Genomic DNA, 134,252 nt, shown 5'->3' on the forward strand with positions numbered 1-134,252 from the left:
AGCTAAAGTTCGACAGAAATCTAGATAAGGAGACAGGGATACGGGAGCATTGATTGTATCGGATAATATAATGGGTTTGGAGATATTACTAGAAGTGCTACTGGCCATTCTTCTCCCCCCCCCCCCCCCTATTGAGGTTTTCCTTGGGTATGTCGCTGTGGAGTAAGTAATTAACAGAAGAAAATCACAATTTCAGTTTCATTTTCTTCTTTTTAATAGTAGTTGTTTTTTATCTATATCTTAGCAATTTTTTTTGAATAACACAGGCCCTTTCTTTGGTGCATACAGGTTCCAGTAGTTGGAGTAAAATGTGAATTTTTTTTGGGGAGAAAGAACACCACCCGGTCGTGTGCTATGGCGTGTACCTACGCCCAGACACAGCTAGGTGTGAAATGACCGGCACACCCCTGCTTTTTCATGGGGGTGGGACAGTCATTTCATGCCCGGCTGCATCTGGCGCAGGTACGTGCCACAGCACACAACCGGGTGGCATTCCTTTTCCCTTTTTTTGTTATAGGTAGAGTTGGATGCAATTTAAGTTGTCTTGGGAAGGGTAAAACCATTACCAAACCTTACCCGATCTATATAGTGAGGCCTATCAAGATGATCCCCAGTCTTCTTCCATCTCCAACTCAATCGACATAGCCATGGCCTCTGGTGTCTTATTTTTTTAAAATCACTAAATTTTGCAGTGGAGCCTCATTCTCGATAATTAAGGGTCCTTTGCATTATGTGTTAGTTACTCACATTGCTAACAAAGCACAGTAGAATAGGGTATTTCTTGTACATGATAACATTGTAAATCTTTCATTTATTTAATCAATTTCTTTTTCTCATAAATAAATAAATAAATAAATATATATATATATATATATATATATATATATAGTAAAGTTGCACGTGCAAATGCACATGTTTGCTTTTTCATGTATGAATCATGAAAATGAACACCCAACATTTTAGATGTTTTACTTAAATAATAAAATTATTTATATAAACAAACATTACAGTAATCCATTTTTTCTTTTATTTCTTTAAAACTTCTAAGTTGCACGTGCAAATGCACGTGCTTGCTTTTTTTCATGTATGAATCACCGAAATGAACACTCAAAATTTTAGATGTTTTACTTAAATAATAAAAATGTTTATATAAACGAATATTACAGTAATCCATTTTTTCTTTTATTTTTTTAAAACTTCTTTTCATTTTATAATATATACATTTTTAATTGTGTCTTAGTAAAGACATTGAGCAGTATTTAAATTACAATTCTAGCTTAAAATCAATTGTATCATCCAGATCTAGCAATAACACTTTAGAAATATTGTTCATAACATCTTTAGCATTTTTTTCTATCAATTCATAAGCACTGTCAATATCATGGATAATATTGTAATTTTTTTTTTTAAGATAAGATGTTATAAATGGCGAAAGAATTGAATTTAGCTTTAAAATTGTGAGAAAACTAAGTAGTGTAACGAATGGTACCTTAATTTTTATAAAAGAATAATTAATGCAACATTGAGGGGGGATTTATCATGGATAATATTGTAATATTTTTTTGTTCTTCTTTTAAGATAAGATGTTATTAATGGAGGAAGAATTGAATTTAGCTGAAAATTATAACAATTAATTGAGGGGGGTTTATCGATTGTTCAAGGAATAATAGATAATATTGTAATTTTTTTTTTTTTTGGTAAGATAAGATGGGATTATTTTATACATTGGAAAGTGGGGTTTTATAGATTGTTCAACGAAAAATGGGATTATTTTACTTTCTCTTTCTAATTAATAATTAATAATAATTATCTTTTATTGAATTTATCTAAAAAAAATATGAGAAAACTGAGTAGGGAAACGATTGGTACCTTAATTTTTAAAAAAGAATAATTAATGTAACATTGAGGGGGGAATATTAATGGAGGAAGAATTTAATTTAGCTGAAAATTATAACAATGAATAATTAATAATTAATGAAGGATATTTTTAAAATTATAACAATTAATTGAGGGGGGTTTATCGATTGTTCAACGAATAATGGAAAATAATGTAAATTTTATTTTTTTGGTAAGATAAGATGGGATTATTTTATACATTGGAAAGTGAGGTTTTATACATTGTTCAACAGAAAATGGAACTATTTTACTCTCTCTTTGTAATTTTTAATTTCTAATTAATAATTAATAATAATTATCTCTTATTGAATTTATCTAAAAAAAGATGAGAAAACTGAGTAGGGAAACGATTGGTCCATTAATTTTTATAAAAGAATAATTAATATAACATTGGGGGGGTTTATTAATGGAGGAAGAACTTAATTTAGCTGAAAATTATAACAATTAATAATTAATAATTAATGAAGGATATATATATATATATATATATTTTTTTTTTATTTTTTTTATTTTTTTTTTATTTTTTTTATTTTATTTATTTATTTATTTATTTACTTATTTATTTATTGTGGCCTATCTATCATAAAAAAAATTTATTGAAATGGTCATAAAAAAAGTGCAAATTCTATGGGTTTACACCTAACCACCTTTATTGAAGAGAAAGTTTTTATACTTTGCTTTGTCAAATAAAATTAGTGCACACGTTCTCTGTCTGGAAGTGCATCTGTTTGCAAACTTTGACCAGACACATGGAGCGGGACAGGAGTAGGGTTTGAGTCATTAAGGGTAGCGGGCTGGTCACTTCGCTCACCCCCATGTGCAGAGAACTTTATCCCATAAAATTAATACCTGCCACATTGGGGTTCTCTATTAATGTTTGATTGTTTGGATAGGAAGATTCCACTTCGGATTAATTAGCTACGTAAAAGTCAAATTTCAAGCTCCATATCTATTGTATGACCCACGATGGTAGGGTTTCTACCGATACATCTTCCAAAGTCTCAAAATTGAGTTGCCAACCAATTGTAATGACATTACTTCTTCACGTGGGAAAAGTAGATTGGGTTTTAACCTCGCAGAAGCATAGATGAACATGTGGAGAATTAAAACAAATGGGAATATACGGGAAGTGTAAGATTCAATTTGGCTTTGAAATTTGACATAGGACTGATTCAAAGTGCACTCCATAATGCAACAATTAAGTTTATCACATCATAGTGCAATGTGGCAAAAACTAGTCCGGCTGTATAAGACCCTTTTACCCAATAAAGCAAATTGATTCATACCAATTTGATATTTCCCTTTTTTTTATTTGGGTAAATTACACATCACCCCCTGATTTTCAATCGAAACTCAGATCACCCCCTGGTTTTTGAAAAAAACTCAAATGTCCCCTCTACAATAACGGTGTTAACTAAAATCTAATTAAAAATTGAAATGACGTATTTACCCTTCTTCTTTCTTTTTCTTCTTCACTCTACCCTCTCTCCCTAACCCACCATGCCACCCTGCAACTCCATAACCATCGCCACTCTCATTTTCTTCCTTTTCCTTTTCTTCTCAATCAATCGATCTTGCCATCGCCGCTGCTTCAGGGGCTACCCAACCCTTACTTACCCGACCTCCTTCCACCCTCCAACCCTTGCTTTGCTCCACTCTTGGATTGTCCATGTTCACCGCACTCGCCGGACCACAGAAATAGAATTACTAACAGATATCCATCTTGTTCCCTTCCCAAAGGATACAACATTCCTCTCTCTGCAGCATATTTTGGAATATACAAAAAAATGGACACAGTTATTTTACCTTATCCAAAGTACGAATCAAGCCATCCAAAAGATCTTTACAATATGAAATAGAAATTATACTAACAATCGGGGGTCATATAAAGCAATATAAAATCGACCTTAATTTAGGAGAATGAACGAAGTCAAAAATGTCAAGAGAAGGGTGCAACTGCAAACATGAAAATGCACCTTTGGGTGACTGATGGCAGGGACACTCTTGATAGTGTCGGGGACCGTAGCACCCATCTATGTTGGACCAAGCTGTGAGGAGGACTGCAAGTGGGAAGTCCACATCACATGAACTACATGGGCCTGCAAGTCTGCAGGAGGGAACCCAAACGGACAAACCTGAACCTGGTTGGGAAACGGCATTAAAGAACAAGGAGAAAATTCACCGACAACACGATTCGTAATGGTTTTTTTTATTTTTTTTGGGTAAAAACGCGATTCGCAATGGTGACCAATTGATTGGGGGATTGGGGTCGAAAGGATTTGGGGTTGAAGCCGCGACCAGAGGAAGCAACTGGATATAAGATGCCCTAGGACTAGGAAGGATGAGTCAATGATGGCTCTTGGATGAGTTTAGGCGCCATTTGAAGGGGAGGAGAGAGTTTGAGGATTTTTGTGATGCTGTATCCGGCGGTGATGGCGTTGCCTCTGCCCCCAACGTCCATCACAACATCCGTAACGAATACGAGAACAGTATGGCAATCGGTTACGACCCTACTATTAGTGGCCAATTCAAGGACTGTGAGATCGTCGACTGCTATTCCATGGTGATTTGATTCTCTTCTTCTTTACTTTCTTTCTTCTCTCTGGTGAAGTTCAACTTGAGATTGAGTTGCAGGTGTGAGGAACAAAGTGGTGAAAGGAAGAAGATAGATAGAATTTGGGGTTTTTAGTTAAAATGGTAAAATAGTAAAGCAACACTGTTCAAGGGTAGTTTAGGGATTTAAATTTATTTAACTAGTTGACATCATCACTTAACAGCATAAAACTAATGGTAGGGACTAACTTGTCACTTTGGGGTCTAATACAGAAGGTGATTTGAGTATTTTAAAAAACCAGGGGGTGATTTGAATTTCGTTTGAAAACTAGGGGGTGATGTGTAATTTACCCTTTTTATTTTAAAAAAATGTTGAAATTCTTTTGAGAAAGTGAGATTAACTAACATTGCTCTAAAGATTGAAGAAAAAAGTCCCTTGCATCACTAGCCATACCCCTATCAAATATCTCCTTTAGTCCCCATCCCCCACCCTCGTCCCCACCCCCACCCCCACCCCCATCCCCAGGCTTTTCAATTTTCTTTTTTTCTTCACTTCTACTAACAGCTAACCAACTATTTAGGGGACTGGAAACCCTAAACCCCACCCCCCCCCCCCCCCCCAAACCCCACCCCTTTTATTTGGTGGTACTATATATTTTTCCTCTATATATAAATTCAAACCCCCATGCAACAAACCCATTCCCTCAAAGGCATAGTCCCAATTCATTCCATTCTCTATTTCAATTCCACCATGAGGCATACCATTTTGTTGCTTGGCCTTATAATAGTAGCATACTTCAGCGTAAGAGAAATGATGTTTTTTTTTTTTTTTTTTTTTTTTTTATCCATTATCCATTTTTTAATGTGGTTATTGTTTTCCTGTTTTATCTTTCCTATTTGATTGTTATTTTTACCCCATGAAATTGTAGGGTTTTCAAGCTACAAGTGACTTCTCACAATACTGGGAAGAGAATATTGGTCTTCCACACCCTCCACATTGGTTAGTTGAAAAAGTTCTCCATTAAACCTTCGTCAAGTATCAGTGTTTATGAAGCTTATGGAGAAAAATGAATTGGCTTCCAACCTTCATTCATTCTGTAAACACGCCAATATTGCTTGTTCTACAAATTCATTGGTGAAGAAGACAATGGATTACACATCCCTACCACCAATAGCCAAATGGAATCATGTCAAAGAGAAATATGATGAAGTTCCAAATGAAACACCCCTATCAGTTTCTAGCCAAGGGGGATTGCCGTATTTCCGGGAATCAATGGTGAAAAAGGGAAGTTTCATGCCTATCCCTGATCTAAGGGACCCAATGTCATATAAATCATTCTTGCCACGAACTCTGGCATCAAAAATCCCATTTTCCTTTGCCAAGATCAAGGAATTTAAGAAGCTTTTTGGTGTGGTGGATGAATCAAACATTGATGAGTATATTCGGGAAACTCTCAAGACATGTGAGGAGAGCCCTGTTCAAGGTGAGCACAGAACCTGTGTGACTTCTGCCGAGGATCTCGTCGATTTTGTTGTTGAGAAATTAGGGCATCATATACATGTATGGAGTACTGAGAGCATCGAAGGATCTTATGAGAATGTAACAATTGGAACTGTGAAACTCATCCATGGAAATGTCTCCGAACCGCCAGTCTTATGTCATAGCATGCCATTTCTATTTCAAGTCTATTATTGTCATGTTTTGCAGAATTTAAAAGTATATGCAGTTGACATACATGCTCAGAAGAAAGTGAATCATGTGATCATGGCATGCCACTATGACACATCGACCTGGAATCCAAATAATATTGCTTTTAAGCTATTGGGTTTTGGCCCAGGACTAATTGAAGTATGTCATTGGATAAACGAGAATGGACTGGTCTGGACAAAGACTCTCGGTTGAATAGCATTTGAAGATTTTATTTTCTTCCAATTCTCTTATTTGTGTTACATGTTACTGCTTATGCTATTTGAAAGATAAATAATGACCTATATATTTTCGCTTGCTTGTTATGTTTCTCAAGTTTCAATATTGTTGATTTGTTCTTCAGAAAGAAAACTCAGCTAACTCAGGCCTTATTGCACCCCCTACTACACATGACCAATCTAAAGTACAGGAGTTGAAAGTTATGGATCATAATTATAAACAAAGAACAAAAGAAAAATTACTCATTACCAAAAATAAATTGTGTAACTGATTCAACAACATGCTAAATATAGAAAGTAAAATTTACTTCATCTTAACCCCAAGGGGCAGCACAGTTGGTAAGGGACGAGGCCTAAGGAAACTGAAGGCCGGTCCTGAGTTCGACTCTGCCTCCTCCCCCTCTTGGGACCACCCACCTGAGAGGAAACTCCCTAATGAACATGGGGGCCCCAGTATCTCCTAGTTTGTATTTATTGCGGGATCGTGCACGAGCCCTGGGGGAATTAGTCGGCCAAATGCCGGACTCCTCCAATTCCAAAAAAAAAAAAAAAATTTACTTCTTCTTCATTCAAAATGACTGAAAATTTTGTAGTGACATGGTGAAATTAGTTTTCATATTTATTATGTTGTTGTGTTTGCCACACAATTGTTCTTGATTCAAATCTAATCAAACGGAGCCCTTTATTAAAACTATCTTTTCAGTTTTTATTAACAAAAAACACTTTTAGTCATTAAAGGATGACATTCAAAGGCTTATGGTTGGCACGAAAAAGAAATTGAGAGGGCATCTATAGGCATTCACAATTTTGGTTACAATAGAAATAGAGTGATGGGCAGTATGATAATTTAAACACGGGTACTCTAAGGTAGTGTTTGGTATGGATTCTTGGAATGCATTCTAGGTCGATTTCGTATTCTCGAGCAATAAAAACAACTATTTTTATCATCCCAGAATGAGAAATCAACTTGGAATGCAACACTGCCTAAGTGTTACAATCACTTATCCAAAAAACTTGAGTTGTTAAGGATGGTACAAGGCTTAAGGGCACAAAAGCTCAAGTTGCTAAGGACAACAGCAATCTAGATCAACATTAAGAGTAGGCAAAATGTGGCTTGTTGCATTAGGGGTATGGGTAATATTTGGGGTATTTGAGTTGATTGTGATGCTATCTTCATTATGGGCTAACTAACAATGCAAAGGGATAGTCGAAAATCCGTGTTCGATCCATGTTTGAATCCGTTTAGTGGTTTCCGAATCCGGAATTTTGGTTTCTGAATAATATCCGAATCTGTCCAAAAGATAATCAGATTCGGATTCGGATAGTTTCATTTTGGATCGGATAATATCCGGATAATTTACTATCTGATTGTAAAATGCGACTATCTGATTGTAAAATGCGATTAGTTTAATATTTTTGTTAAAACATATGATATATTACTGTATTACCCTTATTATAAACACTTTTATAACGATATTTTGATAATCGGAGTCGGTAATCGATAATCGGTAATCAGAGTCAAAAATCGATAACCGGATTCGAAAATCCGTAATCGATATAGGTCAAATTCGTATACTAATCGGATAGTTTATCGGATCGGATAATATCCGGATTTTCGATAAACTCCCGAATTCGGATATGATATTAGTTTTAAATTTTTTTCAGATATCGGATCGGATACGAATATGTCATTCGGTAAACGGATTCGAATTCAAATAGTAGTAAATCTTAGCCGAATCCGATCAGTTTACATCTCTAGGGCTAACAGGTTTGAATCCAAAGCAAGGCAATATAGAAGATGAATATGAGTAATTCTAGTCATAACTGTAATTACAAATGTGGTCTAGAAAACGAATCCTTGGACACCCACCTAGTTCTGCCATGTTAAAAGGAGATGTAGTAATGTGGCAATGTGGCGGTGTAGCAAAGGCAACTCCCATGGTTGGATATCTATAGAATGGCTTGGGTTGGCCACTTGTCAAATTTTGGCTTAAATTCAGTTACATACAGTTAGTTATACTCTCCTATCGTATACTTCAATTTATAGCCATTCCTGTATTAGCATGTCTCATATTGCAAAGAAAAAACTCCAGATTGATTTTGGGGTTCCACTTACGTTGCTTGATTTCTGATGGGTTTCCCAACTCCCATAACTCTAGATTTTATAAGAGTCAAATAGAATCGTTGTTGGAGTGCAACGGCTCATTTTCACAACACGGAATCGCCCCCACTAAAAACTCCATTCGGTTAAGATAGGTCATTGACCTATTCTTCAGGGAATATAGATGAGGCAACGTGGCCACATCTTTAACATCTCCCGCTTGGCCATGTTGGCCGAATGTACATTCTTAGCTCCCATTTCCAAGAACATCCATCATGACATTTTCATTTTCGTTCCCATTTCCAGGAACATTCATTATAAAATAAGATTTCCATTGTCATGACGAGGACCAATCAGTTCCTATTCCAGAATTAGACTTCTCTAGGTCCGATAAATATTTCAAACATTTAGTTCTAATTCTAGACTTAGGTTGCTCTAAGTCCCATTTAAATTTATACGTTTAGTGTAGGCTTTCGCACGAACTCCCTTTATGAGGGGGTCAACTACCATATCGCTCGTAGGTAGATAGGTTACTTTAATTTCACCTTTTTCTACTATATCTCGTATATAATACTATTGTATTTCTACATGTTTTTCCTTCAAGCTATTTGCCCCACTGTGTATCAAGTTTATTGCCACTTGATTATCACATAATTTTTCCACTGGTCCATTTACAAGATCCAAGCCAAATTCCATTAAAAATCATCTTATCCAAACTGTATGAGTAGTTGCCATACTACAAACAATGTACTTAGCTTATTGTGTGTCTTGCAACACTCCCTTGTTTCTTGCTACCCCAAGAAATAGTTGCACCTCCAAAAATAAATACATGACCAGGGGTGGACTTACAATCATCTCTATCACCTCCGAAGTCAACATCAAAGTATCTAATGACCTCAAGTCTTTCCTCTTGAAAACACAATTTCAAGTGTTTAGTTCCTTTGATATACTTCATAATCTTTTTCACTATTTCTCATTGGGCAGAGCCAGGATTACTTTGGTATCTACTTACCAAACCGACTGAATAGCCAAATCCGATCGTGTACACAACATAGCATGCATCAAGCTACCAACTGCATGAGCATAAGGTACATTCAACTTTTCCTGTCCTTCTTGGGGACATTGATATTTTGACAAAGTCTTTCCCAATACAATTGCAGTTGATGAAGGATTGTTATTCTGCATCCCGAATCTTTTCAACACAGAATTCAAGTATTTTTCTTGACTCAAACTGTTACATCCGTAACCTAAACCCTATTATTGTTGGACTTGTATGTAGGTGCGGAGCTCGATTATGTCCTTGGCCTATGGGCTATCACCATGAAACCAACATACAAGATCTTTGATCGTACCTTTAGTACACCTGTCGAAGAAAGGTTCCTTGATCGGGATCGAGGGAGGTTCGTGGCCAAATAGAAAGTATTTGATCATCCCCCATGTGCATGTGATGGGTGCGAGAGGCTACGAGCAAATCGTATGAGACCTCCCTTCCCGGATGATTGATGGTGAGTACTAATTCTAAACCCATTCATTTATTGTTTGGGCAATCAACCAACCATTGTTGTATTCCATGTGTGATAATTATGTGCTTTAAATATCTATTACTCTCCCCCCTGACTTGTATAGGACCCTTCGAAGAAGCCCCCTTTTGTACCTGGCGCCTGATACAGCAGGCACATGATGCCATGAGCAACCAGTACATCATCCGCCCAGTACCAATTACTCTCCCCCTAACTTGTATAGACCCCCTCGAGGAAGCCCCCATCCATTTTGACCTTCATAAGCCCCCTTTTGTACCTGGCGTCTGATACAGCAGGCGCATGATGCCATGAGCCGCCAGTACATCATCTGCCCAGCACAAAAAATGTTTCTCTGTGAAGCTAAGTTTGCCTTGGTTCAATCTTACCTTAGCCTAGGATTTAGACCTTGCCTATTTTGGTCCAAATGTGACCTATGTAGTCAAATTAAAACCCAAGACCGATAACCTAGGACCTATTTGGACCCTACCATGTTCAAACCCATTTTTGAAACTTAAACCACCCCCCAACCAAACAAGGCTTAGGATCCTTAGCTAAACAAGGAAAGAACCCAACCTTTCCCTCATTTCCCTCATTTCTAAACCCTAGAGAAGAGAGAGAAACATGGAGAACAAGCAAGGAAAGGAGAAGAAGAAAGAAGGAAGGAGAAAGAGGAGGGAGGAGAGAGAAGGGAGGATTCCACCTCCATTGAAGACCTACTTGAGCTCACCTCACTCTGCTAGCTAGCTGCCTCCATCCGTGGACCTTGGAGCTCATGGGAGTAGTCGATTGGAGCTCCACCTTAGCCATAGAAGCCCCTCCCTTGGCTGTTCTAGCCAATTACTTGGTAAACTCTCCAACCTATGTGAATTCATATTCAATGCCTACCTTGAATTGATTGGAGTCTAACCAATCTCTTACCAAACCTTAGGGCTTTTCATTCGAATAGTATTACCTATCTAATTGGATGCCTAGAGCATCAATTGAAACCCTATAATGGACTATTCTCAGCTCTTTGGCTTGAATGACATGAAACCCCCTTGCAGCCATTCAATTTTATGGATTTAGAATGTAGGGAATCAATCCTTGACTTGTGGATCCTAATTGGATCAAACTTATCGATTTGATAGCTTTTTTGAAGGCCTTGATACCTCCACATTGACCCCTGATGGCCCCTTGGTCATTGACCAAAAGTATGCTCAAGCTTATGCCTAATTGCTGCAGTTCTGGCTTAGGCGGATGATGGCATCATCCACCTAGGCTACAGAGCATCGTCTGCCTAGGCCATTCTATGCTGTTTTGGAGTCTCAACTCTGGGACTTCAACCAAACCCTTTTTTACCTATTGTACCCCCGTGTAATGGCATGTTAGGCTGGCATACATGTACAAAAAGGGCGTGCACTACACGGGGGCTAAGGACATCTATACTTTGACTTTGTGAATGAATTGAATGTTTGAACTATCTTATGGCATGTTTTTGCATTAGGCAACAAACTAGTTGTGCATATTGATGTGTATGAATACTATACATGTTAAGATACTAAACATTCCCTATACAAATGGACTACTTGGATGAGATGAGGCGCACCTTATAGCAGCAGCAAAGGGAGTTCGCGGATTATATGATGACCCGTTATGAAGCCGATGAGAGGGCGACAGCCAACACCACACCCCCTCCACCCCCAACACCTGTGGTGGTGGCTCAGCTGGCTCATGTGCAAGTGGATGTTACAAGAATCATGTAGAGGTTCCAAAAGATGAGGCTCATGGAGTTCTCCAGGTCAGCTAAGGATCCATTACACTAGGTTGTATGGATCCGAGAAATGGAGAAAACCTTCTCGGTGATTGAGTGTACGGAGGACTGCAAGATTCGATGTACCATCTACATGTTGAAAGGCGAAGTCGATGATTGGTGGAGGTCAACACAACCCAACCTTGTTGTTACCCATCCTAACCTTACTTGGGAGCAATTCAAGAAGGCTTTCTTTGAGAATTATTTTTTGGAAAGCTACCGGGAGAGGAAGGCGACGGAGTTTATGAATCTCACCCAAGGATCCACATCGATCCTTGAGTATCAGCAGAAGTTTGAGGAGCTATTCCACTTTGCTCTCACCCATTTGAAGGAAGATGTCGAGAAGGGAAAGAGATTCGAGAAGGATTTGAGGCCGGGAATAAGCTCGATCTTGGTATCGCATGGGCCCCAAATCTATTCTAAGATGGTCCAAATAGCTAAATCCATTGAGGATAGGCAAAAGAATCCTATCTTACTCAATCGGGACAAGGCAAAAGGCCAACCACATCATCATTTGGCCGAGAACCGAGCAAATTCCCTTGAGCATCTTACTCTAGCTATGCACTTAGGTATTATAAGCGCATAGATCCGGTTCAACCCAATCCTCAGCCTCAACTTTATCCACCGGTGGTTCCATACGGTGTTACAACTGCAACAAATATAGGCTTGCATTCAGACCTAGCCTTGCGTATCACGAACTATAGCTCAACCTTCAGCTTCGCAAGCCTCTCATGTTATATCTATTGGTCGACCTCCATTGCCTGCCCAAGGTAACAAGATTCTAGCCCAAGCTTACATTATGTCCGATGTCGAGGCTGAGGCACCACCTGGAGTGCTGACAGGTGAATGTTTGCATTCAATAGAAGTTGTTTATGCTCTTGTATCATGTCATCACATTCTTGCATGGTTGTTTTTGCATTGTTGCTTGTTCTCCAGGTACTATTTTCATTGCATCTATTCCAGCTTATGTTTTGTTTGATTCGGGTGTTTCACACTCCTTTGTATCTCCTTCTTTTGCCAAGAAGATGGGGATTGCCCCTAAGGGTCTGACTCAAGGTTTGGCTGTCAGCACACCGACAGGGAGTGTGGTCAGCTTAGACATAGTTTATGAGCTGTGCCCTATATATATATGCGGATGGGACATGAATGCACATCTCGTGGAGTTAGATATGAAGAACTTTAACTCGATACTTGGTATCGATAGGTTGGTAGCCTATAGGGATAATCTTGCCTGTACGGAGCAGGAGATTGTTTTCAAGCCTCGTGATGGAGGAGAGTTCACCTTTTAGGGGGATAGAAAGAAACGGTCCAAGAAGCTTATCATCTTGGCTCTCCAAGCCAAGAAGCTCATGGATCACGGGTATGAGTGCTACTTGGCCTCTATGACCAATACAAAAGCGCAAGTAAAATCCTTGGAGGAGATAAGGATTGTGAAGGAGTTTTCCGATGTCTTCCCTGATGATTTGATGGAGCTACCCCCTAACCGGGAGACGGAATTTGTTATTGATCTACTGCCCGGGGCTGCACCAGTATCGAAAGCACCATATCGGATGGCTCCAACTGTGTTGAAGGAATTACAAGTCTAGCTTCAAGACTTACTGAAGAAGGGATTTATTCGACCAAGTGTGTCTCCTTGGGGACCACCTGTTATCTTCGTCAAGAAGAAAGACAGGAGCATGCGGATGTGTATCGACTATAGAGAACTGAACAAGTTGGCAGTCAAGAACAAGTATCAACTGTTGAGGATTGATGACTTGTTCGATCAGCTTCAGGGTGCTAAAGTATTCTCCAAAATAGATTTGAGGTCTGGGTATCATCAACTGAAGATCAAGGAGAGTGATATTAGCAAGATAGCATTCCGATCAAGCTACGGTCACTACGAGTTTTTGGTGATATCTTTTGCATTGACCAAAATGCCCCAGCTACGTTCATGGAATTGATGAATCGAGTTTTCCAGGACGTCCTAGACAAGTGTGTGACTGTATTCATTGATGACATCCTAATTTACTCCAAATCAAAAGCGGAGCATGCGGTGCATCTCAAGATGGTATTACAAAGATTAAAGGAGAAAAAGTTATATGCAAAGTTTAGCAAGTATGAGTTTTGGCTTTCACGAGTGATTTTCTTGGGCATGTGGTTTCAGCTGAAGGGATTAAAATTGACCCAGGAAAAGTAAAGGTTGTGATGGAGTGGGAAGCACCAAAGAATGCGGGTGAGATCTGTAGTTTTCTGGGATTGGCCGGTTACTATCGGCGCTTTATCAAATTTCTCATGAATATCTGCTCCTATGACCAAATTGACCCGAAAGGGAGTAAAATTTGTTTGGTTTGATGAGTGTGAAAAAAGCTTCGAGGAATTGAAACAGAAGTTGAGTACGGCCTCGGTCTTGACATTACCTGATGGCACAGGAGGGATGACTGTCTATAGTGCTGCTTCAAAATTGGGATTGGGATGCATGTTGATGCAAAACGGGAAGGTTGTGGCCTATGCTTCGAGGCAATTGAAAGACTATGAGAAGAACTACCACACTCACGACCTTGAGCTGGCGACAATGAGATTTTTAGTGATCACAAGAACCTTAAGTACTTCACGCAGAAAGAACTGAACATGAGACAGAGGAGGTGGTTGGAATTGACGAAAGACTATGCCAGTACGATCCACTACCACCCGGAGACGACGAATGTGGTGGCAGATGCCCTTAGCAAAAAATCACATACTGTATCCTTAACGGCTCTGACTTCATGCGAACGGTTAATTGAGGAAGCTCGACGGTTAGATCTTGAAGTGTTGATTGATGATACTGTGGTGTCCTTGGCAACTCTCACTGTGCAACCATCCTTGATTGAGAAAATTAAAGAGGCACAACGTACAAACCCGGAGTTACAGGAATTGTTGGATAAAGCTCAAACCAAGGATGGTTGCACAGTGAACTCCAATGGTCTAAGCTCATTGAGTTATGTTGAACTCAGACTGTTGGATAACCTGCCAAGTGTTGACATCTCCACCTAACACTACTGCACTGCACAACTTTAGAAATTGGAGATGATTAATCAACAAATGTTGATTGTGGTTTTTGGATAGAGCACACCATGTGTTCGATGGGATACCTCAACTATTGTTGCTGTTTATGTTTTTGAATTAGGTTGTACGAGTCGGACCAAATAAAATAATCATTTCTAGCTCCGAGCATTACCTCAACTATGATACTTACTTGGTATTCCCCACACCCCACCCCACCGGCCCACCCCCGGACCTTTATCCCCTGAGGTTCGCTGATCAGTACTGTTGTACGGTTCCTCTCATAGGGAGAGCTGAAATGACCATTCCACCCCCTGACCGAACACACTGCCAGGATAAGATCCACCCCCTTTTGTTAGAGGCACTAGGCATCCATACCGGGGCAGGGGAACCACAGGTGATAAAAATTCGCCCACGCCCACCATAAAAAATAAAAATAAAAAAATCATCATAGAGCAACAGCCTAACCAGCCAATATGACCCCGCACCGATATAAACAGGCCAACCAAGTCTCAGCTGTGAACCACTGCGCTTACCTCAGTGAGATTAATAAACATCAATATTTTGTCCATTGAATCTCAGTGCAGAACCAGCTCCCAAGAGGAATCCATTAGTTACTTTTTACACATTCACAATTCCCAGTATAGCAAAGAGTGACAAGAATCACAATCTTAAAAAGACAAGAAAAAAAAAAAACAGGGGTATGAAATGGCCTTGTATAGCCAATCTGAGAGCTGAAGAACACGGTACTTCCTTTAATACAAACTGAAACGCCAGAATCAGCGGCATTAACAAACCACTGTACAACCCCCGCATCAACTTAGAGACATCTAATGAGGGTATAAAACATAATTAAAACAAAAAAAAATGTCAATGACAGCAAGCTATACCCTGTATACAACCCTAGTGCAAAATCTTCTTATGTACTTCTAGATTACACTGAAAATGATGATAAAAGATCACCGACCTCGCACACAAGGGGGCTTCAGAAAAAAAAGAAAAAGAAAATCGAACTCGAGGGGGTTGTCGCCGCCGATGCCAGAAGAAACACACCGCATTAGGGAAGTCTCTCCCCCACCCACACTGGAAATAAAGAGTAGATAACCAATAAAACTGATTACTGAACCCTGCAGACACCACCTCAATGCATAGCTTCCAATAATTGTTAGCCTTTTGGAATCTTGTTGACCTTTCTTGTTTCTTTCCCCGTTTTCACACCGACACATGCATTGGAGGCTATAGGGTTCAGCCAATGCTTTGGCGGAGGTTTGCCAACTTTTACCTAGTTGTAGATTTTTACCGGCTTCTCAAATGTATGTCGATTCTGCAAAATTTGGGAGACAATGTCACTACGGTGGTAATGGAATGGTATCTACCAACTCTTGCACCCTCTTAGCAATCACATACTAAAAAAGAACAAAATATTTCATGCCATCTGCTCAAGTTGTCGCTAATCAATAAACCAAGATCTTGCCCTTTACCTGATTGGCCGCATAAGCCCTTTTAGGAGCACTGTCAGAGTGCTCCAGTCCGAGATATTGCTCCCAAGCTCCATAAACATCTCTTCTCTGAAGTTGGAATCATAAAAATGTAAACTCACCAGAAATAAAATGGAGGATGAAAACAATGCATATTAGAAACAAAGATTACAAATGGTCCTACCTGAAAACGACTGGATACAATGTCAGAATCTTGAAGATATTCAGGACGACCCAATGACAGAAATGCAAACTTCCACTGAACAATAAGAAAATAAGAATTTATACATTAGATGTGCTCAGAATAACCAATTTTCTAATATTATGGACATCTGATTTGTTGATGCGCAGCGATTTATGATAAACTACACTTTCAACCCCACCCCAACCAAAACCTACCAAAAAAGAACAGGGGAAAAGAGACGATGGCTCCACAATAGTAAGACCCCCACAAAAATGAAGTTTATGATCATTATGATGCTTAGTTTCTTGTGAGGAAGATACCAATATGGATGCCACCTCAACATCCAGTCGTAACAGTTGTCTAACACCCAAATCAGGCAAAACACTCAGATGAACCTCTTCTCCTCAAACTTTTCAGTTTAAAGCTTTTCTCTCTCATGGCCCCTGTTAGACCACCACCTGATGGGGTCCAGGATGTGTGGAGAGGTAACACTAAGCCGGTGCAGTCAAAAGTCATCCACTAGACATATCTCTAACAAATAAAAAGTAAAAATAATAAAGAACGAGAAGGAAAAGATACCTTTGCAAACTCCTCATCTGGGACCTGCAATTTCTTCTGTATACGCAATTTAACTTCAGCTAAAGTTTCACCTTCATGAATGATCAAGAAAAAGGGTTCTCCAAAGTTCTGAACCTGCTGTTGAAACCAAAAATTTTAAATATAAGAACATTTGGCCAGTTCATTTTATTCATGAATGAGCTTCATCAGTCGGCAAAAATTTCTACACTTCAAACAATAGTGTGATGGTTTGAAGATAAAATCTAAAATTGTTTACCATCTGGTTTTGGGAAGTATCTTTTGTGAAGTGGTAAACATGAATCAAGCGATCATGAGGACCAAGGTTTTTCTCTTCTTCGGGAATCTGCAGTAACAATAAATGCTTAGTACCTTCCAACTGTACCTTCAATTTGCAGTGAAAACATCAGTTTAATATCTTAAAGCACATGCTCCAACTTGTTTAAAAACATGTAAGCAAATCTGGCTGAAATTATGAAATTGAGGTTTAGAAACTCCCACTTTCTTATTGGGGGAGGGGTGTCAGGTGCACTTTAAATACCAAATTACAAATTTTCTTCAAGCAAAACTATCCTTTTCCACCTCAGAAGTTTCCAAAGCAGAGTTTACCACTCTCGCTCATTTATCCTTTTCCCAATGGTCCCCTCCCCACACCCACCCACCCCCCCCCCCCAAAAAAAAAAAAACCAATCAACAAAGAAAAGTTTCAGACTTCATTACTCGAAAAAATAATCTTCCCATAGATTCTTGAAACATTCAGGCAATGATTTTCTACTCAGACAGCAGGATAAAAGTCTAGGTTTCAGTAGTCTCCTGTACACATGGGAGTGGGACTACATATAATTAAATTATCCAAACAAAAAATATCAGTTTAAGAGGTTCCTGTACCAGGTCTTGAGTAATAAAGGGTTCACGTACCAGGACTTGGGTAATAAGGGATCTAGTCCAGCATTGAACATTCCAAAAACTATCCAAGTCCAGATCTCACTAGACGGAAGATTCAGCATGTTTTTTATTTGATTTGAATGCTTTAACACAAATAAACAGGCATAGCTGTGCACCCACCGCAAGCACCAAAAAAAAAAAGCAAAGCAAAATAAGCTATGTGACAATATGCTATACTGAAAAAATATAGCTACCTCCTCAGCTCGCAGTGTCCAGTATTGATCATTTATGTTCTCTATCTTTTCACTTGGAGGAAAGATCTGCAAGGATGTTATTCAAGAATTATTCACCAAACAAGAATGAACATCAATAGACAAAGTTCTCTAATTAATTTATAGATGCTGGCCCATACAGATCCACAGCAACTCCTTTATTTCAGATTTGCCTCATTTATTAGTTCTGATCAGGGACATCCGCACTCAAAACATAACAGGGTTTAGTGACCTCAGCTACTAATGTAGACTAATTCCGAACCAGAAAAATTGAGCTAGAGACTAGTACAAACAAGATCACAGAACAGAAAATATAGGATATAGAAGGAATCCACCAAACCGTGAAGAGAATCCACCTTAGCCTTTATTTGAAACCCACCAAGCACACTGCTGAATCTTCAGCAGCAAAGATTCTGAAAAACTGAAGTGATATTATTTCAAATCATTGGGGGGCAGCCTGTGGACTTTAAAAAAAAAGGCGTACCCAATGCACAAGGCTCCCGCCACTGCGGGGTCTGGGGAGGCTCATACTGTACACAGCCTTACCCCTGTGCTTTCGCAGAGGCTGTTTCCAGACTCAAACCCTCGACCTCTTGATCACAATGGAGTAACCTTACCGTTGCACCAAGGCCTGTGGCCCTTATATCCTTTCATAATGTGAGCAAACCCATGTATGATAGCATTAGAACTGATTATAGATAACCTTATCCAAAAGAAAATAATAAAAAATAGCAACCTATTTCTAAGATAAGAGGTAAACTGGGTTGTAAACATTAAGCTTATTCCAGCTAAAAATAAGATAAAAGAATAAATACAAATTTAAATAGATAACAATTATTAAGACCCCAACTAATCCCGTATTCTTACCTCCACCCTACAATAGGCCCATTAATAATTTAATATAGCCAAATACAAGGAAAGCCCCTTAGACCAAAGACCCAACACAAGGCTTATTTCCACTAACATGAGCCTAATTCAGTAATTTTATCTGCATCAGCTACTTAACTTGGGAATCTCGGTTCAACAATCCGAGTTAAAGAAATTTAATCTTTGGTCATAATACAGCTGCCCAAAAGTATCAATGTTAATCCACTACAAGCAATTATAAATGGAATAATGAAACACATACCTTATAGATTTTGTGATAGAAAACTTCAAGCAATCTGAGTTCTGCATTGGGATGAGACAGCTCAACCTGCTCCATGATGTCACAAAAATAGGTTTACTTTCAACTTACTTTTATAGGATGGTTATAACATGAAGAGGAAACAAGCTGACTGAAGAAGAGTTTTCTAAATCAATAAATCAAAAGGCAACATTGAACTCAATAAGAAAGGACCCTAGCAGTCCAGAAAGAGGTTATCATGTATACCCTTCTAAAAGAGAAAAATGAAACAAATAAAATGTCAGAGATGAAGCAAGCACTCACCTTAGTTTTTAGGTCATTAATTACATCCGCTACTGTGCTCTGTTTTGGAAGCCTTATACTATGAATGACCACCTGAAAATGAGATGCAGTGTGATACACAAAATCTTGAAATAACCAAGCAGATGACCATTGAGACTGTACACTCACCTCATCCTTTACGGCCGAGTGGAAAGCAACTTTTAGAGTTTTCAAACCTTGCAATTCTGGTAGAGGGATATCCAATACTTCATAATACAAGATATCGGAAGTCTGTCGAAAATATATCCAATCGAAAATTAGAGCCATTCTAAAGACATGAAACCTCTAAAAAATAATCAGGTTCCAAGTTGATCACCAACCTGATTGTAGTGGACCAGCATGTCTGATAAATGCTCCACCCCCCTGTACTTAATTGGTTGGGGTTTAGGCTGCTGAGAGTAACAATTGTGGGATGTGAGCCTAATTTTGGATGCATCATCCAAACCAAGTTGACGAGCAACTCTTTCAACAACATCATCATATGTGAAAAGCTTTGACCTAGCAATTTCACAAGGAGAAAGCGAAAAAATGACCGAAACAATTTCTCTAATGGTTAAAAATAACAGTAAAAACAAAAGAAATATACACTAATACATACAGCTCCAGACAAAAATCATCCTCCTTTGGTTTCTCTAGAGATCGGAAATGAACCACCTGTTAATCATCAAATTATGTAAAGTCATGTTTTTAGATATTCAGAATGAAGTAATAAAAAGATAACAAGTTATACTTAGCTAGAAAACAAAAAAACAACGCCGTTAAAAAGTGAACTTTGACTATTCTAACACTTGTAAGCAACAATCTTCATGAATCATGACAGGTGTTTATAAATTGTTCCTGAAAACAATCTGACAAAACAGTGCAGAAGACCAGAATAATGCATCAAGCAGAACTGATGAAACAATTTCAAATTGGGCAGGATTGCCACCCATAATAGTCCTAGGGAATTCAAAGTCCTTTACCTTCAATAAAATTGTTCACAAGACCAGCATACTTTTAGGCAAATTTTTTTCAATGAATGACAGACTTTACTAAAGCAAAAGGTAAGCTGCACAACCATAAAGTACAACAAGATGAAAAAGGACAAAAGCCAGCCATCCTCAAGTAGAGACTACAATAATGGGAACTCTCCCAAATTCCATACAGTACTCCTGTGTTTTTTACTCATCCGCCAAGAGACAAAACATTTCCACCCATATTAATGAGACTTAACCTTCTAATGAGATGCATGCATCTCCGAGGACCACCTCGGATGCAGTTCAGCCATTTCCGAGTAGGGTGAACTGCCATCAAGCATCAAGAATAGCATCCACCAAGAAGTCTCTGAACCATCATTGCCACCTTCAGCTCTGCAGTGATAGTAAATCCCATTTTGATTCTTAAAGACCAATCCCATTCCTGCTGGCACAGTTATGCCAAAAACTGGTCATCAAACTAAATTTTTGATAGCATTGGGAAGGGGAGAAACCCAACATTAGAGAGCAAGAGCAGCCATAGTGGATGCAATAGATACCCAATAGCATAAGAAGGAATTAATGCCTATGAAAGTCCACCAGGAGACAAAATCCGGCTGTTCTCATGACCATGGTTCGAGAACTCAGTTTCGGTACTGGTTTCGCCCAACCAGAAAACCGAGCTGGACCGAGATCTCAGCGAGTTGGTGCTTTTTTTTTTAACTCAGTGGCTGGTTTTGGTGAATTTTTGACCAAGTTTGGTCATGAAACTTGGTATACGGCCTATTTTGGGTCATTTAAACACAATGGCACTATCGGATTGTCTAAAATCAAAGTCCAAATAGGAGTTTGACTTTGGACCCTAGTTTGGTAGGCTATGATGTTCCTAATAGGCCCTATTCTACACATAATTTAGTAATAGAAAGCAATCCAAGCATAAAATTAATATATAACAACTTAAATAAGAATTAAAAATGTAAAAGTGTAAAAATACATCAATCTTAACATATACATCTATCATCCCAAGCCATATTCGAATCAAGTATTCCTCTGGATGTGCCACATAGGATTTCCATGTCATAGTGTTGTTGAAGAATCGCATATAGTCTTCCATACAATTCATATAAGTGTTGTCATCAACTAACTGAAGGTGCCCTACCCTAGGGTATGGAAGAGGCGGTTGCGATGAGATCGATCCACTGCTACTGCCACCAGGCTGTTGAACTACCATCGACATGTATGGCACTATAGCTGGGTTGGGACTATGAATGTCGTCCACAAATCCTGACCCAATACTTCGACTATCAAACTCATGTGCAGTGTACTGACTACGGCTGCCCAAACTGACCATAACCACTATATTCGGAACCAGTGCTCTCATGGCCATACTCATAGTCATACTGGGGCTGAGATGCATGCCACGACTGATGCTAACTAGTAGTGTCTGTACTCATGCTTCCGAAACTTTCAAGCGAGAAACGAGATCTCGATTGGTCTCGATCAAAATCTGCACCTTTTATATGGGCCGGATGATTAAGTGAACAAAGATCTCGGCCGAGATATTGTAAACCATGCATTTCGCCAGTCATCTCGTCTTGCCTTTCCAAAAAACTGAGTTATTAGCGAGATCTTGCCGAGTTCTTGTTCAATGCTCATGACAATAATAAGCTACATCCCAACAAGATTTATTTGTTCACATGACAATAATAAGTTACATCCCAAGAGGATCTATTCCATCCTCTAAACATCCTTTTGTTCCTGCCTTCCAAATATTCCAAATGCCAAGTAGAGACTTAAAAGTGTCAAAGCAGCTTTCCTCTCTTTTCAGGGGAAATCAATAGCCAAAATCCCATATTTTACCACAAAGAATACACCTGGACTCTTCAGTTGATCTTGTACTCATACAGACATCACACAAAAGAGTAAGAGCAGCAGCAAACATGTCAGATACTAAAATTCCGCCAGTTACTTTTCAACTTGGTCTTGTTAACTTGGCTAGATTATGATGCTTTTGAAGAACCACCCAATTGTTTAAACTTGGCAACTATAGGACATAGTAGATGACATCATAATCATCGCAAATCGACACTAAAACATAAAAACATGCTTGCCCAAAACACTGAAACAATTATTACTGTTTAACCTAATGAACTGTAGAATATTGATTTATGATATAACATACCACTAAATTCACTATTACTTAACCTAGCACACTGTAGAATGCCATTTACAATATAATATAACACTCAAGAGTTCTGCATTGCCCTCTTCCTTCTACAACAATAACTGCCAATGCTACTATTAACACAACTAATATTATCATTAGTACATAATTTGCTGCCAAATGTTGTTTTGAGCAAATATGAAAAGTGAATGCTTGTAAAATAGTCAATAGAGACTTGCACTTATTCAGAAATGGCATACCTGGCGATTGTGTACATATTCCAAAAATGATGGCACATCAGGATAACGGTATTGTTCATCACTGTCAACTGGAGTACACTTTTGAAAACAAATTATGTCCCCATCTTCAAGCTGCAAACATAGGGAACATATTATAGAAATCGGCACAGAAAATGAAAGCAACAATCACATAATAAAATCATCCCTACATAATAAATACCTGGCTAGATCGAAAAGTGAGTTTCTTGTCGATATGTTCACACATGACAGTAGGCTCAAACTTAATTTCCTGGTCAGCACAAAAGCATAGGCATAAAACTTGGATAAAACCAATTCCCAATGTATGGTATAACAACAACAACTAAGCCTTATCCAAACTAAATGGGGTTGGCTACATGGATCCGTTCAAAGCCACAAAAAAAAGGTAAATAAAACAAGGACAAAGCAAGGCTTAGTTGTTGTTAAAGGACCAAAGATTAACCTCATAGAGCTCAATTTCTTCATTGGGGGCAAAGCCAGCCATTTCATTTAGTTTTGTAAGGATATCCACTGGCTTACCAATACCCTTAACAAAAAGCCTTCCAACATACCTGACAAAATTAAACAAAAAGTAAAATAAAATTAATCATGTCATTTGTTTACCCCAAAAAAATGTCTTGAGAAGACACAGTAAGAGGGTAGGAAACACTAAGCACCGGAGCTCTTCTTTCTCAGCATCATATAGCTTGAAGAAAAGCAGAATATCCTCTTTTGTCTTGTCCGGTGGAGGAATAGAATGCAAATCCTGTATGACATTACAAAAAAGCATTGAGAGTGCACAGAACAAGACTCAAGTAAGCTTGACAATGTATTATATTAAATTAAAATAAGAACAGTTACCGGCCCAAGCTCCACTTCCAAGAATAACTTAAGTTCTGCATTATGAGCTTTATTTGAAACCTCCCTCAACTGTCCAACCTACAAAAAAGGTTGCATAAATCATAAAATGCATGTTTTCCATGTACTAGGGAGTAATAACATTAAAGAACCAGCCAACCTGTTGATAAAATCGCCTAAACCAGAATCAGGAGCTTAAATTATAAAGAAAACTAATAGGGTTTCAAAGATACTTTGTCGGGGGGGAAATTGGGTTTTGACAATAATCTCAACCCTCAATAAAATTCCTTCATCTAACATAACCACTGGCAGAGCAGCAAACAGTTTGAATTCAGCTTAGATCAGAAAAAGAATTAGTTCAAAGCCCAAAATTTAGCATCCTTAAGTTCCACTACTGCTAGATTAAATTCTGAAGAGACAAGTCTACTTTGACATACCTTCCACCAGTTTTGAATACTCTGGCATTAACCTCTACATAAAGGCCTTACAATGTCAAATGACATACATAAACCCACCTGATGAATTTAAGCTTGATGGTTGTTTTGCAAGGACATCACTGATTCCTCCTTTTTTTTCTTTTTTTTTTGGAGGGTGGGGGGAGAGGAAAGATTTAGTATACATTAAGATGGTAAGACCACTTATTCCCACCCAACCCAACCCCCCCCCCCTCCCCCAAAAAAAAACTGAGTGAAGGTGGGATTCGGCCACACAACTGAGTCCCTCATAGAACAAATGATACAATTGCCCGGTGTAGGTGAGACATGACTGATTCTTGCTCATGTATTTAATAATAAAGTCCCCCAACATTGAGAAAAAAGGAATAAAGGAATAAACATCCAAGAAGGATTTGCAAGGTGTAAAAAAGATGCGTGCAAAACAGAAGTGCAGCAACAAGATATAGTGAGTAGACAGCCAGTAAGCAAGAGATTTTCTCCTTAATGAAATCCCAAAGGGTACATTGATTGCAAATTTTCTTATTGCATACTTCAGAAGGTGAAACCCTTTGACAAAGTAGAGATAGTCTGCTGGAAGGAATGGCACCCTTCACCAAACGAAACAGGGGTTCAGAATAATTACAACCTCGCTCTCTTCTTTCTTTTTTTTTTTTTTGGGTGGGGGGGGGGGGGGACAAGTGAAGAAAAGCAATAGCTTTCATCAATGCTTTGTAATCTTCACTCAGAACCCTTCTTCCGGAATTTGCATTCTCCTCATCAAGACAAGGAACCCTAACCAGAGAAATAAATTTAACTCATTCAACACCTAGAGAATGTATATCCCCAGCAGATGGAGGACATAACAAACACAAAGGACCCCATCAACAAAAATCAAGATGACTGTGGTAGGGTAATATCGCTTGAATGCCTAACGAAGGTGTAGGTGACTTGCCTTTCCCCCCCCCCCCCCTCTTTAATACAGAGCACCAAGAAGTAAGGCAATGCATATATTGCAAGATTCATGATAACTAATGAAATATAGGCGACTGGATAACTAGAATTTTTTTTTTACGGGTGAAAAAAGCTGCAAGAAATAAAGCAGTAAACATAGTGCTAGATTCATGATTACTTTAGAGTTATAAAACAATTAAGATATGACTGGAAGTATTTACAGATTGTTGCTCTTCCTGGTGAGTCAATGGCCGGTTTGGACGATATGTATGGTTTTGACGCTTGGCCCACAGCCAAAAGCGCTGATATTGCACTGGAATACCAAAGTCTTTCGCAACCTCCTCCTGTGGACCACTTCAATGGTTAGATAATACCAGAACAACTTGATTATTGCAACTTCTTTGCATGTATGAATAGACCATACATCACTAAGATAAAACAATCATTCATTAGTGAACCAAGTGCTTATACCCAAAAAAATGAAAGAGGGTCATCATAACAAAGTAAATAAATATATGAAACCAATAATTCCCCAGGAGCACCAAATTTATGATCATAATGAAGAGTAGGTCCCTTTGCTAAAATGTACAAGTAATACCAATTGCAAAGATCTGAAGAAAAATTGCACCCCATAAAAACTGGTTCTCTACCCTCATGACCTAAGAACTCTGAAAGATACCCTTGGGGAAAGAATTCCACACACAGGAATTTTTTCTCTTGGTCACTTCCCAAGGGTAAACCACCTTGAAGAATTTAAGGAATACGTCAATCCTTCAAACTAAAAGTACAGAGACATCTTGAATACCAACAAAAATTGCATTGGCGTTTCGAGAAGCAATTACAGAAGCATTCAACAATATTAGCTCAGCTAGATATACAATTATATATCATCATATGTCTGAGGGGGTAATGTCGTCCTAGCTAGATGTTAGATCTACTAGGAACCAGGTCAACAAAATTCTGTTAAGCTACTGGTTTAGAGGGCAGATTTTGATGAACTTGGTCAAGGCAAGGGTTAGACTTAGGGTATTGGGTTTGAATTTTATAGGGTAAAGCAGGGCAGGTTTAGAGGAGTCTAAAGAACCTGGTTTTGTGAGTATTGAATGAGAATTTCAAAATCAGAAAAATTAGGGTTTCGTGTTTGGTTTTGGGGAAGGAGGAGGTGGTGATTTTGGGTCTATAATGGAGGTTTGGTCCAAGATTTGGATCGAATTTCCCAAATAGGGAGAGGAAGGTTCGATCCTAATATGGAGGGGTTTTGAGGGTAGGTTAGGTCCGGACAGGTTCTAGGTTATTTAGGGTTTAATGGATATGAGGAGGGATGTGGGATTTGAGATAATAAAAGGGACAGAACTTAGGATCGAGTGAGGGGACTGGTCTAGGGATGCTGTGACTGAAAGTTGGATGGATTCTAATGGAGGAATAAGATGGAAAGTAATTGCAGCAATTAGAAACACTTACTGGATTTGTAGAACAGCAACTAGAAGCTAGAGAAGAGAACCTCCCGATCTGAACAGATGTAGGGAGTCAACTGGAGTCTTACCAATCCCTCCCTCGAATCCACAAGGCAAGCTCACAAGGGAGCTGGGCAGCAGCAACTATGGCAGCAAACTTTGAAACAAATTTTAGCAAAATAGGTAGTGGGGAGCCTCCCACGATTTACTTAGCTATATAAGGCTGAAAGCCCAAAACCTAATACAAGATCCTCTAGGGACCAATAGGAATACAAGGTCCTCTAAGGACCAATAGAAATAGGTTAACTCCTAGCCAATAGGAGTGAATCACTTAAATTGAACCAAAGGTTGAACCTGGTTCAATTTAAGTTTACAAAATAAACCTGGTTCAAATTAAGTTTTACAAAAGAAGCTAAGCATAGAATAAAAACTAAGGCTCCTCAATCGGCCCTAAGCTTAGGGCTGTCTTTTCTTCTTGCGGCTGCTTGGACCTGCATCAGCTCTCCCCGGCTTAAAAACATTCATCTCCGATGAATGAATAAAGGCCATGTAGTGGTCATACAACTCAGGGTCAAGCTTCTTGAAATCATCTGCATGAATCCAAGTACTGTCCTGGCGTGGGCGACCTTTCCATTTGATGAGGAAGGAATGGTAACCGGTGCCATGTCGAGTGGTCTTGTGCATGTCATCCAGAACCTCCTCAATCATTTACTGAAAATAAATTGCCCCCTTAACAAAGCTGTAGTTAAGAACTTTTCCCCCTGATGCAGGTCCAAGCAGGATGATCATCAGAGATGTCAAATGGCGCCTTAGACAGCACGAGAGAAAGGTTAAGGTTAGTGCCATCACTCCTGACAAATTCCAGGAAGTATATTGCCATGAGTTAAACTAACTCATTCTTTTCAGGCCCAGAAAATTGACATCTGGCCAATAAAGGTCACCATATAAAATTGTTTTATAAGCAATTTAGTCAGTAAAAATTAAAAGAGAAAATCTCTATATTAGCCCTGTTTTGGAAGGCTGCCTAAATGGTCCACCATTTTTTAGAACTTGGAAAAATAATGCGGCAATTCAAGCCGTTGGATAGAACGGACAAAGCATGATAAGCCACATGCCAAATTACAGAACCTAATTTAATCAAACCCCCTATTATTGTCGGGTTTGTCCATGCATGTCTACATTACTCCGACCACTACTACACTCTCCTCATAGTACTAGATTTTTCAAAGTTCTACTTTGACACTTAGCAACTCTGATTTTTTGATGAAACATGACATGTGAGCTGGGACTTAGTGGTCTACCTCCCCCACAGTATTTGAGCCCCATCTGATCTGCCATGTGGCAGATTTTTAGGGTCGTTTTGGTGAGGCTTCCTAAGTAAACCGTCAAAGAAACCTTAACCGCAAAAAAAAAAAAAAAAAAAAAAAAAAGAAGCCACAACATCACCGAAGCTGGAGTTTTTTTTTTAAATACATACTACATTTTATGGGAACTCCATTATCCACTGTGAAGAATGTCTTTGCAACAGGATCTTTTAAGAACTCAAGGGAAGCACAAAAACACAACATGGTAATTCTTTATCACATTCTATTTATTTGCAAAACCAAAGCACTAAGCATGATGATAAATAGGGTAGAAGAAAAATGGGGAATACTTTAAAGGCTTCTCAGTTTCTAAACATGGACCAATATTTATTAATTGCATTTTGCAGATGACTTATTTTTTATAGACAATCACACCACCGAGGAACAAATATCAAACACTTCATGATTCCGGTTGGAGATGCTGTAACGAATCAAGAAAATGCCGCTAACCTTAACCATAAGGGGTGCAACCACCCCAATAAAAATTTGGGACAGGAAACTCAAGCGCAAAGCCATGTGAGATCAGATAGTGGAAAAGGCAGAGCAATGATTAAATTGGAAAGTGCAAAGGAAGTCGGCAAAACCTCGATTAAGAATGCCTCACCAAAACGTCCATAAAAATAATCAAGGTTCAATATGACGAGTATAGCACATTAACATGCACATAACACCATGGGCCCATGGGCGATATAGGAACAGAAGGAATCCTTTGAGAGAGGAAAAGAGATGTAAATAATAATGACACTAAGGGAGAGATAGAAAAAGAGATCATTATAAAAAGTACAGAAAGGAAACTCTACTTAAGGGTCTTTTTGGTATCATTTTTCTTTTTTTTTTTTTTTGGCTTATTTAAAAAAAAAAAATCATTACTGAAAACCATTTTGATCAAAAAACAAAAACTGTATGGTAACTACTAAACACAATAGATTATAGAATGAAAAAAAGTTTGGTTACTACCTATCTGTAAATAATTATATAACATTTTTGAACAAATGGACCCAAGTCATGGAAATTCAGTATTGAAATTAGGCTTTTTTTAAGAGAGATTGGCCCAAAGCCCATATATATTTTAGTGGTAGGTGAAGAAATTCTCCCATCACCCATCTTCTTTCCCAAATCAACTCTAACCATAAGGGATGGGGATTCTTCTCCTGAAATACAACATCAATCTGTGCTCTAGGAATCAACTGGGAGGTAGCTGCAATTTGAGTTTGGGCACTAGCTTCCCGTGTCTCATGATGAAGAATCGACCGCCATTGTCAATAGTAGTGAGAGTATAGTCAGAGAGATAATCTGCAACAGAGAAAAAGATAAAAGGAGCGTTCCACTGCAGGATTGCAGGGTAGAGAAGCTAGCTTTAGAAGGGAAAATGAGAAGCCCCATGAAGCAAGCATCTCTGATTAGTGAAGGATGGAGCAAAGTTGGAGCTTTCGGAAGAACAAACTGGGGCAATCGGCAGTGGCAACCTCTCTGAACATGGGAAGAGTTTCGACGATACCCAATTAAAGCCCACTGGGTGAGAGTAAATTGGCACCTGCTGCGACATTTTGCTGAGAATTGGCACCAAAGGGAATAATGGTGGGTCAATAGGCATGGTTCATGGTTATATTCAATGTGGAAACCGATCCAGAATTCCGATACGCAGATGCACCATTTCCATATATTGCAGGTTCATGGAGATCCGACTGGGAGACCTTACAATGCCCATGCTTAATGATTTTATTGAACATCTCCCCTTCTGATGGTACACCCTGACCCTAGATCTTCTTAATCTTCCTCTGTCTCAACTTTCAATTTCAATACCGTGCCAATATATCAGTAATCTTAATATAAAGAAAAACAGAAACTTATGAAAGATCACTCATAATTGCAGAACCACCACCGAGGAACAACAACTGAAATAACGAAAAATACCAAGTCTTCTCTCACCTTCTTCGTTGCAGGAAGAAGACGAAGAAGGGGGCTTGCCTTTCCCAAACCTAAAACAAATGTCTACCCCTCATATTTGGGTCTTATGAGCACGTACTCATTAAACTTGAGCGAAAAAATGAAGGAAAAACATTTTTGGCCACAATTCATAATAGACTCTTGAGTCTATTATGATTTTGGGGGTGTTTTCAGTTACTTTAAATAAAAACAAGTTTCAAAAATGATAACAAACAGATGAAAAAATGAAAAATGATACCAAAAAGACCCTAAACAATTTTTTTCTTTTTTTGAGAGGGGGCAGAGGAAGAGGAAAACTATGGTGAAGTTATCTAATTACCTTCTGGAGTTGTCTACTTGTTATTAGGTGTTTTTCTTCTACATATTTTTATTCCCTTTACTTCTAGTGCCAAAGGTGTCAGGCTGCGTACATTATGTCCCTCCCCAGACCCCGCAGTGGTGGGAGCCTCGTGCACTGGGTACTTTTTTTTTTTTTTTTAACTTCTAGTGCCAAAGGTAATCCACCACAAAAATTGAAAAGGGTTTCAGTTTCAACAATAAAAGCAGGAATGTGGGACCACTTTATAGTATAGATTCCAGCAGTAAGCAAATACAATTGCGAAAAGAAATACAGCAAGATATCTTGTGAAATGGGGGACGATGTTTTAAAAATACAATTTGATAGATTGCCGATTGGGGTTGCTATTTTTTCAGGGCAGAGAAAGGTTTGAGCTTTTTGACATCATACATGGTGCGGGGAACCACTCATAAATCATAATATCCTGAGTTATTCTCACCCAGGTTAGTTGGGAGAGGGACTAATTGAGTTGAGTTGTAATACCCTGGGTTATTCGAATTTTCGCAATGCAAGGAGATATGGACAAGGGACTATTGGAGGAAGAAGGTAGAGTGTAGGTTCCACCAAATGCAACTCCCATGACATAGCAATCATCCAAGTCGGAGGGATTGGTTTTTAGGTTACTGAGCAGTTTCAGTTGCCTCCTATTGGCTATGGTAAATGGATACACCCCCCCCCTTTCGCACACAATAAAATGTAACTCATCAATGCCACCATATTTACTTTCTTCACCTGAAAAGATATAGATGGTGGATCACTTGATTGGTTGGGGATGAGATCTACAGAATAAACGCCTGATGGGTGGTAATTTGGAGTAATCTATCCGCCATCCATTCACCTAGTGCACTTTTGCCCCATGGCAGTCGGGGAAGATAGTGCAGCACTTTAATGAATCTATACGGCTTACAGACACTGATGTGCAGAAATCTGAAACAGTAAATATTTAAGGAACTCTCCATGAAGTTTAATGAACTTTTTTGGAATGTATGGTGGATTGAGTGTTTGCAGAGAAGGTTCAAATTGTGGAGCTGATTCTAAGGAAATTCAACTGAGCTATATTGATGTCAATATTTCCAGAATGTACAGGCTTCCACAGTCTCAGAATGTGGTGGAGTTGTGCCTCTTTCTGCAGAGAAATTGGGTAACCATCGTCTACATACCTTTGATACAACAATATGAGAGAAAAACAAATAAAGAAACAGGAAAAAGCAATACCATTAGGGGGAGGACAATGGGCACAAGAAAGAAGCAAGGTCTATCAAGCAAGAATCTAGCCCATAGGACAAGTTTTGAGAAGATGGAGATGAGAAATGCTCATCAATATAATTATATGAAAAATGCTTAGGTTAATCCTGAACCAGAAATATCCTGCAAGAGACTAGTAAAGACAGGATCGGAGAAACAGAGAATATAGACCAGGAATATGAGAAAATTATAACTCTAGAAAGAGATATCAGAACAAGCTAGAAACCTGGTCGAGTATTAATCAGAACTAGTAAAATAACTCCGCAATTTATCTCCAAAAACAGGTAAGTGCAGAGATGATGCAGAATTGGTACATCGGTTGGGTTTCAAACTTGGTCCATACCTAGCCCATATTATGGTATTATTTAATTCCATTTTCCAAGCCTATATTCGGCCCAAGTATAGTCATCGGCCAGCTTTATTTGCGGGGAGAATATAGCTATCGATCTTGCTGATTTGAAGGGGGGTTAACTCCAGGTAGATCAGATTTATTTGGAGGTAATTTAAAAGATTCTGTGGGACCCATGCCAGGCTGCATTACAGAAAGATGCTGCCAAAAATCAATCTTGTGTGAGAGATTTTCTGGTGGGGCCCAGCTGTGCTTAGCGATATGTTCGTTTCCTATAATTTTATGATTTTGATTGTATTGCTTATCTAGTCCTTGCATGGGGGACTTCATAGCTTTAAGATTGTTTCCTTTTTAGTTAGATTTGTTTATGTAATTAGTAGTTTTTATTCCTAGGAGACTTTCTATTTCAGTTATCTAGATAGATTGGATTTGATTTGTAATTAGTTTCCAATTAGGATAATGTCTAGCTTGTAAGGGGATTCCTTTCCATGCAAGGAAGGATTCAATTGCAGTAATCCATTAAAGGTTATAAATAACGGAAAGGTTCTGGATTTCAGTGGCCAACGAATTGAAGAAAAAAAAAAAGGAAGATCTGGTTTTTAGACCATGCTATGCTGTGAGATACAGTGGGGAAGGATGAGATACCTGTACCTGTGAGTGGGTGAGAGACCCGGGAGAGAGTGGGTGGTGCAGATCCGGGTTGAAATAACCCTTACTGGGTTGCTTGTGGACCCACTGATGTAGCCTAGGTGGACTAAGTCTCACTTAGGACCAGGTTGTGTATTAGGGTTGGTCGAATGGGGCAGATTAGGTTAATTAGGGCAAAATTAGGTTTAGGAATTGGAGTTTGAGTTAGGGTTTTATTGGATAATGGTATGCAGGTCTTTAGGAGTCTATTGGTATAGGGTTTAGTTAGGTTTGAATAGGAAATAAGATTTCAGAATTATAGGGTTAGGGTTTTGGGTTTTGGGAATGAAGGGAATAAAGGGATCTAGGGTTTCTAAGGGGAGACAGGCCAAGGGATTCTGGCCGAGAGTCACAGTGGTGGGGGAAAGGGTTCGGTTGAAGTTGGGAGAGGTTTGGATGGTTGGTTAGGGCAGGGCAGAGTTTAAGAGTTTTAGGGCTTAAGGAAGAACTAGGGTTTGCAGGGAAAATAGTAGCAGTTTAGGGTTCAGCAATGGAAATAATAAATCAGATGTAACTTACTGGTTGCAGGTCTGAATGTGCAGAAGCAGCAGCCGCTTGAATACTTGAAGAAGCCTCCTGACCTTCACAGTGCAAGGAGTCGCTGGAGAACCCACCCTTAACCACCTTGAGTCCACAAGGATATAAACTCGTAGAAGGAGCAGATGCAGCAGTTCGAGTGCAGCAGTTTCAGATCTGAAATCAGAGAATTTTTTAAGTAGAAGTTGTGGGGGAGCCTCCCACGATTTATCTATTTATAATAAAAAGAGATGGCCAAAAGCCTTACACAAATATGACTTGGAATCCTAGTTCCAAGTCCTAAAACCAGTCCTAATCAGACTAGGACTAGTGACACTAATCTGAAATCTAATTACAACTAAATCACTTGTATTCTAACTAGGAATACAAGTTTCAACAAATAAAATAAATAATAAAAAGAACAACCTATCCCTCTAAAATCGTGGAGGGGATACTAAGCACACTAAAAGACTGTTTTACCCCTACTTAAAGAAAAACAAATTACAGAAAATAAAAGGCTCCAACGAAAATAGTAAAACAGCCACTTCATGGTTTCGGCTTCTTCTTCCTAGTGCTTGGATCTGCATCAGCTCTCCCCGGCTTAGAAACATTCATCTCCGATGAATGGGTGAATGCCATGTAGCGGTCATATAACTCCGGATCGAGCCTCTTGAAATCATCAGCATGTATCCAAGTGCTGTCCTAACGGGGGCGACCTTTCCACTTGACAAGGAAAGAATGGTAACCGGCTCCTTGACGAGTTGTCTTGTGCATATCATCTAGAACGTCTTCAATCACATCTTCCGGAGGTGGCTTCAGTTGGGGCAGCCGCAACATGTGCTCTGAATCGCCATCATCTGAATGATGCCCCCGTGTACAAGTATAAGTCAACCATGTTGAAAACATTGCTTATGCCCATATCATCAGGCAACTCTAGAACATAAGCATTAGGTCCAATACGTTTCAGCACCTTGTATGGACCCATCTTTGGATGGAGCTTACGGTTGACACCCGGTTGGTGTCTCTCTGGATTCACTCGTACCATGACCATGTCTCCGGGCTTGAACTCAACGAACCGGCGATGCTTGTCGGCAACGGACTTGTAGTGATCATAACTGAGTGCAATTTTGCTGCGAACATCTGCATGCACTTCAGTGATATGGCGGATGAATTCATCGGCTTCAACACTTACCCGAGCTTGAGGGGGTAAGGGAATGAGATCAACCGGCCGACGGGGTTGTATCCCAAGGAGAATCTTGAAAAGAGTACGACCGGTGGTCCTGTTCACGGAGCTGTTGTATGCAAACTCAGCAATGTCAAGCATAGAGGGCCACGTCTTCTCATAATCTCGGACCAAACACCGCAGCAAATTACCAAGGCTCCTGTTGACTACCTCTGTCTGTCCGTCAGTCTGGGGATGGAATGCAGTAGAGAACAAAAGCTTGGTGTTTGTCTTCAGCCATAGAGTCTTCCAAAAATAACTCATAAACTTCACATCACGGTCGGATACGATGGTATTGGGTAACCCATGAATGCGCACAATCTCCTTGAAGAATAGCTTGGCAATGTGGGAAGCATCAAGTGTTCTTCGACAAGGAATGAAGTGAGCCATCTTGGTGAATCTGTCAACCACCACCATGATGGAGTCAAATCTTTCTTTAGTAGGGGGAAGACCAAGTACGAAATCCATACTGAGATCAATCCATGGTTGGTGAGGGATCGGCAATGGCGAATAAAGGCCCGTGTTTTGTTTGGTACCTTTAGCTAGTTGGCAAACTCGGCACTGCTTGATTACATGCTCTACATCCTTGGCCAAGTGAGGCCAATAGTACCGATCAGTCACCTGTAAGATGGTTTTATCTTTCCCGAAGTGTCCTCCTAAACCTCCTCCATGTAACTCCCGGATAATGTGGTGTCGTAAGGACGAATCGGGAATGCACAGCCGGGTTCCTAAGAACAAGTAACCATCATGTAATGAGTACTTAGGATGCTGTCCACCCTGCTTCAAATCAGCATATAGGACATGAAAGTCCTTGTCACTAGCATACTCGTCTCTGATCTGCTCGATGCTAAGTTCATAGGCTGAGAAAGTGTTCAAGGTCAGGACTTTTCTACTCAGTGCATCAGCCACTGTATTTTCCTTTCCTGACTTGTATTTGAGGGCAAAGTTGAAATCCTATAAATATGCAACCCATTTAGCATGCCTAGTGCTAATGGACTTCTGTGAGTGGAGGTGCTTGAGTGCCTCATGATCAGTGTACAGGACGAACTCTTTGCCAATAAGGTAGTGTCTCCAATGCCGCAAGACCTGAACAACAGCGTAAAGCTCTATATCATAAGTAGAGTACCGAGTCTTGGCATCATTAAGTTTCTTACTGTAGAATGCAATAGGATGCCCATTCTGCATAAGAACTCCGCCTAGACCAACATGGGAAGCATCAGTAGCAACTTCGAAAATATGGTAAAAGTTGGGCAGGCGTAGCACCGGAGCTTCAGTCATCTTTTTCTTAATCACTTGGAAGGCCTTTTGAGCGGCTGCTGTCCATGCGAACGGACCCTTGTTCTGTTTGGTGCATTCGGTTATGGGTGCCATGATGGCACTGAAATTGCGAATGAATCGCCTGTAAAAAGAAGCCAAACTGTGGAAGCTTCGCACTTCAGTAAATGTCTTCGAAGTAGGCCATTCAACAACGCTTCGGACCTTTTCCGAATCAGCTTCAACACCCTTTGAAGAAATTATAAAACCAAAGAAAACAACCTTGGGCAGCATGAAGGAACATTTCTTTAAATTGATAAACAACTTCTCTTGCCGGAGTACTCTGAGAACTTGTTTCAGGTGGTCTATGTGCTCATCTAGGTCTTTACTGTACACCAAAATATCATCAAAATAAACAAGAAATTTACCGATGAAGGGACGAAGTACCTGGGTCATGACTCTTATGAAGGTGCTAGGTGCATTCGTCAGGCCAAAGGGCATGACCTTCCACTCGAATAGTCCATCTTGGTCTTGAAGGCTGTCTTCCACTCGTCTCCAGGCCGGATGCGAATTTGATGATATCCACTATGAAGGTCAATCTTGGAGAAGATTTTAGAACCGGGCAGCATGTCTAACATATCATCAAGCCTAGGAATTGGGAACCTATACTTGATGGTGATCTTGTTGATAGCTCGGCTGTCCACACACATGTGCCACGAACCATCCTTCTTTGGTGTCAACAAGGCTGGAACACCACAAGGGCTTAGGCTTTCTTCAATAAACCCCTTCTTGAGAAGCTCTCCAACTTGTTTATTTAGCTCTTCATGCTCGGAGGGACTCATCCTATAGGCGGGCAGATTTGGTAACATAGCACCAGGTACCAAGTCGATGGCATGTTGAATGTCTCTGAGTAGAGGTAGCTCATTGGGCAGTTCTTCGGGTATTACATCTGAAAAATCCTGCAGTAATTTCTTGATGGGCTGTGTAAACTTCTGTTCAGATGGGGCAGCAACCTCTTGAGTCACCAAGGCAAGAACCAGACCTGTATCATGGCTGGTTTGTTAAAATCCCCTTTGCGGAACAGCTAGCAATTTATTTTCAGATTCTGTCCCCTTTTTATTAGTGCGCATGACACGACGTTTCCGTATTTCTGCAGGCAAATTAAGTGGATACCACCCGATTTCTTCTCCTTTATGTTGAAATACATAGATTTTTTCTTCCGAGGAGAGCAACGTCATTTTCATAAAGCCACGGTCTCCCTAGTAGAACATCAGTCATTCCCATCGGAATGATATCACACCAAATTTCCTCTGAATATTTTTGGGCTTATAAGGGAACATAGCATCGTTTGTTCACATCAAGCTTATTCCCATTCAATAAGGAGACTTTGTAGGGCATCGGGTGCTTCTCAAATTTCAGATTCGCCTTCTTCACAAGATCTTCAGACACAACATTAACGCAGCTACCACTATCAACAATTATCTGGGCAATGCGGTCACCTGCTCGTAAGCGGGTATAGAAGATGCAACTACGTCGCCAATCTTCACCTTTAGATTCAGCACTCAATATACGTGCTACTACGTGTACACCTCGGGTATCTTCAAGTTCATCACCCAAGTCGTCAAAATAAGCAGCCCCATCATTATCATCATCAGGGGGTAATGCATAAATACCTTGTTCATCAAATTCGTCAGGGCTGTCTTCTTCCTTGTCAGCTACATTGATTGGTCTTTGTCTTTGTAGGCAGTCCTTAGCATAATGTCCCTTTTCATTGCAGCGATAACAAGTATTTGACTCACTAGTGGTCATTGGGGCTTTGCCCTTGTCCATAGGTGAAGAGCTGCCAGAGTAGGGGGCTGTTCGTGTAGAACCAGCAGTGGTGCTATAACCTCTATTGTAACCATTAGTTGGTTTGGATGCTGGAAAAGATTTTCTAGTGTCGACAGCAGTGGAGCCAAACCTTCTAGTGGTGCTCAATAGGTCTTCAGCCTTCAATGCCTTCTCAAAGCAGTCCTTGATGTCCATAACATCCACAACGCCAATAGCTCTAATGATATCAGATCTCAATCCCAACCAAAATCGAGATAACATCTGAGTAGCACTTTCTATGGTGTCAGTACGAGATGAGAGAGAATCGAACTTTTGCATGTACTCGGATACAGTCATATTCCCTTGACGAAGGAAGTTGAATTGATCTTGCATCTAAGCTGTATAGTGTCTTGGTAAGTACTTCTCTTTCAGATCATACTTCATATCCTCCCAGTTGGTAGGTGCTTTGCCTTCACGTTCCATGTCCCTCTCTGTCATACGCCACCATTCTCGAGCAGAGCCAATTAATTTAGTACGTGTCAGTCTCATCTTTCGGTCTTCAGGCAAGTCATACCAGTCAAAATAGTCATCTAGGGCATCAAGCCAGTCATAGAATTTCTGTGGATCACTATGCCCATCATACTCTTTCAGTTCGAGCTTGACCTTTTGTGTATCAAATCTCCTGTTATGACCTTCATCTCCAATGAAGTAGGATCTCAAGTTTTCCTCAAAGTTAGGTCTTCGAGGTGCTTCAGTAGTTCTGTCCCTGTCTTCTCTATAGTCATCTCTGTCATACCTATGCCGATCCCTGTAACCTTGTTCATGTCTAGACTGATCTCTGTGGTCCCTGTGACGTCTAGGATGATCTCTGTGATGTTCATCCCTTCCCAGAGTTCCATGAACTTCAGAATGTACTTGTAATCGATCCTCCTCTACATATAGAGGGTTGTTTACAATAGGCACAGCTGGCCTTTGCTCAACAATCTGTAACCGATCACTGATCTTATGGAGCATGTCGAGAATTGCAGCCATTGGATCAGGTGGGGGTGGTCGTGGTGGATCAACAATAGGGTTGCCTTGTCCTTCCATAGCTTTGATACCTGTAGCCTAGGTGGAATAAGTCTCACTTAGGACCAAGTTGTGTATTAGGGTTGGCCGAATGGGGCAGATTAGGTTAATTGGGGCAAAATTAGGGTTAGGAATTGGAGTTTGAGTTAGGGTTTTATTGGGTAATGGTATGCAGGTTTTTAGGAGTCTATTGGTATAGGTTTTAGTTAGGTTTGAATAGGAAATAAGATTTCAGAATTATAGGGTTAGGGTTTTGGGTTTTGGGAATGAAGGGAATAAAGGGATCTAGGATTTCTAAAGGGAGACAGGCCAAGGGATTCTGGCCGAGTGTCACAGTGGTGGGGGAACGGGTTCGGTTGAAGTTTGGAGAGGTTTGGATGGTTGGTTAGGGCTGGGCAGAGTTTAGGAGTTTTAGGGCTTAAGGAAGAACTAGGGTTTGCAGGGAAAATAGTAGCAGTTTAGGGTTCAGCAATGGAAATAATAAATCAGATGTAACTTACTGGTTGCAGGTCTGAATGTGCAGAAGCAGCAGCAGCTTGAATACTTGAAGAAGCCTCTTGACCTTCACAGTGCAAGGAGTCGCAGGAGAACCCACCCTTAACCACCTTGAGTCCACAAGCATATAAACTCGCAGAAGGAGCAGATTGTCACGGCCTTAGACCTTACTAAGCAACCACGCCGGCACTTAGCACTCACTCTAGCACTAAGTCAGCCTTTCACCAACTCTAGCAAGGGACTTGGGAAGAGAACTTAGAGAACACTAGAGAGACTTTGAAAGAATGCACTTGAATTACTTGAAAGCTTTTAGTACAAGACTTGATAGCTTGCTTGCTTGATTGGGTGGTTGGTTGGTTGGTTGGTTGATTGGTTGTGCCTTAGCCAAATGAGGCCACCTCTATTTATAGGCACCCCAACTTACAATGTATGGTTAGGATTTGTACAAGTGTTCTCCATCCAATGGTGGAGAACTTTCTAGCCTAAGGAACTAGAATTTTCCCACCTCCTTTGTGGAGGATTCTAGCTCTTTGGAGAACTCTAGAATTGTCCTCCTTCCTTAGATATTTACAAAGCTTTTCTAGAAGCTTCTCTAGAAATTTCCTTGACCATCTTTGTTTCTACAGTTCTAGAACATATCTAGATTCTCTTCTAGTGTAGAGAGTTCTAGGCCATGGACTAGGTCTTAGCCCAATGTCTAAGTCCATGGGCTTGCAAGTTAGGCCCGTGGGCCTTTGTTGGGCGGGCCGTGACACTCTCCCCGCCCAAGTTGGCGACGCCTCGTCGCAACCTTCTTGGAGAACTTCGTATATGGCCCGCATGAACGCCTATATAGCCTCCTCCCGTGTGAAGTAACAACGTCCATTGTGCCACAACTTGAGTCTTCCATGTCTCTCCTCGTATGGGCAGTGTGTTGGCGAGCCTTCTCCTTAGACACCTCCTTTAGGGACTTGTCGAGCACTAACTCCCCGTCTTTGAAGCTTGTCGGTCGCCTTCTTTTGCTAGCCCTCCTCTTTCTCTTCTTCTTGGTCTTATCTTTGCAAGACCGGGCCACATCCACCTTCCCCTTAGGTGGTGATTGTTTGTGGATCCTCGATGGCCTCGATGTCCTTACATCCATCAAGAGTCTTCTTAGTAGGCCTTGTCGCATTTAAAAGGCCGCCTTCCTTAGCTCCAACCGATACGTCGAGAGTGGAGTCTTGGAGCTTCTTTCCCTCTTTCTCGAGTCGAATCGCGGTCAAGAGCTTGGCACCCTCCTTAGTCCCCGACACCGTGGGGACCATGCATGGAGCACCTTCCTCCATGATGCACACCGTGTTGATGAATGGCATGGGTATAGCCTTAACCCTTCTAAGAAAATCCATGCAAGCACCACTAGATAGTCGTCCATGGGCACCACCGACAGATCAAGGTGCCGCTCACGTCCCCATCAAGCATTTCGACCCCTCGAGCTATGCCTTGTATGGGATGAGCTTGGGAGTTAACCGCCTTAAGCCATCCTCCTCCTCGAGACCTTTAGTCCAAGCCTCTTTGCCTCCTCCGTTGAGACAAAGTTGTGGGTAGCACTGTGTCGACCATGACACGTGTAGGCTTCCCATTCATCGCGCCTCCACGTACATCAACCCTTTCGTGGAGAGTGACCTTGACCTCCGTCTTGGCCTTGATAGCACCAAGCTGCATTAGGGAACCCATACGAATCGGCTCTTCTTCCGACTCTTCTCCTCGAGTAGAGCACTTAAGGCCTTCCTCTTTGGGCAGTCCCTAGCCCAATGTGGCCCATCACACAAGAAGCACTTGTCCCTGGAGTGAACTTATCCTTCTTGTCAAACTTGGCCTTACCCTCCTTGCTTGTGGTAGCCTTACTACTTCCTTCCTCGGGAGGGTATTTCTTGGGACCTTTCTCTCCCTCACCATTTCCTCCATTGCTCTTCTTGGCCTTAGCGAAGATCTTCTCTCCGAACTCCACCAATGACTCACACTTGCTATGGCCGAAGCAAGATCTTGCACGCCTCGGCGTTGTAGTTCTTGCGCTGCCCAACCTTGGAGACCATCCATGAAGTCAAGAGAAGTTCTTCATCGGTCATACTAGGGACCTCAAGCATAAGTGTTGAGAATTCCTCGACATAATCCCTAATAGACCCAAGTGTGTTTTAGCCTTTTAAGGCTCTTTCTAGCCAAGTAAGCGGCATTTTCCGGTAGAACTCGCTTCTTTAATTCCTTGAACTCATCCCAGGAGTCTATTGTGCACGTACCTCTTTCTATGTCGGCATGTATCCTTCGCCACCATAGAGTTCTTGTGTCGGTGAGGTAAAGTGTTGCGGTCCGCACCTTAGTCGGCTCGTCCTCGAGCGCCATCGCCTCGAAGTACCTCTCCATGGCCACAAAGTTGTCGACTTCCCGCGCATCTCTCTTCCCATCGAATGGCTTGGGCTTTGGTACCTCCACCCTAGGTACCTCACGCGAGGTGATGGCTCCCCGACGCCCTCCTACACATTCCCAATCCGCTTGCCTCATCGATGCGGCGTCCATCTTGGCCAATGCTTCCCATACTTGAGCCTTGAAGCGGCAAACTCTTCTGTTGGGCGTGCATTATGGTGTTGAGAGTGGTTTGTAGGGACTCCTTGAGCTCCCCCATTTGGCCCACTAGCTCCTCCTTGAGCTCCATCATGTGGCCTTGAGCTCCTCCCACTTTGCTCCACAACATCGAGGCGCTCCTTCACCTCGGCCGTTGCTAGCTCCACCCGAGCTAGGCGTGGCTCCATAGCTCCACTAACGTCCACGAGACTTGTCCTTGCCTCTTCGCCTCTCCTTGGTGGGAATGGCCTCCCTCCCGGGCTTGCCTCACTCACCATCATGTCTAGCACTTCCGATTCGTTAGCCATGATGTCGAATCCACAAGTATCTTCCCTCGCAATCGAAGCTCGATACCACACTTGTCACGGCCTTAGACCTTACTAAGCAACGCACGACTTAGCACTCACTCTAGCACTAAGTCACCTTTCACCAACTCTAGCAAGGGACTTGGGAAGAGAACTTAGAGAACACTAGAGAGACTTTGAAAGAATGCACTTGAATTACTTGAAAGCTTTTAGTACAAGACTTGATAGCTTGCTTGCTTGATTGGGTGGTTGGTTGGTTGGTTGGTTGATTGGTTGTGCCTTAGCCAAATGAGGCCACCTCTATTTATAGGCACCCCAACTTACAATGTATGGTTAGGATTTGTACAAGTGTTCTCCATCCAATGGTGGAGAACTTTCTAGCCTAAGGAACTAGAATTTTCCCACCTCCTTTGTGGAGGATTCTAGCTCTTTGGAGAACTCTAGAATTGTCCTCCTTCCTTAGATATTTACAAAGCTTTTCTAGAAGCTTCTCTAGAAATTTCCTTGACCATCTTTGTTTCTACAGGTTCTAGAACATATCTAGATTCTCTTCTAGTGTAGAGAGTTCTAGGCCATGGACTAGGTCTTAGCCCAATGTCTAAGTCCATGGGCTTGCAAGTTAGGCCCGTGGGCCTTTGTTGGGCGGGCCGTGACAAGATGCAGCAGTTCGAGTGCAGCAGTTTCAGATCTGAAATCAGAGAATTTTTGAAGTAGAAGTTGTGGGGGAGCCTCCCATGATTTATCTATTTATGATAAAAAGAGATGGCCAAAAGCCTTACACAAATATGACTTGGAATCCTAGTTCCATGTCCTAAAACCAGTCCTAATCAGACTAGGACTAGTGACACTAATCTGAAATCTAATTACAATTAAATCACTTGTATTCTAACTAAGAATACAAGTTTCAACAAATAAAATAAATAATAAAAAGAACAACCTATCCCTCTACAATCGTGGAGGGGATACTAAGCACACTAAAAGACTGTTTTACCCCTACTTAAAGAAAAACAAATTACAGAAAATAAAATGCTCCAACGAAAATAATAAAACAGCCACTTCATGGTTTCAGCTTCTTCTTCCTAGTGCTTGGATCTACATCACCCACCCAAGCAAAGGAGCACTTAAATTCAAAGTTGATGGCAAAATAGTAAATAATTTGAAGCTTTGTAAGAGCAATGGCAGAATTGTAATTAATCTGAAGTTGTAAAGGAGTGGCAGAACCGTAATTAAATGGAATTAACCATAAAAAATAGAAACAAGTGAATGGGCTATAACGTATTACTGTGAGGGGTATACTTGGACTGAGACAAAAAAAAAAAAAAGTGGGGATAAACAGAATAGCATCAGAGAATATGGGGGTAATGTGTAAATAATATGAGTTGTCCTTACTGGCAATTTTAAACGATTATTATGTCTTCTTCAACCTTGCAATAACACGATAGAAAGAGAGGTGGTGAACTGGAGTCGTTCCAGCAGAAGAAAACTCCCTCATATGAAGACGATTCTCTTTGCAATTTCTGGAACAGAATCATATTGCCAAGGTCTGCCGATCCCACCAAGAAAATAGCCTCAAAATTCTGCTTGCAATTGATTGGTGAGATCTGAAATCAGATCTGGCGGTAAAACAGAACAAAGTCTTAACCAGACTTCGAAGCTTTCAAAGGGAGAAATATCTGGGGTAGTTGATATGCAAATTAGTAGTCAAATCTCAGACGACAATCGCCAGTTGATTGGCTTCCTTCGACCCAAATCTGAGACTCGATGAAAAATCCCTTTAAGAGAGCTCTATCAAATCCCTTGCTGTTGACTTGGTTAGACTAATAGAGTACCGCCAGTAAGGAAGGGAACCAAGAACAGAATATGGCAAGGAAAGGAGAAGTTTAGAAGAAGAGAAGAAGAAGAGAAGAAATCAAAGAAGGTAAGATGAGAGAAGAGATCTGGGAAGGAAATCTGCGCACCACAGCTCTGGCATCAGCGTTAAACAAACTTCAATTAATTTTCCAAAATCAAATCCATCCCCATCGTTGGGTTACATGCCCTTTTATGGATTAAAGCAACATAAATCCTAATCCTATTGTAAAACTGAAATCATACCTAGACTCTAACTCTATTTGATCCAAAACATAAGACAATTTAAATAAAATTGGACTCTTACCTTCCTACTAACAACTCTACAAGATGAGAGTAAAGAAGAAGAAAATTACATTTTTATATCTAATTAAACCAACGTCTAACTGCATCAGTGGGTTATTCGATCAAATCCTATCCTTCTTCTCTATTTTCTTCTTTGTTTCTATTTCAATCGATTTTATTGTGTGACCTTGCTACAAGTTCATCAATCGTTGCCCTTTTTTTGGTGGAAGACCAAATCAGCATTAAACTTTGTTCAAGAAGATCCTGATTGGGGCTAGGTCCTTCGTGATCCAGCTCTACATTAAGCGATCTAATCTACACAGACAATTCCTAATTAACAAGGTTCTAATTTAAATGTAAAAAAAAAAACAGTACCAAAGAGGATTGCAAACAGATAAGAAATTTTCCAGATTTAAGAGAAAACTCAAAGAACAAAATCAAGAAACCAGATCATCAAGAAATTCTGGTCGATTAGTCCTTTATAGGAATATAACAGTTGCTTGAAAAACTCAACTAGATCCAACGGGTAGATATGAAGTTACGAAGAACTGCTAGTAGAAGATATACAATCGGATCACAGATTTATGAGACTCAAACGAAGCTTAATCTAGGATAACAATTTCGGATTTCAGATGAATCAGTTATTAAATAGCCATCAAAGTAACAAGAAGCAAATTCCACTTGGAGTAGGATTGCAGTATCCAAGCAGCACATTCAAAACTTGACCACAGAATGTGTAGAATACTGACCAATTTAAGATTACAGAAATCAAAATCAAAATCAGGTCTGTAGAAACCTTCTAATATAGAAAGGAAAGCCTTTATCACATGCACAAAACTGAGATTTGAATACAGTACAGACTAGAACAGATTTGAGAACTTGAGAAGAATCAAAGAATGGAAATCAGAGTACCTGAGCTTCCCACCGCAAGGTACAGATTGGATTAACCACCAACCCACCTGTGGAATCACCACAACAAGGAGTACCTGAGCTTCTCCCCAGCTTGAAGAAACTCAAGAATGAACTCTATGTGATGAACATCCGCCTTCAAACCATAACAACACTCTGGCAGCTCGTGGATGTTAGGAATGTAGTCTTCGAGGCGTGGAGCTTTCTCTTCAAAGAACCTTGGTGGCATAACGAACTCTATATGCTCATGCAGTTGTGGAACTAGAATTTTATTTTCTGGAATGAGAATTAGACACCAGCATTCCAGGGAGATTATACGAGAAACTGATGTACTAAATTTGAGACAATACAGTCATGCAGATCACTAACTAGAGAGATGCATGAAGAATACTGCAATCTTAAATTTAGAAGAAACAGCGGTAATGCAGATCAGGAAAGGTACTTATAGGAAATAGCAAGAATAGTGGAAGAGAAAAGGGAGGAAAGATCACACCTGGGAAGAAAGATGAACAAAATTAGAAGGGGTTATACATACATATCCTTTTGAATTTCCTAAACTGACTCATAAAATGACTCTTAATCACTCTTAAAGCTATTAAGATCCTAATCTAACTCAAAAACATAACTACAAATCCCATGTATTAAATTCTTATATGGGCTTATAAATTAGGCCCGTTACAACAAAACCCAAGAAAATAAAAGGGCACGCCTATAACATAACCACTCAAAGCTTGTTTTCAGCACATTGGACTGCCACCAGCACCTTGTGGGCCTCCCAAGCTTATGCCAAGGCTTCCATACAAGATCGTATTGATCCAACCAGTCCAATGCAACTGCATCTATTCAACCCCCGCCCCGGCACTAAAGAACTCCAATCCTTTGAGCATAGTTGTCATGGTGCCGCCATGCCGTCATATCGCTGGAGTTGGGCACATATCTTTCGTCGATATGGTAATGTAAGAATATCAACCGATGTGGCCTCCATGGCACCGACTAGGACGCCATACCATGATATATGGCCGTATCGGGTGACATTCTTGTTTCAGTGTATAAAACTTAAGTTTTTAATAATTACATTTTTTTTTAACCATTTAAAGATAATGCCCTTTCTTTAATGTGTATTGTTGTTACACATTAACATAAAAAAATTAAAAAACTTTAAACAATACACGATTGAGACCCTAACTCTCTTGGGAGAAATAGAAATCAAAAAAGAGAGACAGAGAGAATGGTGAAATAGAGAAACGCAGTTCTTCTTCACTTCTTCGAACGGCTGTCGGCCTCCTTCCTCGGCTCCGGCGAGTGCTCCCAGCTCCGGCAACCTCTTCAAGCAGGTAAGGTTTTTTTTTTAATTTGGTGGTTCTTCTTCTTCTTCTCCTCCCAGTCCTCCCGCAACCTTCAGTTCTTCTTCTTCTTCTTCTTCAGTTCTTCTTCTCACTCATTCACGAACACACACACACACAGCGACTCCAGCGAGAGACAGAGAAGGGGTTTCTCACTCCTTCAGTTCTTCTTCTCCACCCATTGCTTTTACAGTTCTTCTCACTTCTTCGTCTTCTTCACTTCTGGTGACTCCTCTTCTCCTTTTTTTTAATAGGTAATATTCAGTTATTCACAGGCCTTGCAGGTTTACCCACAGTCACATGGGTTTTTTTTTTCTTTTTTCTTCTTCTTGCCTTGCAGGCTTGCACACAGTCACAGAGAGGGTTATTTTTCTTTCTTTCTTCTTCCCTTGTACACAGCCACACACACACACACACACACACACACACACAGAGACACAGGGAGAGAGTCGAGAGACAGAAAAGGGGGGTATTGGTAATTTTTTCATATGACAGCCAAATACACACGGCTGTTGTCGTTTTTTTGTTTGGTAAAGCAACACCAACAGCAGTGTTTTATATCATGTTTAGTGTTAATATCAAAGTATTTTATATTTGATAGGCTAATCCATGATTTCATATTTTCATATACACTACTGGATATTACACTTCCATGAATTAAACCATTGTAGTACATTTTCATGTCGATTTTTTATGTTATAGGGTATATATTATAGCATACTAAATGACATTAAAAATAGGGAAAATAAAAAATAAAACATGGTCGCCATGGCAATGCCATGGCGGGCGACATGTCAATATATCGATTAGACACCCCTCCACCGACATGGATCGCCATGACGACATGACAACTATGCCTTTGAGTTAGGATTTAATCACAGGATACCCTTGTAGCTATCTCGACACTAAGGTGCCACATATCTTCGATGAAGAGGATGGTCAGCGTTCTACTTCCTCTTTAAGAGTAGGGAGAACAGGCCTGCTAATTAATGGAGGAGAAAACGGTCACCTTCATTGCAAATCTATCAAAGTATGAGGCAACATCAAATATGTCTGCCCTCCTTGCTTTACCTTGATGGCATTTCATGCACCATCCTAGAGAATACCAACCTTATATTGCCATGGTCACCCTAAAAGCATAGTTCAAAATCTCGCGAAATCTCAATCGAGATTTCGAGAATTTCGACCCCCTCGAAACGAAATGACCCCTCGAATCAAAAAAATACTAAATTTCGATCGAAATTCTCGAGATATTTCGAGACATTTTCAATAAAAAATCTCAGAGATTTCGAAAATCTCGAGAAAATGCTTTATATAAAATACCATGTTTCGATAGTCTCGATCGAAATTTCGACCGAGACTGAGAAACAAAGTATTTTTCCTCTTTTGCTTGGTTTTTGAAGGTTTTTGCTTATTTCTTCTTCAATCTTCCACTTCCCACTTGAATCCTTGCCACATCTACGCCGGAATCACTTGGAGAACAAACTTCTTAGCACATCTGTGAAGCCTTTCCACTATTTCAGGTAAAACCATATTCTCAAAATTTATTTTTTTTAGGGAAATGCTTGATCAACATGTTTGTTTGTGATGAAATAAATATATGTTAGACACCGGAAGCCGATCTACGACTTCACGGTGTCGAAATTTTTTTTTGGTATATATATTATTTATTTATTTTTCTACTTCAAAAATTGGATTTATTTACAACAAAAATCAAAAAATAATAGGGGTTATGTATATTGTTTGGTGATGAATTAAATATATGTTAGACACCATTGGCCGATCTATGACCTCATGGTGTCAAAAATATTTTTCTGCCAATAATTAATTATTTTAATTTTTGAAAATTATAAAAAATATTTTAAAAATTCAAAAAATTAGCAAAAAATAAGAAATAATATGAGGTTTTTGTTTTAAAATTACTGAAAAATATAAAAGTAAATTGCACATACTTCTTATTTGCTGCCCATTTACATATCTTTTCGATTTTGTTGTGCTAGGCCAATATTTATTTGAAAAATATTTTTAAAAATTGTTTTTAAATATGAGAAAAATATGAGGGTTAGGGACTTGGGGGGAAAATACTAAATAGTTATATACTTATATACTTGTGTTAGTGCTCTTAAATCTTAATTCTTAAACATTTAAAATTTTAAACTAAAAGAATTGATGTGCTTCCGTTATTAATGAATTGTCTTTTATTCATGCAACAGTAAACTAGTCTGATTATGACAAACCGTGGTAAACGACAAAGCCAGAGGCAAGAGGGGCAGAGGCAGCCGGCCCAGACCCAGGAGGAGGGGAGCACACCCAGGCGCACTAGGGGTGACATTGCATGGTTGCATGGCACTCCAATTGATGGGGATAAAAGAAAATCCCAATGCAACTATTGTCACATGCAGTTTTTGGGAGGTGGTGCCACTAGACTCAAACAACATCTAGCTGGGAATTCTCCTGAAGTGGTGGCATGTCATATGGTCCCTGTGGAGGTATCTAGGGCTGTCATTGATTACATGAAGGGAGGGAGTAAGAGGAAGGCTCAGAGGGAGAAGGCAAAAGTAGATCTTGAGGAAGCAGTGAGGTGTACAGCGGGAGGCCAATCAAGCCATCGTGATGATGATGATGATGACAGTGATGATGTCTATGTTCCTGATGATATAGAGACTGAGCAAGAGGCTAGGGATTGGAGACGAGCACAGATGATGAGCAGAGCCAGTTATCCTGAGGATCAGGAGAGAGTCGAGAGACAGAGAGTAGGTGGTAGTGGAGGAGCTAGTACCTCTAGAGCTGGTGCTAGTGGTAGTGGAGGAGCAGGTACAAGTGGAGGAGGTGGGTTGCCTAATCCCTTTAGGAGATCACAGAGTACGAGGGCAGCTCCCCCTTCGCCTCCACCACCACAAGATGACCCAGCACTTCACCAAGCACCTGGTGTTTATAGAAAGAAAGGCAACAAACAACCAAAAATCAAGGGAGCATGGAAAAATCTGAAGGGGATGGTGAAGGAATCTATAGTTAAGTGGATGTTATACCATACCATCCCAGCAAACACAACACAAGGCCCCTTTTATCAGACTATGATAGATTCCATTGCTGAGGTTGGCCCTGGGTATAAGGGGCCCACCCCATATGAGATTATGAATGTGTATTTGCCCCAACAGAAGAGAGAGCTTGAAGACTACATCAATGAAATGAGGGGCCTGTGGGAAAACTATGGAGTGACCATAATGTGTGATGGTTGGACTGGTCCTACAAGAAAGTCCATCATCAACTTTATGGTGTATTGTGATGGGAGGACAGTCTTTCTGAAGTCTGTTGATGCATCCAAGGAGAAAAAGGATGCAAAGTATATCTACAAATTGCTGAAGGAAGTGGTAGAAGATGTAGGAGTGGGGAACGTTGTCCAAATTGTAACGGACAACGGAAGCAACTACAAGAGTGCCGGTGAGAGGTTGATGCAAAACAATAAGTACCGGTTGTTTTGGACTCCATGTGCTGCCCATTGTATAGACCTCATGTTGAAGGACATGGGAAAGATCGAATTAGTACAACATGTCGTGGAAAAGGCAAGGCAAATGACCAACTTTGTCTACAACCATGGATTTGCACTAAACCTCTTGAGGGAGAAGTGTGGGGGTGACTTAGTGAGGCCAGGCATAACTAGATTTGCCACCAACTACATTGCACTCAAGAGTATAGAAACCAAGAAGTCTGGACTGAGATCAATGTTTGCTTCTGAAAACTGGTTCAACTGGAATAGGTCCAATACCCATGGTAGTAGGGAAGCACAAGCTACAATTTCATCAGATGACTTTTGGTCTAAGTTGCATAAAGTGGTACAACTTCTGGACCCAGTGGTCAAGGTTTTGCATATAGTTGATTCTACTATCAAGGGACCAACCATGCCACATCTATATGCTGCCATAGACTTGATGAATGAAGGTGTTTACAATGCAAATCCACGAGGTAGCAAACACTTTCTCAAAATTATCAAGGAGCGCTGGGAAAATCAACTTATGCATCCACTGCATAAGGCTGGTGAGTGTACACTCTTTGTTTTTTATGCAATTACATCTTTTAAAGTTAATTTGAAGGATATATTACTAAATAGTGAATATGTAATGTCAATTTCAGCATATTATTTGAACCCCAAGTACCAATACAGTCATAGGCTTGGGTTGAATAATAGTCTTATTGACGCAGTCAAAGAAGTAGTTGCCAAGTTGGAGCCGAATAGTAAATTACAGGCGATATGCAACAATGAGGTGAGTCTTAGAAGTTATAATTCATTTGGAATTACTCAATTCAATACTAAATAAGTAACGAGTCATTACTAATTTTAAATATTTTCCAAATGATTATAGTTGAAGACTTTTAGGGATGCATTGGGAAGTTTTGGAACCGGCGCATGCGCAAGAGGTCGGACACGCGGTGATGCCGGTACTCATTAGTCATTACTTCATTAGTCATTACTCAATTCAATATCTTATTCTTTTGAAATGAAGGTGACATGTTTCTTTTGTTGTAATGCAAATGAATGGTGGGTGTTGTATGGGGTTCGCAAACAATTTAAGAAAAATAGCAATCAAGGTTCTCTCCCGACATGTTCAAGATCCGGTGAACGGAATTGGAGTACATTTTCTCTCATCCACTCCAAGAGGAGAAATAGATTGGGTTTCGAACGTCTCTCCGACTTAGTGTATGTGCATTATAATTTGAGGTTGAAGATGCAACACATACGCATGGGACAAGAGGGTATCGGGAAAATATCGATCTCGCCGACATTTTCCGGTGGAGTCGATGATGAAGATCCTATTGTTGATTGGGTGAGGGATAGAGGTGAGCCAGTGTTAGATCACCTGGAGGTAGACTCGACCCCATGATAGCCGAACACATACAAGTCGATGTGGATGACTTCACGGGCTGCAGAGGGTGAGGTACATGCACGGATGCGTCACCCATACCGTTCCGCCATCTGGTGGTGTTGATGAGGAGGATGAAGATTGGTCTATGTCATCTGGTGGAGATGGTGGTGGTGGTGGTCCTGGTGGAGATGGTGATGATGAAGGTAATGATGGACGTGAGTCACGTGATGATGATGGTGATGGTGGTCAAGCATATGAGGGAACTCGAGTCCCGTTTGTGGTACAAGAGCAGCAAGAGGCAATCCGTGCCCCCACCGGCCCCACACCAGGCACACGGCCCACATCGTCCACCTCGACCTACTCGAGAAAGCAACGTGGCCAGTCCCGTCCTGGTGGTCGTGGTAGTGGTACTAGTAGGCAGGCTGAGCTTATGGGCATTGATGCCTTATCTGGCTCTTTTGGTGGACTGAGTATTGGCGATAGAGACAGTAGATCGAGTGGGCATTTTCGTGTCCCATCTTTTCATGTAGACAGCAGTCCATCTCCAGCACAATCAGAGCATGGTTCATCTCATTCACATCCATGTGGCGAAGGGCATTAAGGCGTACCTTAGAAGCGGCCTATATCTTCTCCATCCATTCCCAGTTTTGAGTATGACTCCCACTCACAAGGATATAGTGGATCGTCTTTTGTGCATGACTTCTTTTCCTATATAGGCTACCCAACCCACCAGCCGCAGCCGTACAACCCGTACATGCTCCCAGAGCCGTCATATGACTCATATCATAGTGGATCAGTGGGTAGTACTTCTTCACGATTTGGTGACCTATATCCTAGGATAGGTTACCTCAAGATGTTGATGATGCGGTTTACATGGCGCTGTGGATGACTACACTCGCTTCTTCTCCCGAGACTATAACGTGGCATGCATTTGTCCCTACGATGGAGAGCGATACACGTCGGCTCCCGGACCATGAGTGGGGTTGATCCTGGACGGCGGAGTAGTTATTATTAGCAAATTTGTAAACATTTGAGATGAATGATGACTAGTTGACTACTTGACTTGTAGCCTTATAGGGGACAATTGGGGATATTGACATATTGTGATTTGGAATGTTTGATATCATCTTCTTAAATCTTAACTCTTAAGTTGTTATTTGTTAACTTGTTATTGCCTTGATGTCTTATGTACTTAATATTATGATTTATGACTTAACTTATGAGTCATTATGTTTCAAAACTTAGTTCCAAGTCAATTTACTTGTTTAATGTACAATGCGTATGTGTAAATGTGTAATTAACTAAGTTATACACTTATACATTAGGGTTCGACCGTACATTGCCAATCAATGGTGCACATCCAAAACACCATTTTGGGTGACTATTTTTGCAATTTGAACATTTAAATGTGTTTATATAGCCTAAAATAGGGTTTCCATGAAGTTTCAGGCCTTAACTTGGCCTAAAACCCACCGAAATGACCTATCGAAACATACCAGAAAAAATACAATATTTCGACCGAAATTTCGAATATTTCGGATATTTCCGTCAGCTCGAAATACCGAAACGAAACGAGTTCTCGAACTATGCCTAAAAGAATGTCACAATTTGCTAGAGACTGACTAGGCAAAGTGGCCCAAACTGTAGATAAACTCAAACAATAGCATCAGCCTCTTCTCTAGTAGTAGGTCCAAAACCTCTCATATGAATTGTCATGAAGAACTTCTTCCACGAAAGGTTAAGTTCAGGTACTAGGTCAGCTGAGATCAGGTTGACTTCTGCTCTAATATCAACAACTTACCGTGAACTAAAATTATTTCCTGTCTAAAAAAGGGAGCTTTCTACACTAGTCCATTAGAAAAAGTAATAATACTAGTTGAATAGGCTTCAACCTCATCATCAAAATGATCAGGCCAATCAGGATTAGGAAGATAACCATCATAACATTCGGCTTCATCCTTGTTACGCTATCTTCTGACTACATCTCAACTATGTTAGAAGAATGAGTCTTGTGGGGAAACTTATAGCTTAAGTGACCTTCTCACCACAATTGCGCCAAACTACACCTTCAGCCACTCATTTCTTTGGAGCTTTCTGGCTTCTTTTCTTCCATCTTCTGGTGCTCAAATTTTATTTTCTTCATTTTGTGGTGTTGGTTGATATAGCATTCCCTTCAGATAGTTGTACTTTTCCTCTGTTGTCTTTGCATAAGCAGTTGCCACATCTACTGATCTGAAGTCTCCATTGGCAAACTCTAATTGGATTTCTCTGCTCAAACCACTGCTATATCTCAATACTTTGCCGATCCATCTCCCGAGTCTGCATCTGGAGAAAAACTTGTGGAATTCTAAAGTGTAGGTATCCTAAGCCTCGTTACCTTGGTGAAAATTCACCAACTTATGAAGAGCACCTTCTCATAATTAGGAGGAATGAATTTATCATTGAGTATCTACTTCATGATCTCCCAATTGGTGATGGGGCCAAGTCATCTGATGAATCTTGACTGAAGAAAATCGTCGTACTTCAAACAAGCATATCAAGTAAATTTGGTGAGGATGAGCACGCACTTTTTGTCATCCGGAAAGGACTTGTAAGCCAAATCTTCTCGACTTTGGTTAACCAAATAAAAAAAGCCCCAGGTCACTTCTCTCTATCGAATTTTGGAACTTCGACCTTGATGCTATAATCCCTATCTGAAAGCTAATGTGTGATCTTGAGGAATGGCGGGCTCTGGTTGTCTTCTCAAAGTTGTATTCGTGATCAAGAAATTAAAGTCCCAGAGCATGAGGCCCGCGCTACAGCAAATTCTAGGAGATACAAATGTACACAGCCTTACCCCCAGCAAAGCAGTAGAGACTATTACCAAGTTTTGGACCCGCAACCAGCAGGTTGCAATACTGCAACTTAACCGTTGCGCCAAGGCTCGCCCGCTAGACAATGAAGAACAAAAAAGTTTACACTGTACCAAAATGGGGAACTAGTGCAAACGGTCATGCTTGGTTTCTATTGTTGATATTTAGGCTCTCCAAAATTAGATCCACCTTGTAACAGAGAACTGCTATGGCAGAATGTGCCATGTACTGGTCAAGCTCTGCTACAATCTGCTGTTAACTCTCATATAGTTCCTTGAATAGTTTGTGAAGCTCAGGATTGTGATATGAGAGGGTCCAATCATGGTTGATAAGTCTATGATATGAAAGGCTAATCCCCAACCAGAAAAATCCAGCAAAATACTAGAACAGACAGGATCACAAAAACAGAGAACATAGACCAAAAATAGGATAAAATTATAACTCTGGCCTGAGATATCAGAACAAGCTAGAAACCTTGTAGAGTATTAATCAAATTAACTCTAAAAACAGAGAAGTGGTCTGACCTTCATAGACAATTCCTAGTGGCACTAGCAAAACAGGTCTGCAGCATTGGAACTAGAATTCTAGTCACTGGAATCAAAATTTGACACAAGAATTCCAGAGGGAAGTATACCCCCCCCCCCAAAAAAAAAGGGGAGAATAAGAGATCACACCTGACTACCTGAGAAGACAGATGAACAAAATTATGAGCAGAGAGATCAGATCTGGAATACCAATCCCTTATGCACAACTTGACATCTCCAAAACTTGGAAAAATCTCAAAATTCTTTACTCAAAACATGTCCAATTGATGGGGTTTATACATATACATACCATTTTATATTTCCTAAACAGACCCACAAAAAGACTCCTAATCACTCTTCTACTAACATAAAGTAAATCGACACAAAACAACCCATTTCAACTCATTCTGACTCAAAATTGAATATTTTATATGAAGGAATGTAACATTTTGATTATCTCAATCAAAATTTCGACATTTTGTTTCGCTCACTTCGACAAAATCTTTTAATTTTTATATTTCGGATGTGATTTTGTTTCAACTTTCAAGGTCCAGAACAGAGAAATTTAGCCCAATTCGACCATTCCAATCATAATTTTGAACATTACAGACCTCAAAAACAAGTGAAACGAAAGAAAGATAATGGCTTAATACCTAGAATGCCCAGAACAAAATGAGAAATATTATCGGCATATTGATAATTTCTGTATTCCAACATCAGAAAAAAGTTGTTCACACTTTCATTTGAAAAGAAATTCATGGCAGGAAACTCGGAATACAGCCACAATTAGGCTAAAGCTCATTTCCTGGAGGGTGTAATCATTGTACTATTTTAGCCTTCAACCTGCATATTTTTGTTTTTGCTGAAAATGCCAAGTAGCACATTGTTACTATAACAAATCTATCATGATTCACTGAAAACATTTTTTTCTCATAGAACAATTTGAATTCTAGATCTTTTTGCCTTTTTGAACCTCATAAGCACACAGTATGCCAAGTACCTAGAAAAGCTAATTTCTGGGGGTCAGACAGATCAGACACCTGGATACAAACTCAAACCCAACACTCCAATCCAAACCATAGAACATTAGCATAAAACCATAAAATCTCATAACGAATATTTATATGGATTAAGCATGCATGAGAGAAGGATTTTCTAAAAAGAACAAATTCCACAATGATTTTCTAAAAAAGAAGAAAAAAATTCCCCACCACAGCAATTCCATCATAAGAAAAATTCTGAATAGACCAAGATTACCACTTCAAGATTGAAAAAAAAAAAAAAACACCAAAATTTTCAAAAACCCGTCAATCTAGACAAGATAAAGAAAACAGGTCATCAAGGCGGCAAGGCGACCCAAGGCGGTGGAGTGGTGTCTAAGCGCTTAGGCGACAAGGCGCCCAACTGTTATTTTTTATTTCCGCTCTTTTCTAACATTATTTAGTATACTACAATATGTACCTTGTATCATCAAAAATCAACATTAAGCCACATCAAGTCATCAAAAATCAACATTAATTCACTATCAAGCCATCAAAAATCAATATTAAGCCACAACAAGTCATCAAAAAATTGACATAGAAAATAGAAGACAACAAAACTAAAGAAGCAAGCTATTGGAAGTTTGAAACAATCAAAACATACATTTGGTTTATATGTTCTTGAAATTGGCCATTTTCAGGTATACCTAGTCTCACATTTGGTTTATATTGTTTTTAGAAAATATGATCTTATCAATAAGTAATTAACTTGCTCTCGATTTAGAGAAATGTTCTTGTTCTCAAATAAATTTGATTGATCAAATGATTTTATTTTTACATGAGACTATTTGTATTAGGTAGAGCACAAGACCAGCTTTCCAATAAATCCAAGATTGCTTAAATCTGATTTATATTGAAGGAGTTATATTCCAATCAAGCCTTATTTGGTGTGCAGAATGCTGTCAAAATTGGTTTGAATGAAAATACTTTTCAAATGAATATTTTACCGCACTTTTGGTTTTTAGCAATGTTTTACCATATTAAGATTTATGGAATTTTTAGATTTCACAAAAACACCAGCATTAGAAAGTTGAAAATTTCACCTACTGCCAAAAATCCAGTTTTTGTTCTTGAACTGAGGGGTTGACTTTTTATCCTTTTAGAATTTTATTTTTTTAACTATTTTTATTGGATTCAAATAAGGGGTATTTGCTTATTTATGAATAATATCTTAAGTAACTTAAATGATATTTGGCATAAATAAGTACTAGAACCTGGTTCGATACCAATTAAACCAGTGCAAGGCGCCCGCCCTACAATAAGGCGGCAGCTGCCTAGGCACCTCGAAATTTGCCTAGACGCCTAGGCGACGTCTCGACAACTATGGTCTCAATGAATTTTGCAATGCAAAATAGCATTTTCTTGTCCACACCCCCTTCCCCCTGAGGAAAGAAAAACTACAGATATTCCATTGGTATTCTGCCTCTATTTCCATTAACCCTCTCAAATAATGTCACCAGAGTACGTCATGAATCACTATGTGGCAAGAGATAATTATCCTTGAAAATTATGTCAACAAGAACCAGTATATCAACTAGACTCAACTCAACAAAACCTCGTCCCAAGAAGCCAAACCTCCTGAAATGCAATGCAAAACACTAACTGAACACATACCTTAAAAAGGATAAAAGGCATTTGTTTTTGAATACGGAAGCTCCGGACTTTATCATGATCCACAAGATCAAAATAAATATCCTTCCCAATCTGTTCAATGAGATCCTCATTCCGTGCAACCTAATGGTATAAAACAACTTTAGTAAGAAAAGCAAATGGTTCACCAATTCTACCTCTAGGTAGACAATCGATGATTCAAAATATCCATGTTGCATTTCTTTACCTTTATGATTGTATAAAGGTGTGCCTCTGCTTTTTCCTTTTTCTTGTGCTCCTTTTCTTCCTGTTCTTTCTTCAACCTTATCTGAAATACAAGGCTAGATGTGCTCAGTAAAACTTTCCCCCATCCCAAAGTAAAAGAAAGAAAAAAATAGTCAACTGAAGAATTCAAATCAATCATTCATACAACAAATATCCTACCCTTAGGTGTTCAGCTATGTCCTTCTCATCCACATCACAAATTATTTTCTCTTTGTCACTTTCACGTATATACACAAGCATGTATGCATTGGAGTACTTCGTAAATTTAAATGGAGTGTTGTTGAAGCCAGGATTTGTCTGCGGCAACTGTTTTGAGAAACAGCGAAAAGAATGAGCACATGTTAAAATGGAATGCCAGCTGGAGGATTGTACAGTTCGAAGCATAAAGGCTACAAGAATATCACCTCTTCCTCACCACCATACTGCTCTTCCAAGGCTCTCTTTACATCTTCCTTGGTTACCCGTTCATCATCAAACTTGAACCTGAATATATATAATAACAATTTAGAAGTTACTATGGAAAATTAATGGTTGATATAGTCATAACGCTGTTGGACCATACAACATTAGCTCAACAGAACTCTTGAACAGTTCATATGTTGTAAATTATAAATCAGTATCATGAGCCAGTCGAGCATTAAGGAGTCACAAAAACATGAATCAGAGTGCACAAACAAATGCTTCAATCCACACAGAAACCACATCTGAGCAGTGCAAAGGTGAAAAGCCAACATCAAGAAAACCACTAATAAGACAGTGTAACCAAAAAAATAAATGGTTCAAGAATTAGTGAAGCAGCTTATGACCATAAAAAAGCCAAATGAATGATGAAAAGCTTTTGACACCTTGTACACTATACATATCATAGCCATGGTTTTGAGGATCGTTACCGGCTTGTCCAGTCTGAATTGGTATCTGGACAGGCTTATCTGATCTATTATATACCATGGATCACCTAAACCATTGTGCATATCAGACCTTTGCTCCTCGGATTAGTTGATACTTTTGATTAGATTGTTTGATCCAAACCGATCTGGAACAGTAGCACCCATGACCATAGCATAGTTTTTTCACAGAAGTGCCCAAGACTTGGCAAAACACAGATAGGTTCAGTACCACCCATGATCGAGCACAGTTCTTTCATAGAAGTCTCCTACTCTTCGCAAAACACTTACAGTTTAACAGACAGCAGAAAATTATGAAAGCCTTTATTTGAGTTCCAAAAATATTCTTAAAATTTTGAAACAGTTCAATACAAAGACCACCATTTCAAGGCTTTGATACACACCATTGATCAGATAGGGTCGGCCTGATAAAAGCATAATAATGTCCACCATGCACGCCACCACTGTGAACCAAAACACTGCAAACAAACATGGATGAGTAAGAGGCGGGATGAAGGGCAAAAATCATGTAATTCCTTTACATTAAAACCACATAAATTCTGTTGTTTAACTCAAGTATAAGAACTAAATCCTACTTTTGAGTACAATACGGTGAAAAGAATATTCCTGTTAAGATGGGGGGAAACCAAAACTACTCACCAAATAACAATCATGCAAGAAATTTACTGAGGAATTTCACCAACCAAATAACAAAAGAAGCATAATTATATAACATCACTCAAGTGATGACCAATATTTTAATAGTCGAACCCAAAAAGTGGCATTCCTGATATAACTGATACCTGTGAAGTGTATAAAGGTTGCGAACTCTCCGATCTGCATCCGGCGACAAATATTTTCCATTATCTCGATCAAGGTCCAATTGCAAAGGGAACTCATAACGATCATTTATCTGCAATAATGAAAATAACCAAAGAAATTAAACCATTTTCAGAAGAGAGCATCAAAAAGTGAAGGGCAAAATTATTCTCCCAAGCAAAAGATTAAAGAAATTCAGTTTCTTTTGTAATTCAGAAAAAAGATATTCAGTTCATAGCACAAAAACCAAAATATAATGGTTCAATCAAACACATAATGACCAAAAGGAGCGAACCCAACTGCTTACTAAAAATGCAGTATATGAAGCAACAATTTGAATTTTGACTTAAAATATAGTTTTATAGTTGACCCACTAGGACTCGACAATAAGGCACTTAAAGTTGCCAATCAAGGAGGAAGACCAAGGTGGCAGTGCTAGAAACCGAAATTTCAGACGAAACCTATACATTTTTTTCTGCAAGTTTCGATTATGGGAAAAGTGATATACCTCCAACTTTGAATCTTGCACAACATCTTCCGACGACGCAGCAAATCGTCACTTCCACTTTGTTCCCCTACTGCACAAGTACTTGTTCCAATCTTGTACAGCAGTGATTTGGCCAAGAAAGCACAAAAAATGGTTTTTCCAAGCTTCATTGGTGAAACCTATCGAAATGAGTGAAATGGGTCAAACTTTCGACCCATTTCGTTCGAAACTAAATATTTATATTACAGCCAAAGTAACAATTCAACCGAAATTTCGGTGAAACAAAACTTCGGACTGAAATATGACCGAAACCTCAAAATTTCGGTTGAAATATGTACATCTTTAAGTATTGCATGTGGTTTCGTTTCAAGCCTTTGCGAACCGAAATATTTTGCAAAGTTTCGGCAAAACTTGGAACCATGGCAGTGCCATGAGAGGATCTGTGCCAAATAGCCAGGAAGCAACACCCCTCCCCCCTTAAAAAAAAGCATAAATTACTGGGATACCTCTGAGCATGTTGTTTCTTGATTGCATAGCATGTTTCATGAAGCATCACACAAACACACACATTATTATATTATAAAGTTCAATTAAATTTAGTACTGGGACAGATAATGAATAACACATTCCATGATTTATAAAGTTCAATTAAAATTTTTATTGGGACATAAAATGAATAACATGTTTTATGAAGCATCACTAATCATGAATTCCATGAAGCAATCTCCTTCTTTTTGGGAAGAAGAGTAAATTAAAATTTCATTAGCGACAGTGAAAAGGCAAGCAATCTGTACAATCAGTTGCTGAATGAAGCACCTTCAGTTTGACACACACAGTCAAAGATTTTAATACAGATTATTATTAATATATATATATATATATATATATATATATATATATATATATATATTACCATAAAGATATTGTAAAGTTGAATTAAAATTTTTATTGGGACATAATGAATAATGAAGTTTCACAGTATGCAACACAGTCAAAGATTTTCATGGGATTTAATTAATTCATTTAACATTTATAGGTATCCGAAAATTCTAACTAGCAACCTACGAGTTAATTTTTCTCAATACAACCGTCAGGATCACAGTACTCTTAAGTCCTCATCCCAATAATAGAGGAAACAAAATTCAACCTCCTGTCGAATTATTTTGAACATATTAAATTTTTTTTTTTTTGTTGGGGGGGGGGGGGGGATCTATGGCTTACTATAAGCTGTCCTCAGTCTCATGGGATGACTTCACAAAGTGGAAGCTCTTATTTCTCTTCACAAATGGACAGAGTTCATAACTTAAATCATAATGATACTCAAGCAATTTCTTTCTCCTTTTCCTCATTTCACTTCACTAATGACTGAACAAAATAAACAGACATCAAGCAAAGATATAAACAGGGAAAATATACAGCAATTATACAAAACAAATCATGATATAGAATGAGATGCTGCATAAATACTAACCTTCACCATAGTGTCCCGCATAAAATCATACTCAAATCGTTTTAGCTGAAGCTGAAGGACAGGAGGGAAGTCAATGAACAGGACACCCTTCCTAGCATCCTGGAAAATCAAAATAACAACATTTCTTCTAAGAATCATCTTCAAGCAAGTCATCAGACATGATCATGTTTACGTCATTGTGTCATGCAATTAAATATAAAACTTATTATTGACTAAATCCAAAGCAAGTTGAATCAGCGCTCAGTAATCAACAAGAAGACATTAGAAAAGATAAAATTTCAAAGATATCTTTTCTACTCATCATTAGTGTCAGCAACTTCTGAAGGATACAACAGGAGTTTGACAGACCTAACGAGTAAGGATTGACTTGAGTCATTTTTTGACTCCCAAAACCAATCTAGTGTCTGATGCAGGATAGGATTTCTTATCGAAATAGCTCATCATAAACTCCTCAAACATATCATTGTGTGATGCAGGATAGGAATGGAAGACTCTGTAAACAGCGAGTTTAAAGCTTGATATGCTCACACATTACTATGTTGCTCACCATTAACAATGAACAGATAGCATCTTACCTGTAGTCCATGTTGCTCAGCATGATATTTGTTATCACCCTCAAGGCGTTCAACTTCCACGTACTTGTCAAAAGAAGCATAGACATCTCGACAGCCTTTGACATCAAGCTGAAGGTCTGTTGCACACATATATAGAGTTGACTATTGTAAGGATAAGGATTTAAGACCATACAGTTCTAACCTGGACAACTCAATACCGAAACTAAGACGCATACCATAAAATGACTCTTTCCTTGTAGACTTGTAGTCCACATTAATGCATTCAATGTAATTCATATGGTGCCCTTCAAACAACTGTTGTATTGTACCCTCCACAACAGTTCCCTGAGCCAATAGATTAAAAGCTAAGTACAAATTGTCTCCATAAATCTTGTAAAATTGGAAAAAAAAAAACAACCACAAGAAAGCACCTTCATTTTATCTTCCAGCTTTTCACAAAGAACTCTATTAAGTTCCTGTACATCATGTTGCATGAATGAATCATATGTGTCCCATCCAAAAGATTTGGTCAGCTCTTTCGTCGCAACACTGTTGTCACTGTACTGAACCTTATAGAATAAGCTCTGTAGAGCCAGGGGGATGCTCCCTGATGGCATATCATTCTCAGTTGTTGGCATATGGTATACAGCCTGAAACACCATATCAAATACAGCACTTTATTATTAGAAAAGTTAAATTGCAGGGAAAGGGCGGGGGGAAGCAGTAAGGGAAGACAGTATCAAGTGGATAGCATGAAAACCAAGTCACGGCTTGACCTTTCTAAAGTATGGGATATGGTACAAAGTCTGGAGGAGAGAATTCATGTAACAGGTTGCTCCTTGGTTCTTAAGTCCAACATAACCTGTTTCCTTTTTCGAGTCATATGTCCAATAATCCACAACCCTCCGGACAGCAACCTCAGCTTCAACTATTACTGTGTCATTCACAAGATATCCTCTACCAGGGTCATATAGTTCACTGAGAGGCATGAACGACGTAAAACCCCAGTCACTCTCTCGAGCATTGAATTGGTGCTGTGTATCTGCACAAAGTAAAAGACTGGAGTTATCACCAAATATACAGGTGTAACCAATACTCATTGCCCTAGCTCTTCTGCCAATAAGAAAGACCAATCATGCCAAGTCCAGATCAAAAGTCTTGGGGAAACTTTTCAGCAAGGTTTTTGTCAGGGAGGCAATAGGAGGTATATGGGAGAGTACAATAAGTAACAAATACATATGAGGGGAACTCTACAGGCGATAACATTAGAAAATTAAGACTGGTTTCCCAATCATGCATGAACATCTGTAACACAAATTTGGTCCAGAAGAACACCTTCCTCTACATAAGCAAAAATGTGGACAAATAAATTTATCCAACCAGAAAATATGCAGAGAATATGATGAAAGATGATACCTTTTCTAACTGTGTATTTGCTATGAATTTGATTAACCACAGCCAAGCTGAATTGAGCATATCTACTCCATCCGTAAGGCAAATTTGCCGAATCTGCAACATCTAGATACATGGACAAATGGTCCACGTTGTTTCCTTTTGGAAAAATGAGCACCCGCCTGCCCAAAGCAATGCAAGGGTCTGAGATTGATCGGATGGAACAAATTCAAGTACCCATCATGTTGCAAAAGAAATCAAACAACGTAATAGAGATCTACATACCATTTAAAACCCCCAACAAAGAAAACATCAGAGTAGTGTTTCTTGGTGTTCAACCTAGTAAAGTTGTCTATTGTCCACGTGAATCTCGACGATGGAGGATCCTCCACTGGCTGGTTTTCAACCGTACTTGCAGTCTCCGCTTGCGCAACTACTAATAAGTAACAGAGTAATCAGAAAAAAGAGAAAAACATTGAAACCCTAAGAACAGTTCCCACTACGGAACCCACTGTAACTCCCAAATCATTAAAAAATAATTTGAACCATGTTCAACGGATCAAGTTAAACAAATCTAAGAGACTTACAAACGCTACATCACAAAATTCACAGTACATGCTCATAACAACTAAAAGTATCACCTTCCATTGGCTGGGGACCTTCGGTGAAATCCGAATGAGGGACCAACATCTCGTCGTCTTCCTGCTGCAAAATGAAGTACGAATCAGAACTTGGATCAAGTAAAAACCAACCTCTGTCAATTGAATGAAAACCCTAAATATCGAATGAAGCTACAATGGAATTAGCGAAATTGAGAACTGAGTTCGATTCAGAACCTCCGAATCAGAAACAAAACCCTAGGACGCAAAATCGATGAAACTAAACTACAATACAGAGAGAACTAACGAGAGACTGATTGAAACACAAACGCAAATACGAAATGAAAATACCGATATCTAGGTTGAGACTCGAGAGAGAGGTAAAAAGAGAAAGGAAAGTCAAGAGAGATGATACATACATCTAGCGGCGGCGGGGTCATCATAGTCATGGATTGTGATTGATGTTTCGTCCGATCGAAGAATCCGTGAACGGCGGAGGACGATGAACTGCAGAGACAAACAGAGAAAGAGAGAAAAAGAGACAGAAAGGAGAGGAGACTCTGCAACGAGAGACTACCGAAAACTGGTTCCGGAAAATGGCCTTGGGAATTATTTCGAGGAGGGGTATATTTGGAATTTCAAAACGTAACAAAGAGGTTTTTTGAAGCTACTACACGTCTACAGTGTATATACTTGGAACGTTACGCCTAGGATCCATATCTCTACTACACCCGATTTATCTTCATCACCCTTTCCTTTTCCTTGTTAAGTTCTTTTACACGTTTTATTTATGGTGTTATGTATTAAATGGGGCCCATGGGGCCCATTACTTTATTGTATTTTTAGTAAAATACAATAAAGGTAGTCTACGGTGATCCATTGAACAAAATATACTCTTTGAATCTTTCTTGTATCTCACCTAGGGATGTAAACGGATCGGATTCGGCTCGGATAGTGCTATATCGGCATCCGCATCCGATTAACTTTCGGACGGATTCGGATAGTGCTAAACGGATAGAAACACGGATATGGATCGGATATTTTATCTGTTTACATGTAAATATAGCTTTTCGAATAGCTATAGCCTATCCGTATCCGTATCCGTTTAGCTTTCGGATGGATTCAGATAGTGCTAAACAGATACGAACCCGGATACGGAAACGGATTTCGACTATTTATTTACATCCCTAATCTCATCGTAGTATAGATTATCTCTTCTTCTTTTTTCCCTTCTTAAGATAAGAGGTAATGGTATTTACCAAAAACGAAAAAAATAAGATAAGAGGTAATGGTATCAAATTGGAACTAGAACCGAAAGTTAAAACCAGATCTAAACCAAATAATTGGAACCGAATCACAACAAATCAAATAGAATTTGGTTAAAATCCAGTCCAAAGCAGGACTTGGTTAGTTTTCTGATCCAACATAGGAACAAGCGGTACCGAATCGAATTTGGATATTAATATATTATAATACATTAATATAATATAATACTATTCTTGGTTTCAAAATAGGATATGTGGTATAAAAATAGATAATCTATTCCCCCTCTCCCCCCAAAAAAGATCTTGGAGATTGTAATGCTTACTCTCAAACTCTTCGTTTACACAGTAGTGATATGTTTTGTTTCGCTCTTCATCTTCAAATTCCTATCTAATGATCTAGAACGTAATCCTGGATGCGAGGAATAAAAAAATAAAAAAGGGGATTTCTTGATTTCCTTGCTTGATTTATGACCTCCTTATATTCCCCCCAAAACGGATTGGGAGCCGAGTCTTTACGAGAAGCCAGGGACAGAGTTGCCAATGAATCTGGTGAGGGCTAAACTGAACACCTAACAAATGTGTTTTTCCTTGGAGATGGAAAATTTGTCCACCAGGTTTTATTAATTTGCAAATTCTTCCTCAAATGATTAAAAGAATGAAATTGATTGATATTATGACAATACTAGGTAGTATAGATATTATTATGGGAGAAGTTGATCGTTAAAATGATAATTGATACGATAAAAACACAAGCTATCAATTTTTTTTCCAGACCGGAATCCTTAAAAGAGGACTATGAGCTCGTATGGCTGCTTGTCCCTATTTTTTCTCCTGTATCAGGAATCACTATAGGGGTACTGGTTATTGTGTGGTTAGAAAGAGAAATATCTACATAGATACAACAACATATTGGACCTGAATACGCTAGCTCTTTGGAAATTCTTCAAGCTCTAGCAGATGGAACCAAATAATTTTAATAGAATATTAATTTATTTTAATAATATTTCATTAGCTTATTGATTCGACGAGTCTAATGTTCTCTTTCGTCCGTATTCAACAAACTAGCTTGACAATTGACATGGTGGTTCGGCATCATTCAACTCGATGCGAAAGGTGGGCTTGCTTAGAAAGCAATAGCATTGAAAGGAATATCGATTCATTAGTAAAAAGTCTTCTCCCACTTTTGAATTGTCGAAACAAGAACTTTATGTAAGAGTAGAAGAAGCCCCAAAAGGAGACCTAAGAATTTTTTCGATAGGAGATTAGAGTGTTTTTCCTTGGAGATGAAAAATTAGTTCACAGGGTTTTATTAATTTGCAAATTCTTCCTCAATTAGTTAAAAGAATGAAATTGGCTAATATTATGACAATACTAGGTAGTATAGATATTATTATGGATGTTCTTCGAAATGAAACGAGTAGGTCCCCCTTACATTGATTGTAATATATGACAAAGGTGGTGTGTTGGAGTATTTCTATCGATTATAGTATATTAATACACTATAATATTAATATATATAATAGATATTTTACTAACATTAGATTTTATAATACTACTATATTATAGTATAATATATAATACTACTATATAATATATTATACTATATATAAAGTATGGGGAAAAGCTAGGTATGCTAGCGCACACACACACTCTCTCTCTCCTTTTGAGGGGTAAGGGAGTCATTTAAAAGGGGAGAAGAGAGAGATAGACACATAGGGTGCTAGCTTACAATATACCGCTAGCATACCCATCCCTCTCCCATAAAGTATAAACCAAGTAGAGAAACCGGATCCAAACCATGTAGGAACCGAATATGAATTGGAACTGTACAGGTTCAGTACGAGTATCGAATTTCAAACCAAGGGGGGACTAGGTCCGGATTTGAATCACACTTATACTCCCTGGAACTTTTTTTTTTATTTTTTTTTATGAGAAAATAAAATATATTACAACTAGGCAAAAGATACAGAGATGTAGTTCCTTGTTTGAGCATTTTTAGCTAGGTTATAAGCCACCGCAAAACAGAAAGGGTCCCCCTTAGTACTAAATGTAATGTCTTGTCCTATGGTATTTATATACACAAATTCCTTGAGAAGTGGCCAAGGCCAAGGAGTATGTGTTGGAGTTGGAAGAGACTCGACAATCCGTTGATTGGAGCACCACACTTCTTTCACCTTCAACCCTATATTGGACGCATGCTCGAGACCTATCCGGATACTAACTAATTCTGGTTCCATATGACGAGACGGATTAAAACTCCCTACAACAAGCAAAGCAAACTTGCCATCTAACAAAAATATATAAGACCATCCTGCTGAATTCACTCCAGGTATCTGATGTCTTGCACAGATTAAAACAAGGTAATTGAATTTCGGCAAATGGGAAAAAGTAGCTAAGATTAACTCCTCCTCATTATGAGAAAGAACATCATGGGACGAAAATGAGGGGGGGGGGGATAACTCTAAATCAACTATCCGTTTTTTAATACTATTCATTACCCAAATTGGATCCGCCTTCTCTAGACCAAGCACGACCTTGTTTCTAGCAAACCAAATAAAATAACAAGCGATAACAAAAACCCCAAAAAAATCTTTGAGGGAGGAATAAGACAAGAATTCAAATCTCATGCCCAGCGGACTAGCAACCCAAATATGTTTGACCCAATCACATGAAAGGAATAAATGCCAGTATGATTCGACACAGTTTCAACATAAAGCACAAGAGGGGTCAATCTTAAGCCATCTTGATAAAGTTGCCTTGATAGGGAGTCCTGCATTTAACACCCGCCAGAAAAAATGTTTGAATTTAGGATGTATTTTTAGCTTCCAAAAGAACTTCCACCAGGTGGAAATATAAGGATTATGACTAGAAAGTGGTAAAACTAAAGATCTAGCAGCTAGTTTTGTACTAAATCTGCCATTCTTGGCCAAAGTGCACCACCAGCTATCATCAGAATTAGATAAATTAATTTTTTGAATAGAAGTAGAAGTATCTAGAGGAATAGAAACATCGAGTAAGGCTGAATTCCAACTAGAATTAGAGACAAACTTACCAACCTTTTCCGCATGGTTAACCAAACCAACCAAGGAAAGCAACTGACTCCCTGGAACTAAACCGAACCGAACTGAATACCCAGTTCCATACCGATTTACACCCTTAATAAGATATGGTGGATACCAGCTTGCTTTGGTGGTTTGAGCCCATGCTTGTTGTAGTAAGATATTAGGATGGTCTCGTATTTGAGTCCCCTACCGCATTAGTCTGGTAGGCAACCGAAAACCCATCAATCCCCCTCTCAAGTTCCATTAGCACTCAATCCCCTCGTGGGGGTCCACCTTAACACACAAAAAAATGATAAGAAGAGCATTTATTTTTTATGGGAAAGGTACACTGAGATTTTCCCATCGACTACATCAAATAAAGGGGGAAGATTGTTTGTCATTTAGGATGCGCATTTATGCTAATATGATTGTATTCAATACCAATTGTGCATGAAAACTTGTGCATTGTTTTTTTAATTGAAATGATAAGAGATGGGGTTTTTTTTTAGCATCATCAAATAAGATATGAATTGATCATAGTATTTTTAAAGGACAATTGGGATCTCTATTGAAGTGAAAATTTAAATTTTGGGACTAGAATCTCTAGCTTAGTACATAGATCTTATGATTCTAGCTAGTGTGAATATAAACTGATGAGAAAATCTCATGTTTAGGTATAAGACCATTCTAAGGTCTAGAACACTTATGACTTGCCTCATGTCCTATGTCAAGAAGATTGGGACTCATAATTAGGTGGGCCTCATGAAAAGATTACATGACAATATTCAATATAAGTAAATGGATCGAGTTTTCCTTCAACCACGGTCAAAGGAGACCGAGGCCGTTGAATAATGTTGAGAGGGCATCGTACAACAGTGAGGTAATTTCAACCATTCGTAAATAGGGGCAGACATTTACAATCAATTATGGTTGTACAGTTCCTTCACTGTACGGTGAAGGAAAATTTTCCCCTAAGGCTCTGTTTGTTTCGGTGTGAAATTTTACCTAGAAAATTTTCCAAAAAAAAAAACATTGGAACACTTTTCAACAAGTACAATTTTACATGTCAAATTTTTTGAAGTGAAAATTTTCTAGGTAAAATTTTATGCCAAAACAAATGGAGCCTAAGTAAAATATTAAACATGAGCACTTTATTATTCATTTGGATGATTAACAAAACTCAAATTCGGTTTTAATATGTTAAGAAGAGTAGATCAGGAGGAATCACAAGCTCAAATTTTTTTTCAATAAGAAGATAATTCATTCATGAACAGGATGTGTACAACCTAAGGCCTCTTGAGAACTAGTTCATGGAGCCAATGATTGGATTGTGACCACTCTGTCTCACACAAAATCTACAGGGCCTTCCTGGCCATAATATCAACAATTCCATTGCTAGTCTTGGATATACAAGAGAAAGTAACCGAATGAAATGTGTATTCAAAAAAATTGAACCCTAACCTGCCCTCAAGACTAGGTCAGACTGACCCTGATTGACCCTAACCATGAGAAGGGGGAAGGGAGATATAGGGACAATTGTTGCAGGAAAGTTCATTAAGAATTCGAAGTGGCAACATTAGCTATTGTGAAGTGTTTTGAGTAAGGATTGGCTAAGTTAATTTTTGCAGTGATTTGTATTTCAATAACGAGTATTTGTATTAGTTCTTCCCTTAGGGTGATAGAACTCAAATTTAGCATTTATTAAGTGTTCAAGGTCTCAGAGGGCCAAACTTGCACCGACTTTGATGAGATCTTAAGAACAATAAAGAATTTAGTTCTAACTTCCAACCCCCCATTTATTCTAACCGCTCTACTCTCTCAAAAGAAAGGCTATCGTTTATTGCATTGAGATCCAAACCTCAGCTAAGCTCTATAGATCCATCTCCATCAATCCAAAGGGCTACACCAGCTTTAATCAAGATATCCTCTATAAATGGGTGCCTCCCCATTGCACCATTTGTGTCTCTTTTGGCTATGCTACCTCTCAATATTGTAAGGGTAAAACACAAAGAAAGACAATGCTTTCAAAATTAAACACAAGATATTTTGAAATCTATTTTATAAAAGAATAGTTCTATCAGCCATTAACGACATACTACCAGGACGCTAAACCCCTAAACCAACATGAATAGAAAGGAATTAGGAACATTTCAATCACTCAAAGAGAAGGATTTCTTGGGAGCAATTCAATTTACATCTCTTCTCTTTTCGAGTCCTTCAAGACCCTAATGACTTAAGCTAACACGAGACCAAGACCCACAACAGAATCTGTTGGAAAAAGAATCCGATTTGGAATCGGCTTTTTATTCCTATTAAGAAAGCTTAGGGGTAGTTATGTAATTACCCCCAATATTTTGCACTATACTCAGTCTAATTTTTGTGCAATAAAATTGCAGTCGCTTTCCATCTTCTCTGTTGAAGCCCTCTCCTTCTCTATCAATTTTTGGTCAAGATTTTATTTAATGGAATGCAAAGATGTACGTGTGAAAGGACTCATTGCGAAAGGGTTAAGATCGCGTGGAGGCTTCACGCTTGTGAAGTTTCAAGTAATGATCCAAACCCTAATTTTCGTTATGAGATTGAATGGTTTCTCTCATTCGTTGCAATGATTCGTATTCATTTCTGTTGAATCATACCACGTAATTTTAGTAGTGATATTAAAGTCTCACTTCCTTATGGACAAGCCTTCAATGTTTTCTATTTGTATTGTGCATAATCTTTATTTTTGTTTTTAATTCTAATAAAAAAATTTCATGGGATGAGAAGAAAGTCAGCAAAGCATAGTCCGCATGGCCTTTGGCTATGTGATAGAGAGACATGCACGACCATTGTTTGTGGGCCTGCTTGGCTCACGCGGCCATTGGTCACACGTCCTTTTGGTTTACCCGACTTTTGGTTATGATGCTAAAGGGTCCACATTGCCGCTAGCCATGGGCCTACATAACGTGTGTGGCCTATGGCCACGAGCCTATATGGTGTGCAAGGCCTTTGGTCGCAACTCTTTTGGCGCACATAGGCCTGGTCGTGCTCTTGTGGCATGCACAAGCCTACGTTGTCTACCTTCCTGCCTCCTCTCTTTCTTGTGATGCACGTATGGCTTGTTGATCGTGGTCTTCCTTCGTCCTTGCTACCTTTTTCAACTATAGTATTAAAATATAAAAAAGGGTTTGAGTTTGGAGGAGGAATATGACCTATGGAGAAGATGGGTGAAGGGATCCCTCTCTTTACCCACATTCTCTTTTATTGATATTGACCTAGTATTTGAATTGTTTATGCACAAGAGCTCATATGGTACTTTAAATTGGACTTGGTACTTGGCTCTAATTTTTTATGTGCATTAGATATACATGACCTTTTTGACATGAGATGTCATAGTGTGCTAAGAGTTAGTATGAGATTATGTGTTTTTTCTTTTTTTTTTTGCATACATTGGAATCAGAATTGAGAGGATCATGTACAATATGATGACTATAGTTATGGGATTTAAAAATAATAATCATGAGATGCATTATATGAATGGCATGGCATATATATGGTGATAGATGTAATTTTCTCCTTTCTTTCTCTCTTTATTTAAATATTGTAATTCCCCTTAGGTAGTCCAATTGATGGGTTAGTTTCTTAAGTTTTCTTTATTTAAAGTGAATGTAATAAAAATAATTAGATTTTAATTTTATTTTGATCATGATGTGATTGTGATCGTTGATCGATGCCTGTTTGATTGTGTAGATCGTTTTTTGCTTATTTTTCTATAATAGTTATGGATGATGTAATTTTCATTGCATTTGCATTATCACATTATTTATATCGTGTGGGGGAGACAATTGATGCTATGTCACTCCCACTCATTTTATAGTCAAAGTGAATTTGCATTGGATGCAAACTCAAGTTGATTATAGATGTAATCTCATAACTAGTAGTTCATTTTACTATTATGTGATAGATGGATGGATGACCATATTATGGTGATAGTGTTGGGAATTGTCTCTCTCTAAATAAGTATTTTGATGATAACAAACATATGAATATTATTAACATTCTATTTAAGTGATTATATCCATCTTAGTCATACCCAAGCTTGAAAGAAGCCCAAAGACTCGAAATCCCATGAAGCTCAAGGAGGAACACACAAGATTTGATGATTGAAGCATTTCAAAGAAAAATAAGTTTTGGAGATTGAAGTACTTCAAAGAAAAACAAGTTTTGAATATTAAAGAACATCACATACTTCAAAGAAAAACAAATTTTGAAGATTGAAGAACATCACTTGAAGAAATCAAGTTGAAGCCTCCTCAAACAAGAAGATTGATCGTGTGCTCATTTAAATAAAACTCGGGCACAAATTGCATTTGTGTAATGTTTTTGCATACATTATCATAGCATGAATGTACATAGCCTGGATAGACTTTAGGAGGTACCCAAGATGCTACCAAGGTGACCCAAGAAGAAGAGGAAGTCAAGCAATCCAAGTGGGAATCAAACAAGGCTAAAATAGCCAAAACGGCATGCCTTTTCTATGAAACGGTGAGGCCATTTTATTTAGACTTTTCAAGATTTTGGTTTCAGTGGCTAAATGGAGGGTGTCATTTGGTAAATGGCTAGGTTATTTGGGAAACGACGAGGCCGTTTGTCCTATTTTCTATGCATGTCATTTTATGAAAATATGACCATTTTATATCCGTTGGAGCTCAAAATGACTCCAACTTTTGACTATACATAGAGCACTAAAATAGCTCTAAATGTAACCCTTGAACACAAAATATACACATTCAATTAAGATCATTTGGAGAGTATTCTAAATCATTATTAAGAACATTTTTAGTATGAACTCAAAGTTCCAATTTCAAGTTCTTCAAGAACTCAAGCTCTCTATTCTCCACACTTCCTCCAAGTTATATCATTAAGAGAAGTGCAATTAAGAGATCACAGATGCATTATCATCATCATCATTATTCATATCATTGAAGCACCGACATCACTCAAAGGGTAAAGTGTCACTATCCTTTGATAGGTATCTATACCACAACTTCTTATTATTTTTAATTTATTTTATGCTTTTGATTTGAGAAAGCATTGTTGTATTAATCTAGACTATACTTAGATTAGTATAAGGATCATCTCATCCATAAGAGATTGAAAGGATACTCTTGTCCTTTAACTAAGATTGTAAGGATCCTCTTATCCTTGAAAAAGAGTTGTAAATGTGTCATTTTTCCATCCATTGTATTGAAAGGGAAATACTAGTGGAATTCTCTCAAGTATTGAGAGGAGTGGATGCAGACTCTTGGAGTTGAACCACTATAAATCTTGTGCCTCATTTGTTTATGCTTTCTATATTACAAATCAATTAATTCATATTTTATCTAAGTGTACAACTAATCGAAAAAGAGGCAAAAATTCACTAGTGATAATCTATTCATCCCCCTCTAGGTTATCCAACAGATAGTTGTATGCATTCCTGTTTTCCCTCTAATTAAAGCAAGTGTCATATGAGAAACTCTAACTGGTGGGATTCTCATGGCCTCCCTTAGTCAGTGGTTATGGAGATCTTGTTGACCTACTCTTATAGATGTCGATAGGATACTGTTTCAATAGTTTAATGGGATGATTTGCAATCATCTCTTATACGATAGATAGAGGATATGGTCAGTGGGAGATGTACTGTGATAGTGGATATTAAACCCACAATGTCATGATTCACTTTGAGGCAAAGGGTATACACATGACTTGAATGTGTGTCAGTCGATACAAATGGACATGACACTTAGGTGGCCTAAAATAATTGGATGTCTATGTGACGGATAGAATAGTTCACTCAACCAACATGTGTATGATGAATTCTAATAGGATATGTCATGTGCATAAAGGATGATTTGTTCAAATGCATACCTCAAAGCTTAGAGGGAAGCTTAAGGTATAAGTGACCATTGATATCATATCTCTCCCTTCCTTTCAATGGTTTTAGATCATGCTAATTTATTGTTTTGTACATTATACAAATTTACTACAATGTCGAATCTAATCAACTATGCTGACCTTATCAAAGACCACATCTTAACTAACACAAATTATATTGGCTGGAGGAGGACCATTAAGTTGTTCCTGACCACAAAAGGTTTGATGTCTGTCCTAGAGTAAGATGAGCCAAAATTCCCAAAACCGAGGCCAAGAACTGAAAACGGACTATGAGTTGTTTTGGTAGAAATAACTCTAAGGCCAAGCTTGTTATACCCACACCCAGTATCCTAATATTTTCTTTCTTTAATCCTTGTGACATGTAGAGGGTGCTGTCATGTATGCCGGTGAGTTGTTCACGATGGTGGTCAAACCAAGCTACAAGATTGTTGACTTCGACACGGGTTTGTCAGCTGAGGAAAGATTCCTTAATTGGGAGTGGGAGAAATTCGTCGACGGCGACTTCGTCAAGTACCCTCCAAGTACCAATCCCAAGAGTGAGGAGTATCGGACGACACACCCCGTATTGCCCTACTTAGACACTTCACTTGGTGACCAACTTAGCATCGCGGTGGGAAAGCACTTCGGGATCACGGAGGTTACACCTTGATGTGTCAGGGGTAAGTAGTTGACCAAATTTTGTTGTGTGCTTACTGCCCTCTCAAAGCCCTCGAAGTGTGCTCCAAAGGCCCTGACCTCTTATGGTGGGAACCACCTTCCTACTAGCATTAGATGCAAGGTTACTGGCTGCCTCCGACCCTGCATCCAATGCTGCTGACAAGGACTCTTGTGGGTGAGACCCTGTGGCTAAGGTGCTATTGGTGTCCTACCATGTTTGACCCTACCCTTACCCCTTTTTATTAACTTGACCTTGTGTGGGCCTTGGGGCCCAAGTTAGGATTTTTTAAAGCTTGTGTAGGGATGGATGGTTGTTTGACCCTATCCAAACAGACCCTAGGTTACACTTATGAGGCCTTATCCAAATAGGCCAATAAAGGTGATTTTCTATATGAGAGAGGTGGGTAGGACTATTCCTTAGTCTTTCTCTTTTTCTTTCCTAACCTAATCGTGAAAGGAGAGGGGAGCTTTGAAGAGAGGAGGCAACAAGGAGGAGAAGAAGGAGAAGAAGGTGGGATCGGCTGCTTGAGCTTGGATCAACAAGGAGGACCTCTTGTGTACCTCAAATTAGGTAGACCAAGAACACTCTTGCCTCTCTCCCTTTTCTTTTCTCTTTTCGGTTGAGCTTGGAAGGCCCTCTATGTCCTTCTTTTTTAGCTTAGATGGCTCACCTAATTTCAGTCTTGAGTTTGGGTTTCCTCTTGGAACCAAATGATTTAACCTAAGCTATGTTTTTGGGACTCCACTAATGTATTACAATCCTATAAAAACCTCTATTTGACCTCTTGCTGAATCTATTTGATTCTAAAGCTTCAACCACCAAAGAAAACCCCAAATCTGGATTTTTGAGCTTTTGATCCTTTAAACCCCCTTAAATCTTTGGATGTTGGGTGTTTCTAAGACCCAAATAGACTCTAAGACACCCCCTCCCTAGTCCCTTGAGGCTTAGAGAACCAAATGGGACAACCCTGGGCTTTTAAAGACCTTGAAATCACATCTGGGTTGCATCGGAGGCAGAGTCTGCGTGAGTCCGATGTTGCCTCCGATGTGTCCTGAGCCTGCAGGGAAGGTCGGACTCAAGGTCAGAGGCAAGACTGCGTGAGTTCGATGTTGCCTCCGATGTGGCCTTAGCCTGCAGGGAAGGTCGGACTCAAGGTCGGCGGCAAGCCTGCTGAGTCCGATGTTGCCTCCGATGTGGCCTGAACCTGCAAAGAAGGTCGGACTCAAGGTCGAAGGCAAGCCTGCTGAGTCCGACGTTGCCTCCGATGTGGCCAGAGCCTGCAGTGAAGGTCGGACTCAAGGTCGAAGGCAGATCTCTGCTGAGTCCTCTGACGCAGTTTTTAAGGCTTATAACTTATGTAAACTGTGGGGTTTCTCTATGAGGCCTCCCCTACACTCTCTCACCCTCTTATTCACTTCCATAGGCGCCAACATCTGTGCAATGGAGTGATTTTGAGCGGGAATCATTACGCTTATACAAATTCTATTTGAAGTAATTGGTGAGTGGGTTTGGGTGACTGTTTGAGCTTGTTTACTATTGCTTATTCATGCATTTATGAATTATATTGTGACATTATCATTCAAGTATGATTGCATATTTGCATTTATTCTTATTCGATGATGATGATGATTGATTAGGATGCTATGGATTTGTGTTGGGTTACGGTGCAAGGAAGTACTGGCACCGGAACCCCCAGATTACATGGAATTATATATTACATCTCATTCTTGCCTGTATACGTCGTGTTGTTCTAGTACCCGGGTGTTAGATGGAATGGGACGTTGACACACCCGGATGTACCTCTCAACACGATAGGATTCATGTAGTATATCTGTGGTTAGGCTTAGTTCCCTATGCTACGACCCTTACCAGTAGGGGTTTAGGTGTTGGGTAGCCAGAGCACCTGCTACCTGTGGAGAGTTAGAGAGGCCAGGCCAGGGGTAGTAATGGTTATCGGGGTTTGCCTCTGGGTGGTGATGACTATGACCGGCGCGGGCTCCATAGTAATAATTGAGGTTGCATTGTGGTGAGAATGGAAGGATCCACAGTGTCTTCCCGAGTTATTACAGTAGCATATACCCATTGACTTAGCATTGTGTGTTAGGTGGTAAATGAATTAATAATGGCATGCACCATGGACTATTTGTGATTGTGTGATTGTGCATCCCCTTTTCTCTCTCACTAGCTCGGTGGAGCTAACCCCTGTGTACACATTCTTTTTAGATTTGGATGCAGATGATTACTGTGGAGCCAGAGACCGTGACTAAGGATCATGGCGATGGTTGCCTATGATGATTGTGCCTACGGGCTGTACCGTTACTTGGGATCGTTCCCATTTTATTATTTTTTTTAGAGCAATGTGTTTTGTCTAACTTTTTATGTGTTACCTTTTTGGTAGCTACTTGATGGTCATAGGAATTTTGTAACTATGTTACTTATTATCATTAGCCAATGAGAATCTTATAATTATTTCATTTACGCTTCCGCAAACTCTGACCTATCTTGGAATGTAATATTCCTTTGTCTTTCACACTCTGATATTATTATATTTTAATATTGGTTTATGACTGTGAGTTGGCCACTGCATCGAGATCCTGGCGGTGAGGTGGGATGACGCGTGTCACCCCAATCATACCCTGATATTGTACTTTATCCCTTGTCGGGATAGGGGTGTGACAAAGCTCCTCTTTTGAGTATTAATGATAAGACCATCGTTGATTCTATAATGAATCTTGCTTTGATAAAGGATATAATGGAGGAGCTGAAAGAATTGTACTATAGGCAAAATCAGCATGCCTACCATCAGCTAGTCATGCTTCTCTACCGTACAAAGATGACTCTAAGGACTCTAGTAATTGACCATGTATGAAGATGAAGAATTTATTCTAGGAACTAGTGACCCTAAGCACAACCTTCAAGCTGAATTACAAGACCGATGTGATACTCTACTCTCTCCCTCAAGATATCTTTCGATCTTTTGCTGTCAATTATAATATGAACAAAATCTTCTTAGAACTTCCTAAGCTTGGTGTAAGTACCGCGGTCCTTCGGGACGAAGGTTTCCTCAGCACTTTGTGGTATATGGCGACATAGGGTTTTGGGAGATACATGTGTGTGTGTATGGATGTGGATAACATTGTCAATGTATAATATTGATAAATAGGGGATTGGGATCATGCATTAAAATATGCTAATATAATGAGAAGTCACTACCTAGGGTTAGGGCCTAGGACCCATTAAGTGTAGCCCTACTCGTGGTGAGCGGAATCGGGCTACGTGACTCCATATGGTCCGACCAAATGCTCGGGTAAGGGGTCAGGTTACGAGTGTGGAAAGGTGTTAGGCACCCACCTCGCCCGGCCGAAGCCGGTCTCTCTGTGTTAGATGCTACATAAGGACGAATGTTCTCTCTATTTTATTACGGGGATGGGGGATATTATGAACTACATTCAGATGCTATGAATTGAACTAAAGCATAATAAACTACATTATATATATGAAAAATGCGGATTAAAATAATAAAATATGAAAGGACTACATTGGATCAACGAAAATGCAATAATTATACCTGTATGGTTGTATTCCCCTGGCTCAGGGGAGATAGACGAATGGACCGACGCTGCTTCTTTCTTGGCAGAGTAACGGCTCTTTCAAGTGATTTGGAAAGGAGTAAACAGATAGAATAACGTCTGTAACAAAGGAATTTCGATGGTTATCCGTGCACAGACGGGATACCAACGCCCAGGAGCCAAAGCGCTCTATACTCAGAGGGACAATCGAAGGATCTGTCCGCCATAAGAAAACTTCAAGCACTCACACACTCATGAGAGAAGGAGGAGAAATGAGGGTGAAAAGGGAGAAAAAGAGGCTTGGAATCACTTGGGGAGGGTCTCTCTACCCAAAATTCCTTGGGAAATGTGGGAGGGGACCCTCCTATTTATAGGGAGGGACCCTTTCTCTCTCCTGACCGGATAAATCCTCCACGACGTCGTGGGTGACGTCAGCAGGTTGATGTCACACCCCCTCATGGCACCGTGGAAATCCGGTACACATCCCCACGGTGCCGTGGGAAGGTGCCCACGGTGCTGTGGGAAGGCGTCCACGACGCCGTGAGAAGAGTCCACGGCGCCGTGGGAGCGCAGTGTCATTTTTCCTTATTTTTGGGCCTAAAATGGGCCATTTTGTGCTTAGTATGGTTCTTGGTCTTATGGGTCAGGTATCTTTGGGTCTGAAAAGAGGGAGAGTGCGTCGTTCATCGTCCATGTCCCATTGTCATCATCGCCAATTAGGGGGTGGCAAAAAATCAGCGTCTATAGTTGACAATATATTGCAAGGGGTGAAGACAACATCAAAGAAACAAAACATGGAGGTGTTAGCAATAAAGGAGAAGCCTTATTCCTCTAAACCCAAGGGCAAAAAGAAGAAGAAGAAGAAGACCAATAAGGGTAAGACCCCTAAGGTTAAATCTAATGGAATTCAAAAGAGCAAAAAACTAAAAAGGGACATTACTTCTATTACAAAAAGAAGGGACATTAGAACAGGTTCCCGTCGTGTTTTCTTAGCATCTTTGAAGAAGAAGCAGAAAATAGGTATTTCTGAAACATTTGTCCTTTATGAATCTAATTTATTAGAAGAACCATTTAACATATGGTTGATGAACTCTCGATCTACCATCCATATTTACAATATGTTTCAGAGGTTTAGGCTAACAAGAAGGCTAAAGAAGGATAAAGTTCGTCTCAGAATGGGTATCAGAGTTGAGGTCGTTGTAGAGGCCATTGGAGATTTTTATTTGCGTTTTGGTAAGACATTTTTTATTTTGAGATGTTTTTATTTTCCAGTTTTAGGAGGAACATTCTTTATATTCCGGAGCTAGTTTTTTTATGGATATACTTTGTAGTTTGAAACTAAGTTATCTATTCGGTTGAATAGTTCATTTTTTATTATTGGCTACCTTGATAACATATTATATCTCTTAAAATTGATTTTTAATGTAAATGAAATCTTCAATGTTACTATTAAAAGAAAATCACCTCAAGATAATTCAACTTATCTCGGGTACTTAAGGTTATGTCATACTGGAGTATACATGATAAACAGATTAGTAAAGGATGTTCCTTTAGATAGTCTAAAGGTAGAGCCTTATCTAACCTGTGAATCATGTCTACAAGAAAAAATGACAAAAAAACTTTTTTTTCGGCAAGGACAAGAAAGCCGAAGATTTGTTAAAATTGTTACATTTGGATGTATGTGGATCCATTAATGTTCAAATGAGGTATGGCTATGAGTATTTTGTAACCTTCACTGATGATTACTCTCGATATAGATACATATACCTAATGCACTATAAATAAAAAACCATTAGAAAGTTCACAGTGTTATAAGCTGAGGTTGAAAAGTAATTAGGTAAGTGTATCAAGTGCCTCAAATCAAATCAATGAGGAGAGTACTTATTATATGAGTTCAGGGACTATCTGAAGAAAACTGGGATTATATCTCAGTTAACGGTCCGAAGAACTCCTCAACAAAACAGTGTTTCAGAGAGACAAAATTGAATCCTATTGGATATAGTCTAGTCTATGTTGAGCTATTCAAAATTACCTTTATTGTTTTGGCTTTTTTTTTTTTTTTGGAGACCACTATCTATATCTTGAATAGGGTGCCAACGAAATCTGTACCCAAAACACCCTTTGAGTTGTAGTATAGGTGCAAGCCTAGTCTACAATGCATAAGGGTGTGAGGTAGCATTGCATATGTGCGTAAGCAACATGCAAACAAGTTGAAATCCTGAATAGATACATGCTACTTTATTGGATACCCTATGAATACTATTGGTTATTACTCCTATAACCCTGTTGAATAGAAAGTTATAGCAAGAAACACACAACATTCTAGAGGATGATATGATTTCTTATAAATCAAACCCAGTAGTCATAAAAAGACGTCTAATGCCCAAGAACCTTTTGCACCTGTAGTACCTTTAGTGAACACTCCCACTGAGGAACAACAACCTCAAGAGCCTCGACGCACTGAGATGTCCATTAGGGCCTCCAACTCATTTCAATCATTTTACTGAAAAAAAGATCAGAACATGGAAGAATTCCACATGGTGTCTAATGCTTTGGATACAGATGTAAACACCACATTTTGTCACTCCCGGAGTGGCTCACATGATGATGAGATGGAATTTCCCTGAAATGTAGAAAGATCATTTAGTTATACCTAAAACTATTCCCACCTGCCTTTGGCAATGTTTTAAGTTCCCATGTTGGTTTAGGATATAAAAAATTAGTAAAATATATTCAAAATCATGGTTAATTGGCTTTGTCATGTTTAGGTTGGACCCAACCCAAACTCCAAGAACTAGGACCAACTTTGGTTTAGGATCGTACCCAAACTTGGCACAATGAGTAGCAGTGTCTAGGTACAGTTAAGGAAGTCAGAGAGGCTAATAGATAAGTGGATGATGTGGCATGAGAATCTAAGAAGGAATAGTTCACATGGTTGGGTGCACAACTTTGATTTACACTGTTTATTATGTTGTTTGTGCACTTTCAACAACTTCTTAGACCTTTATATTTACCTTCCAATATGAATTTGTAAGGGACTAAAACATGAAAAATGAGGATCTTTGAATTATCTTTTCAATGAAAATTGGATCAAGTTAATCCGATACCGGAGTAGAAAGTTATGTCATAATTGTCATGTCGGAAGTAGCAATTTTTGCACATTATTCAGGTTCAAGCCTAGTTTAGGGACCCGTACACTCATTTTGGGCTATTGGTGTCTTAATGAAAATTGTATCCCTATGAGTATTCTTTACATACAAAAAACAATCATTGTAGTTGGTGTTATATATAAAAAGTTAAGCCATCCGGAGTGACCAAAAATAAAAAACCGCTCTAGCTACTGAGAAGACTACACCTTTTACACTACAAATGGTGCCATTTTTTGCTTCACCGAGTGTCATGTTGGAGGCTTTTTTGGGATTTTGCAAATCTAAGCTGAAAATTCAATTTAACTTTGTATCTCCCGACCTTGGTCCTCACTTAGACACATTTTGAGAGCCTAAGAACGTCCTAGAAGACCCTAGAACCCTTAGAAACAAATCAAAACCTTTCCTTTTTGTATAGAGGTGATTTCTTTCCATATTTAACCAGGTCCCTTTGAGGAATGAAATCCCTCTAGAATGGAAAGTAAAATCACTTGCCTTAGGCGAGATTGGGACCTCAAGGCTATAAATAAATGTCCATTTCATGTTTTTTGAGGGTTCTTCATCATCGAAAAGAGATATAGTATTCGAAGAAATAAATTAGGAGCTTGCCTTGTTGTCCTAATGTGCTAATTTTGACTTGAAGCTTTCCAAAGCAAAGTCTAGGCTACTCCAACCAACTTGCCTCCTTCACGAAAGTTAAAGCTAGGTGAGTCTATTTTATTTTAGATTTTGTTTAGCTTTATTTCATTATATGTGTGGAGTGAGTTATCGCCGTTTTACTGGGCACATATTAAGGGCAACCGCGATGTGTTGAGTCATGTGATCTTCTCTTTTAATTTTTTTTAGATCTTTTTATTCCATGATTTAGGTTAGTGTATTAGCTTTCTAATTAATATGATTTTTCCAAAACTTTTGTCTCTTGTTTAGTATTTTCTTTTGATTTTTTCTTTCTTCATAGGATAAATTTTAAAGTAATTTCTTTATTTAGGTCAATCATTGTTTTCATTGTTCGATTTAATGTTTTCTCCATTTTCTCATTCATTTCATTTATTTTAATGAGTCATTTTATTTATTTTAATGGTTTTTATCACTATCTTTGGATTTAGGATAATCCCCTCACCATTTTTTCATGTTTTCTCTTTCCTAACTTGAGTTTAGTTTTAGGGGTGTTTTCATCCTTTTTATTGTACATGAATTTTCATTGATTTATTTTTTATGGTTGTATCTCTGTTATTATGATGTTTATATTCAGTACACATGTATCCAATTTGTATTTGTATTTGTTGTTCATTATATGTCACCATGTGTTAGAATACACCTCTATGTCATGATTAAGGATGAAGGATAATTTGGTCTTTATATGAACAAGTATTCCTAAATAATCATTAGCATATATGTGATGTAATATTTCTCATTATTATGTTCACCATATTTAGCATGTATGTCATTTTGATTCCCAATGCATGGATACCCTCTAAAGCCATATGCTATGATTGTCTATGTGAATAACAATCAGTGTGATTTTCAGCATTTGAATTGCCCTGATTCTGGATTATAGTAATTTTTATAGATGTTGTGATGGTGTTTATATTATCTTTTATTTTGGTCATTCATGGTTTTCATCGTTGTTTTCCTCATAAGGTCTTTCCTTTGTTTTTTCTTTGTGTTTTGACCTATTTTAGGCTAGTCTTAGACTTGAGATTATTTTTGTCCTTTCACTTGTGCAATAGTTCCTTAAGTTTTTTTTTGCTTGTGATCATGTTATTTCTTTATTTATTGTATTTTGTTTCAGTATGTGTATTATATATTATTTCTTGCCTTAATTCTTTCATATGCTCTATTCATGTATATTAAGTTCTCTAACTTTCTCATGCTTGATTAATTTCCATGTTTTCATATGTTTTGCCATGCTACATATCATGTATATCTTGACAATGGCAATATTATAATCCTTGACATATATATATATATATATGTTGGCCCAACATGTTTATCTTAGGACTTTTACCATGTATGTTTTAAATTCAGTGTACTAACCATGCAAGATGCTGGATAAAGGTGTGTTAATTTGTTCTCCTCCTTATTGTACTTTGTTATTCCATACTTATTTGATCCGTGAATAGTTGGCCCACATAATTTATCAACCTATTGTAGAAGTTTGGTTTTTACCGGCCGGGTGGACCAGGTGTAGACACCTCATTTTGTCTCTATCCCCGAAGGTTTCCCATGACGATGATAAGCACCCTCCAAGGCATAGAGACATGGTATCTGTAGATATAGCATTAATATGTACTACTCGAATTTGTTTACCGATCGTCAATCCCCTTGTTGGAGACCAAAACAAGAGCCTCCAAGCCATCCAAGATCCCCTGGAAAGACTACCCTTGACCCAGACCCCTTGGAACCAGTCTGGCCCAACACAGAACCTGGTTTTAATAGCCCAAATCCATCCCTGTCGACACCGAAGCCTAGGTCGACACTCAGAGACCCTGATTCAACATCAACCTAACCTTCCATTGACATTGAGCCCTCTCCACTCACTGTTGAGCAAAGCATTCCTATTGTCTATCTTATCTCGACATTCAAACATCGACAGCTGAAGCCTTTCCCTCGATGTCGAGCACTGTTCATCTACAACCACTCGATGTTGACCTTACCTCTCCTCGATATTGACCCTGTGCATATCTGAGAAGCCCAAACTTGCCATGTTTAGCTCCAATTTCGATTCTTTTTGCGACCAAGCCCAATTTTGACAACTTGGACGCATATATTGGCTTCCTTAAGCCCTAAGAAACTCATATTTTGGCAATAAATCACATGCCCACACCTCATTGGCCATCATCTTGATCAGACACCTACCGTCGATGCAAAAACAACACTTTTCAATGATCCGGATCAAACCCAACATCCTTACACAAATTTAGGAATGCACACATCCCTCTCAAGTTGAGAAGGGTCCCTACTCAATTGTTCAATTATTCTTGGTCTTTGGTCCTCCACTTGGCCTTAGCCCATTGCCTTCATTGCCATTGCCACTTGAGTTCCTATACTTGAAACTTCAAGATCATAGCCTAAGAGTCATCTACTCGCCTACCCGGTGATTTTGGTGCTTGACAACGAAATGTCGCTTACAAAAAAATAAGAGAAGCCATCACAAGTGGTGATACTTTCTCCATGTACGAATCTCCTGAGTCACAAAAGGGAAACCTCCACACCTCTGCTTTTTTATCTATTTCCAACTAGGTAAGTCCCCTTTGCATTTTAATCAAATTTTTATCATCTCCAGTGGAATGCGATCCCATCTCTCTAGATGGTGATCACACTTCCCCTTTCTTATTGTATTCCACATGTATACATCAATCTATGATCCCCATCCCCCGTAGTCTAAGACTCCCCTCATTTTGTTCATGTTATAAGTCTACATGTCCTCATGTGCTTTGCATACCCCTTTTATGTATCATTGATCTTATTCTTTTATATTCGTCATTGTACTATGTATGTCTAGTCTTTATTTTCTCTTATCTTAAGTTAACCCATAACATGTATGTGGTTTAAGACTTAATTTACTTAGAGTTTTTTACCATCCCTTTATTCCACCATGTATATCATGCTCTTCATGCTTAGTTCTATCCATAGTACTATATCTCGCGATATATCGGTATCTCGGGCCTACCGAGATATCCGAAATATCCGAGATATCGCTGAATATTCGAAATATTGCATTTTTCTCGCAATATTTCTGGGGTCCATCTCGGGGGTATTTGGCCATATTTAGGCTCGAAACTTCATGGACAGCCTTATTTAAGCTTAATAAACACATTTAAACCATAAAATTGTAAAAATGTGAATTCAAATTGGTGTTTTGGGCTTGCACCCTTGATTGACATACGGTCGCCGACCTTAATGTATAAATAGTTAAATACACATAGATTAATGAAATCACAACTTAAGTTACAAATTACAAGTGCTAAATCGCTAATAGTAGTTCTTTGTGCCTCCTGGATCAATCCCACTCATGCCTCGCTTGAGTCGACGTCCATTGCTCTCTGTTTGAATGACATATGTGGACCACGGTATAGAATCGGAGAAGAAACGAGTGTAGTCATCCACAAGTGTCACGTAAATGGAATCATCAACATCTGAGGTAACCTATCCTAGGATATAAACTAGGGTAACCAATCGATCCAGTCCAGTGAAGAAGATGATCCTGTGATATGATGTTGGCGCGGCGCAGAGGCGATGGCATTGGCTGCATGTATGGTGGTGAGGTTGGTAGCTAGGTCCGCTAGGGTATGCAAAGATGTTATCTACAAAAGATGATCCAAGATGTCCCCTGGGACTGGGACCGTAGTCATAGTCCCCTACCCCACTAAACGCCCATATGATGATGATCCATATCCATATCCACCGTAAGGTTGTGATGCACCATAATCCGATGCCAATGGAGTGGCATGTGCGTCAAAAGATGGGGCACGCCAATGTCCGATCGGTCCTCCCTCCCTATCACCCATACTCAAACCACCAATGAGCTAGATAGGTTATCAATGTCCATGTGATCAGGTTGCAATCTGTGTTTGTCGACCCCTACGCTTCTGTTGTATGTATGTAGGGGCCTCTCGAGGGTGGGGGTGCGGGGCACGTGCTCCGTGGTCCGTATCTTGTGTGGCATGATCAAAGCTGTGTCTCTCCGGTGAATCGGAGTGGGTCTACAGTGCCGAATCCTCGGGCCTCCTGGCCTACCACATAACGCTCTCGCATGCCGTCATATTCTTCACCAAAGATCACCACCACCAACATCACCACCACCAAGCATCACCATCACCACCCACGGCATCACCATCATCACCATCATCATCATTTGAGGACTTAGACCAGTCTTCATCATCGCAACATTGCCACCGGTGGGTGGAATGGTATGGGTGAGGCTTCCCTTGCATGTATCGACCCTGGTCGCCATATACTCGTCCACATCAGCACCAATCTCGAGGCTATCATGGGGTCGGGCCTACCTCCCTCCTCATCCAACACCGGCTCACCTCTATCCCTCACCCAATCCACAATAGGGTCCTCATCGTCCGAGTCAACTTGAAAGATGTCAGCTAGATCAATGGTGCCCCTCTGTCCCCTAAGTCATATTACCCCTAATTATTTCCTATTTTAGTTGTAGGAAAATGAATTTTTAAAACCAGAAAAAAATAAAAAAATACATATGGGAAAAATTTCGACACCGTGAGGTCGAGATCGGCCTCCGGTGTCTAACATATATTAATATCATCAACATCCAACAACATTTGTACAAAGTTTTTTAAAAAAATAGTTTTAGAGAAATATAATTTACCTTAAATAATGAAAATAGGCTTGGATGATGAGCTTAGATGACCCTCCGACGTCTTCCCGGCGACAAGGAGCTTCAATGAGGCTTGGAAGGGAGGAAGAGAGAGAAAATTTCATTTTAGCAGCTCTCGGTGAAATATCGACCAAGAGCTGCGAAATATGAAATTTATAAGGTTTTGAATGTGACACTATTGTCACTTTACATATCTCGCGATATATCGTGATATCTCGCGATATATCGTGAGTTCCACGATATATCGTCGAAATATCTCGATATATCGACGAGTTATTGTACTTTTTATTTCGACATTGTTTCGTATCTCGGTCATGTCGAGATTCAAATATCGCGATATATCGCCGATATTTCGCGAGATTTTATACCATGGTTCTATCTCACCATTGTCGCTATCAGTATGCTTTTCATGTTATAGGTTTTGTTTTACTCTCTGGTATACTAACCCTAGTCTTGCAGCCAAACCTCTAGGTATGTCCTCCACCTCCCCTTATACCTTTAGTCTTTATTTTTCCTTATATATGTATTTTACATTACCTCGATCTCGAAAGCATGCTACAACCCTACCCTGCCAATTAATAGAAAGATCGACAAGGATTGGGGTGCCTAATACCTTCCCTGGACCGCATCTCGATCCATACGCAGACTAACGGACCTTTAGTCCCCAGAAGGGCATTTTATGTGAGTCATTACATTACAATCTTGGGTCCTAAACCCTCTTCTAGGTGGCAACTCCTACACACATTCTTTTCACCTCTCTCTTTCCCCCAAAGAGGGATGAGGTGTAGGGCACATGGCAATCCCCCACCATTGTCATTTGTCCTCACACCAGGGTACCTAACACCTTCCTCGGACCGCAACCTAACATGGACACCAACCTCAAATGAGACATTGAGAGCAGTTTTCCTCCGAAACCCATTGTCATCACAATTGATCCCTATACCTACTCTAAGGCTCTAATGGATGTTGATTTTGTTAAATGGTTGGAGGCTATGTGTTTTGAAATAGATCCATGTACTCCAACCATGTATGGACTCTTGAGGATCCACCTCAAGGCGTAAAGCCCATAGGATGCAATTGGATCTTCAAGAAGAACAGAGGTGTAGATGGAAGTGTAGAGCGTTTCAAAGTCTGGTGGTGAATGGATACACTCAGAAGGAGGGTATATATTGACCATAATAAGACCTTCTCACTAGTGACAATGATTAAATCCACTAGTATTTGATTATCGATTACTGGAAACTATGACTATGAGATATGGAAGAGGGATATACAGACTACTTTCCTTAATGACATTTGGATGAGGTCATAACATGGATCAACTAGAAGGTTTTGTTTCCCCAGGGAAAGAAAACAAAGTGTGCAAATTGTTGAGGTTCATTTATGGACTGAAATAGGCTTCTAGAAGTTGAAACATCAATTTTGATCACTCTTTCAAATAGTTTGAATTTGAACAAAATATTGATGAACCATGCGTTTATAAGAAAATTAGTGGGAATGGCATGTGTTTCCTTATCCTTTATGTGGATGATATATTGTTCATTGGGAATGATATGAGATTTTCATGTGTAAAGATTAAAGATGTACCTATCTAAGACATTCTCAATGAAAGATCTAAGTGAAGCCAGTACATCCTAGGGATAAAACTTGTGAGAGATCACAAGAATAGGATGCTAGGATTATCACAATCCACTTACATTGACAAAGTGTTGAATACGTTCAACATACATAATTCTAAGAGAGAAAATGTTCCTTTCAAGCATGGAATCAGTCTTTCTAAGTCACAATGCCCTTAATTTGTTGAGGATATTGAGGCTATGAAGAGAATCCCTTATGCTTCTACTGTAGGGAGTCTCATATATGCCATGTGGTGCACCAGGCCAGACATATGTCATGCGGTAGGGATTGTGAGCCGTTATCAATACAATCCAGGGAAAAAGCATTGGACTCCTGTCAAGGGTATCCTAACATATTTAAGGATGACCAATGATTACTTCCTAGTTTATTATGATTGTGATCAGCTGTTAATTATGGGTTATACAGACTTAGATTTTTATACTAAAAAATATGACAGGAAGTCCACATCTGAGATGGTATTTATGATGGGTGGCAGAGCCATAATTTGGAAGAGTTCCAAATAGAAGTCAACAGCAGACTCCACAATTGAAGCTGAATACCTAGAAACTAGTGAGGTAGCCAATGAAAGAGTCAGGATAAAAAATTTCTTGACCGACCTAGGGGTGGTTCTTGAGTTAGTCGAGCATCCCATTGCGTTGTTTGGTGATAACAAGGGAGCTATAGCTAGATCTCATCAGAGGAATAAACAAGTGGAGTGAAAGTATCACTTGATTCATGAGATTATATAGTGTGGTGATGTAGCGATATCTAAGGTTGACTTTGCAGATAATATTTCTGATCCTTTGACAAAGGCTTTTGTCATCTATTATTTTTAGGTAACATGTTAAGAACATGGGCATTAGGTTTATGGGAGATTGGCTTTGATGTATAGACTTGATTATTTAAATTAAAGCATTTAATTTATTTTGATTGACATGATCATATATTGAGCTCAGTTTGTTTTTAGGTGTGATTACCTAAAATTGTTAACCACATGGACAAGATTGTACATACTGGCTTATATTATGGTCACGCTGTGTGTTCTTAGGAATGTTGATTCCAAGGCACAAGCGTGAGTGTACATACAATGTGTACATAAAATAAATTTTATTGCACTAATGCACCAGATCTTATCAAAACTCCACAGTTAAGCATGCTTGGGCGAGAGTAGTACTAGGATCCTTTAAAAAAACATCACTCAATAATTTCACATGTGATAATAATGTCAGTTTATAATGAAAATGAAATTCTCTTAAGTAGTTCACAATTAGTCCTTAGACCTGAGTTGTCCTAATTGATAGAGTCACGTACTATGCGTTTTGGTGTACCAAAGATTGATGTCTCTCTAACTATATATCAGTGTAGTGGATTAATAGTGTTTGGTTGTAGTCGAAAGAGATGCCCAACATGGAATCCATTGCTCATTCTTTTGGGGGATTATCAAAGAGTGAAATAATCTATAACGCATTGGACTCAAACGTACCCGAATCCGGTGGCATTTGCTGGTGGTTTAAAATATTTTTTATAGGTATTTTTATATAAAACCGTTCTATTTTCTCAAGCCTTTTGAGAATGGTTTTTTCTTTATCCAATCAAGTTATGGAACCTCTGACATGACATTTTGGTTCATTGGGCATTTGACAGTAATTTACACATACCCTACAATGAACCATGTGATATTGCTCAGTGGGGGACTGATGCTTGCTTTTACTACTTTCTTAGGGTATTGATTGTTACATCTACATAGCAGCATATGTGTTTGTTAACCCTGTTTTTGGAATATAGTTTAATTAAGACACATGGCATGTTAGGTGGAATCCCAATGGGATCCTATCCCATTTCTTTAAGTCCTACTCATATGTACTGCGCTTGGGCCATGAATTCTTTTCATGATGGATCCTCATACGAGATAAGATCTCATATTAGGATTGGTAAGATTGTTGGAAAAAGAATCCGATTTGGAATCGATTTTTTATTTTAATTAGGAAAGCTTAAGGATAATTATATAATTACACTAACACTTTGCACTAGGGTTTTGCATTATATATAGATGTGTTGTGACCCTAGTACTCAATCCAATTTTGGTGCAACACAATTACTATGACTTTCCATCTTCTCTGGTGAATTAGTGCTCTCTCCTTCTCTACCAATCGGTAACCAGAATTTTGATAAAAATCTAATTGATTGTGGAGGAGCTTGCATTTAAGGGAACACAAAGCTGTATGTGTGTATAGGACTCATTGCGAAAGGGCTAAAATCACGAAGAGGCGTTGCGCTTGTGAAGTTTCAGGTAACAATCGTAACCTTAAGTTTCGTTATGAGATTAAATGATTTCTCCCATCAATTGCAATGATTCATATTCGGTTCTATCAAATCATATCGCGTAATTCTAAGAGAATCACTTATCCCAACTGTTAGTTTACATAATCCAAGATCCATATAGTTCGGGTTTGGATCATACCTGAATGTGTATGGAAAGGCAGCAGAAGAAATATCAAGATCTGAGCTTATGGTTACAATAACTCGAACGAATCTCCACGATCACGATAGGTTTCTCCTCGGAGAACTCCACACCACAAATCCCTGGGAAGAGATAGAATCCCAAAGAGAACACAAAAATAATGGAGAGATGGAGAATTTGGTTTCTTAGATGATGTAGTCTTAGGGTTATAGGCTTTCTAGTTAAAGCCAAAATCCTAAGACCCCTGCCCCTATTTAGACTCCCACTGGGAATCGACCAAAGAGGGGGGAAGAGACCCAACCACTTAAGTGGCTGGTTCTCTCCATGTGCAGTGGGTCAGATCAGGCCAGTTAAGGTCTCATCTTAGCTCTAACTAAGGTATTGTGAAGTATAAATGCTTATAGACTCACCGTGCTCGTTATCTGCAAGAGCCAAGGTGAGTCACCCGTGTGAGTGAGTCGACTCAATGCCTGGTGACATCTGTACAATAATGAATGTATACACACAACATTGTTCAAATAAATATTCTCATTAATAAATGTAAGAGAAATACAAATATGTCTATCCATAAAAGTGTCCCAAAAATACATACCGCCTGAGTCCTAGGTTCCTAACATGAACTAGGAAAACATATATGGCAATGGGCTTAGTCAAAGAATTAGCCAACATATTGCCAGTGGAGATATGCAGCTGAACAACTTCACCTTGCGCGACCATGTCTTGAATGTAGTGATATCGTATGTCAATGTGCTTGGCTCTTCCATGAAACTTGGGGTCCTTTACAAATGGAAGCGCTGTCATGCTGTCACAATGTATAAGCACAACGTCGCCTGAGTGAGCAAAAACACTTTTTCTCTACAAGAACCTTCTGAGCCAAATGGCCTCCTGAACTGTTGTCAAACATGCGACATACTCTGATTCCATTATGGATAGGGCGATGCAGGTCAGTTCTTGCTACTCCAAGTAATAGCTTCGCCTCCTAGGACAAATGCATACCTTGAAGTGGATTGAGTACTAGGGTCACAACATCACTATAGCCTCTCAGTCTCAAGTCTAAACCACTGAAGGTGAGCGAGATGTCCGTAGTCCCACATAGGTATCGAAGAATTATCTTTACTGCCTGCCAATGAGCTGGTCCAGAGTTACTCTGATAACGGCTAACCATACCAACAACGAAACATATATCTGGACGCATGCACATCATCGCATACATCAGACTACCTACCTCTGCCGCATAGGATACTTTGGACATTTGGTTTCTCTCTTCATTAGTCTTAGGGCACTGGTCTAGGCTCAAAGTGCATGCCTTGTCCATTGGAGTGTCTATAGGTTTTGAGTTGTTCATATGGAATCGCTCCAACACTTTCTTTATATAAGTCTCTTGAGACAAACTAAAAAATCTCCTAGTGAGGTCCCTCACAATCTTCATACCCAACACAAAGTTGGCCTCACCTATGTCCTTCATCTTAAAAGTAGAGGACAACCACTCTTTAGTGGCAACAATTAACTCAATGTCATTCCTAGCCAGTAAGATGTGATCAACATATAAAGATAGAATAAGGAAACCTTCCTTAGACCGTTTAACATGTACGCAGTGGTCTTCTTTAATCATTTCAAAACCTATAGAGGTAATGGCATGATGAAATCTAATGTACCACTACCTGGACGATTGCTTAAAGCCATAAATGGAACATTTAAGACAACATACTTTACGTTCTTGCCCCTTCATCTTAAAACCCACTAGTTGAGCCATAAAGATCTCTTCGTCCAGTTCTCCATTGAGAAAAACAGTTTTAACATCCATTTGGTAGAGTTCCAAATCCAATTTTGCAACAATGGCTAGAATGATGAGAATTGAGGCCATTCTTACCGTAGGGGAGAATGTCTCATCATAGTCTACACTCTCTCTTTGGGTATATCCCTTTGCCACAAGGCATGCTTTATACTTGTCAATTGAACCATTTGTCTTGCACTTAACCTTCAGGACCCATTTGTTCCTAATGGCTTTGCGTCCAAGCGGAAGGTCAACTAACTCCCAAACATGGTTCTTACTTATTGAACTCAATTCATCTTCCATAGCAGCTTGCTACATTTCCTTAGCTGGAGAGAAGAGTGCCTTACTTATTAAGACTGGCTCATCCTCATCCCTTAGAACATAAGCGGGGATGTCCCCTTCAATCTCAAAATGACGTTGGGGAACATGTCCTCGTGCGCTCATACGCGCAAATGGACCTTGACCTTTAGGTTGTGCGTTTTCACTAAGTGGCATACTCCTACTGGGCTGATGATCACTCTCACCCTCTCTGGCGATGTCATGATGAGTTATTAATTCCCCACCTTCGCCAAGAGTAGGTGAAACATTTTCATCACTCTCTATCCCAAAGAGATCAAGATCTCCGCTAGCATCTCTAATACTAGAGAAATCGATTTCAAAAAAATTACCATCACGGGACTCGATTTCAGTCATTCCTCCATCTTGATGTGCACCATACATTACATAGCCTTTTTGGCTATCAAAATATCTTATAAAGATATTCTTTTTAGCTCTAGAGTCAAGTTTTCCAAACTTATGGGAGGTACTATGAACATATCCTGCACATCCCCATGGTCGTCTATGCCCCAAAGTGGGCTTTATGCCTTTCCATAATTCATAGGGAGTGGAAGGACGACGATGATGGCACGCGATTAAGGATGGAGGCAACGGTCAAAAGAGCATCTTCCTAGAAAGATATTAGGAGGTTGGCATGTGCCATCATTGATCTAACCATATCTAGAAGTGTCCTATTCCTTTGCTATGCTACACCATTTCTTATGGAGTGTAAGAAATATTTAATTGCCGGTGATTCCTTTTTCCTCAAACGAGTTCTTTAAACGAGGTGATAGATATTCGCATCCTCGATCGTAGAGTTTTTAACTTTTGCCTTTTGTTCTCAATGACAAATTCTCACTTTGTACTTTCTCAAATGTACAATGCACTTTTCTATCCAAGGATGTATTTTGTTCCTTGTTTGGATGTGTTTTATAAAGCCAAAAGTTGGAGTTTGTTTGTTCTCCAACGGATATAAAACTGTCATATTTTTAGGCTGTCGGTCGACCTATAAAAGTTGCTCGGTCGACCATCAAAAACTAGCCATTGAAAACTAGCCGTTAAGCCCAAGTTTGGGGTTTGTAGTCGGTTCCATCGATGCCGACCTATGGATCGACCCTACAAGTGTCGGTCGGCCGATAGATCTGTCGATTGCAACCGACGCTGTGCCTACCTGGAAACAGTGTCGTATCTTTTATATTCGTGAGGTCGACCACGTGCCATCAGGTAGACTAATGACGACATTTATCCTATTTTTTGATTGTCTGTCAAGATTTTTGGTCGGCAAATTGCTTGGGGACTTCATAGGTTTTTGTCTAACACTTTAATGGCCATGTTTCTTGAGTCTAGAGGGCATGGGAATGAGTTCCTCCTAGGGTCTCTTACATGTGAATGCAAATGTGTGTGTAATGTGATATGCACATGTAATGAAATGTGTTCTAATGCACTTGAATCTTCTTGGAGAGTCTTTGTCTTGGCTTCCTTTAGAAGATGTTCCTCAATCTTCAAATTTCTTCTTTTCCTTAACTCTTCATTTGATTAATCTTAATGTTTGTTATCATCAAAATTAGTTTATGGAGGAATGTGTTTTCCAACAGACATAACCATATCACAAATAATCATCTATAAAGGTAAGAAAATAAGAAGCACCATGACATGCCTTCACATTCATTGGTTCATAGGTGTCGAAATGGATAAGCTCTAGGGTCTGGGTTGCTCGGATTGCCTTTCCAAAAGGCTTTCGGTAGGCCTTACTAGCTAAACAGAGCTCACATGTCGGTAGGTTGACTTTATCGAGTAGGCCAAAAGGCCTTCTCCAGCTAACCTCGTCATCCTATCTTGACCTATGTGTCATAGTCTAGCGTGCCATGCAATCGATTTTGAATTATTTTCAGTATTAATAATAAAAGATGAAGAAGAAACCACAGGAGTTATTAAATCTAGTTTAATAAAACCATTTTCAAACTTACATTGTCTAAATATACTACCATCCAAATGTATCTTAAATAAATCACCATAAAAAACTAATGAATATCTCAAAGGTAAATGTGTAGTAACTGAAAGTATATTATGTTGGATTTCCAATGCATATAGCACATCATGAAGAAGTAAGTTGCACCGAGTGCGGAAGGTGAACTGATAGGTACCAACTCCTCGAACTGCTTCACTTGTGCCATTTCCCATGTAGATGTTTTGGGCGCCATCTAGAATCTTTCTATAATCTACGAACTTCCCTCGATCACGCGCTATGTGTCTTGTTGCTCCTGTATCCACAATCTAGTCAGATTGGGTTTGGGCAACCAAAATATGTGTACACAAAAGTACAAGGATAGCGTGATGGAAATGGTACCTTCTTCACTTCAGTGCAATCACAAGCGAAGTGCCCCATCTTCTGGTAGTTATAGTACTTGACCTTGGTAAGATCTCTTTTCCCACCTCGCTAGCCACATTTGTGCTTGGCGAATTTGCCTCCACTTGGTGCAGCGTTCTGAGCTTATCCCTGATTTTCGGTGTTCCTTTGTCTCTTGCGCTTAGACCCAGAAGTCCTGCGTTGCCCCGCTTGGGCGATAAGGGCTTGTGCTTGGGTTGCCTCTAGTTCCACATAAGCGGCAATATCATTGAAAGCCTTGACACTGTCATTATGTGTAAGAACTATTTTCATTTGGGCCCATGAATCAAGTAACGTCCTAATGATGGCTTGAACTTCCTGCTCATCGGTAAGGTGTACCCTAACATCATCTAACTTTCTTATCATGTCTTTCACAACCCTAAGGTGTTCAGTCATGTTATGCTTAGAGTCCTTATGGTACATCTCAAACTTTAAGGTCATGGCCCGTAGTCTTGTAGTCGATGTACCCCCATTGTCTAACTTAACCAGGTCCCACATGGACTTAGTAGTTTCGCACTTCTCATACTGGCCGATGAGATCATCGTGCCTCAAGCTTAACATGATAAAACAAGCATTACAATCCTTTTTAAACCAAGCCTTATAGGCTTCTTTGTCTTGATGGTGATGAGTGCTAGTACCCTCATCGAGTTTGACCATCTCAGAGGTCAGGTGTTCAAGGCATTCTTGCTCATTCAGTAAGAACTTAATCTTACGATGACGTATGTCATAGCTGGTTCCATCTAACTTATTGCCTTGGTTAAGGTTGGCAACGACAGTCTTGGTGGCCATCACTACAATCCATAAAATGCAAGGGAGGGCATTGAGTACACATTCATAAATTTTTGCTCAAGAAACCTAATTAAAATTAATGCTTTCCTCTTCCACACGGTGAGACCAAAAACTTCGCTAGGCTCATAATCAAATCTCACAATGTGTGGGTTTGGGAACGTATAACTTTAATTGATTTCAAACAAAAAATAATCTAGGAGAAAAGGGCATCTCCAAACCACAATTGATGTGCCATACATTCGGTGCACATGGACTCACATAAGAGACCCAAATTGATACTTGAAGTGATATATCGAGTCAATACAAGAATGTGATACACAATTCAGTAGCTTCCCTTTACATGGCTTCTCAAAATAGAACTTTAAAAAATTACAACTATCTCTTTACATTCAAGAATCCTACTACATCACTACTAGGGAGCACTGCACTTTTTATTACATCCAAGTACCAACTTTATCGCACATACATCAAAACATAACCCTTACACAAGCACCAATCAAATTTCCATCCCATAAAACATAAAATAAAATTACATGGGTTGCATGGGATGGGGTTTGATATCGTTACCCTAATGATAGAGTCAAACAAAGCCAATACCGCCACGAGAAGGTACAATTAATCTCTTGATTATTAGAAAATATCTCAAAAATACATCCCCATATCTCATGGAAAAAATATGAGATTATTTGGGATGACCCTTTCTATTATACCCGTACCCAGGAACATAATTAATTATTATTTCTTCTTCGTGACGTGTAGCTACCGTTGCCCTGTATGCTGCTGAGCTGTTCTCGAAGGTGGTCATACCTAGCTACAAGATCACTGACCATAGTACGGGGATGCTTGTGGAGGGAAGATTCCTCAACCGGCAGTGGGGGAAATTTGTTGATGGCGACTTGTCGACTATCCTCCTAGTACCAGACCGAAAAGCAAAGAATTTCGGAGAGAGTACCCCGGATCGTCGCCTCACTTGGACACTTCGTTCAGTGATGAACTTGGTATTGCCGTGGGAAAACTACTTGGGGTCATGGGGGACACACCATGCAGTTGAGAAGTTTCTAGCCCCTTGTTTATTTGTTTACCCTTCCCTTTGATGTCCTCGAAGTACGGGGCAAAGTTGGGAATGTCTGGGTTAAGGTGTAACCCATTCTTGCTTGGATGATTTATCATGTGGTTGGGTGCTAAGTAAAACCACCATAGGACTGCCTATGTTATTTTAGCTATTGGTGGAATATTTTATTGTGGGTCCCACTCACCTTGGAAAACGTGTAAGGAACTTGTGTTCCCATTTCTTGTGGACCCCATTCATAACCTTTTTTTTCTTTGTGGGACCAATGGGTGGACCCATTTAATCTATTTTGACCCAAAAATGAGTTTTGACCTATTTAATACCCAACCAAATAGACCTTAGGAAGGATTTAAGTTATAAATAGAGGCTTGGATTCCCTTAGCCATTTCATTATCTTCTCCAACTAAAAACGTGGGAAGAAGAGAAAGAAAGAAGAAAAGAGAGCAAGAAGGAAGGAGAAACGGAAGAAGGTGGGTGAAAGGGCTTGGCTGGAGGCTTGAGACCCCACCCTTGGAGCCCTAAACATGGAACTCCTCTGTCTTAGTCAGGTAGGCCATTAAACTCTCATACCTTCTTCTATTTTTGGGTTTTGGGGACTTGGGAGATGGGAAGACATTGACCTAGAGTTCTACTTGGAACCTAAGGATCGATTGGAAGCTTTAACCTATGCTATTGTGGAGTTATTACGCTCTATTGTTAACCCTAAGACTCACCATCTCATCCTACTTGAAAGACTTAGGGTTTTACCCTATAATGCCTTAGATTAGGTTCTTCTTGGATTCTCCTCTTGAGTCCTTTGGGTTATATGGACCTAATAAGGTCTTAGGACCCTAATGGACCTAGGGGGAAGCTCCTTTGATGTTCCCATGCCTTCAAACTCCTTGGAAATGAAACCCTTGGTGAAAAACCCCTTAAATCTCGGACCTGGAGGTGTACGATTTTACATGTGGTTTTGAGACCTACGAGTAATCACCCTTGAAACCGCCTCCCTGTGTAAGCCCCTGGTTAAAGAGGTTTTACACGTGGTTTTATGTTCTGAGTGAAACCACCCATAAAACCGCCAGGCTTTAAAGCTACTGGTTAGAGAGGTTTTACATGCTGTTTTAGGAATTGGGGTAAAATCACCCATAAAACCGCCCATCCCCAGAATTGCTGATCACTCAACCCCTACCTGCGGTTTTGACTATAACTTAGTCATGCATATCGTATCGATATGATTCAAATTGTATTATAAACTAGACTCAATGGGCTACAATTATTATGAAGAAATCTTGGACCCAATATGAGTGTGAGATCCTCGAAAGTGGATCCAAACCTGGCTGATGTGTTTAGACAGTAACTTTAGAATTTAAGTTATATGTCGGTGACCTCGCCTACTTCGTGACTATTGGAGTAGAACTTGTTAAGGTTTAATGGGGGTTTAACTACAACCTAAGGTGCCCCTAATTATACTAATTAAGTGATCTATTATGGTGCCAAGGTCTATCTTTGATGCCCTTAAATCCTTTCCCTTATTAGTTTTGGGTTGGGAAACTTTGGAGATTGAGGTTGGACCTTAGGGTTCCACTTGGAACCCAAGGGGTGACCTTGGTTCAATGTTGGACCTCATTAGTGAGGTCTTGCCTCTAAGTACAACCCTAAAACCCCCTCCTTGCAACCTTATTGCTGAGTTGGGTTTCATTACTCAAAACCCTAGAATGTGAACTTCGGGAGTTCAATCCCTTGAGTTCTCTAGACCCAATGAATTTAATGATGTAACTAGGCCCTAGTGGACCCTAGGACACCCTTCCCTTGTCCTTGGGACTTAAAGATCCAAGTGGGACAAATTAGGCTAAATAACACCTTCAAAATTTGTATCTTGCCTTGATCTAATGCAAGGGCGGATGCAAGGCCCTGCCTACAATCGGGCTTGCATCCGATGCTGCCCTAAAGGCCGACAGCCTATATAATTTATGGGGTTTCCCTAGGGGACCTTCCCCCACCCTTCTAACACCCTTCTACACTATCCTAGGCTTCATTAATTGTGTGAGGAGAAGCACTTAGCGGACATCGAATGATGAATCAAATCAACAGAACACGAACTATATGGTGAGTGGGGATTGGATCTTATTTTATTTTGAGTGTTTGTATGTTTAAATATTGTACTTGATACATTCATGTATAAATACATGTTTACACTGTTTATCTATGAATGTGTTCATGTGTGTGATAATTGATGACTATGTGTTACAAATGTGGTTGAAATTGTATGAGATGATAATGTGGTTTGTTTAACATCTTTCTTCATATATTATATTTGGGCCTGTCATGTACCGTGTCATGCTGGTACCCGGGTACTAGATGGTATGGGACGTCAATGCACTCGGAATACCTCTCGATACGATAGTTTCATATAACATTTTGTATATTGAATTTGTAAGTTGTGTTAAAGGGACACGGGTGATAGATGTGTAAGTTCCTATACCGTGATCGACTTATTGATAATCCAGCCAAAGGATCAAGGGTATGTTCTGGTACCGTGGCTTGGGATTATCGGAGGTTTGCTGGGAGACCGATGATGTGTTTCGGGACCGTCAGGCTTCCACTGACATAGTTAGGGTTATATCGTTGGGGATCAAGGGTATGTTCCGGTACCAGGGATATGGCTCTATGATGTCGTAGATTAATGACGTTGTATCGTTGGAGATCAAGGGTAAGTTTCGGTACCAGGGATACAATTCCATTACTCTACACAGCATAGCATTCATGCATGTAAACATTTCATCTCATCATCATCATCAACATCATTCATCATTATGCATATTACATATCATACTGTTGCATATGATGCATGACTGTAAATCGGATCTGATGTGCGAGTCATCATTGGTGGTATGGGACGTTAAGGATATTCGTTCATCAGGTTCGGCTTGCAGTCCCATATTTATTGTGTGTGTGTGGTTCAGTTTTCTGCTCATTGGGCTAGTGGAGCTCACCCCTCGTGGAACCCTTCTTTTTAGATTGTGATGCAGGTTGTATGGTACCGGTGGATGATAAAGGACCCCGTAAAGGATGTTGATGCGAAAGTTTGTCTACGACCATTGATGCTTATCTTACTTTCTGTTGCTTTTGATATTATATTTTCTTGATGTATGTTTCTTTCTTTTCTCTGTACTTGTCAAACAGTTTCTATTGTAATAACTTTTAAATTCAAGGATAATCCACCTTAGGTATTTATTATCACCGTACTTATTCCTTAAATGAGGATCAACGATATTTATTATAACTCTTCCGCTATTCTAATATTAGATCTGATTCTCATTTATATGACTGTGAGGTAAGCCACTGCGTCCGTGATCCTGGAAGCGGTTTAGGATGTTGGTAAGCATCTTAGTCATACCCTTTTATAGTATTTTATCCCTTGCCGGGATGGAGGTGTGACACTTTCTCTCCCATTTTCTTCCTATGGATTTCTCTCACATGATTTCTTGCTAATGGGCAACCAAAACATAAAAGAAACCAACCCATAAAATTCCAAAAATAAGAAACCCCACAGTGGAGATATACAAATTTATTAAGGGTCAGAGGAACAACATCATTCTTAAATAACACAAACAAAACAATAATCAAGTAATCAAGATCCATTCAAGAAAGATGTGTTACCAAACCAAAAATCAAGAGAACATAATAATAATAATAATAAAGAATACACTTTCGTTCCTTTTTTTTTTTTTTCTTTTTCTTTCTTCTCTCCTTTTTTTTTTTTTTTTTCCTGTTTGCAGTACCTACTAGCCTAGCCAACGGCTGTTGCACCATGCCAATAACGCTACACACACCCGCGACAGCCGCAGGCCATGGCTCGCTACTGCTGTTGCTGTGCACAGCTAGCACACGCGCCTTGCACACGCCTACGACAGTTGCTGGCCGTGGCCTACTGTTGCCGTGGGCGTGCGCCAAGGACCGTGTGGCTTGGGGAAGAAAGAAAGAGAGAAAAAATGGAAGGAGAGAGAGAGAGAGAGAGAGAGAGAGAGAGAGAGAGAGAGAGAGAGAGAGAGACGTAAGAGAGAGAAATAGGGGAGAGGCATGAGCCTGCGCCATTGGCAGTGCTCATGCTCCTTCCAAACCAGAAAATCCTAATTCCATGATCCAAAAAAAATTTAATAACCTCTTCCCCATATAGGCGAACCATAAACCAATAGCTTTGATGCCATTGTCAGTTCACATAATCCAAGATCCAAATAGTTCAGGTTTGGATCATACTTGAATTTTTACGAAAAGGCAGCGGAAGAAAGATCAAGAACCGAGCTTATGGTTATGAGCACTCGAACGAATCTCCACAATCACGATAGGTTTCTCCTCAGAGAACTCCACACCACAAATCCTTAGGAAGAGATGGAATCCAAAAAAGAACACAAAACACTGGAGAAAGGGAGAATTTGGTTTCTTAGATGATGTGGTCTTGGGGTAACAGACTTTCTATTTAAAGCCAAAACCCTAAGACCCCTGCCCCTATTTAGACTCTCACTGGGAATCGACCAAAGAGGGGGGTAGAGACCCAGCCACTTGAGTGGCTGGTTCTCTCCATGAGCAGTGGGTCGGGACGGGTCCGGCCTGCCCCTTGGGGGCGGCTTGGACCGGGCTTGGCCCGTGTTCGATTTACACCAATATTGGTAGCCAACACCAGAATCTCATCGCAATCCTACGAAGTGAGTACAAGTTATCAGTGCATACGTGCTTCTACCACTCATTTATGGAAACTATTCTTAATTAATTCCCTTGCACGATGCAATGGATTATGGATGCATATCGAGCTGATACGGTTGTGGATAGGAAACGGATTTTGTCCAGCTGTGGCGGGAGCTGGAGCATCCGGCCCCGTTAAACGACAGCAAAAACAAGGCTGTGATGGTCATTTCACATGTGGGGATTCTCCTGGGCCCCACATGTGAAGATGGATCCCCACATGTGAAATGATCACCCCACTTCTATTTTTGCTGTCGTTTAGCAGGGCTGGACCGTCCAACTCCCACCACAGCTGGACAAGAACCAGGTCCTTGTGGACAAAGACGATGAGATCGATGGAGTGACCTAATATAATTGCAACGTTTGAAACTCTTTTCATGCATGTATGCCACGTTGCATGACTTAGCCTCTCTTCTCTCTCACCTCCACGGACAGGTTTCGTGTTTCATTCCACACTTGCAAGCACACAGTTTGACGTCACTTCATCTTTGGGGCGTCATATTATATATATAGTCTGTAGCCCACAGAAACAGAAGAGCGACTTGAAGTGAGTGAGAGAGTGGAAGAGATGGAGACGACAACTTTTACAAGTGAAAGAAGCAGTGAAGTAGGAGATGCAGGAGAGGGGAATATGCAGCAGCAGGTGCAGGCAGTGGCGGAGGTGGAGAAGAAACAGATGAAGGTGATGGTGGCAATTGAAGAGTGCGAAGAGAGCTTCAATGCTCTCAAGTGGGCTCTCGAAAACCTATTTTTCTTCTTGTCTTCTTCTTCTGCAGGTGTGGCAGCCGAGACTGAGCTAACCCAGAATCAAGAACATGGCATTGTTATCCTCCTCCACGTTCAGCAGCCTTTCCAGAACTATATTGTTCCCGTTGGTCCAAGTAAATTCCTTTCAACTTCTTTCTCTACACAGCATAAAAGAGAGGCTTCACATTCAAGTCTATGGCTAAACGGTTGAAACACCAAAAAAAATTTCAGAGGAGATTTCTATCTCTCTCGTCTACTTACCTTATATTTATTCAAAATTTTCTATCTTAAAAAAGAATTTTTTTCCTAAAAAACAGATTTAGGAATTAGTGCGAGGGGATGGATCAATCGAGATCGTCTACAGCGCCCTGCCCAAAGCGGCCTGAGCGGCGCACAAACAGGGCACCCTGCAATGACCGTCTTACCCTTGCTCGGGCAAGGTGCTCAGGCAGGGGCAAGGCGATCATTACAGGGTGACCTGTATGTACGCCGCTCAGCCCGTGGCACCGTAGAAGATCAGGGTCCGAGGATGGATAGCATTCAGATCCTCTACGTCGCAGCTGCCCTAGCAACCTGAGCGGCGCAAACACAGCCGCATGCAATGACCGCCTTATCCCTGCTCGGGCAGGGGTAAGGCGCTCGGGCAAGGTAAGACGGTCATTGCATGCGTAGTTGTGTCTACACCGCTCAAGCCGCTAGGACAGCTGTGTCATATAAGATCTGGATCCGGGATGGATAAGGTGAAGGGAAAATTGCTTAGATCTACGAGATATAAAAAAGATTTACAAAACCGGTTGATATAAATTATGTTTTCTAATTAGGACTTGTGATGTTAAAAAGATTTACCTAATTCCCATGGGAGAGATTTTCTTGTAAGGCAAGAGTAAAAAAACTAGATGAAATGTCTAAAATGCCCTCAACACCTTACCCCATTGCGTTGTCGTCTTCATCGCAGAATCACACAACAGTGGTGGGGGCGGGGTTGCATGGAAGAAGGGGGACAGGAGGGCATGGTGTAATTGTGTAATTATATGGAAATGTTTGGGCGAGTGTGTGATACTTTTAATCTTTTCATTTTTAAGCACTGCCTGTTCCAAATACCAATAATTCCCTGGATCCCCTCAGAAACTTTATTACTTTTCAACTTCTCCCCTCGCGACACATATCAGATCAAACGTCAGATTTAAGCGGTTATTTTTCAAGAGCAGATGATCGTTGAACTGGTCAGTATGACTTCTGGGTGGCTACAGTTTTGTCTCTATGAACATTATCTGCAAGCCGGAGGAGCTGCAATTTGATATAAGTCAATAAGCATTTGCTCCGTTCGCTGTTGGGCGGGTAGTGGGGTTGGGGGGGGCAGGGCTCGGGAGGGAGGGGTATCGAAGAGAGGGGTGATCAAGAGTAGGGGTGTGACAATGAATAGGGGATGGGCCGGGCAAGATGAGGGGGTTGCATGTTGCAGCGGTAGGGACTGTTGTTGTTAATAACAAAACTTTGAAGGCATTTCAAGGCAATTATCCAATTATTTTTAATGGATTGTACCCAACATGGGGTTTTGGCAAATCTTTTTTTATATTAAGATCGATAGTTGTAAAATAAAATTAAAGTATACTCGTATTATAAATCTTTTTTCCGTCAAGTAGATCTATGCAACTGTCCCTAAGGTTAAATCTATGGAGGAGAAAGAGCGGTGGAAGGTTGCTTTTGTAGAGAAATCATATAAAAAAAAAAGAAGTTTAGGGTAAGCGTTTGAGTAAATCTAAGGCAATAATATAAGAACACCTCGCATACACAAAGGGAAGTTTTTGTATCTATTTTTTTCTTCTTCATATGAAATGACTTTACTGTCCTCCTTTTTACGTCCTTCTTTGTGTGATATCGTTTTGTCGCACCTTATTGGTGCATTGTTCTAAACTATTTGCTCAGAGTATCATAAGGTCCGAAAATGATTTTTCTGTCCTTCTATGTACGACACTATTTGCTGAGAGACCTTTTTCCCAAATTATTTTTTGGGTAGGCATTCTTTGTGAGGGAGCCAATGAGAACACCTATGTTGGCATCATGGGATGGAATTTACCTTTTGCATGAGGGCGGGGGTTATCATTTTGCCCCCTCTGTGTCTGGGCGTGGGCAGTATACTCTCCCAGAGAGAAATTTTCTCTTTGTTTATTTCATATTTGACAGATATAAACTTGTGTGTAAATGTGATAGTACATGCATTGATTATTTGAGTTTCCTAATGAACCTCTAACCTTCTGGTATCCCTTAACAGTTATTCATGCAACACCTTCTATGTTGATGTCAGTAAGGAAAGCCCAAGAACAAAACTCTGCAGTACTAATGGCCCGTGCATTGAAATTATGCAAGGAGAGGCAGGTAAATTAAAAATTCCTTCACAGATTAGTACTCCAGAAAAGAGTGTGGGCGAGATGCTTTGGGCTCAAATGTAGAGCTGCCCCTTCCCACCCCCCCCCCCAACCCCAAAAAAATATTTATGTCATAAACTTTGCATAAATGGTGAGTTGGTTTCTCCATAACAACCCTCGAAATGGCAAAATTTAGATGATACACTCATATGATTGTTAGTCTTATGCAGGTAAGAGCCGAAGCTATGATTCTAGATGGAGAACCCAAGGAAATGATTTGTGAGGCTGCTGAGCAGATTCAACCTACTATCCTAGTGGTTGGTAGCCGTGGCCTTGGCAAGATTAAGAGGTAACTATTAAACATTTAAACTTCAACCTATTTTCATTCCTAATTTTGTAGTGACTTTGAAGGTTAATTTCGCATAAAGGAACTACTCCCCACACTATTTGGAACGCTACACTTGAATAAAATCTATGGTTAATTAGTTGTAAAGCACAAATGAGAGATTGATAAGAATATAAGATGATGATATATGTAGTTTCTTTTTAGTGATGCCTTACTTCATTGTTTGGTAATCCAAAGACATGGATAGCTGAACAAATCTCTTAGGACAAATTACTGAATGAGTCCACTAGCCAAAAGTTTTCCCACCATTGTGAGGAGTTATTAACTTTGGAATCAAGCATTGGCCCTTCATAGAGAGAACCTTTAGATTTGCGGTCTAGGAACCATGACTGGTGCCCTCATTCGTAGAAGAGATGCTAAATTAACTCCAATGACTCAATGAATGGTCTACCCCAGATTTGTGGATAAGTATCAAGTTACGGACTAAAAATGTGTTAGGCACCCAGCAACCGCGACTGGTCGGCGACCGGTTTTTCTAGGCCAAACTTTGTTATATGCTATTGTGCTATACATATTATGCACCTAGTCAAACTTTTTTTTTTTTGAAGATTTTTTATTATTTTGATTGAAATTTGTGCACCTAATTAGACTAATTAAAATTGATATTTTAATCCTAATTACTATTACTAGGTTAGGTGATTATATACATTATGCATCTATGGTCAAAAACATGGTTGATTGTGAAAAAGAAAACCAATTATAATTATATCGTGGAGAAGGAAAGTTATTGATAAGCAAAACAACTTATAGGCCAAAATAGACAAAATTATGAAAATGCCACTACAGGGGCTAAAATATGTACAAAAACATGAAATCATATTTAAATGCTATAAATAAGCAAACATTATTAAACAAAATTAACGGCATGCATTTAGAGCATCAAAAGCAAATAAAATGTTAGGCAGATGCAAGGTGGTAAAAATTATCAAAATGCCCGTGTTAGGGCAAAAATGCATGAAAATTCATGAAAAATGCTGACTTATGCTTAGAACAAGTTTATTAATGTTAAAACATGCGGCAAAAGTAGCAGGAGCCTCTTTGGGGTCCTCAACAAGGTTTTTTTTTGTAAAATGACCAAAATACCCCTAAGGGAAAAATAGTAAAAGTGTCAAAATAGGTATATACTTAAGGTTATTGCAGGCATTAAAAGTGATGTTAAACATCCTAAAATGACTACGCACTACGCACGCCAAATGGTATTGCTGTAATGACGTTCCAGGCCTGACAAAGAGGGTCGAACATATTTTTAGGAAACGGGTGTCGTGATGATATGGGGATCGGCAGGATTTTATGAAAATGTAACGACATAGCGGCTGAAGTGCTAAAATTCTGGAGTGACGAAAATGTGTAAATAAAACAGTAAGATTCTAACGATGCCAGAGTCATTTATTCTAGAAAGCAGTAATGATTGATGGTGGGTGGGCAGAGCCTCACACCTATCGGTCAGATCGTTAGTAAAATAATACACACACAAATTACTGAAAATCGCAGAAAGCGGTAATGACTGATGGTGGGCAACGCCTCACAACTATCAGTCAAATTGTTAGTAAAATAATACACACACACACACACCATTAGAAATTCTTACAAGGATTGGGAATGATGATAAATGATCTAAAATGACTAAATATGCCAAATTATGGTGTTGGAAGGTCATTTTGGGCTTGCATTTGGTATATTACCAAAATGCACCCAGAGGGCATAAAATGACTTCTTATGCATGTTTATGGTGCATGATGAACATATATACATATGAAAACCTTCTAAAACAACTTAAAACAGAATATAATGCTTAAAAACATTTTTCAAGCTTTTTTTCTCATTTTTGGATTTTTGACAACAAATGGAAAAATGACATCTACATCCTAAAATGAGGTGGGGAACACATATGAAAATGATCAAACATACATGTCAGTAGATGATGATCCCATAAAATTAAGCATGATGAAATATTTATCCCATAAATTTTTGTATGAATTCTATGCATTTATATTTATATTTTCTGAAATACTAAAAAGAAGGGAAAATAAAAAAAATTTACAAAACACCCATCTTAGATCCGAGTTGAGTAAAACCCACATGTACTAATCAAAACATGATCTTTAACATGGTTAGAGAGATTTTGTCCAAATCTCTACCCACAGATTCGGATTTTACAAGAGACATATCATATAATGTTTTCAGAAATTAAGAAACAAGTTAACTATTTCTTAAGCTTATATTTCTCAAAACAGAACACTTTCACTAGAAAAGTCAAAATAAATAGAAACAAAAAAAATACAAAAAAACTCACCCTAGATGCGTGGCTAGGGCTAGACTCAGTGTAGGTGAATCCTAAAAACCGGGGAAGCCAATTTAAGTAGCCTGAATCACCGCTCGAAGTGGCGGCCAGAAATAGCAAAACGTTGTGAGTGGGGGGTATTTGGGTAATTCTTATGCTAAACCATAGGGAGTATGGGGTTGAGACCAGGGGGTTTTAAAGAGAGCAGCAAGGGCTTTCCATAGGTTTTTTCCGGATTTTATCACTTACCAGAACATTTTTTTTAAAATGGTTCGAAGGTGAGCTATAAATAGCCCACCAGCTGCTGGTGAAAATGACCGAAAGGGTAATGTCGGCAAGGGGACAGAGCGGGGGTTGGGAGCAGGACTTGGGCGGTGCAGCAGGCTTAGGATGTGTGGCAGGCTTGCGCAATGCAATAGGCATGCACGGTGTAGCAGGATTGGGCAGTGTGCACAAGTAGGCCTAGTGGCTGGCACGGGTCAAGCCGGGTTGACCCAGCCTGATTTTCTTATATTGTATATATATAAATATTTTTAAAGATGATCATCAAAATAAGTTCAATATAGTGATCAAAGCGCAGTCCAGTAACTGAACAAAGATAGAGATCGCTAAGGAGATGGTAAATGGCCGATAGGTGATGGTCGATAAAGATCGATAAGGAGATGGGTGATGGCCGATAGAGATTGATAAGGAGATGGGTTTTAGTAGGGGAGGGGAAGAAGGAGAGGAGGATAAGACGGTGGAGGGAGGGAGGAGAGGTGGGGAGTCCGTGGGAGAGGTAAGAGAGGGGAAGGGTGGGGTGGCCACGGGAAGATTGGGGGAGGGGGACGCTAGTTGGAATGGAGGCCCAAGGGACCAAAGGGTGGAGGGAGAGGTACACCGAGATGGGAGAAAAAGGGGAAGGCCATATCATTAATGAACATGGGCGCAATATAGATGCGATGAGACTAGAGGTCCGTGTAATGATACCCTATATGGGAAGGACTATACCCCAAAAAAACACATGGGGAGCATTGAAAGTCCATCTTATGTGAGTGGTAAGGGTGGAGAAACAGAAAACAAAGGCACCCAAAAATTTTAAGAAAGGTGTAGTTGAGCATGCGGTTGATAAGGTGAATTGCGGTCTCAAAAGGTGAAGTGCCAATAATGTTGAGGCACACGATTATGAGCCAACATGGAGAGGCCGATTTTTGCAATGTGGCTGTGGCGGTGCTCCACAGAGCCCTATTGTTCAATGTTCATAAGTGTGAGGGCATGATATATGATGGGAGATGCCCAATTTGGTGAAGAAAAAGGGGTGAGGAACCAAAATTCGCCACCCCAATCTGTTTGAACTGATTCCAGTTTTGTGGAGAACTAATGTTCTACTAGGGATTGAAATTGTTGAAAAATAAGAAACACATCAGAATTAGCAAAAAGGGGAGAATACCACAGAAATTTAGTAAAATATCTAGAAATATAATAAAATATTTATATCCATCATCAAAAAGAACAATAGCAGGACCCCAAACATCGCTAAATACTAACTCCAAAGGAGAAGAACTACAAAAAAAGTAGATCGTAAAGATAAATGACTCGATTTGCCCAACTGACAAGCGGGACAGAGAGGACTTAATGTAGACGAAGTGCATGGTAAACTATGTTGACGAAGGATTTGATGCAAAACATGGGCATGAGGATGACCCAAGCGGTGGTGTCAATTATCAGTGGTGGTGCATTCCACAAGAGAGACGGATGGATGTGATGTGGGACGGATGGAGAGATGGTAGAGACCATTGCTACTCAGACCAGAGAGGATTGTTGTCTCCGTACTAGGATCCTTGACAACAAACTAAGGAGGATGAAATTCAAGATAGACATTATCACCAGAAGCAAAACACTGAACAGAAAGAAGGGGTTTGGAAATAGAAGGGCCATGGAGAATGTTAGATAAATGAAATGAAAAGGTAAGAGAGTGAAGAACAGAAGAACTTGTATGAGCAATAGGTAAACCCTTACCATTACCGATGTACAGTTGACCATTACCAGTGTAGGGTGTGTATTGTGATAGTGAGGAGACATCAGGGTGATATGGTGAGTGGCCCTAGTATCAGAGTGTCACACCCCCATCCCGATGTAAGATATTTCATCGCAATAGGGGGTGACTGGGACAATCACATATCATCCCAATACCTACCAAGATCACAGATACAGTGTCCCAAGCCATAGTCCATCCTGTCACCACAATATGATGACAGAAAGGAACGTACCAAACGGAAATAATCGTTCCAATCACAGAGTTAGCGGAAGCGAAATCAAATTAAAACATGTGAAATTATAGAGCATCGATTCTCTAATGATAACACACAGTATAATAACAATGTTCGTAACCATTCAATCTCACCCAATAATTACACATACAGTTTATACATGATTGTAGAATGAATACATGAATTAAATAATAAATAATTGCCCCAAGGGCACCATTCTTAGGTATACATCTACATCCAAGCCATAGTCATTGGCTCCACTTGATTCGCTTCCAACGGTACTCATCAAGAGGTTATCTGCATATCAACTAAAAAGGGGTTGTACAACGGGGTTAGCTTCACTAGCTAGTGAGAGAGCAATGGGGAATGCACATACATCACACAATCAATATCAAGCAGAATGATGCATACTAATGTTAGATTCATTTTCCACCTAGTACACAATTCTATCGATCAAGTGTATGCTACTGTGATAACTCGGGAGACACTGAGGATCACTTGTCCTATTGCCCCAGTGAAACCTTAATTATCATAAGGGGACCTACGTCAGTAGAAGCCATCATGGCCACCCAGTGGCAGACCCCGATAGCCATCACTACCCCTGATCTGGCCTCTCCCGCCTCTACAGCCAGCAAGTGCTCAGACTATCCAACACATAAACCCCTGTTGACAAGGGTCGTAGCATTAGGGAACAAGCATCATAGCCACAGATATACTATATGCAAGTCCTATCGTCCCGAGAGGTATTCCGGGTGTATCAACGTCTCATTCCATTTAGTACCCGGATACCAGTACGACACAACACATACAGATCAGGATGGCATATAATAGTTTTCATAATTTAATAAATTGGGGTTCTGGTACCGGCACACCCGGCACCGTAGCCTGATACAATGGTGAGAATATTATCACATTCATAACAGTTCACATTTGAGATAAATAATGCAATGCGCACAATGCTTATATTTATATAATAGCATGCTTAAGATTGTCAAATATATATATATTCAAACCCAACAAAGTCACCTAGAACCCACTCACTGAACTAGGGTGTCATCCGACGTGATTGACATGAATCTCCCCAAGCATTGGGTGCCATCCGGTGTGGTTTACATGAATCTCACCGGTTTACCAGCCTAGACATACAAAAAAAATCATTAAAATAGGTATAGAAGGGTCCCATGCTAGGCCCCCAAGGTTAAAATTGAGTTTCAACCAAGACAGCACGAGCAGACTCACAGACGGTTTCAGTACAGGTGAGTCCGTCCCTGACTCTGTTCAAGCCAAAAGGTAAAAATAGAACGAGCGGACCCACGAGCAGAACATCTTACTTGGATCCGATCGTGCATCCGTTCGACACCTGAGACACACCAGAAAGGGGGCTGATCAACTGGCGGATGTGCTTCCTTAGTCCGCCCCTGCATCCGGTCGATCCCTGAGACATGCCCGTGAGGAAATGGCCTCGGGCGAATGCAATAGACTTGAGTCCATTAATTCATCCATTCAGGTCATTTCACGGGGTTTACACTGGGCGGGTTGACGGGCGGTACCATGATTGGTGGATCCGGTCGTGCGTCCGTCAAAAGTTTAGTCCGAGATTTCAATGGGCTTTTGCTCCAGCTTGAAGCTTGAAGCTCCCTTGGCTCTCAAAGACATGGGAGGAGTGTCTAAGCCTTCCTCGGGTCACTAGAACCTAGGTTTAACCCATAGATCTAAGATCACACAAGGATTGGTCTCAATTTGGTCCAAGGGTGGGGTTTCAAAGTCCAAAACCATAGGTGAGCAACAATGGCTGCCAAGCAGCTCATGGGAACCATTCCTAAAGCGAGGTCAGCACCTTTAGAGCTCCCAATTAGGGCCAAGCATCACCTTGAGTCCCAAATGGAACCCTAGGTTAGCCCAAGCTCAAGGAAATTTACATAAATAGAAATGAGAATGGAGGAGTACCAAGCTTGAAGGCTTACCTTGGTGAGGTCCTTCTAATGGAGAAGTAAAACCCAAGGCTAAGTGAGCCTTCTTGACCTCCTCCCTTCCTTTCCATCTCTTCTCCTCCTCTTTCTCTTTTCCCTTAGTCCGGTCAGCTTGGGGGAGGAGATGTGGGGCAGCCAGCCATCTTGGCATGGCTTCCATCCTCTTCCCTTCCCCTCTCATTCCTTTCCCACTTCTACTTCTTCCCTTTCCTTTCTCCTCCTCCTTCTTCTCTTCCACGGTTTGCTTGGGAGGGGGAGAGATAAGTGAATGGGAGGGATTTCCTTTTCTTTAAGGGGTAGAAGGGGCCTTAGGTTGTGTTTGGTTAGGGGTCCTTAGAATGTAGTTAAGCCCTTAGGCTTAAATGGGTTTTGGGTTAGGTCTTAGGCCATGTTTGGTCCATGTTAGGACCCTTAGGTCCATTTAATTAGTTGGGTCATATTTGGGTTGCACCCTAAGTCCATAGGACCCAATTGTCCTGCAAGGTCTATTTGGTTTAGGTTAGGGTATATAAAACCTATTATTTCTTTAACTTTGGCCTTGTGGGCCCACTTTCATGGCCCACTCACCCAACTAATGGTAAGGGCAGGGGTCCACATGGTCCAAAGGTCCAATTAGAGTGTCCAGGACATAGGGATGTGTGTCCGACAAGATAAATTACCAAAAAGGTAAGTAACAGCACGGGCGGATCCTCGAGCGGATTCAGTTCGAGTAAGTCCGTTCATGACTCTGGTGCTGCTGTCAGGGCCCAAACTTTAAGGAAAGTTACGGGGCTTTGACCCACACTTCCTTGGCTTCGAGGGGTCTCTTATAATAATATTTTGAGTCTGAGGTCACTGGTGTTAGCCAGTGCCACCGTGGCATTGTCTTTGGTAAAGGTCTAAACTGCCCCGGGGTATAGGGGTATATTTGGGGTGCGGGTGTAACACAGGGAACCAAGTAGAATAGGTGTAGGGCGTAGTAGGGATTGGGGTATTCACAGGTGGGGAGGTATAATGAGCTGTGAAGCAGGCGAATGAGGGGGGAGTAGGGAGAAGGTGTTGTATAGTTGAGGAGTGGTGGGAAGTAATGGAGGGTTAAAGGCGGGATGGTAGTAGCAGTGGTCCATAGAGTGGTTGGCGTGGTGCCAAATAGTGCACCAGGCACCAATGCCTTGAGAGGAGGAGCAACCACCACGATGATGGTAGCCACAGCATGAGAAGATCTGCGGGTAGTGCCAAGAGCGGAGTGATCAAGAATGGCCTTAAACGAATTAGGAGCTTGAAGTTGGAGTTTGGACAGTTGATGGCCGATGAGAAACTCGTGATTGAGAAGCATCCCATGTAGGTCTGAATAAGGGATGGGACCGGCATGAGGCATTAGTGTTGGAATGAGAGCATATAAATCATAGTAAAGGCCAAAAATACATGAATATTGAAGTCGACAACAGAGATGGGGCATCTTGCAGTGGCAAGTTCATCAGAAAGACTCTTTGCACGTTGAAGAAAAAAACGATACGGATTCACTAGGCTTGTGACCCAATACCTGAAGGGACATGTGCAAAGACCTAATATGAGTTGTGGATGAAGAAGCCCAGGCAGCCTTGAGCGAATCCCAGATGGCCTAGCTGGTAGACTTGCTGATGGCGAGAGGGATAACATCTTCAGAGAGAGAGGCAATAAATAGATTGTTGATCATAGTGTCTTATTGCTTTCAGGATCGAGCGATTGTAGTATCCTTTGGACAAGTGGTGGTGCCATCAATATAGCCAAGGATAAATAGACTGTCTAGGAAGGGAGAGACTTGGGTAACTCATAGAAGATAGTTCTTAGAGGTTAACTTGATGGAGATATAATGATGGGCATGGGGGAAGAATACGTGAAGTGGGTAGCACCACCACCAGTGGCGGTGGAGGCATCGGATGTAGTCTCAGCCATTGTGAGCAGAAAAGAAGATTGATCAATGAATGTAAGTGTATATACAAGTGGTTACTTAGAGATTGGATGAGAGATAAGAGAGGAGAATGCCTAGGCATGTTGGACTCTAGGTGAGGACGAAATTTTGCTATTACACTACAAGGCTGGCAGCCAAGGAAATGGGATCTTAAAGGGTATTTTAGAAAATACTAAAACCTAGGAGGGTATTTGTGAACCAAAGGGGAAGTGAATTATTCCATTTCCTTGGCTGCTAGCCTTGTAGCAGCAAAATTTTTCCCCAAGGTGTTTATCACGTTGGAATGTTCCTTCTACCAGGCTGGCAGCCAAGGAAATGGAATAATTCACTTCCCCTTTGGGTTCATAAATAGGAGGGTATTTATGAAACCAAAGGGGAAGCGCATTTTTCCATTTCCTTGGCTGCCAGCCTTGTAGCAGGAACATTCCTGCTGCTAGTGTAGCAGCAAAATTTCGTCCAATACCCTGGGCGTGTGGGATGATAGAGATCAATAAGAAGAGATTATCACTTGTGGTAATAGATACAAGTCCATAATTGGTGTCAAAAAGTAGGGTTATTCTTTTCTTTTTTTTTTGGTAAGAAAAAGTAGGGTTATTCACGTGGCATTTCCTTACTATCTGGGGAATTTTTGCTTCTTTTGCTTGCTCCATTTTACTCTTAGCTAACCTTTCTACTTTAGTGGAACTACTTTGCTTAGCATCAAAGAATGAGAAGACATGTTTCCCCACATAAAATGGCTTTATTGTGTAATTGGTAGTAATGGGCCTTTTCAGCCTCTAATCAGGGAAGATATATAATATATGGTGCTGATTGAACTGAATTTTTGTAACAGGGCATTTTTGGGAAGTGTTAGTGACTACTGTGCACATCATGCTAATTGCCCGATTCTCATTGTGAAGCCGCCAAAGTGAAGAATCTATTAACAGTAGGGTTGAGTTTGTGGCGTTTACATTGAAGGGGAGAAGTAGTCTTTCCTATTAATAATGATGACTGGATTTTTTTTTCTTCTTAGTTTACATGTAACTTTTTGTTTCATGCTCATACTAGATGCCCAAAATTATAATGCATGCCGTGGTGAAATTACATGTTGCAGGCAGGAAAAAAATCCTCTCCAACTCCCTAAAAGTGCAGTGCAGTGCAGTTTGGGACAGAGAGCTCGACATGTGGAAGATGTTAAATCCAACGGTGTCATGCTTGAGAAGAATGGAAAAAAAAAAACTGGATCAATTGAGCTCAGCACCGTTGGATTTAGCATCTTCCACGTGTCGAGCTCTCAGCCCCAAACTGCACTGCAATGCACTTTTAGGGGATTTGAGAGGATTTTAATTCATTGCAGGCATGGTCTAAAATTGCATTATTTCCATTACCTGAACTTTGCTTTGTTTATGCGAGCTACATCGATCCTGATTTATGGTTAATTGGCTTAAGAATAAGCAAGAAATTCTCCCTGATATTGTTGTAATAAGAATCCTAACTGTTCCGCTTAATAATTTGTAGAGGAGAAGTATCCTAAACACCATTAGCATCTGCGACAAATATCACTCAAGAAAGGTACAAAGTTACTTGAAGTTGTTGAGGAATTCAAGCAACTAAGCAGCCAGTAGAGAGCTTAGCTGCCTCTGCTTTAGAGTGTGAGTGGTTTGAACCAATGGAGGTGGCTAATCTTCCCATCTCTTCTCAAGGGTGGAAGGGGCTTATCAACCGATATAGGAGTCTTCCTATTCTAGGATACTCCTATATGGGCTTGGTTAGAGCTTCTGGTTATCTAAAGGTTTATCTCATCTCAATCACTAGGTGTTGATATCACATGTGACTCTTATCTCTTTGTAAAAGTCCTAGACTTCTATATCTTATGTAACTCTCTCCTTCATCTCAAACTCTTCTCTTGTATAGATTCTCTAGGACTCTCTTGCTCTTGTAATGTATAAAAGCTCAACAATTGTTGAGATACAAATCAATGAAAAATACTTAACCTAACAAGGCAGGTGGGGTTGGGATCCTAAAGGAGCCGCCAGTTTTTAAGATGCACTTTGATTTGGACAGAAAAGGTTGGAGCTCTGTCTCTGTATGGATTAGACTCCCAAATCTCCCATTCCATCTGTGGTCGGAATCAGCTCTAAGTATTATTGGGAGCCTTGTTGGGAAACCTCTTTAATTACTCAGATATCTGGAAGAACAAAAGAAAGGTTCTCTTAATTATGCCAGAATTTGTATTGAAGTGTCCGTTTCTTCAGATTTCATCGACTCGGTGGTTCGGAGGAGGGGATAGATCCTTCATGCAACCTGTGGGAACTTGGCCAATCCTCAAGGGAACTTGACTAATCCTGGAGGGAATCCTTTACCTAGAAATGCTTTGATGGGGAGAGGGTTCCATAGGCCCTGTGAAAGAAGAATGAAGAGGACTTTATTCTTCCTCAGGGTGGTAATAATAGTCCAGTTTCTGGGCCTGTGGGTGAGCTGGTGTTGGTGTCAGTGCCGGTACAAGAGGAGATGATGTTAGAAATTTGGCGAGCTGAGTCATGTCACTTGACACTACCCTTAAGATCGTAGATGCCCGCCCCCTATGGTGCAAACGGGAATATTGCGAATTAGTCTCCAAGATAAAACAGTCCATTGGCTCCCTTAGTAATCGTGCACTCGACTACTAGACCCCTTTGAGTACTACAGAACTATGCTCAAACTAAAAGAAAAATACTTACAATAGTATCACTTTCAAAACTATACAAAACAATGAGAAGAAATATTATCAATTCATGCATACGGATGACACAAAGGGGGATTCATCTCAAGAGAGACTTGATTAATCTTAAGAGGGAATAATTAATCTCAAGAGGACTCTATTCATCTTAAGAGGGACTTAATTCATTGATGCTCAAAAAGGCTAAGCTCTTCCTCCTTATTTATATTGGTAGGAATATGCATTGAGAAGGAGGAATAAAGAGAAGTCTTTAAAAGGAGGAATTAAGATGATAATTAAGAGGATGGATTTAATAATCTAATAACAGATCAATAAAAAAATAGAGTTTTTCTTTTCTCAAGAAGCTTCAAGGGGAGGCTACGCAGCAACTTAAGAACTAACATAAAGAGACATAAGTGTCCCCTAAAAGAATTGAAATGATAAAGAAATAAAGAGGCAAATGTTAATGAAACTTATTTTGTATTTAAATCTATTTTGAATCTAAATTTGTTTTAAAACTTCATTTAAAACTAACAGATGACCGACAATGGGAATGAAGGGGTTGACGGAAACAACTTAAGGTGGGTGTAGGTGAATTTAGATGATAAGATAGTATGGGTAAACTTGGATGGTAAGATGGTAAATGGGAGGCCGTGGTATGGGTATCCCTGACAAGGCTGTCCTAGGGCTACTTGGACAAGATGGCCGACCAGGTGGCATGAAATTTTTTGACATATATTCGAGAATATCAGACTCATCTTCTTCGGATATCCGTGTATGAGAAAATTCTTTAAGTCTTCTTCCCTCCATGATGTTCTTCGTCATTTGAGTAACAGGCAAATGTCCCCCTACTGAAGAATTATTTTAAAGTGCCTGAGTAATGGCGATCAACTGAAGTTTTGAAGCGATCGATCAGTATTGCTGAGATTTGAATCTCACGGGTTTTGATTGAGCTGATGTTTCACCTTTGAACTTGCTCATTCCCTAAGCAACTACTTATTCAAATATTGTGGTATTTGACTGAAGGTGTCTATCTACCCTATTTCTTGGTCCTTCACAATGCTCCTTAACTTTTAATCTCATTTATATTTCCCATCATGTCTTTATATCTTCTATTCTCTCATTTCCATCAGTTCTCCTCATCTTCTCCTCTTGCTTTTTCTCTTTCTTTATTTGAGACTGAACTAAGAATGGATAGTGAATCTAGGAGTGACGCAAGCCTGGACCGAGTAGCTAGCATTGTGAAAAACCAAGTTTCTCTTCCCAAGATACTTAGGAGATCAACAAGACTCAAAGCCTATGCAACCAAGGTTGGACTTGATCCACGCCAACAACCCATGCCACATTAGCCAACCCTCTTCCCATCTCCACGACATTCAACCTTCTAAAAGGCTTCCCAACTAAGGACACCGTTTTTCTTTACTATTTTGGCTTTTGGGAACTTGTATCTATCTATGGGATTGTTTGTCTTTGAGTTTTGGAAGGACTCTACTTGCTTTACAACTAGACATCTATGGGGTTGCATATCTTTTGAGTTTTGGAAGGTTTATACTTGCTTCATATGTGATCAAATCTCGATCCCCTTCTCTTCTTATTTTAAGTATTTTATTGTGCCAAGGAATCTCATCCAAATAAGGATTGCCTTGGATGGATTTTATTCTTTTGGTATTTTAATCTCAACCTTTAGATTAGCACTAGTAGGCTTGAGATTTAGGAGTTATTTATTTATTTATTTATTTTTTGTCTTTCTTTGCTTATATATGTAAGCCGATTCTTGGCCATGAGAAAAAAGAATGGATCATGAAAGTTTACTCTGTTGAGTATTTTGAACCTTGAAGTGTTCTCCCCGTAACCATGGAAAATTATGTTGCATCCTTGAAGAGTTGCAATCTTCCCGTGTCCTTGAAGAGTCATGTTAAACCCTTGAAGTGTCTTCCTGACTCTCCCGATCTATATCTTCCAACGAGGCTGCATTAAGGATCAGATGTTTGTGGAGCAATCGGATATCAGAGCTAATGACTATATTGGAAAAAATCTAAGTTCTTTAGAGAAAAAGATGATTTTGTAGAAGGGCTTCATGATCTTGTCTCTAAAAAGGAAGAAATGGAAAAAGAGATTGAAGATATTCTAGAAAATCTGAAGCATAGATGTGCTAATCTCAGTAGGCTTCAGAAGAACGAAAGAAAGAAAGCTGAGTTTCTGTAAGGAGGAAATTTTACAGAAAGTGAAATAGCCTTATGGATAATCTCTCCACTATTAAAAGAGACTAAGCTCTTCTTCGCATATCTACAATTGGAGTAATTTTCATGATTAACTCTCCCTGTTGTTAAACTGGATTTGAAGTTTTAGTGTAATGATCTTTTGAATTTTTTTTTTGCTAAAGATGAGATGTATTAAATTAATGAAAATAAAAGGGATAAAAGGAGATGTCAGGGATGAGCTAGGCATACACTAAAAAGTACAAGAATTGGGAGGACTGAACCCACCGGCGTTGGCATCAGTCGAAAGCCAGCAAAACCCCAATAAGAATGAATAAATTAGGAGTAAAATCGGTATCTAGGTAAACCCCGGATATCTCTTAAAACGTCTTTCCTTGGGTAGGAGGGGAAATCATTCACCAAAGAAGAAACTCTTGACTTAACTGCCTCTTTAGATAGAAAGTCCACAATTGGGTTAGATTCCCTAAAGCAATGGGAATCCTAAAAAAAAAACTCCTGATTTATCTTTTTAATTATCTTTTTCTTAGTTGAGTTTATGAATATTTGGAAATTTTTGGTTAAATAGTCACCTTGCCAAATTTTATGAATTATAGATGAAGTGACATTTTGATTATTTTGGGCTTATGCAAATCTTACTATATGATTCAATTGATGTGTTAATGTAGCCTCATAAGAAGCTATGGATCGGGAGAGTCAAGACACACTCTTCTAGGTGTGTAACTGAAGAACACGAACACAAGAGAGAAAGAAAATGCAAAGGGGAAAGATGCAATTCTTCTAGACTGTAGTAAAACTCTTTGTGATTTCAAGGGGAAAGCTGAAACTCTTCAATAATGCTATGAAACTTTTCTAGGTTACAAGATTTATACACTCAGAGTGTTTGTTCAAAGCAAATCCAATCCTTCTATTCACTCCACTTTCAATGAGCAAAGCTCTTAAAATTTATAAGAAAACCAAAACTAAATTGAAATACTAGTCTAAACTATTCGTATGGATAAGATTAAACAATAAAAACCTAAATCCTACGATTGAGAATTCTTAGAGATAATAAACCTAAATAATGTAACCTTTACTAAGGTAGGCTCAATGTTACAATATATCTACTTTATTTGCTAAAATTAAAATCTCCTAAAAATTAAATCGGTAGGTGGCAAGCCGTTCCTTATGTATTATTAAGAAGCTTCAAGATACCTCTAAAATTGTAAGTGGCCAAATCATCCAAATCTTCTGTGCTTGTTGTAGGGACCATGACCTAAAAATTCTCTTCTGGTCTTTGGCAACAGAGGGATCAGGATGAATATGGTAAAAGGGAGTTGCCACCTAGGATGAGGGTGTAGGACCATAGGGGTAGCCTAATTCATAGTATGTGTAAAGAGCTAGATTTGATTCCATATTGTCTTGTAAGAGTCTAGGTAAAAAGTTAGACTACGGGGGTGGGAAGATGTTAGGCACCCACCCCGCCTAGTTGAACCGGTCTTTCTACTAGATGCGGAAGTTTGAACACTCCCAAAATGACTTATCCTATACCAACATGTATGGCTAATATTTGGTTGACTACTATAAACTAATTGCAAAAAAAAAGTACATATTATTCCTACGCATGCATATTATTATTTACACTAATCCATGATGCTTTAATGATCTATATTTTGCCAAATTAAAGGAAAATTGAAGAAATTATACATGAGGTCGACTTTGGAGTTGGCTATATAAGATCTCTCGACTTAGGTGGAGGTGGACTGACTGTCTGTTACTCTTTTTTTGTTTGCTAAAATGTCATATATATAAAAGGAGAAAAATAAAAAGTAGTATTTACAACCCGGGGAGACCAAGAAGCAACAAACAAAAACCAACAAGATAAATCCCCCACCTACGGCATTACCATCAGCAAGGGATCAACTAGTGAACAAACAATATCATATAAGAAAGACAAAACTCAAAACCAACGAAATCTTGGACTTCCTTACACGTCAATTTTGAGCATATTTTCAACCAAAGCAGGCCAAGAAGCTATACGAGTAGATAATTTAGCCTTTGCATCCGATTTAGCGAGGAAATCTGCCACTTGATTGACCTCTCTGAAGCAATATGTGATTTTCCATTCAATGACGTCAAGAAAACTTTGAAGAGCATTTTACTGCTGCCTAACAAACCATGGAACAACCTTCTTAGACACCAAAACTCTCTTCGCAGCTGAGTGACACTCAATCCAAAGTTTTGAAAGATGTATTTCTTTAGCCAGCTCCAAAACATGGACCAATGCAATAAACTCAACCACAAAATTTGTAGTTACACCAAGAAAACATCTAAAAGATAAGATGACCTTCACGTTGTTGCCTCTAATTATTCCCCCCGCTCCCGCCTTCCCAGGGTTTCCAAGTGAACAACCATCAACATTAATTTTAAATCAACCCTGCTGAAGAGAACACCAAAAGATCTCCATCATAGATTTTGGCCTACCCTGTGGGACTGAAATATTCAACTTTTTACTGCACATCAGGTTAGCCACCAACTTCACACGCCCTTTAAAGTTTAGAGCCAAGAATCTAAACTCCCTTAGAACCATAGAAAAGACCTGATTGGGGCTTCTTGAGATACTGTTGAACTTTCTCGAGTTCCTTTCCAACCAAATAAAGTAACGAATTAGAATAATACCTGCAGACCATCCTTGAGACCCAACAACCGACCCTTTCGAAGCCACCACTGGCCAAATTACGAGAAGTCAACATATTTCACTAAACCGGTCACACCAAAACAACCTAAAAGGGCATTCCACATGTGAGAAGCGAATTGACAATCAACAAATAGGTGCTGGAAACTCTCTTGGTTTGCATCTCTCTCTTCTAAGGCAATGAGATTGTTTCTTAGGAAATGGGAGGGGTCCTCTATTTATAGGGGGGCCCCTAGAGGTCCACAGCTCCGCAGGATGTTTTTTTTTTCTTTTGCAGCGTCATAGGATCTAGTACTGCATCTCTGTAATTGTACAAATACGTATTTTGCTTCTCTCTCTTCTAAGGCAATGAGATTGTGTCTTGGGAAATGGGAGGGGTCCTCTATTTATAGGGGGACCCCTAGAGGTCCACAGCTCCGCAGGATGTTTTTTTTTTCTTTTGCAGCGCCATAGGATCTAATACTGCATCTCCACAATTGTACGAATACGTACCACGGCGTCACGGGGTCAACCGTGAGGCTTGGACCCGTACTACATACACCCGCGGCTCCATGGTTGTACTTATTCCGTATCGCGAACTACAAGAACTGCCATAGAAGACATCCTATGGCACCATGGAAACCCTTGCGACAATGGGTGGAGCCGCAAAGTCATAGGAGGCCATTTTTGGGGTTTTTGATGATGTTGTGCACTTCTATTGGCCACTTTGGGTGTTTTATGGTGATGGTGGGGAGACGGGGCCTTCTTGAGAAAGATGTCTATATCTTTCTATGTCCGGTCGTTGTCATTGTCGGGGGTGGAAAATTTTAGCTATACACTTGTCGCTCAAGATTTGCTGAAATTAGTTGATATCTCTCATTAGGAAATAAAATTTAAAATCCAATCATAAATTTTCTCCCCCTTTTGACATCTCCAAAAACCAAATGGATTTTTCCATGGGTTTGTTTTTAGGCTGAGATTCAAACAAAAAAGGTCTTATATATAGACTATCAAGAATATATCATTTATGTTTAAATAGCCTACATAGCCATGGTTAATCCTACATATGGACAACAAAGAATTTACCAATTAGGTTCTAGTGTCTATATAACCATGGTTGGTCTTATATATAGTCAACAAAGATATATTAATTTAGTTCATTGGACTATATTGCCATAGTTGGACTTGCATAGAGATCGAAGGATATTCTATTTAAGCACATGGACCTATAAGGCCATAACTGGACTTATATATAGATTCAAAAAGTCTTTTTTCAAAACTCAAGAGCCTATAAGGCATAATTGGACTTCCATATGAACCACAAACTTTTTTCAAGATTTAAGGCCATAAGGCCACAGATGGATTTACATATACCAATTTAGTGCATTGGACTATTATCATAGTTGGACATGCATATATTCAAAAACTTTATATATCTAATTATATAAAAAAGAAACTTTCAGCTCAAACTATATATTCAGATATCTAAATCAATAATCTCTATTTTTCTTTTAGATGTAGAGGTACTAGGCTATCCAAAAAGCCTTGAGAGGGAGCTTATTGAGGATAATTTTGATTCCACTTTGTGCCATTAAGAACTTGAGAAAAACATATAGTACTTCAATAGCCTTCTCTGGTTGCTAAGAATAATGTTCTTGAAGGCTTCTAGTTTGATAAACTTAAATTATTTGACATACTCTTTGACTGAATTTATAGCTTTTTACACTGCAATCAACATCATTGGAATATTTCCATAATTTCCAACTCTCTCAATGTCATTCTTCGGATTCTCTCTATCTTTTCTAATTTGCATGTATTGTGAGTACATACATGTTCTAGCAACTCCAAATCTGTGTCATGCATTATTCATTAATTCTTCTTACACTCTATAATCCAGAGTGGAATCAGTCACACAGACCAGCTAATAAATTTCAATTTTTTTCAAACTTCCTATCAATGTACTGCTCAAAGTTGGTTGAACTAGGACTAGCTACCTCAAAAGTTCTAGGTGGTGTAGACATAGGAGGAGTAAACTGCTCAACTCCAATATCAGTATCCCTATCCTTAGGGGCCTCTTGCTCTTCTTCTCCTTCATCCTCACCTTCTATTTCTTATTTTTCTCCTTTTTTTTATTCCTGCTGTTCACCTTCCAATGGACTGTGCATTCTAGTCAAGGTCAAAGAATTCATTTCCAGTGCAACTTTCATTTCACCTTCTTTATTAAGATTCACACTGATATATCTCTAGACCTTTGTCAAAAGCATCCCATATGGTAAAGATCATATATGATGACTTTCAACGCAATGTATCATAAATTTAAATATTATATATGTTAGATTGATTTGTCTACCAATCATGATGCAAAACACAATATAGGCTTGAATAGGATGAACTGTATCCTTATTCCCTTTCCTTGGCAAAATATCAATCTACACAATGTAACTCAAAATTCTAACTACATATTTCAAATTTGCTTATTCAACCAGATAACATTACTAACTTCACTATGATTATAATAATTTCAAGAGTTGCCATCAGAATAAAAGAAAATGTCTTCCCCTTCATTAGAGATTTTAAGAATGTAACCAAGCAATCTAGCATCAACTTCAATCCTTTTACCTTCAATATAGATACTTTGTTAATGTATGGTTGTCATTGTTGTCAACATAATGCATGTGTGTTGATTATTGTCAACATAGTGCATCTTGATGCAGTATAGTCAACATAGCAGTAGTACAGATGGCATATGTAAGTACAGAGGTGTACAGACAGTGTAATAGTGTGGTAGGACATCACAAGTGATATGATAAGATCAAAGGTGTTCTAGCAGAGTGGTAGAGGCAAATAGTTGCTTGGCAGTGCAGAGAATGTAGTGGTAGTAAGTTCAGGACATGTGGAAGTATTATAGAGATTTATAAGATTTAGGACTCAAGTAGCAGTGTATGAAGACAATTGGCAGTGTATTATACTGTTATACAGTGGTTGGCAGTATGTGGTAGGTTCATATGGAGGGGTCGACTTTGGATCCAAGTTGGGCATTCGAAGTAACCAAATTGGAAGAGGACACATATTGGAGAGTTGCAATGCTTTAGTTCCTCTTATCAATGCAACTGGAATCACCCAATTTTGAGGCCAGACGAAGAAGATATGGAGGTTATTGTATCATTATTCAAAAAAGGAGCAAAATACGAGAATCCAAGTGTAAGTGCCCAGTATTGATGATGTGAAAATGAACTAGCATTGTACAAGCTCATATGTTGCATATGGTGAGGTGGAAGCCTTGGTGGCAACCAAAGCATAGGAGGCCAAAAGGCATGGTAGCTAGGTCATTTGGTATTGGTGCAACAACTTCATGGAATTTTTTAGATGTCTATCCAAATCTGGAGGATCTCAAAACATAATAAGTGAAGATATCCATCGTTTTAGAAAATTTGAATCAAGACAAACCGATATCAGAGTGGGAAGTTATGCATAATCTTCAGGCATGACATGATAGTTGAAAACAACAGTGGTTGCACATCGGTCAGGTTCAAGATAATATTTGAGAACCGCTCACTCCACATGGGTTAGATATGTATTCATATGAAATGTAACTCTTAGAGTCTTCTTTCTAATGCCGATGAAATCAAGTTATTTGGAGTTCAGACGAGGGAAATATAAAACTTTGAGTGGATAGAGGTTCGAAGGTCTCATAGGCTAATTTGATCGATTAGATGATCCAAGTGGTCGACACTTTATGCAAGGTTCACATCCAGAGAACAACCGGATACAACTGGATGATTAGCCGATCAACCAGTTCATGATTCGGACAAAGTGGGGATCGACCAGTATCCTGCCAAATGACCAAACTTTGTACCAGACGCTCATGGTGGATTAACCGAATGGACGACGCAGCTCACTTGAATTTGGGTTAATTTTTTAACATTTTCTGAGAAGAATCGGGGGAAGGCTATTTCTATCAAAATCGTATATATTTATAGCTTCTTTCATATTCAACAAGAATCAGCCCAATCCAAGTTATACAAAAAAATTTATGCCCTCTAGACTAAGCAAAGGTCAGTCTAAACCGGTCAATCAGTTGAGCATTAAGTCAGCTCGTGATTGGGGTTCTTAAAAGGGATGTTAGGGCTCATTTTGAGTAATCTTCCAAGAAAAGAAAAATATGAGAAGGAGAGGAGAAAAGAGCAGAAAAAAGAGGGAGATTCTTACATCCAACCTCATCCACCTTCCATTCAAAAGGGATTTGATGTTCCATTGAAAATCTTAGAGAATGGTGATTGCACATTGATGTTGAGGTAAAGAGGTGTATGCCACAGAAGAGAAGGAAAAAGACCTAAAGGAAAAAAGAAAAGAAAAGAAGAGAGGAAGAAGAAGGAGGGTTCCACTGCCAGGAAGCCTTCACAGAGATTCCATAGCCACTCAGGAATCTCTCCGGATACTAGGAATTGGTTAAAGCTGGGTTGTGAGTATTTCTATTGCTTGTCTCAAGTGTATTTACTTCTATTCACGTACATATGCTACCCCTAGCTTTACTATTGTCAAATACCTAGGCTAGAAGGGGTTTCACTATAGGGCATCATCTATAAGCTCAATCTTGTTTTACAATTGGTGTTTAGTCGGTGTTGGACATAGGGATATGCGTTCCTTGGTAGTTATTGCTACGTAAATACTTTTTCTATGGGAACCTCATAGATACATTTTGGATAAACAATTAAAGACCTTGCCTCTATATATTCAAGGGTGGAAATTGGGGATACATCCCTTAGTTGTGGGTGTAGTCAGAAAGAAGTATTGAGTAGATGCTAAGGACACTGTAACCATTACTCCGTGCACATAGGCAACTTACTAAAACACGTATATCTTGTGTACTGTAGTGTGTGCTTTTATTGTTTATTAAAGTGCCAGTCTTGTAGGCCTTGCCTCTGTATATTCAGATTGGTTGTGTGTAGTCTTGTAGGTCTGGCCACTTGGTGGTTGTAGTGTGGACATGCATACGATTGTATGTGATTGATTGAGGGCCAACATATAGTAGTGAGTGCCTATGAGAGGTAGTGCCAGCAGTGCAGGTTGAGTGACCCAGCTCTGAGCAATAGTGAGGGACTTCCAACAGTAGATATAGCAGCTCTGGGCGACAGTGGTTTATTGCGACCGAGTGTGAAGGAGATCACTGATGAGTTGGCAAAAGAACCAATTGACAGAAAGAGTTTTCGGAATCCACTGCACCCCACCGTAGTGGCCATCATACCCCCACAATTGGTATCAGAGCTTAGGCTCTTGTAGTAGCTTAATTAGCTTTTGAGTGATTTAATTGGTTAGAAGATGGCACCACATGACAAGTTCAATCAGTTTACTTCCAGAACACCTATTTTTGATAGTTAACATTTTGTGATTTGTAAGAGGATGATGAAGATTCACCTAAGCCTATTGGGTTATGAGGTATGTCATATTGTTGCAAATGGTTGTGAAAGCTCCAAGAAGAACTCTGGGTTTGACTCCAAGGCTAGAAGAGCAATCTTGAATGGACTGGCTGATAGCATGGAAGACAAGGTTAATGCATATAGGACAACAAAGTTTATTGTGGGATAGACTACAGAATGTATGGAAAAGAGCATGCAATACAGTTGGATAGTCACCCAGAGATGAGTCTATAGAGATGGTCCCTGCATCAGAAGCACATAGTAGATCTTCAGATGAGTGCTCCACTAATGGGTATGAAGATGAAAGAAATGAGGATGAGTCTGATGATGAAGAAGGGGATGCACAATAGACTGGGAAGGAGAGTTAATTGCAGCTCTTGATGAGCTTGACAAAGAGAGACAAAGAAACAAAGAACTCTCCAAGTTGACACAGTAGACAATTTGATAGATCCTTAACAAAGGGACTAACACATATTGTATTTTGACATACGTGTTGAGAACATGGATTTTAAATAAGAGATTGGCATTGATGTACAAGTGGGAGATTGTTGAATATGTGTGTCCATCAAACCCTATTTAAGTGTGCGAATTTGCATTATCATTCTATGAGCAATGTGTTGTCCTAAGGTTATACCTTAAAGTGTTCACAATTAGGGACAATACTGGACATACTGTTTATAGAGTTGTCATGTTGTATATTTCTTAGAATGTAATTCAAGAATATAGACGTGAACACTCATATTGTATGTATATCAGACATGATCTAAATGAGAGTCTTGTACATGTCACCATCAGTTATTTATGCAACAAGACTCTCTGCTAGTCATTTTTGTCCCCATACCTAAGAGGTCCCTAGCAGTATTACAGGTATACTTTGTGTGTTTTGGTGTGCCAATGGTTGATGCCTATATTGGTTATATATCGGTAGGTCAGATTCACAATGTGTATGAGGAAATGCTCAATGTGGAATCCACTTCCCAAGTAAGGAAAATATCCTGAGAGAATTTATTGACAATGATGAGACGAAATTCCGAGCTTGGTGACAGTTTTGCAAATTATTTGCAAACATATATAAGTATTATTATTTAAATAATTATAATTTAAAAAAGATGTATAAATGTTTATGTCCATAGATAGGGAGGAGAGAGAGAGAGAGAGAGAGAGACTCTCCCCCCCTTGAGTTCTTCTCTCTCCTTTCTCGTCAAGTTTTTGAGAGCTAGGGTTTATGAAACCCTAATTCGGTAAGTACATCTCCACTGCATTGATCTTCATTGCTCTAACAGAATAGTCAGTTCAAGTGTTGTAATCCTTCGGAGAACCCTACAGTTGTGGGTTTTGAGGTAAACCCAAACCCTTCTTTTATTTATTTGTTCAAACATGTATTGCATGTTCCACGGTATGGAGATGCAAAATTTTTGTGGTGCATTCCCAATTGGATTTCCCTTTCACTTATTACCCATTAAAAAAAAAAGTAACTTTGTTAGATGTGAATTCACTATGGCTAACTTGGCACCCCCTACCCACCCCCCACCAAAAAAATAAAAACTTCCTTTTGAAACCTAGATGAACTTAGAATCATTTCTTTTGTAGGGCATCTATCATCATATATAAAACACAAGGGCAAATGTTGGGCACACCACTCGCTCCAGTATGCGAGCGGCCTTGACCAATGGGCAAGATGGGATGGGAGGGGTTGTGTGGTCCTTTCCATGGGGGTGGGAGAGAGATAGACACAGGGTAGGCACCTTGGTAGTATGCCCACCCTTTTCCCAAAACATAATCACCCAATAACCCTTGTAATGAAGGTAGAGAGACAAGTCCACAAATATTTCAAATCAAGCAAAACATTTATATAAAGAGCCACATGCTTCTCATCACATCCAACACCAAATTGATTTGAGGCAGTATACTCATTTTGATCTCATCAACCTCTTAACCTTTCATTTCTTAACTTATCTTTGATCTACCCTCACAACCACCAAGCCTATCGTGCACAACCATCGTGACCAAATAAAATGTATTCTATTTGGTATCATCACTGTTTCTGTAACCGTGGTTAGTTTGTAAGCCTATAAATATGGCTTGTCTTCTTTGTAAATGTAAGCTATCTTGGAATGTATTCTATTTGGTATCAGAGCCATATTTAGCTAAGCTTTCATTGTGTCTTGTCCCTGGAGCTCTGCTTTTTATGTCTGTTTTTGATATGGTGTGAACTGCTCCTCTTCAACGCCGAGTATGCTCTACAGTTGCCGCCTTTGGCGGATCCTTTGCATCAGAAAGGTTGGTTGGTGTTCAGTAATGTCTCAGTACCCAGGCCGATAACAGCTCCTTGAGCAAGGTGTGGGTTGCAGGCTTTTACCGCTATAAATCCCGGCACGCTCGGAATACCTTCAGCCTGAGTATTGGTATATTCCTGTTTTCACCCCCACAATAACTGTTCTGGCAGTTCTCCCATCTCAAACTCGATATAACGAGCATCTCTTGTGGATAAGATACTCCCTCTTTATAAGATTTATGGCCCTTCAACCTCCTTCGTCTAGCATCTCTCTCCATAGCTCCCATGCAGCAAAGGTCGATTACCTATATGAACTCAACTACACTTCTGCTGAACAGCAAATCCATCCGACGAACTTCCCAATCATCAACCCTTATGATGTTTTTCCTAAGGCTTCCATCTTCGTCTCTAAACATTTTTGGACTATCCTTTCTCCTAAGAAGACCCCAAGTTTGAAGGAATATGTCCAAGCACCTCCTTTTTCCCAGAACCAGATCACTGCCAGCGGCAAAGAACAATACTTCCCAGTTGAGATCAGCCCAGATCTCATCCGCAATTGGATCGCCCTTGGATATACTCACCTCCATCTTTACACTGTAAAGATCACAGCCACTTTTCATGGACGAAAAGGACTACCCGTAGCTATGAGACTCAACCTTCTTGATACCCGATTTCGTAATTTTTCACATGCTACGATCATTGATGTCCAGACCACTTTGAATGATGGCACTGTCTTCTACACGATGTATCCCAACTATAATGTTTCCCTTCAAGATCCCCATCTTCCAGGTGCTTGGCAATTTCTCGTTCAACTCACTCGTGCCCCCAAAAAAAAATCTGCCGTAGCAGCAACTCTCCATTACCAGATTTGCTACAGACTCCAGAATCACGCCATGAACCTTAACACTGGTTTTTCCAGCAACGATTCAGCATTATTCATCCAGATCGGAGAAGACAGGATACCTACTGTTACTCATATACCTCATCAGATTAGTCATGCTGAGCTGATCAAACTGATCCTTGAATCATGGATCACTGCATATGAGTCTACTCATAATACCCCTGCTGCTACTCCTCCCATCACGGCCACAAACCCAATCTACAAGAATTTAGATGATGGCAGAACCATGGTGACTTACCCACGGCCAGTTGATTTCTGCACGGCTATTCTGATCTACCCTCAAGATCTTCCTGAGAGGTTATCTCATGTCCCTATTGAGGCATTTGATAGCTCTGGTGCACCAATCTACCAATTCTCTGGACCAACTGGCCACACTTGGTTCAATGTCTGTAATTGCCCTGACTGCAACCATTCAGCCGATGAGCTTGATCTTCCCCACCCAACAAAGGCCAAGAAGAAGAAAGGCCCTGACCCTCTCTGGCAAAGATATTAGGCTGGTTGTCCCAATGTCGGACCTCTAGGGGAAGATAGAGGTCATTACTAGTTTATTGTTGAATATGGCTCTAGCAAACCCTGTTCCTTAGGGTGCTACTCCCTAGTTCCTCCAAAGGAGACTCCCTTTCAAGCGCCGGCTTCACCTGCATGCAAGCCAGGTCTACCTCCAGCACCACCACCTCCTCCAGTCTCACCGCCACTTATGCTTTAGCAAGACCAGGTCCAACAGCGGCCAATCCCCTATTTAATGGCCTATTGTTCAGAAGGCATCAGTAGGAATTTTCCTGCTGCAGCTGATTATGAAGATGCTGACAGACATCACCATCGGTGGAAAATAACTCTGCCAAATATTGTTGATAACCTTGGCCAGATGCCAGTCAATTCTTCTGTTGAAGCTCAGCTTAATTGGCAAGCAGAAAATGCCTTGGTCCAAAACCAATACTTGTAAAAGTTGGTCTCCTACCAAGAGTACCATACCCTTGCACTTCAACAAAATGAACTTGACGTGAGATAACTCAAGACAAGGATTGAAACTCTTCATCAAGAATTGCTACACATTGCTACAACAATCATGGACGTCGCTTACGCGTTTGCTCTTATCTCTATTCGAGAAAAAGAGAAAAAATAGCTTGAAGATCAGTTGAGGTATGCCCCTGTCTTCCCTGTCCTCCCTCTCACCAAGGATACCTCCTCCGATACCTCCAACACTGGTGAATCTGATGCTGAACCTCCTCCACCAATCTTTCAAACCAGGACCAGCAATCGGGGTACGAATACTGGCGCACATACAGAAGTCACTGAGCCTCTTGTTGACAGTGGAAGTGAGCATGGATCAGTTCATGGTGATGACCAGCAGCGCCCTCCGCCACCGCAACAGCCTCCTCAGGCAACTCACCCTTTTGCAAACCAAGATCCAAAGCAACTTTTCACTTTCAATGGCATCCCTTTTCACAAATGGCCTGATAAGATCTCCGAATTTCATGCTTGGTTGACGGACGAACTGCTTCAAGAGGGGACTACAGATGCAAGTGTCATTACAAAGTTCCTTGCTCGAACTCATGGCACTCTTCGTGAATGGTTTATGGCCCTTGGAGGATACAGGCAACTTCAATGGTCTCAAGTCCCGATTGATGTTTTCATAGCCCAACTCCATAATGAAATGATCGGTCCAATTGAAAACAGTCGAATCAAAGCCCGAGAGGAATACTTCCAGATGAAGTGCTGCTCCTTCCAAAAGGCGGATCTTGCAAAACACTATACCAGGATTCTTGACAGATTCTACATCCTTGGCGGCCTTGATGATCCTAATATGAAGCAGGCATTTCTTAACTCTTTCCCTGAACCATTAGGAAAAGATGCTTTAAAATCTCTGCAGCATCTGGGACTCCGACTTGACCAAACCCCTATTGGCTGGCTTTATCAAGAGATATTGAATGCTCTCCAAAAATTATGTGATCAGCAACAATTCTTCAAACAATGGGAGAAAACTACCTATAAGATCAACGATGCTTGTGATACGTCCTATCTCAAGATCAAGTGCAAGGAAAACAACTGTAAGTGTCCCTCAAAGAAGAAATCTCAATTCTCCAAGTACCGCACTCAATCTCATGATGCCAGCAAATAACATTCTAAGCATAGACATTTCAAGAAACAACAGCACCGTCCTTCTTCTCGTCCTTCTTCTCAGAGGTACAAGTATTTTAAGAGATAGAAGTTCCGTGACAAAACTTCTACCAAATGTTATGCTTGTGGTCAAACTAGACATTTTGCAAAGCATTGTCCTAATCAGAAGAAGAAGGCCAAGCTCATGCACATGCTGACTCAGTTCTCTATACAAGATGACAAAGATGCGGAAATAGAATCATCGTATTCTGTTGATGATGAGTTCTCTCCGGATCTGTTATTCGTTGTAGAAAACTATTATGATGATTCCGACTCCCTTTTTGATACTGAGTCCAATGGATTTGACCCCATCTACCCAATCATCCCTAGAGATCCCCCAGCTCTTCCCCATTCTCACCCCCTCTCTACACCTATATTAGCCGTTACTAAAACCCCACTTCCTTAGGCTCCTTTGTACATTTCAGCCACTACTTGGGATCGTCCAGTCAAGGTCATAGGTTATTTTGACACAGGCTTTTCAATGACCATCCTTGCTCTCCATGTTCTCCCCTCTTACTATTGGAAACCCCATAAGCAGTATTTCACTGCTGCTGATGGAAAGACCTTCTCAGTTTACCTTATCTCCAAGGGCCCCGTCCGTTTCAAGAATTTTTCAACCCTTACCCTCAGCCATACAGTGTTAGGCTCCTCTCTCCCTGGTCGTGATGCTCTTATTGGATTCGACCTCCTTTGTCGTCTCCCCTATCTTAGATGGAGTATCCATGGTCTTAGCTATAAGCATCATTTTCTCCCTTGGACACATGTTAGCAATTTTTTACTAATAGCTCCTCTTGCAGATATTAAACAGCAGTTGCTCTCCCAGTGCAGTGCAAACTCTCATATTGAGTTCCTCACAAAGTATGACCATCCATTATGGCAGAACTCACAGTTCTTCATCCATCTTCCTTTCAAGAAAAACTGAGGATGCTAATCCCACAAAGGCAAGTCATTCAGGAATGAAGCCTGATCATCTCACATTAGCCCCCCAAGAAGTTGCACTTCTCCAAGCCCAGAATCTCATTGAGCACACCTCTTCCCCTTATACATGTGCAGCCTTCTATGTCAACAAACGTGCTGAACAGACTCATGGAAAGCTTAGGCTTGTTATCAATTACCAGCCCCTCAACGCTTTCTTGGCAGATGACAAGTTTTCGTTACCCACTCGCCCAACACTTCTTCTCTAGCTATCCAAGGCGACCATCTTCAGGAAGTTTGACCTTAAGGCAGGATTTTGGCAGCTCGGAATCCATCCAGATGATAGTGCTGAGATAGGATTTTGCATTCCAGGGTACCATTTCCAATGGACAGTCATGCCATTTGGCCTCAAAGTTGCACCATCTTTGTTTCAGAAAGCCATGCTCAGGATCTATGAACCCATCCAGTCTCAGGCGCTCATTTATATTGATGATATTCTTCTGTTCTCTGAGATAGAAGCGACACACTACCAGCTTCTCCAATAGTTCCTCGACATCACCCGCCGGTACGGCATCATGCTTTCTCCAAGCAAAATGGAAATTACAGTCCCCAAGGTTGATTTCTTAGGAGTCACCATTCACAAAGGGGAATTTAATCCCCAACCTCACATTAGAAAGTCTCTCCTCCAATTTTCTGATGGTCCTCTCACAAAGCAACAATTGCAGCAATTCCTTGGCATTGTCAACTACATGACTGAGTTCCTACCAAGACAGATTCAATACACTAACTCTCTTCATCGTCTTCTCAAAATGGATCCTCCACCGTGGTCTCAGGTTCATACCCAGGCTATTCAGTCTCTTAAAGCTATGGCACAGTCCCTCCCCACCTTGCAGATACCATCTACTGGCCTTTTTATTCTCCAATTTGATGCAAGTGACACCCAATGGGGTGCGGTCCTCATGGAAGATGTCTCTGACAAGTCCAAAAAAGTTTGTGGATATCGCAGTGGACAATTCAAAGCCTTAGAACAACACTATCACTCCACCTTCAAGGAAATCTTGGCAGTCTGGCATGGTATTAAGAAATTTCAGTTCTTCCTCATTGGCCATACCTTCCAGGTTGAAATGGACATGACCTCATTTCCCAAAATGCTTCAATTTAGGCACAAGATTCTCCCAGAGCCCTAGCTCCTCCGATGGGCACGATGGTTCTCTCAATGGTCCTTCAAGGTTAAGCACATTAAAGGTAAAGAAAATGTCCTAGCTGATTTCCTATCCAGAACCAAGCCCCTTGTTTCTTCCTCCATCCCCATTCTGTGTATGCTTCTCTACCCTAGTGCATCTTCCTCCTCTGGACCACCCATAGACCCATTAATCTCCTTACTC

At 39.8% G+C, this 134,252-nt stretch overlaps 3 protein-coding genes across 8 annotated transcripts; 2 read left to right on the forward strand and 1 right to left on the reverse strand.

Moving 5' to 3' along the window:
* Window positions 1-5,497: 5,497 nt before the first annotated feature.
* LOC122650754 (polygalacturonase-1 non-catalytic subunit beta-like) lies at window positions 5,498-6,352 on the forward strand. Its single transcript, XM_043844141.1, has one exon. The coding sequence runs from the start codon at window positions 5,498-5,500 to the stop codon at window positions 6,350-6,352; it is 855 nt and encodes a 284-aa protein (XP_043700076.1).
* Window positions 6,353-15,509: 9,157 nt separating this feature from the next.
* LOC122650179 (ubiquitin C-terminal hydrolase 13) lies at window positions 15,510-64,258 on the reverse strand. 6 transcript variants are annotated; one of them, XM_043843503.1, is made up of 32 exons: window positions 64,052-64,258; window positions 63,675-63,738; window positions 63,319-63,466; window positions 63,058-63,215; window positions 62,418-62,683; window positions 62,073-62,291; window positions 61,878-61,986; window positions 61,663-61,778; window positions 61,088-61,186; window positions 59,114-59,223; window positions 58,715-58,789; window positions 57,831-57,909; window positions 57,586-57,732; window positions 57,389-57,469; window positions 57,166-57,285; window positions 25,484-25,606; window positions 23,881-23,958; window positions 23,697-23,785; window positions 23,483-23,591; window positions 23,222-23,290; window positions 23,023-23,133; window positions 20,244-20,299; window positions 19,966-20,143; window positions 19,775-19,876; window positions 19,628-19,699; window positions 19,328-19,393; window positions 18,181-18,246; window positions 17,301-17,387; window positions 17,045-17,158; window positions 16,466-16,540; window positions 16,285-16,371; window positions 15,510-16,127 (listed from the first exon to the last, which is right to left on the reverse strand). In XM_043843503.1, the coding sequence occupies exons 1-32, from the start codon at window positions 64,079-64,081 to the stop codon at window positions 16,086-16,088; spliced, it is 3,345 nt and encodes a 1,114-aa protein (XP_043699438.1). In that variant the 5' UTR covers window positions 64,082-64,258; the 3' UTR covers window positions 15,510-16,085. The 6 variants fall into 6 exon arrangements, with proteins under 6 accessions (XP_043699438.1, XP_043699440.1, XP_043699439.1 ...); XM_043843505.1 differs by having other exon boundaries at window positions 17,045-17,161; window positions 57,586-57,723; window positions 63,319-63,469; XM_043843504.1 differs by having other exon boundaries at window positions 17,045-17,161; window positions 63,675-63,735; window positions 64,052-64,256.
* A 38,005-nt stretch (window positions 64,259-102,263) lies between these two features.
* Window positions 102,264-114,651, forward strand: LOC122652585 (universal stress protein A-like protein). Its single transcript, XM_043846373.1, has 4 exons — window positions 102,264-102,588; window positions 104,727-104,830; window positions 105,051-105,169; window positions 114,489-114,651. Exons 1-4 carry the CDS (start codon window positions 102,276-102,278, stop codon window positions 114,565-114,567), a joined length of 615 nt encoding a protein of 204 aa, XP_043702308.1. The 5' UTR covers window positions 102,264-102,275; the 3' UTR covers window positions 114,568-114,651.
* The last annotated feature ends 19,601 nt before the right edge of the window (window positions 114,652-134,252 follow it).

This window comes from Telopea speciosissima, chromosome 2 (assembly GCF_018873765.1).
Source record: "Telopea speciosissima isolate NSW1024214 ecotype Mountain lineage chromosome 2, Tspe_v1, whole genome shotgun sequence".
In the NCBI taxonomy this organism is placed as follows: domain Eukaryota; kingdom Viridiplantae; phylum Streptophyta; class Magnoliopsida; order Proteales; family Proteaceae; genus Telopea; species Telopea speciosissima.

Excerpts from the sequence above, each read along its gene's own strand:
- LOC122650754 (XM_043844141.1), top strand. The coding sequence starts at position 5,498 with ATGAAGCTTATGGAGAAAAATGAATTGGCTTCCAACCTTCATTCATTC.
- LOC122650179 (XM_043843501.1), bottom strand. The coding sequence starts at position 64,081 with ATGACTATGATGACCCCGCCGCCGCTAGAT. Across the intron at positions 61,187-61,662 it reads CTGAGCAACATGGACTACAG|GATGCTAGGAAGGGTGTCCT; the intron begins GTAAGATGCTAT and ends TTGATTTTCCAG. Across the intron at positions 58,790-59,113 it reads AACCTTTATACACTTCACAG|TGTTTTGGTTCACAGTGGTG; the intron begins GTATCAGTTATA and ends GTTTGTTTGCAG.
- LOC122652585 (XM_043846373.1), top strand. The coding sequence starts at position 102,276 with ATGGAGACGACAACTTTTACAAGTGAAAGAAGCAGTGAAGTAGGAGAT. Across the intron at positions 104,831-105,050 it reads AATTATGCAAGGAGAGGCAG|GTAAGAGCCGAAGCTATGAT; the intron begins GTAAATTAAAAA and ends AGTCTTATGCAG. Across the intron at positions 105,170-114,488 it reads GGCCTTGGCAAGATTAAGAG|GGCATTTTTGGGAAGTGTTA; the intron begins GTAACTATTAAA and ends TTTTTGTAACAG.